This window comes from Nilaparvata lugens, chromosome 1, assembly GCF_014356525.2.
Source record: "Nilaparvata lugens isolate BPH chromosome 1, ASM1435652v1, whole genome shotgun sequence".
In the NCBI taxonomy this organism is placed as follows: Eukaryota; Metazoa; Arthropoda; class Insecta; order Hemiptera; family Delphacidae; genus Nilaparvata; species Nilaparvata lugens.
The window spans coordinates 98131881-98276059 of record NC_052504.1 but is presented as its reverse complement, the minus strand read 5'-3'; the positions used below and the strand labels follow the sequence as shown (position 1 = coordinate 98276059).

The 144179-nt window shown below is 34.7% G+C and overlaps 4 protein-coding genes and 1 long non-coding RNA gene across 6 annotated transcripts in view; 2 read left to right on the top strand and 3 right to left on the bottom strand.

Moving 5' to 3' along the window:
* The window catches only part of LOC120349479, an 8427-nt gene extending 5930 nt beyond the window's left edge, over positions 1-2497 (bottom strand). Inside the window, exon 1 of the mRNA XM_039419745.1 lies at positions 2349-2497. Coding sequence (XP_039275679.1) covers positions 2349-2402 — 54 coding nt within the window. The 5' untranslated portion in view covers positions 2403-2497. The remainder of the gene's footprint in view (positions 1-2348) is intronic.
* Positions 2498-51154: 48657 nt separating this feature from the next.
* On the top strand, positions 51155-91369 carry LOC111055834. Its single transcript, XM_039419744.1, has 4 exons — positions 51155-51696; positions 63435-63628; positions 66610-66794; positions 90547-91369. The coding sequence occupies exons 1-3, from the start codon at positions 51258-51260 to the stop codon at positions 66775-66777; spliced, it is 801 nt and encodes a 266-aa protein (XP_039275678.1). The 5' UTR covers positions 51155-51257; the 3' UTR covers positions 66778-66794; positions 90547-91369.
* Positions 73882-76761, bottom strand: LOC120349478. The gene is made up of 3 exons (XR_005570364.1): positions 76605-76761; positions 75763-75944; positions 73882-74093 (listed from the first exon to the last, which is right to left on the bottom strand). It is a non-coding gene; the product is annotated as an uncharacterized LOC120349478 (long non-coding RNA).
* A 1639-nt stretch (positions 91370-93008) lies between the features above and the next one.
* On the bottom strand, positions 93009-109385 carry LOC111055830 (GPALPP motifs-containing protein 1). Of its 2 annotated transcripts, XM_039419742.1 has the most exons (5): positions 108765-109385; positions 108493-108719; positions 101205-101387; positions 97450-97608; positions 93009-93346 (listed from the first exon to the last, which is right to left on the bottom strand). In XM_039419742.1, exons 1-5 carry the CDS (start codon positions 108997-108999, stop codon positions 93182-93184), a joined length of 969 nt encoding a protein of 322 aa, XP_039275676.1. In that variant the 5' UTR covers positions 109000-109385; the 3' UTR covers positions 93009-93181. The 2 variants fall into 2 exon arrangements, with proteins under 2 accessions (XP_039275676.1, XP_039275675.1); XM_039419741.1 differs by having other exon boundaries at positions 93011-93346; positions 108493-109373.
* Positions 109386-109419: 34 nt separating this feature from the next.
* LOC111056036 (DDB1- and CUL4-associated factor 10 homolog) lies at positions 109420-139484 on the top strand. Its single transcript, XM_039419590.1, has 12 exons — positions 109420-109970; positions 113622-113735; positions 116298-116495; positions 120487-120658; positions 123138-123293; positions 125979-126160; positions 128934-129191; positions 131784-132005; positions 132672-132682; positions 134267-134636; positions 136098-136404; positions 138384-139484. Exons 1-12 carry the CDS (start codon positions 109726-109728, stop codon positions 138657-138659), a joined length of 2511 nt encoding a protein of 836 aa, XP_039275524.1. The 5' UTR covers positions 109420-109725; the 3' UTR covers positions 138660-139484.
* The last annotated feature ends 4695 nt before the right edge of the window (positions 139485-144179 follow it).

Below are 144179 nucleotides of genomic sequence, written 5' to 3'. Positions count from 1 at the left end.
GATACTTGTTTTATGATACTTGTATTCAAAATTGCGGCTTATTGAAGTTACAAGTGTGAGTTATAACTTCAATCAGCCGCCATTTTGGATACAAGTGTCATAGAACATTTTTATGTCATCTTTCTTGTTTTGAAAAGGCCTTCAAAAATATTTACCTTACAATGGGTGTTAATATTCGAGTTACAACCCCTAAGTCACCCCCTTATGAGGGGTTGAAGTTCATCTGTACATCAAAAGGCTGAGTATTTGAGCAATATTTATCCTGAAAGTTACAGTATTATATCTACAATAGTCTCCAACTTATTGAAGGGTTCCCATACATATGACTCACTCTGTATAATAAAGGAAAGAATCGGCTTATACACATAAGGGATAGGAAATTCGTGAAAGACGCATCATCACGTCTGAACTACTGCATTGATCAACTTGAAATTTTACACATAGATTCTTAATTTACCGAGGATGGTTATAGGCTTATTTCACATTCTCCAATATTTCTGTAGGTCAAGATTTCAGTTTGTCAAGTTTTTAATAAGTTCCTTGCGGAGCACGGGTTATCTGTTTGTATTACTATTCATTTCATTTTATTATAGTGATGTGCTCTTCTAGGGAGTACTCTCAATGGAAGGGTGACCGCTTCAGATCAGATTCACCACCTGTCAGTTATGAGCTTTCAAATCGGTTTAAAGCTGTGGACTCCACTTCATTCATCATCATACTTTATTAATTATTCATGGCAAATACAGCAAATTCTTTTCAAATGTTATATCTATCACTCAACAACTAATTAAAATGAAGCATACCATTTGTTACGACAATATCATGTCGTTTTTTACTTGCCTTGCCCTATTACCATAGGTAAGGAAAGTATTGCTTTCCGAAAAAAATAAGGTACCCCAATTTCTAAATTTCTATACGTTTAAAGGTCCCCTGAGTCCAAAAAAGTGGCTTTTGGGAATTGGTCTGTATGTGTGTGTGTGTGTGTGTGTGTGTGTGTGTGTGTGTGTGTGTGTGTGTGTGTGTGTGTGTGTGTGTGTGTGTGGTGTGTGTGTGTGTGTGTGTGTGTTGTGTGTGTGTGTGTGTGTATGAGTGTATGCGCGTCTGTGCGTCTGTGTACACGATATCTCATCTACTAATCAACGGAATGACTTGAAATTTGGAACTTAAGGTATTCACAATATAAGGATCCAAAACGAACAATTTCGATCAAATGCAATTCAAGATGGCGCCTAAAAAGGAGAAAATGTTGTCAAAAACAGGGGTTTTCGCAATTTTCTCGAAAACGACTCCAACGATTTTGATCAAATGTATACCCAAAATAGTCATATATCTGTAAATATCTGTAAGTCTCATATCTATTATATTTTATATTTATTATTATATTTTCACATCATTTTGAAATACAATGATTATTAATAATGAATGATATAATCATCATTTGATATTTGGATACACTCTCATAAGAAGAATTTCTTTAAGAACTTACATTAAAAACTGATTCTGTAAATCTTTTAGGAGCTCCGCCCCATCTATGCAAAGTTCGATTTTAGATTCCCAATTATCAGACATTAGATACAATTTGAGCAAAACAATTCTAGTGGAAAAGATTGAGCATAACAATCTCTACAATTAATGTTCAGTAACATTTTCACCTAAAATTGAAAATAAGCTCGAAATTCGAGAAAATGTGATTATCCAATTGCAAACTGTTGGCAACTGTTCATTCTATTGAATGATTCACTATGAAGAGATAGCAGACCTCGTATGTCTCCAGCGTTATTGTTCTGTCATCAGCTGGCTTAGATCTTGTCTATAAGTATGAATTAGATGCGCGTGAACACTAGCGTCAGGTGATCAATTCTCATAACGGCAAGGAAAGTTGGGTGAGTGCGCCACACTACATTCTTTTTAATAATAACAGAAATGTGTTTTCAGAGGATTGATGCATGAATTTGAGCTAGAAGTAACCAATTCATGCAATTTTATCAATTTTTATGTCACAATATTTCAACTAGTACAGTTCTTCGAGTTACAATGATTTTGTATTAACAATAATTCAATAAACACCCGTATAATCAACGTTTTCAACCACATTTTTGTGATACTTTCTGTGATTCATTTAGAGTATAAAATCAACCTTCAAAATTTTAAATCATCATTTTGTTTTTGAAAAACTGAAAAAAATCCACCAATTTTTACTTTTTAACCAGCATTTCACTTACTAGTACCTGCTGCCAGATGACTGTGCATGTTCTACAGTGTAAAACTAGACATTATTGATTGCAGACAATTTTAAAGTAAGATATGATATATAAAATTTAATACTCTTTTCTTAGACTGAAACTTACCTTGGCTTGATTTCCACTACAAAAGATTTTTTGTCTTACCCTGGAAGTAGCCATAATTTTAACATTAGCCTACACATCTAATATTATTTCTAACTATCACAACATGAATTTTGCTCCAACTGTATGATCAAGTTGTTTATTCAACTCTTATTTACTATCAAACATATGTAATGAAGCTCTACCAAGAATCCATTTTATTTTTTTGTAATATCTACTATTGATTTAAAAAAATAGGATTACTGTTCTGATATGTTACACTATATTATTTGAAAGTTTAAACTCTATAAAAATTGGGTATGTTATCAAATTATTTTTCCAGTATTCTTGAAAATTCTGCAACGAATTCGTACGCATACCTTAGAACGAAATCTTAAAACCACATTTTAATATGTGTTGTTGATTACATTTTAATTATGTGTTGGAGGTGACGTGAGGTATCATGAGACGTAGCTGCGTTTACACCAAAGTTATTAACAAAATGTTTATTTTTCCGTCCTTATAGATTCTATTAGATTGAACATAATTAATATGATAATATGTTCTGTATATGCACATGATGTGCATAAATGTTTGTCAAGTTCCGTTCAATCTAATAGAATTAGATAGTAGTAGTATAAGTATAGTAGTATAAGAACGGTGAAATAAGCATTTCGTTGATAACTGGTGTAAGCGCAGTTTTAGCTAGGTTCAATTTAAGGGCAGTTTGCACAGTATAGATTGCTAAACTCGATTAAGTTAATCTAAAAATTTAAACTTGAATCGGTTTTCTCAGTGCATTTACTAATCCAGTTTAAGTTAAACTAGTTTAGGGTTAAGTTGGTAATAGAATGTCATCGTTTATAATATCAGGAAGGCTGACTTTTACAGGAAATTTGTTATTTGTTTACAAACCATCAGTAAATTATGTAGCTACTATTTCCTTGTTCAAAATCCACAGGGCTTAAGCTGTACGGTAATAAAAGTGAAAAGCGATCAAGAAATTCTTCAAAAAATGATGAAATGCTATATTTCTATTAGATACAAACTTGTATTTAGTAGGCACCAAAAAATATATTTTAGAATGTTTTTAAAAAAGCGATTTTGTTACGCTTAAATCTACTATGGTCTTCCTCGTTTATTAGAAATCTCTCGAAAGCAAAATATCTCAGTTATGTGTTATCAAAAATATGTTTCTTAATCAAAGGCCACTGTTAAAAATTGTCTTATTTTGTATCAAGTGGTTCATTTAATCAAATACTGGATTGACAGTTGCTTTACTCAAGCAGAACCGTTAAGAAAATTCTCTATCATCCCAGAAATTTAAATCATTCGTTTTTGCCCAATTTTTCTTAGTTTTAAAATTTCTTCGCAGACATCTTTATCAATCGCATTAAAAACTTCTATCAATTCCTGTCAATTCTATCAATAATGATTCACTATAACCTAAATAATTATTAACGTCTACAGAAGCATTAAAAACAACCGTCGACAAATAATTTACTGTTAGCTGTTTCCCCATAAAATCTTACAGATGTCTAGTTAATACAAATTATTTGGTTTAAACCTCCTGCTTTGGAGGTTTAAACTCAATAAAGAGTTTAAACTGATACTGTGCAAACGGAATTTTAGTTTAAACCAAAAAAATCCGGATTTGGTTTAAGCTTTAGCTTAAACTTACACTGTGCAAACGGTCCTAAGAGTGTTTAGAGAGAAACCAACATTTTGTTAATAACTTGATCCTTATAGATTCTATTAGATTGAACGGTACTTGACAAACACATTATGTTCATCATGTGTATGATAAGTTATGTTCAATCTAATAGAATCTATAGGCTAAGGATTAAGTTTTTAACATTTTGTAAATAACTTAGGTGTTAACCCAACTAAAGGATAGCACAAGAGGTTAATTCCAAGTTATAGGGCGTTAATGTCGCCTGAGTGTCTTCCTTGTTTGAAGAAATCATGTCCGTTCATACATGTTCACATGTTCACACACTTGTGCTGTCGTTAGTAGCCGGCCTGAGAAGTGAAGATGGCTTTCTAGTTGCGAGGTGTAAGAAAAAGTATGAATTATTGTTTTCATGTGTTGGTGTCAAGATCTAGATAAAAATAAGTGCTAGAGAAATGTATCGAACTGCCAATCCAACTCGGCCTGGACGCTAGACGCCTCTCTTCAATCTGAAAGTTTTGTAGATGAGATTTTAAAGAAGATTGATGATAGATAAGAGTGAGAAAGAGGATGTGTTGAAAGTGTGTGTGTGAGAGAGAGAGCGTGTGAGGGGATCGCTGAAAGGACCAGTGAGATAAGCACTAAAGTACTTGTACAAACACAATTCATTTCAGGTACGCGGAGAGTGAAAGGAAACGAAAGAAGCTATCATTAGAAGGTGGAAGGAAGATAATTATCAATTCTCCTATTCGTGATACGAATTCCTATTCATGGCAGTACAAATCTTTCATTCATAAGAGCGGAGCTGAATTTGGCTACGTTTTCTAATGGCTCAACGCTCCACGGTCTTACAAATCAACACCTTCAACTCATTTCAGAAATAACATACTATATTAATGACAGTTGTATTCATTTGCACGGTGATATCATTCTCATAAGATACGTTTGAGAGCTCCTCTCGTATCGATTTGATTCACAATAGGGTTTTGTGATTGTTAATGTAAGTTTTATCTTTTCAATGACAGGGGAGAATCAAGATAAATAGTAGAATTACCAAGTGGAACTTGTTAACCAACAAAATATCCTATACTATTAAACGAGCAACTTCTGTTTATATGTTTAGATGTTTGGATGCTTAGATGTTTATATGTTTGTATTTCACCGGAACTCGAAAACGGCTCTAACGATTCTCACGAAATTCAGAACATAGTAGGTTTATAATATAAAGATTCGATTGCACTAGGTCTCATCCCTGGCAAAACGCGTTGAAGGACATTAAAAGGATTATTATTATTCATCAGCTGATAATAATTATTTCGTCGTCTGTTGGTGATGGAAGTGAGTGAGCGAGTTCATGTGTGTGGGACTGTGTCAAAATTATGACTCAGCTGTTAAACTTTTGTAATCATTCAATCAGGTACTTAGTGCCGGTTGCAAAAAAAGCCGGGTTATTTTCAATCCTGATTAATTCCAGTGGATCCATCTGTTTGAAATGGTCTTCTCTGATTTGGTTCACGTGAAGTTAATCAGTATTAAAATTTAACCGGCTTTTGTGCAACTGGGCCTTTGTGAGGGAAATTTTCGCATTCCTCTGGGAATTAATCTCAATGTACTGTGATTAGATGAACATTTCTGTATGAATGTTATTATAATTTCTTTTTTCGTAATACATTTTTTATGCTTTTGTACTCCAGATCGAAGCTCGGTCCCCGATATTTTTGATAAATCACCACAAGCCCTTGTGAGGTACAGTTTCCATGAATTACTAGTAGCTCTGTGAACAGTAGACCTCACGCAGTTTTCTCATCCACAAGTATCTGATGTCATTCATCCAGTTCCGTAATAATTTTTCCATCTGATGAAAATTGATTTTTCACAATCAAAAATGTTATAGTTTCTTCAGCATTATTCAGTTCATTTGATTATTTTTAATTACCTATTAAATTAGTTTTTTCAAATGTGAGAACATTGATACTGATGGGCACGCAAAATAATTCCATGACTGCAAAACAAAATATTGAAACCAAAGACCTTAATGCATACATCGGATGGAATAAGATGGAGAGATTGCGTTTGTTCAAATGCTAATGAATGATGCTTTTTATTCAACAGCAATTGAACAAACGCTAATATATTTATTAGCAATATTCTATTTGGATTCTCGTTTAGTAATTATTATGAATAATATCAATTTCACAATTTGTCTAATTTCTTTGTAGACAGGATGCTCTACACGGAAACAAGAGGAACTCTAAAGTGAAAGGAAAACATGCGCTTCCCCTCACCCACCCCTGATCAGTGAAAGTAGTTTTTTATCAATTTCTAAAAAAGTGTAACAATATCTTGAAAGAGTCAATTAGAAGGTCCTCTAGTCTACACAATATATATAGGTTACTATCCAATTAATACGAGCAAACAGTCGATTTTCAATTAGGGGCCATGTGGCCGGTGTATGTATGTATTCAGGACATCGTGTTAACACAAATAAACTGATTGAGGTCCAATAGAAGGGGGTGGAGGGGGTTGAGTAAGCGAGATCATTCTTTATTGAAGAATGTAGCCATCGCTTGTGACATGGACTTACATACGGTGGACTTTTTATACGATCCCATCTAGCGTGGACTTTGCTATAGTGAAGTCCACGTTATGTTTGATTAGCAATGGTACTAGTAGCTCTGTGAACAGTAGACCTCACGCAGTATTCTCATCCACAAGTACCTGATTGAAACTATAGACCTTATGGAAATACAGCAATAGACTGGCTTCTTCACACATCTGTGTAATCACTTGTCAGCTGCTTTATGATGAATTATTCTATAGTCTGATTTTTACTCTAATATTGGCGTATGAAGGAGGCTCCTTTTTCCTTTTATATTATCCTTGAAATGCAAGATTTCCAAAAACCTTGTATATACGTCGACGGGCAATTAAAAAAGGAACATACCTGTCAAATTTCATGAAATTCTATTACCGAGGTTCGCCGTAAATGCGCAACATATAAACATTCAAACATTCAAACATTTAAACATTAAGAGAAATGCAAAACCGTCGAATTGAATCTTAGACCTCACTTCGCTCGGTCAATTACTATCCTTGTAAACAAAGCATTTAACAAAGCGGATTGCGCTATCTCTTTCTCGCTTTGCTCTGTCGCCAAATCGTCCTTTAACAATGTAGAATTAATAATTAATTATCAAGATATTTCATCTTAATTATGAAATTATTGAAAAATATAATTTCTTGCTTTATAAGATATAATTGATTATTTTAAACGAGAATAAACAGTAAATATTACATCAATAAACCTGTATCTGCTACGGTCTATAGAAGGCATTGAAAAGACAGAGGATCGGCAACGATTTTCTCCTATCTTTTTCCACTGTTATTATAACGTGCACCTCACTATAGGAAGAAACACTCAACAACCGTGGACTCTCCTACGAACTATGATTTCTATAATTTTTTTTTTCATCAAATATTATTGAAATTAATCAGCTTCCAATTGCATTTTCGGCTTTCTAACAACATTACTAAATCAAGAATCCTATACTATTAAACGAGCAACTTCTTTTATATATTTAGATGTTTGGATGTTTAGATGTTCATATGTTTGTATTTCACCGGATCACGAAAACGGCTCCAACGATTCTCACGAAATTCAGAACATAGTGGGTTTATAATATAAAGATTCGATTGCACTAGGTCTCATCCCTGGAAAAACTCGCTGAAGGACATTAAAAAGTATTATTACTATTCATCCTTGGGAAAACAGCTGATAATAATTATTTCGTCGTCTGTTGGTGATGGAAGTGAGTAAGCGAGTTCATGTGTGTGGGACTGTGTCAAAATTATGACTCAACTGTTGAACTCTTGTAATCGTTCAATCAGGTACTTAGTGCCGGTTGCAAAAAAGCCGGGCTATTTTCAATCCTGATTAATTTCAGTAGATCCATCTTTTTGAAATGGTCTTCTCTGATTTGGTTCACGTGAAGTTGATCAGGATTAAAATTTAACCGGCTTTTGTGCATAACCATTGAAATTTGAAAGAAGAATAGTACAAGCTAAGCTTAGTTTTCTTCTTTCAGATATGATATATATATTATTATAGATATTTGTAATAATTGTTTGGTAAATGATTGATTGAGCAATGATTGTTTGTCAGAATATTGGCGTTTTATTGATAGTTCATTTTGTTGTTTTGGTCTGTAGCCGGATGGGATATCTTATTTTTGTTTTTTCCTTTATATTTTTTTTCTTTATACTAATCTTATTGTTTGTAGTTTTATCATTTTGCAAGAAAGTTTAAAAATATATATATATCGAAAATGAACTCACAGCTAGCGCACAAGTTCGCTTTGCTAGATGTGCCAATTCTATTTATTCAATCGAAATGTATTATTCATTTTGATGAATATGTATCTACTAAATATTTCAGTTATTATTGTATTAATGATTTGAAGTATTTCAAGTGATTTTGTATTTTGTATTTTTGAATTTTGGCAAATAAAGATTTCCAGATAAAAAGAGATTTACTCCAAATCTATACAAAATATAGAACGACAGGTTACAAGTGACAGTTAACAGTAACAGGATAGAAACATTAGTTCGTTGGAAAGTCCACCGTTGAAATCTGCTTCGTAGGAGCGTTCGGGTCCGAGTTAAAGTCCACCATATGTAAGTCCACGCTACCTAGGCTACATGTGATAGGGAGCAGGTGTAACAAAAGCTCTATTATCAGATTACTCAAATGAGAAAATATTATAACTATCTTGAGGTATCCTCAAACTCTCTATCTCTCTCTTTGTGGTATCCAGAGAGAGAGAAAGAGAGAGAGAGAGAGAGAGAGAGAGAGAGAGAGAGAGAGAGAGAGTGAGAGAGAGAGAGCTGACCTATTGACCTTGTCTAGGAACACCAGCGGCTCCTCTTCTCTTTCAAATCCTATCTTCTACTCCTCTTCTTCTCCTTCTTCTTCTCTTTTTCTTCTTCTTCTTCTTCAACCACTGGATCTGTATAGTGTCGGTCAAGGATACTTGGCTAACGGTATTGACCTGACCACCGGCACCGTCACTGAAGATGAAGAGAGACGGAAGATAAATAGAGATACAAACATACAAGAGTGCAAGAGAGACAACAACAGGTGATGTGGAAGAGTCGAGATTAAATATATTTATCTGAACCTTGACTTTCATCTTCCTTTCTTGTGCGCTATAAAGAGAGATATACCTATAGTGAAGTCCACGTTATAATGGCAGTGGAGAAAGATAGGAGAACAACGTTGCCGATCCTCTGTCTTGTCAATGCCTTCTATAGACGGTAGCTGATACAAGTTTATTGATGTAACATTAACTGTTTATTCTCGTTTAGAATGGGGTAATCAATTATATTCTATTAAGCAAGAAATTATATTCTTCAATAATTTCATAATGAATTAAGATGAAATATTTTGTTTGTCAATTATGAATTCTACAATGTTAAAATACGATCTGGCAACAGAGCAAAGCGAGAAAGAGATAGCGATATCTGCTTCGTTGAATGATAGGCAAAGATAGCAATACCATTGCTAATCAAACACTCACATTATAACGAGCACATCACTATAGATTATTATTATTTGTCTCTATTGATAGCCAGTCGTAGCCAACAGATGACGTTTCACCTGCATCCTCACGTCACGTTGATGATGATGCACATATGTGTTCTAGGCTTGTGCGTGTGTGGTTTTTGCTGAGGATAATGACTAAGTAGGCTACGTCACCTCATAGTGGATTTTTCTAGCTCACATTAGCCTTATGGTTGTGGTGATAGAAAGTGAATTGTTGAGATGATCAAACGTCCAATACAACGGCGGGATTCGAACCCATGAACCAGGCGGTGCTATTAGACCGAATTGAAATTGATTTCTGTGAATTCTGTACCAGCTTGTGTTGTAACTGAAGTGTTTCTTCAATTGAATTGAATAATTATTCTAGAATAAAACTTCAATTCAATCATAATTAGACCCTATTCCCTTCAATGCCACTAGTTTCCTCACTAATCTAATGACTTCAATCTACGCGAAAGTTACAAACGCCTATTTCCATCAGCTAGTTCACAAGACTGGAGGAATGATAAGATTATTTGTCTTCAATGACCGTAGAATAACTCAGCAGAATGACTTAATGTAGAGTAACTTAACTGATCACAATAAAATGATTACAGCGTCCCAACAATACTTGTTTTCTGTAGGGATCTCGCTTTAACATATATATTTGTAGTTAGATTCGAGTCTTCTTCATAAACTATTTGCATAGAATCAAGTTATTCAGTCATAATTGAGAATTAGCAGTGTTTTTCAAACATATTTTCCATTCTTTCCAGTGCCTTATCCATGAAGTTGATGCTTATGATGATCAAGAAATCACAGAAACGCCATTTTTCAATTCAAATTTGAATTCAATTTATCTGTCATTATATTACAAATAAGTAGACGAAGTGCAGTAAAATATGAATAAATGCATGAACATAATAAGTTAGTATGGATTGCAATAGTATCTGAATTATTATATAGCATTAAATATGAAATGATAATGTTCAACACTGCGAAATTCAAAATGTATTATAGATGGAATTAAATAGAGAATGCATTTATTCAAATGCTAATTAATATATTATGTATTATTATGAAATTCAATATTATACAAAATTTATCTTGAGAGTGAGTAAATTCGTTGCTTTTTGTTGGTGGGGAGTCCCTTGCGGGAACTGGGACGATCACACCTCGCCTAAAAGGTCCTAATTCGCCTAATCCAAGCCTCACTAATGTCCATACTTCAGCCAAGACCGACAATTTAACGCGCCCATCCGATAACCTTGATTATGATTGAAATTTGTATTCACTCAATTGACGAATTTAACCAAAAGTTTAACGTGCCCTTCAATATATCTAAGATTATAATAGAACTGTCTGAATAGTTGACTTAATTTACGAATTTATTGACAGTTGAAAGTGCTCTTTAATATATCTATTATAATAGAACTGACTGAATTTACGAATTTATCGACAGTTTAACGTGCCCTTTAATATATCTAAGATTATAATAGAACTGTCTGAATAGTTGACTGAATTTACGAATTTACCGACAGTTAAACGTGCTCTTTAATATATCTAAGATTATAATAGAACCATAGAGAAACGATATCATAAGTAGATATCCCATGGTATAGGGCGTTTATGTCGCAACTTTTACTGTTATCCCAAGCCGATAGTTCACTTTGTTCTTTCCCATGAAGCTGTGTAACGCTGGTAGTCTCTCAAATTGTGCCGTTCCTACACTATCACCCCAACAAAACAGTAAAAATAGACAATAATCGACAGTAATCGGCTTGAGATAACAGTAAAAGTTGCGACATAAATTTCCTATACCATGGGATATCTACTTATGCTATTGTTTCTCTATGATAGAACTGTCTGAATTTACGAATTTATCGACAGTTTAACGTGCCTATCCGATCACTGAAATTATGATAAAACCTTGAATTGACGAATTTACCGACAGTTTAACGTGCTCATCCGATAACTAAGATTATGATAGAACCATAGAGTGAAGATACCGTTTAGTTTGATAGATTATTATTCGTCTCTGATAGAACCTAGAGTCGACCAAATTTACGAATTTAAAGCTTGCGCTTTCCTTCGTTAGGGGATCCTGAATCGACGGTCGTTTGTCGTTTATGCTATTAAATTGCCATAATATAGTGGCGGCTATCACACTGAAAACAAGCACAGCTAGGTTATCGGAGAGAGTTTTTAATCGGACTATTAGCAACAGGAAGAAGATGAAGCGAACAGCCAAGCCATTCGACAGGATCCGACCAACTCTTCAGCCACATTCTTCATCTATTAACAGCATTCCATTTCCCACATACTTTTAAAATCTCAATTCCTGGATCCTTCTTCTCAATGTGAATGTAATTTTCATTGAGTCTTCTTCTTCTCAATGTGAATGTAATTTTCATTGAGTCTTCTTCTTCTCAATGTAAATATAATTTTCCTCTTCGATGTTGCAGCTAGTAATCGGTTCTATCAACAAAATTGCCAGCGATTTAAGAATTGCAAACTGCTCGTTTAACAGACGGCGGAGCAACAAATTTGAAAAGTAATTGACTGCTCATTTCCAGGCTTCATTCTACGTTTTCACTCATCAACTTTATACTCTCGGATCTTTCGGGAAAATTACAGTAACTATATTACTATATGGTTGTATAGTTACTGTAGGGGAAATCAGCCTGAACTCTGAACTAAGTGACTCGTAAAAACCGAAAGATCATAATAATGCTATCGTTCACTTATGAGGAAAAATTTGATCAGAGTTTTTCGTAAGTCATGAAGGTATTGAGTTCAGAGTTGAGCTCATCTTCTGAGTTCAGAGTTCAGGCTAATTTTCCTCATATATTCTTTCTATCGTTCATTCATGAGAAAAAATAATTGAACATTTTTTTTTGTTCAAAGCAACAAACATATACTATTATAGTAAGGTCCATGTAATTGTGACAGTGGAGAAAGATAGGAGAGCAGCGTTGCCAATTCTCTGCTCTGCCACTACCTTCTATAGAGGACAGCTAATGTAATATTGAGTGGTCATTTTTGTTTAAAATCGATTATTCGTCAATAGAATATGATTTTCAATGATGGATGATCCATTTATTGAATGATCATAATTATTTGTTGAATGATCATAATTATTTGTTGAATGACAATGGTTTTTTGATCAAATATTTTGGTGCATTGTTAAACGTTACACTGGCAACGTTGCGGAGCTAGAGAAGGATATCGCCATCTGTTTTGTCGAATGATAGACAAGATAGTAAAACCATTCATTTTATTGACCGAGCGAAGTGAGGACTAAGATTTAAGTCGACGGTTTGGCATTTCTCTTTATGTTTATATGTTGTGCATTTACGGTGAAACGCGTTGATAGATTTTCATGAAATTTGACAGGTATGTTCCTTTTTAAATTGCGCGTCGACGTATATACAGGGTTTTTGGAAATTTTGCATTTCAAGAAATATTGGAAGGAAAAAGGAGCCTCCTTCATACGCCAATATTAGGGTAAAAATCACTATAGAATTATTCATTATAATCAGCTGTCTAGTGGACTACTAGTAGTTCTGTGAACAGTAGACCTCGCGCTCAGTAAGTTACATTGACCTGTTGTTGTTTTCTCAAGAATAATAAATAATTCATCAATTTAAATGTCTAAGAAAAATAAACATAGACCTTTTTGTCCTATCGTACCTTGACGTGTCATCCCGAATGTGAGTGTGAGCGCTGTTATCAGGTCTGGCTGCAACTGTCTACAAAGTTGATGGAAAGATACTTTTCAAAATGGTCCATGTTTTTGAACGGGTAGTATATAGTCAACTGTCTACTAACGTTGATGGAAAAATACATTTTCAAGATGTTCGATGTTTTTGAACGGGTAGTATTATAGTCCACTAAGGAGCTGATTTATGATGAATGATTTTATAGTCTGATTTTTAATCTAATATTGGCGTATGAAGGAGGCTCCTTTTTCCTTTTATATTATCCTTGAAATGCAAAATTTCCAAAAACCTTGTATATACGTCGACGCGCAATTTAAAAAGGAACATACCTGTCAAATTTCATGAAAATCTATTAGCGCGTTTCGCCGTAAATGCGCAACATATAAACATTAAGAGAAATGCTAAACCGTCGACTTAAATCTTAGACCTCACTTCGCTCGGTCAATAATACTACCACAGCCTACTATAGATCGGTAAAGTAAGCCCTTTATATAAAGTAAGCCATGATACTACCAGGACCTCCTAAATATTCAGGTGATCCTGATACTACCCGTTCAAAAACATCGAACATCTTGAAAATGTATTTTTCCATCAACGTTAGTAGACACTGTAGACACTGTAGAAAGTTGTCTACTATCTTTGTCTTTCCATAAGCTGAGGCCATGATTCTAGTTTAGAGTTTGGAGTTATTGATAAAGAGCATTTTTTTCACATTTTTCTTTTTTAATCTGATGATTGAAATTGCAACAAATCTTATTGAAAAGAAATTGATTTCTAAAATCACGAAAAGTGAGAAATGAAGATTGTAGGAAATCAGCATTATGGTAGTTTATTTTGTTAATTTCAACACACCGATTTTTCGCCAACACGACAACACAGAATGTTCTCTGATTGGATTGGCGTATCGACGGCAGCCAGACCTGATAACAGCGCTCACACTCACATTCCGGGGCGACACGTCACGGTACGATAGGACAGAGAGCTCTAAGTTTATTTCGGATTTTTTCTAGACATTTTACATTTCACTATTTATATTTTACATTTTAAATTTTTTTAGACATTTTAGACAGTTACATTTTTTATTTTTGAGAAAACATAACAACACGTCAATGTAACTTTTTGAGCGCGAGGTCTACTGTTCACAGAACTACTAGCTTATTTATTGGTTAATACAATCTCAAATCATATGAAATGATCAGGATAAAACAACAGGCATAGCCCAAAACTATTCTTTTCCCAAATTTTGTTAACTTTGTTAATCAAATACTGTCATTATAACGTGTACTCCACTATAGTGCTTGAGCTGCCAAACGAAGTTTAATATTTCACCAGGAATCTTAGAATAGTGAATAAACCTCGTTCATCCAGTACTCGCTTATCCGATAAAATTCCGTTCTATCCACGATGGCTCTAATGGTCAGTACTGACTTGAGTGTCACGAACACTTTTCACTTCTCATCAGCTGATGCTATGCTTATTATATCTGTATTTTACTGTAACTGTACAAATACCGGTATAAACATCTGATAAAAAATGGAATTCGCGTGTTCGTGAGACATAAGTCTGTACGCATCTTAGAAAAAAAAATTAAAATGATACAGTGAAAGTACAGGTCGATTTGCGATATTCTAAACAGCACGGAAATTCTGATGAATCTATTCTTGATGGAATTAGTATAAGATATGGATAAAAACAGATTGGTTACCTGTAATATCAATAGCTTAAATCAATAGCGTATTATCAATAGCTAATATCAATGGGGCCGTGACGTGGAAAGCGAAAAGGAACCAGTTGTCGGAAGGGTAAAATGTTCAGGGCAGACAATAATAGAGATTAGGGTCAAAAATATCGATTTCGAGTTTTCAATCGATTATCATGCAGTAACATTTCCTTTGTTAGTCAGAATCGATTGAAAAGTCTACCTTTTCGTCGATTTTGAACAGTCGATTATATGAACACATGTAATGTTGCAGAAAAAGGACCAGTTGTCATTATGGAGTTATAACATTGCCCTGATTTTATGTTTGAATAGGCATAACTCAGTCATTATTCAAAATATCCTTTATTTCAAGGTCTTCTTTATTGAGGAAAAATGATATCTCAAATTTGATTTATTGAGATAACTGGTCCCTATTTGCTTTCCACATCACCGATAATGAATTTGTATTGACTATTGGGCGTAATAACTTTTTCGCCCCACTTGGATGTAATGAGCTGGTTTTCGTGCATCATATGGAGGCCGAAAATGATTGTTTTCTGACCAGGCCGGTAAAAGTTTTACGGCCCTAGGGCTGTAAAATAACCTTGAAGTCAGCTGATTCTGATTTGATGTGAACATGTTTACAAAATGGTTTATGAAACGGAATCCGTTTATGCTTCTAGAATTGAATAAAGTATTTTGCAATTAGATCCTATCATTCTATTTGGATAAATGAAATACAAATAAGATATTATAACTATTCAAATTCAATTTTCAGAGTATAATAGAATCTAACCTCAAACCTGCTTTTAATCGTACTGCGTACTGCGTTTAATCGTTTATCACGAGACCTGGTGGATAATTTTCGAACTACTTGGGCAATATCCATGGTGCTAAACGTTTTTACAAATAGTTTATGTAACGGAATCAGTTTATGCTTCTAGAATTGAATAAAGTATTCTGCAAAATAATACTATCATTTTATTTGAATGAATGAAATACAGATAAGATATAAATATTATAAATTATTCAAATTCGATTTTCAGAGTAGGATAGAACTTCTAACCTAAACTTCCGAAGTCAATGACAACAAGCATTGTTGACGTTGACATTCAGATTGGCCAAATTTCAAGTGTGCTAAAAAAGCTGATCAAAAAACTTTTCATTATTTGTGTTTATTATTCAAGAATCAAAACATTCATAATAATATCATCTTATTGTCATTTGGAAGAATAAAAAGTATAAACTCAACCTCTTACATAATTGAACATAATCTTTTAGGTTATTTATACAAATCAGAATAAAAAATAAAAATACTTGGACAATTTCCTGATATTCAGATTACCTCAGATTTGCTAGAGCTATGACCTTCCTGTTTTGCTTTCAGAAGTGCCTAATAAACAATTATTCTTATATTTATATTGTTTATTTTTCTGTGTGGCGAAAAATAACGTTCTCACCATGGGCAAAAATGTTTTTCCGGCTCTCAATCTTTTCTAGTCCTCGGCCTACGGCCTCGGACTTCAAAAACCGATTTCGAGCCGGAAAAGTCTCATTTTCGGCCCTAGGTGCGAAATATACTATTTCCTACAGTTACGTTGAAAAGTGGCCATTGTTGCACTGATTACAGAACGCAAAGAATCACTTTTCCGCTCTAGTGCGGGAAAAATTTTTCTGCACTCCAGATTTGCAACATGGCAACGCAAAATACTTAGTAGGTTATATGGAGCAACAGTGCAGCAAAATCAAAATGAAGTTGGTAACAGTGACTGGGCTGCTATAGTGAGCAGAGGTGCAACGAAGCACAACGCGCTAATTATTCATTATATTATATTATAACCAAGGAAAGCGACAGCACAGTGCCACCACAGCACACACCACACAGCTGCCCCCGCATTCAAACACTACTACATTATTCAGGCAATTTTACCCATAATTACCCACTTTTCATATTCAATGCTAACTGTAGGAAAAACTTAATGTGAAATACGTGCGCAAAGTTCCTCTGCTGCACTCAAGAAACCATTCCGCCCTCGCCTACGGCTCGGGCGTAAACGTTTCTTTCGGTGCAGCAAACTGTCACTTTGCGCACTAGTTGCACAAATAACTATTTGTCATTTCCTTTATTCATGTTTTGTTATCTTATAAATTGTTTTGCAAAATCACATAAAATTGAACTATCACTGGACTGAAACTCCTGAAATAAATAAATAAATAAATAAATAAATAAATAAATAAATAAATAAATAAATAAATAAATAAATAATATATATATATATATAAAATATTACCGCCATCAAAGGACGGCTTTACACCTTTACAGGTACCGTACTAAAAACACGAAAACTGTTTATTTTGAACTTTCAATGAAAAAAAAAACGCTAGAAACGGTTTATCCGGTGATTCGCTTATCCTCAATGACCCCAGTCTATCAAAACCGGGTGAACGAGGTCATACTGTATTCATATTCGTTAAATCGAAAGTCTGTCATCGCAGGTCTTGATAGTTAATTGAAATGAAATGAAATGAAATTTATTTCCCAAAAATAAACAAAAACAAAACATAATAATACAACACTTTACAGCATAGAGAAACACTAAAGAGATTTATAAACAGTGTATATAAAAAAAAATAATAATAAATGTTAATCTATGCAAAAAGTACAGAGCACTCAAAAGGAAAATATTAATACCTGCATAATTAATTCTTAACTGATTATCGAATTCAATTACGGAAACTAAACTATGAAAATATAGACGTTTTGGGCTCGGCCTGTTGTCATCTCTGAATTATTATATTCTGATGAAATAAAAATTGAATAAATAATCTATAATATAGTATAATAAAGGGAAGAATGTGCTTATACACGTACGAGATAGGAAATTCACGAATTACTGAACTACGAGTCGTTCAGCCTCGTGAACTACGATACACCTTCCTATGCTATCTTTTTCTATGGTATCACCATAAATAATGATACAGTATCACCATAAATGATACAGTATCACCACACATGATACAGTATCACGCCACATGATACAGTATCATCTCTACTAGATACACAACATCATAAATTGATACAAAACTTTCAAACTTTGAATGAATTCTACAAACCATCTTCTTGTGCTATCTTTTCTCTATGGTGAAACCCACTGATAGAACTAACTTTTAATTAATTCGAATATTCTTCGGAGCAGGGGAACATAAACGACCTATACCATGGGATGTCTTCTTATTCTACTGTATAATAATTTTCTCTATGGTGTTACTGAGGGTTAATAAATAAACACTCAATTATTCCCATCCTGTGATTGGATTGCAGCTGCAGCTCAGTAGTTGACCTTGTGCTTGATTGGTTGTATCACACTATCAATATATCTATGAATGAAAGTGTGATGGAAAAAGTGTGAATGGTGCGTCTGGGGAAAGTAGAATGTTTCATGTACTGTAAGACTGTCTAAAGAAACATTCTATTTATTGTATTATTTAAAAAACCTCATCTCCTTTTCAAATGACAATTTATTGGAATGAGTTTTATTCTATATTAGCAGGTGAACTGTGCTTCGCTAGGGTTCAATTATAAACTTGACAAACTGAAAAGTTGAACTACTGAAATCTTGAAGAATTTGAAATGGGTCTATAACCATCCTCGTTAAGGTAAGAATCAATATGAAAAATTTCAAGTTAATCAGACTCGTGTATCGTAGTTCACGAGGCTGAACGACTCGTAGCGTAGCACAAGAAAATATAACTTTTCCTGATTGTAGAAATTGTAAATTTGGTTGTTCTCCATGAAAAACGTTTATAATAGCTCTGTTGAAGTGTTTCTAAGTTGCACAAAAGTCTGTTAACTTCTAATCCCGATTAAATGCCACGAGACCAATCAGAGAGAGGCCCTCTTTTCAAAAAAAACTTTCTCCGATTGGGTCTCGTAACTCTCGTAGAATCTAATCAAGATAAAAATTAAACAGGATTTTGTGCAATAGGGTTTCAACTTCAACAGAGTTATTTAACAACACATTTTCGTTATTGGAAAAATTGAATTCAATTCAATTTTCAATTCAAAAAGTTCTTTATTCCTCATAAAAAACAAAACAATATGATTCACAATATGTTGTCAGTTCCACATACTCTTACAAGAACTCATAAATAAGGATAATATTTTTTACAATAAAAAACACAAACAAAATAATTAAAAATAAATTAAATAGAAAGTGGTTGAAAAAAAATAGAATATTCTAGTACTGTAGTTTATTATATTAGTCTACAATCAATTTAGTAACGGTGCAATGTTAGAAAATGATAGAGGAATTAGAAATGATAATCAATTAAATTTCTACATTGTAAAAACAATCTGGCAATTTTACGGAGCTAGAAAAGGATAGAGCTATCTGTTTTGTATAATGACAGACAAGGATAGCCAACCAATGATGGCCAGGTGCTGACTTTATAACGTGAATCTCACCATAGAGACGCGAATTTTGTCGGAATGGAAACAAGTGAATTTAGATAAGTTGTTTTCAGTTGAGTTTGTTGCTGTTGCATGTCGCACCTGTAGACTCTGTTCTTACAATAATTTTCAACGAAATTACTGTTCAGAACGAAACTAGGCTCTGCTCCAGATTTTTAATTGTACCGTCACGAACACCTCCCAGTGAGTGGACAATCAGTGGAAACAATTAGATGAATTCCAGAATTCGTGAAAGACAATTTCAGAAACGCTATTCCTCGAAATTGAATCAAGAGTATCGGAACATCGACTGTGACCCAGAAAGTGGTCTGCTCATGTCCTGACTATGGACATTCAGTAGGGAAATAAATTGAAGATTATTATTTATCCAATCAATGAAATGTAGATTTTCGTTCAATAATGAACTTTGGAGAAAAAAGGATAATATTTAAGAAGACAAGTTTATAAATTCAATCAGGTCGTGTTGGGCTGGGGTTAGCTAGAGGAATGAATCTAGAGATTTTTAATACGAATAAGCTTAGATTTACATAAAGATTTACATAAACTTTGGAGAAAAAAAGATAATTTAAGAAGATAAGATTATAAATTCAATCAGGTCATGTTGGGCTGGGGTAAGCTAAAGGCATAAATTTAGAGATTTTTGATACGAATCAGCCACCTGTAGAATGTCAGGGAAGTGAATATTCATTTCCAAAAAAACCTCAATATCACCATAGAGACGCGAATTTTGTCGGAATGGAAACAAGTGAATTTAGATAAGTTGTTTTCAGTTGAGTTTGTTGCTGTTGCATGTCGCACCTGTAGACTCTGTTCTTACAATAATTTTCAACGAAATTACTGTTCAGAACGAAACTAGGCTCTGCTCCAGATTTTTAATTGTACCGTCACGAACACCTCCCAGTGAGTGGACAATCAGTGGAAACAATTAGATGAATTCCAGAATTCGTGAAAGACAATTTCAGAAACGCTATTCCTCGAAATTGAATCAAGAGTATCGGAACATCGACTGTGACCCAGAAAGTGGTCTGCTCATGTCCTGACTATGGACATTCAGTAGGGAAATAAATTGAAGATTATATTTATCCAATCAATGAAATGTAGATTTTCGTTCAATAATGAACTTTGGAGAAAAAATGATAATTTAAGAAGACAAGTTTATAAATTCAATCAGGTCGTGTTGGGCTGGGGTTAGCTAGAGGAATGAATCTAGAGATTTTTAATACGAATAAGCTTAGATTTACATAAAGATTTACATAAACTTTGGAGAAAAAAAGATAATTTAAGAAGATAAGATTATAAATTCAATCAGGTCATGTTGGGCTGGGGTAAGCTAAAGGCATAAATTTAGAGATTTTTGATACGAATCAGCCACCTGTAGAATGTCAGGGAAGTGAATATTTCATTTCCAAAAAAGCCTCAATATCATGCAACTAAACTGATCTAGCATTATGTCCTTCATGAGAATGTATGAAGGAAGTAGAGCTTCAAACAAACCAGCCCTTGGATTTCGGAAAATACTTTAGGGGGCTGAGCTACAGTCAAAAAACTACAGATTTTTTCATACATTCAACAGGTGGCCGATTCTTTCACGTGGTGAATGACCTCAACGAATCTGCAACTTGTTGAATGTCTGAAAAAATTTTGAGTTCAAAGTCCAACTTCAAGTTGAATCGGCGACCTGTTGCATGTCTAGGTTCAAAGTCCAAATACAAGTGCACAAAATAAAGGGTCATTCACCCCAAAAGCGAATCTGCCACCTGTTGAATGTCAAAGAGCCAAAAGTTTAATTTCCAAAAAAAAACTCAATAGCATGCGACTCAACTGATCTAGCTCTATGTCCTAAATGAGAATGCATGAAGGAAGTAAAGCTTGAAACAAACCAGCCCTTGGATTTCGAAAAATACTTTAGGGAGCTGATCTAGAGTCAAAAATCTGCAGGTTTCTCATACATTCAACAGGTGGATTCTTTCATGAGGTGAATGACCTCATTTTGATAGCTTGATGATATACAAATAATCGAAAAACTTTGAAAAATATCACGAGTAGAAAGTTTATTTTTAGCCTTTGCACAGCCTTAAAACATTCCAACCCTGAGATTTCGAGAAAAATTTTAGTGGCAGATCTAGAGGTGAAAGTCTGATTTCCCTTAAACCACTTGTTCGCTTGCGACTTTAATGATTTGGAAGCCTTTTCCCCATCAGAATCCGTGGAAAGAGTAGAGCTTGAAACATACCAGCCCTTGGATTGCGAAAAACACCGTAGGAAGCGGATCTAGAAAAGATGATACAATGATGATAGGCAAGGATAGCAACGCCAATGTTAATCAAATAATGTAATTATAAATCAAGGACCTCACTATACATTCACGGTAATCTCAGTTTTTACTCAGCTGCCAAATCGAGGTAATACTAAGTCCATATTTTATAAATATTTGGGTTTAGTTATACTTCAAAGTTTCTTAAGCTGCGTACACATATTCGTGCTTCCAACCCGCACCGAGCACGCTCCTCCCTCGTACCGCCCTCGTACCGCCTTCGTACCACCATCGAACCACAGTCGGACCGCCCACGCACCCATCATGAACGTTACGGAAGATGTTAGATCTTCTCGCGTTCCCCGGTCGAACCACTCTTGCTCCCCGGTCGATCATCAATCGCTCTGCTGGAGTGACGTTCGGTTGCGGAGCAGAGCGAGAGTCTGTACGCACCTTTAGAGTATCTTTGATATATTCAACTCAAACTTCTTTTATTTTAGAGTATCTCTGAACTTTTTTAGTATGTCAAGTCCTCAAATAACACATTTAACACAACTATGTTGCTGAACAGTGTGCCATAGTCCACTCAGTGAAATGCAGTTGACCTTTCCAACAGATGGCTTCGCGATTCTACTTTATCAAAACTCTGTGACAATCAACCTCTTTCCATTCATTTCCTGGCAACTGAGCGTAGATAATCCATCCATCTCTCTTCCCAAAATATACCATCTATTTCAATAAATTTCAAAATGCCATCTCTCCTAGATTATCATTCATCTCTCCCAAAATACACCATCTCTTCCACCAAATACCAAATCTCTAAGATGATCATCTCTTCTACCGAAATACCTATTTCCTATTCTTCTCAATTCTTGTATCTCCGTTAGGAATATATGCCTCTTCTATCATCAGTTTTTTCTCCAGCTATCTGTTGCTTGCATCTTGAATGGTATTTCATTGTATGGCATATTACCGTTCATTGTAAGGTCCACGTTATAATAGCAGTATTTGATTAACATTGGTGCTGCTATCCTTGTCTATCATTCAACAATGCAGAAAGGGCTATCCTTTTCTAGCTCTGCAACGCTTCAGATCGTTTTTTAACAATGTAGAAGTTATTTATTTATTTATTTCATTAACAATCACAAATCATAATTGCAATATGATTGGGAGAAGACAACAGACATAGTACAAAACTGTCTTCTCCAAAATTTTTACAAATAAAAGTTTCAAAAAAGAATGAGGTTAGATTTCACTTTCCACTTCAAAAAGTCCAATTTCCACTTCAAAACTAATGACTAAACTAAAAACTTTAAATTTTGATATTTTTAAAAATTAATTAAAAACAAAAATATTCCACTCAAATCTCTACATATTGGAAATGTTTGAATAATTTTGCAAAATTTTGAGACAGAAAAGAAACACAACTTCACTATTGGCACAGCTGTTTCTAAAAAAAAAAAAAGTTGATGGAATATTAAATTTAATCTCGATTATGAAAATGTATTATTCAATCATTGAGAAATATTTTTTCTCGATGAATAGGATATAAATCATTATTTAAAAAAGAATTAACAGTAAATATTACATCAGATATACCAGTTTCAGCTATCCTCTATAGAAGGCAGTCAACGCTGCTCTCCTATCATTTTCTTTTCTCATTATATGGATATGTTATTTATAATGAATTCATTATAAATAAATAGAATGAATCTATTTTATTCTATCAATTTATCATATCTATATATTATACGATTTACAGTATATTACAGTATATATATACAGATATACAGTATATGATATAATATATGGTATTTTCATATTTATCATATCTATCATATTCTATCATAAGAATTCATAGAATGAATCCATTTATAATGTATACTCCACTATAGTATGTTTGGTGCTTTAAACAGAAACATTTTGTTTGTATATTCGTAATCGTACATCAGATATACCAGTATCAGCTAACCTCAATGTAAAAGGCAGTGGCAAGGCAGAGAATCGCCAACGCTGTTCTCCAATCTTTCTCCACTGCCATTATAACGTGGACCTCACTATACACTATCACTAACATTCATCACAGCGAGCGAATCATAGATTTGATCAGAGATGAAACTGGAAAATTCATAATGATTGATTAGTTAGTAGACTGCTGTGGGCAGTTGACCCCTCGATGATAAAAAATCTAGACGATTTAGGTCAACGATACAGTGTAACGAATCATTTAGCACAGAATTTACTTCCTATACAAGGTTGGTATGTGAATCTTGGCTCAAAATCTCGACGACAATAAAATTTATTCAACATGATCATAACTACGGGCGGTAAGGACAAGCCTCATCGATCACGGAGGCTTCAGTGCATCTAGAGAGTGAGACAGAGAGTGAGAGAGAGAGAGTGAGTGTGGGAGTGGGTAAGAGAAAAAAGAGTGAGAGAAAAATATAGATGATGATAGAGAGAGCACCATCGATCACGTAGGTATCAGTGCATCGAGAGAGAGTGAGTGAGTGTGTGTGTGTGTGTGTGAGAGAGGGTGTTAGAGAGTGAGTGAGAGATAGTTGGAAGGAGCGAGTGGGAGCGCCTGCAGCGAGCTATGTCTGTCTGGCTGGCCGAACAATTTATTGTCGAATAAAATAAATACATTAGACGTCGAGAAAGGGAAGTCATCCTGCTTTTTCGATAAGGAAACAGGTTGTTGTTAACTTTCAGCTCGCTCTCTCACTCAGCTGCTCTCTTTTTTCGTCCCGGATTCTGACGGGGATGTGTTCACACTACTGTAGACAAAGAGCGAACAACAATACGCACTAGCTTCTTCCATTGATAGCCACTTCCTATAACACTAGCATGCGAAAGCTGTCCGATAAATTCGCCATCAGGATATGTCTTATTTTGGTAGACTCATTAGAAGTCGACCAACTAGCTTGAAAGAGTCGAGCAACTAGCTTGAAAGGTTTTCACTTTCAATTGGGGACAACTTTTTTGAAGCGGTAGCTGATTTCTAAACAGTTTTTTCTGGGTGGTGGAATTTTCATAATGAAGCGGGCGACTATTATATAAAACTTGAAAAAATCTAAGGAAGTCACACTTCCTCGTAATCATACATAAATTAATTCAATTTGTATCAAGTGATAGGGAAGATTATGATTAAGATGGGAATGATAGAGAGGTTCTGAAAATTTTGTGAATTGAAGAACTACAAGACTTAACCTATTCCGGAGTATGTGTTATCTAAATTTGGGAGAGGAATAGCACAAGGTTACCTTATATTTCCTCTCCTTATTTATTTATTTTATTTATTTATTTATTTATTTTATTATTATAATTTTTACAAGAAGCACTGAATGGGAGAGAAAAACTAAGGATACTCCTTGTACTATTTCTCTCCCAAATTTAGATAATAATTTAAAATTCCGAAATGAGGTTATGGTTTTACTTTTCTGAAATTTAGTTCTTTTTCACTCAAAAACAACTAAAACTAAGAATTTTGAATTTTGAAGGTTGAGTAACTGGATAGGATATTATATTTCCTCTCCTAACAAAATTGAGGGAAAATGTGTTTTTTTCAAAAATGTTTTTTATCATTGATAAAAAATCTCAATTTCGAGATATCCGCTCTAAAAGATGTGACATTTTTGAAAAAACACATTTTCCCTCAATTTTTTGCTATTTTTGCTCTTATGGTTTTTTGAATATCAATGGGAAAAATCAATGCTGATTATGAGCTTATAGAGCATCAAATTCTCTTCAATTTGACGTATAATTCCACAAGTTTACGCACATCCCCACGACTGTTGCAGCAGCTTCAGTGTTGAGTGTGAGATCTTCAGTTATGCGAAAATAGACCAATTGACAAAGGAATTTGGAAAGAATGTTTTGAACACAATTTTGACTTTGCAGCTTTGTTGGGACCAGTTAGGGGGTGAACATATCAAAAGTCCCCATCCCTACCCCTTGTGCTAAAGGGATGAGGGTGGTTTAAAAGTTGCATTTTTCAATTTTTTCCTCTCCTTATCATTTTGATAATGTACTAAAAAAAGTAAATTCGTATGGCTTTTGTTGGTGGAGAGTCCCTTGCGGGAAGGTCCCACCACCTGAATATATTATTTAAGCCATAAATGGGCCTTACGACTGTCATACTTCAGCCGAGACCGATAGTTTAACGTGCCCATCCGATAACACGGGATTGATCTGTTTAAAATACTTTTGGTAATGAGAGGGTTTGAACCCGGGATCTCTATGCTGCAACGCAAGCACTCTATCCACTAGACCACGCACGGATCACTCCTGATAATGTACTTATTGTATAAATGAATAAAGAATGAATAAGGAGAAATGGTTACTTAAAGTGATAGATAAACAGAGTAAAATGAGACCATACAAATTGGAATTTGATTAAATAAGTTCATCAATTAAAACATTATTGAAATTCAAAGAAATCTGGTGTGGCACACTCACACAACTTTCCTTGCCGTTATGAAAATTGATCACCTGACGCTAGTGTTCACGCGCATCATCTCAAGTCTACTATTCTAAGATCTGAGTCAGCTGGTGACAGGACTATAACGCTAGAGACAAACGAGGTCTGCTATCTCTTCATAGTGAATGATTTAATAGAATCAACAGTTTGCAATTGAATAATCACATTTACTCGAATTTCGAGCTTATTTCCATTTTTAGGTGAAAATGTTACTGAACATTAATTGCAGAGATTTTCATGCTCAATCCTTTACACTTGAAATTTTTTGTTCAAATTGTATCTGAAGACTAATAATTTGGAATCTAAAATGAAACTTTGCATAGATGGGGTAAAGCTCCTGAAATTTTTACAGATATGGGACTTGTGGCAGTTGATAGAGCTTATCAATGAAAATTTTAGGTATAAATTTGAACAAAATCGTTGGAGCCGTTTTCGAGAAAATCACAAAAACCCTGTTTTTGACAACATTTTCGTCATTTTAGCCGCCATCTTGGATTGCATTTGATTGAAATTGTTCGTGTCGGATACTTAAAGTGTAAGGACCTTGAGTTTCAAATTTCAAGTCATTTCGTTAATTGGGAGATGAGATATCGTGTACACAGACGCACATACACTCATACACAAATACACACACAGACACACATACAGACCAATACCCAAAAACCACTTTTTTGGACACAGGGGACCTTGAAACGTATAGAAATTTAGAAATTGGGGTACCTTAATTTTTTTCGGAAAGCAATTCTTTCATTACCTATGGTAATAGGGCAAGGAAAGTAATATTTTGAATATGTTTATTCAGCTAATCAGCTTTTATTTAGTCTCTTATAGACAAGAGACTTAATAAAATTGACGAGCTAAACCAAGCAAGGTTTTCCAATAGATGCACAGTGATTATGAGATATAATGTACAAAAAAAGGAACTTGAAGATAGTCGTATAGGGTCAAGCCACATAATACCAATTACACCTAATATTTTTCAAATCCAATCGAGTAAAATAGCAGTGGAATTATTTAAACATTTCTAGGGGTCATGTCATACGTTCTTCATGCGTTTTCAAACGAGTCTACAGGGAGGAAGCTCTCCGATTGGATAGATCGATAGATAGATAAATGTCTTCTATTTTCACTTCATAACATTACAAAAAGTGATGTGGGCGAAGCTGAGGCAATAAGAGCCCCCTCTTCCACTTAACCCACGAATATCGGGGACCGAGCTTCGCTCTGGAGTACAAAAGCATAAAAAATGTATTAAGAAAGAAGAAATTATAATAACATTCATACAGAAATGTTCTATCTAATCACAGTAAATTGAGATTAATTCCCCTCACAAAGGCCCTGTTGCACAAAAGCCGGTTGAATTTTAATCCTGATTAACTTCACGTGAACCAAATCAGAGAAGACCATTCCAAAAAGATGGATTTTATGATTCTACTGGAATTTATCATGATTGAAAAAACCCAGCTTTTTTGCAACCGGCACTAAGTACCTGATTGAATAATTACAAAAGTTCAACAGCTTTGTCATATGACTGAGTCATAATTTTGACACAGTCCCATACACATGAACTCGCTCACTCACTTCCATCACCAACAGACGACGAAATCATTATTATGGTTATCAGCTGTTTTTCCAAGGATGAATAATAATTATTCTTTCAATGTCATTCAGCGAGTTTTCCCAGGGGTGAGACCTAGTGCAATCGAATCTTTATATTATAAACCTACTATGTTCTGAGTTTCGTGAGAATCGTTAGAGCCGTTTTCGAGATCCGGTGAAATACAAACATATAAACATCTAAGCATCTAAACATCTAAACATCTGAACATAATATAAACATATAAACAGAAGCTGCTCGTTTTGATAGTATAGGATACTTGGCCGATTGGGTTGGCGTTTGGGAATCAGCTGATGATAGGAGGGTTCCTGCCCTGCCGACTTTTCTGAAACCGCTTAAAAAACGCTTCATAAGCATCTGGATTTGAAAATCTACTATGTGAAGATAATTAAGGACTGAAAAAATTGTGAATTGAGCAACCACATGACTTAATCTATTTCGTACTAGCCTATCTTATCTGAATTTTGGAAATGAATAGCACAACGTTACCTTATTTTTTCCTCTCCCTAACATTTCGATGATGTACTTATTGTATAAATGAATAAACTCCAGCTTTTCTTATCTGTCTTTCTCTATCACATCCCTTCCTATTTCTACCCTTTTCCTCATTTCGTTGCACAAACTTTTTTTCTCTGTCTTCCGAGCTCGGGATTCAGGTAAGTTCTAGACTTTTAACAGCTGGAGTCAGAAAATTGGCTTTCCAAAACGGGGTGTAGTCGCAGTAAATAGTGTTGCAGCAATATAAATGCTTATTTTCTCATTTCTATAATATTGGAAACCTTTTTTCCTTGACGAAATGAAACATTCCTAAATAATTCAAAATAGCTGAAACTTTACACTATTTTCTCTTTATTTATTTTGTGTTCAATTTTCTAGTTTTTACTTTCCTTGCCCTATTACCATAGGTAATGAAAGTATTGCTTTCCGAAAAAAAATTAAGGTACAAAAAATTTCTGAATTACTATACGTTTCAAGGTCCCCTGAGTCCAAAAAAGTGGTTTTTGGGTATTGGTCTGTATGGTGTGTGTGTGTGTGTGTGTATGAGTGTATGTGCGTCTGTGTTCACGATATCTCATCTCCCAATCAACGGAATGACTTGAAATTTGGAACATAAGGTCCTTACCCTATAAGGATCCGACACGAACGATTTCGATCAAATGCGATACAAGATGGCGGCTAAAATAGAGAAAATGTTGTCAAAAACAGGGGTTTTCGCGATTTTCTCAAAAACAGCTCAAACGATTTTGATTAAATTTATACCTAAAATAGTCATTGATAAGCTCCATAAACTGTCACAAGTCCCATATCTCTAAAAATTTCAGGAGCTCCGCCCCATCTATGCAAAGTTTGATTTTAGATTTCCAATTATCAGGTCTCAGATATAATTTAAACGAAAAATTTTGAGTGGTAAATATTGATCATGAAAATCTCTACAATTAATGTTCAGTAACATTTTCACCTAAAATTGAAAATAAGCTCGAAATTCGAGATAATGTGATTATCCAATAATTTATTGCAAACTGTTGGCAACTGTTGATTCTATTAAATGATTCACTATGAAGAGATAGCAGACCTCGTATGACTCCAGAGTTATTGTCCTGTCATCAGCTGACTCAGATCTTTGTTTATAAGTAGACTTGACATGCGCGAGAACACTAGCGCCAGGTGATCAATTCTCATAACGGCAAGGAAAGTAGTGTGAGTGCGCCACACCAGATTTTTGATTCTAAAAAATTAATTTTCATCAGATAGAAAGATCATCACGGAACTGGATGAATTATATCATATGAAATACAAATTCAAACATGAACTGAGTTTTTTAACATTTAAAACAATTGACATCTGGTACTTGTGGATGAGAATACTGCGTGAGGTCTACTGTTCACAGAGTTACTAGTTTAAACATGACTTTGACTATGACTACGAGTATGCCCCGTTTCGGAAAACCAATTTTCTGACTCCAGCTGTTTAAAGTCTAGAACTTACCTAAATCCCGAGCTCGGAAACCAGCCCTTAATAATAATTATCTAGTGCTAATGCATTTAAATACAGTTTTAGAAACAATTTCATAAGTTCAATCTAGTTTTGGAGACGATTTTACTCGTTCATGTGCAGTAGAAAGTAGATGAGTGTAAGTATGTTGAACCGGCAATGCAGTGAATCATTCAAAAACAATCTTTTGCAACTGAGATGCCAAGGATCGAATTCTTCTCTGGTATATACTGCAGTGAGATTCATCTTAAACAGTCAGCATTTATGATGAATATAACCTTAATGCTTTCCATTCAACTGAGAGCTGACATGGCAAGTTAGCGAACGATTCAACTGGTTTCCCTCCTCTTCCCACTTTCATCGTTCGTGGTTCGTGGCTTCGTTCCAAAACCTTAATATTTATTCTTAACAGTATTCTGTCTTCCTAGTATATGTCCCACATAATCGAAGTTTCACACCAACGCACAGGTCTGATACCATGGAAAAAGAAACAATAAAATCTGTCGGGATGTGTCAGAAGATTCACTATAAACATTCAGCATTCCCTTATAAGCCACATCAGTGCTCCCCACTTGAACAATGCTGACTGGATCTGACCATAGGATGAAATGATTGTGGCACTCGTGCGAATCTGGTAGAGGATTATTGAATTCCTATTTAATGACAACCTTTGCTGGGAGTGTCTTTTTGGGGGCGTTAACAGAATGGTTTTGACACAGAAACTCAATAGTGTCTCCAATAATAAAGTGTATATTAATTTTTTTCACGAAATCGATATCGTACAACGGTAAGGGCAAGACCACGTTATAGTTTGTGTAATAGTATATTTCGCACCTAGGGCCAAAAATGAGACTTTTCCGGCTCGAAATCGGTTTTCAAGTCCGAGACCGTAGGCCGAGGACTAGAAAAGATTGAGAGCCGGAAACACATTTTTGCCCGTGGTGCGAACGCTATTTTTCGCCACACAGAAAAATATACAATATATATATGAGAATAATTGTTCATTAAGCACTTCCGAAAGCAAAAGTGGAAGGTCATAGCTCTAGCAAATCTGAGATAATCTCAATATCAGGAAATTGTCCAAGTATTTTTATTTTTCATTCTGATTTGTCTAAATAACCTAAAAGATAATGTTCAATTATGTGGGAGGTTGAGTTTATACTTTTTTATTCTTTCATATGACAATAAGATGATATTATTATAATGTTTTAATTATTGAATAATAAACACAAATAATGAAAAGGTTTTTGATCAGCTGTTTTAGCACACTTGAAATTTGGCCAATATGAATGTCAACGTCAACAATGCTTGTTGTTATCGACTTGGGAAGTTTAGGTTAGAAGTTCTATCCTACTCTGTAAATCAAATTTGGATAGTTTATAATATATATCTTATCTGTATTTCATTCATCCAAATAAGATGATAGTATATTATTGCAGAATACTTTATTCAATTCTAGAAGCATAAACTGATTCCGTTTCATAAACTATTTTGTAAACACGTTCACATCAAATCAGAATCAGCTGACTTCAAGGTTATTTTACAGCCCTAGGGCCGTAAAAATTTTACCGGCCTGGTCAGAAAACAATCATTTTCGGCCTCCATATGACGCACGTAAACCAGCTGATTACATCCAAGTGGGGCGAAAGATAAGTTGTAGTAGACATTAGAGCTTGCAATGTTCTGAAAACCCAGTAAATTAGAGTCTATAGTTTGTGTAAAATAAGTTGAGACTTGGCCCTCCATCTGAAGAAATTACAGGGTTGCCAAATTGTGTAAAATTGCAACTTTCTCAAATTTCCAATTCAACGTCAGAATTGAATGTAGAATATTATCCCCGATATCCTAGTAGTACTAAAAAAGCTTCAGAGTTGGAGGATTAGAAGGAAATTAAACTTTTATGATAAAATTGGAAACATGGCGAAGATTTGTTTTTCTTTTGAATATCACTTCTCTCAGAATCATGGGGCGTCGTAATGCGTAATAAGTTTATATCAAATTAACGGGGAGAGTGTCTCCTTTCTATTGGTGTCTGGATAATTTTTATCCGACTCATAGTTATTTTCTAATTAATGATTATGTTCATCAATGTCGAGACATTTCGAGCAGAAAACATGAAATTTTCAACATGCTAGAAACTTTTTTGTTTCAAAAGATAAGTAGGTGGTGAAAGTGAGAAAGTTTCTCACAAATAATTGACATTATTTTTCCAATTGTCAAACGTACTCTGAAGAGCGTATTTTGGCCTCTCAGAAATTTCAAAGTCAAGGATAGCGGCTGAATGATGGGCCACCATATGCCATCAATAGCTGGGATCAACAAAAACAAAATACAGAACGATTGAAAAATTCAGCAACTGCAAGCCAGATGATTATAAAAGGTGAAAATGACAACCTCGCCTCGAATAATCCAAGCGGTGTTTCATCACAGCTGCTCGCGTTTGAAATAATTCAGACAAATATCTTGTAATTAGGTACACAATGCATACCATGCAGCAGCTCTTCTAACTTTTAAATTCCTTGGAGACCAAAATACGATCTTCGACTACTTTTGACAGTTGCAAAAATAATTTCAATTCTTTGTGAGAAACTTTCTCGTTTTCACCACCTACTTATCTTTTGAAACAAAAAAGTTTCTAGCATATTGAAAATTTCATGTTTTCTGCTCGAAATGACTCGACATTGATGAACATAATCATTAATTAGTAAATAACTATAAGTCGGATAAAAATGATCCAATGATCCAGGAGACATTTTCCCCGTTAATATGATATAAAATTATTACGCATTACGACGCCCCATGATTCTGAGAGAAGTGATATTCAAAAGAAAAACAAATCTTCGCGATGTTTCCAATTTTATCATGAAAGTTAAATTTCCTTTTAATCCTTCAACCCTGAAGCTGTTCTAGTGCTACTAGGATATCGGGGATGATTTTCTACATCCAATTCTGACGTTGAATTGGAAATTTGAGGAAGTTGCAATTCTACACGATTTGGCAACCCTGTAATTTCTTGGGATGGAGGGCCAAGTCTCAACTTATTTTACACAAACTATAGGAGTTTTTCAGGCGTTTTCAGACAAGTCGGCAGAGCAGGAAGCTCTCTGATTGGCTGATTATCAGCTGATTCCCGAACGCCAACTCAATCAGACAGGACCGGAAGCTCTCTGATTTGCTGAAATCTCTTTGATCTCTCCCTCTGAGCTTTCTGTCCTGTCAATGTCTGGAGAAACGCCTAATGTGGTCTCACCCTTATTTGTTTTCTTTGTAGATGCAGAAGCCCACATGAGCTCCAGGATTGTGTGATGATAAGAGATGGTTTAATATGAGTAGCATGCATTTTTTTTCTTTCTTATTATCAAGCAATCTGAAAGTAAAACTATAGAGAGAAAAAAGCATTAGAAGATATTCATGGTCTGGGGCGTTTATGTTCCAAATAATTTCACTGAAGCTGATAGTCCTAATAGATCTTTTTCGTGAAGCTATATGACGCTGGTAGTTTCTCATACTGTGTCGTTCTTACACTCTTACCCGGCCAAATTAGTTATAATAGACAGTTGTCAACAGTAATAGGATTGAGTTAACAAAAATCGGCATGGAATATCTTCTTACGCTATCTTTTCTCTATGGTATCATCATGAATGATACAGTATCACCACATATGATACAGTACCATTACAATATGATACAGTATCATCTTTAGACACACAAAATCATAGATTGATACAAGACTTTCAAACAAATGAATTCAACAGACCATGGGAAATCTTCATGTGCTATCTCTACAGTAAAACACACTGATCGAACTAACTTCTAATTGATCTGAATATTCAATCCGTCAGAGCAGAGGTGTATCATCATTAAGAACAGATGGGGTAGAGGTGTGAATAACTATCCATAAATATAATCCTAACAAAAGAGTCAAGTATTCTCTGATTAGTTTTTTTGTTGTATGAATGTTATGGCGGTACATAGAATTGATTCATTAATAATAAGAATCAACAATCATTATTAGATCACATCTACTGGGATGACAAAGAAGGCGTTGGAGTATGAGAAATGTAAACAATGCCTTTCTATCATATCTACAGAATTAAGAACGTGGATTCACTGCAGGTGATTGGGTTCCTGTCTCTCAGGCCAATAGCTTATGGGGCAACTTCCTCCTCCTCTTCTTCTTCACCTGTCTTCTTCCTCTTCTCCTTCTTCTTCTTCGTCTTCTTCAGCTCTCCTAAGCAATAGCTGAATACGTTCAGCTGCAGTAAAATGATAATTGCATCCATGCACTCAATGCATCGCCATGAATCTCCAGACAACACAATGATGCTGCACTATTCTAGATGCACCTAACGAGATTGCATTTGTTCCGAATAGCTTTTCCAAATTGAAAAGCACATAGTGCACAGGTAATTTTGACACCTGCATGCAATTACAGCAAGCTGGACCCATCCAGTGTATAATAATAATAATAATATCGAGTGACCTGGCCGACTCAGGTCTGGTGTCAGAGTTTTCAGGTCGCAACTGATCAATTACTTTATAGAACACAGTATAGACACTGCAGACCGTACACTATAGAACAATATATACAGTATATTATATTATTTAGCCTACTCATCTCTGGACTCATCCAAATGCGATATGGTTATTTCTAGGTCTCGCGACTTTCTTTCAATTCGTTATCATGGCTGTTTATTAGCAGTGGCCCTTTCACTGTTAAAAGCAACAGTCTGATAGCTTCCAGCGTTGCCACATTGCATTAATACATCGAAAAGATTCATCTTCCGGTGGAACTGGACGAGGAAGGAGGGAGAAAGAGAATGTAAAGTAGTGAGAATTAGATAAGATAAGATTTATTTTTAAAAATTCCTAGTTTCAACAAATAATTGTGAATTCTTCGAAAAGGATATCTGTGGCTTGGTACGAAAACTGCCAATGTTAATTTTTTTCAAAAATGTGTTTAATACACTAATATAAATTATTTTCTGTTCCAGAAGTGCCAATGTCCTATCTCAAAGCAATAAAAAGTTATAAAATTTATACTACCAATGTCATGATTTAGTAACTAAATTATAAATAACTGTTATTCCACTCTCAGAGTGCGAAAACTACCAATGAAGACATAATTATGTTTTTAGATTATCATTCATACTCCGTGTCAGAACTACCAATTTCGACTTCTGCACTTCTAGCACTCGCATTTCCGTATTGAAATGCCGTAGTTCGAAAATGCAAGGTGAATTTTAAAGCTTGCACTTCTAGCACTCGCATTTCCGTATTGAAATGCCGTAGTTCGAAAATGCAAGGTGAATTTTAAAGCTGATTTGTGAGAAAGTTGATATTTTGACATAGGTAGTTCTTGCACCAAGCCACGGATATAATAGAAGCAATCATGTCTCTCTCCACTAACACCAGACCCTTGAAGAGAGAGAAAGAAAGATATTAGATTAGAGTTCTCTATTCATGTAGGTTACAGAATATTCTGGCTAATACTTCAATTCACAAAAGCCGGTTGCACAAAAGCCGGTTAAATTTTAACCGTGATCAATTGTACGAGAAGCAATCAGCGAAGCCGTCTTATCAAAAAGACCTTCTCTGATTGGTTCTTGTGAAATTAATCACGGTTAAAATTTAACCTTAATAACAGTAATATAGGGGCACCGAGCTTCGCTCGTTATTTGTTATTTATTTATAAACAGAACACAATGTTCTCTAAAATGATCGTGTTTATATTTCACAGCTCGCTATACGTCATCTTATGAATTTCGGGGATGCGATATTTTGATTTTTCACATACTCACTCGCTCATTCACTTTCCTACTATCCACAGACGACGAAAGTCTCAGCTGTTTCAGCCAAGGATGAATTATCCTTTTAATGTCGTTCAGCGAGTTTTCCCAAGGATGAGACCTAGTGCAATCGAATTTTCATATCATAAACCTACTATGCTCCAAATTTCGTGAAAATCATTAGAGCCGTTTTCGAGATCCGTTGAACATAAATAACTAGAAATAAAAATAGCCAGATATATAAATACAGAAATTGCTCGCTTAATATTATAGGATTCTTTGGAAATAATATTCAGAATATACTTCCTGGTAACTCTCTACCAAAGAGAAAGATTGATTGATTGATTGAGTACTTTATTTATGTAGATTACAACATATACTGGCTTATACACTTATATACAATAGCTCACAATACAACAAAATTATAGATGAATTTACATAATATAGACTAAGAAAATAATTATTGAACTGTATATGATATGAAAAAGAAATTTGTAATATAATAACTATAGATAATTATATTGTTATGCATCTACATGAATTGGCGGAGCTTTGGACATATCAATGTCCATTCTTCGGAAAGAATATTAAAAATATTATCCTTCCCACTAACTCTCTACCAAAGAGAGAGAGATTGATTGATCGATTGAGTACTTTATTTATGTAGATTACGATGTATACTGGCTTATACACTTATATACAATAGCTTACAATACAGAAAAATTATGTATGAATTTAAAAAATATAAATTAAGAAAATAATTATTGAGCTGTATATAATATGAAAAAAAACAATTTGTAATAACTCTAGATAAAATAGATAAATTGTTATGCATCTACATAAATTGGCGGAGCTTTGGACATATGTCCATTCTTTGGAAAGAATATTCGAAGTTTTCTTCCCACCAACTCTCTACCAAAGAGAGAGAGATTGATTGATTGATTGATTTATTATATGCCTTTATCAGGGCGGAATTAGGACTCCTGGTCCTCTCTGCCACACAACCCTGAGAGAGAGAGAGAGAGAGAGAGAGAGAGAGAGTGAGAGAGAGAATGTGAACATTAGACAATTTTCATACATTCTAACCAGGAATTTCTGTAAAAGAGTTCAATTTCCAGCAAATGTTCTGTGATAAGAAGAGCTAAAGAGGTTGCTGAAATTGGAGAGGATGTATTCTTTCCTCTCTGCTGAAATCTAAAGTATAGCGCCTCCGCTGAGTGCATTACTGTGTATAGTGTGCGAGTTCAATGTGAGATTGCTGTTGGCCTTCATGATGTTGATGTAAACAAAAGGTGTAAGCAGCACATGCCATCTTGATGGACGATGCAAACCGATGTAGGAAAACGATGTGAAAGTTGGTGACTCACGTCTTTCACGAGGTATGCCATCGCAGTCCTCCATTCATAAAAAAATCGCATTCCTATATCAACTTTCCACGGAAGTGATCCCACGTATTTGTAGAATTCTACTTAACTCCTATCTGAAACAGTATAAAAGTCAGGTCCACGTTACTACACCTTTTCCAACTGTAATTGAGAAAGTATCAATTGTCATTTGTATTTGAGAAAACGCCAGATGTAAAATGAGAATACTGTAGTCAATTGTATTTGAGAAGTCATCACTTGTAATTGAGAATTTTGAATTTTATTTGAGAAAGTATCATTTCAATTTGAGAACATACGATTTGAAATCAAAAAGTTGTTAGTTGTAATTGGGAAATGATTTAAAAAGAACCATTAAAAATATTTTTCATAACTGTACTCATATAAAATAATATGATAATATATTTAATATTCCAATAAAACGTTTAGTTAAAAAAATGATTTTCAAGTCCCAAAATCCATTGAAGAGTTGCCGAATTGTTTGATCAAGAGATTCAATTTATTCATGATAATGTTCAATTTCGCCGTAAACATAGATAATTTGATCTTCATAAAGTGCATTATTTTACAAAATGTTTGGAGACAAAAATTGCGTTGCCAATACATACATAGAAATGAAGCTCATTAATCATTTGTAAACAGTAGGGAAAAATACTTTGACCATTGAAAATATTAATTTGCCCCCATTGCCTATGGAAGTAATCAGAATACGGTGTATGTAGTAAAGTATCCTTTCCTGCTCAAATCAAACCTGTACTGTAGGCTACAAAAGAGTCACGACATGACAATTGGAAAATTTTCAATAATTGATATCTTCTCATTACATTTGACGATTTCTCAAATACAATTCATCACTCTCAATTACATGTGTTGACTTCCCAAATACAATTGACTATTCTCATCTACATCTGACTGACATTCTCTCAATTACAAGTGACTATTCTCAAATACAATTGATACTTACTCGAATTAACTTGATACTTTCCCAAATACAATTGGAAAAGGTGTAGTAGTTCTTTGAACAGTAGACCTCGCGCTCAGTAAGTTACATTGATCTGTTGTTATGTTTTCTCAAAAATTAATAAATCATTTATCAATTTAAAATGTCTGGAAAAAATCCTAAATAAACATAGAGCTTTCTGTCCTATCGTACCGTGACGTGTCGTCCCGGTATATGAGTGTGAGCGCTGTTATCAGGTCTGGCTGCAACTGTCTACAACGTTGATGGAAAGATACATTTTCAAGATGTTCAATGTTCTTGAACGGGTAGTATTATAGTCAACTGTCTACTAAAGTTGATGGAAAGATACATTTTCAAGATGTTCAATATTCTTGAACGGGTAGTATTATAGTCCACTAAACATGATTTATGATGAATAATTCTATAGTCTGATTTTTACTCTAACATTGGCGTATGAAGGAAGCTCCTTTTACCTTTTATAATATTATCCTTGAATTGCAAAATTTCAAAAAACCTTGTATATACGTCGACGCGCGATTTGAAAAGGAACATATACCTGTCAAATTTCATGAAAATCTATAACCGCGTTTCGCCGTAAATGCGCAACATATAAACATTTAAACATTAAGAGAAATGCCAAACCGTCGACTTGAATCTTTGACCTCACCCCACTTCGCTCGGTCAATCAAAAAAGGGTACTTAGATTTCAATTTTTATTTATGGAAATGATCAGGTTTGTGCCCGTGATATTTTTTTTCGTAGCTTTTTCACAGTCTGACAGAGGGGCTTGCTGTAGATAAAATTATCCATTAATAGCAGAGAAAGTAAACACTGCTCTAATGGCCACGCTTTTCTTAAAAGTTACTGCAGATGTCACAGTGCATCAGAGAGAGAAAGGGTGAGGGAGAGAGAGACAGAGAGAGATCGAATATCATAGTAATGTAGAGAAAAGGAGTCGTGAAAAGGTTATACAGAGGAACACGACTGTGAGGCACAGGAGAGAACACAGTTCTTAGAAAAGAGATTTCGGTATTTTGGATGCGATGTTATTATTCCCGAAAATCTATATAATATAATATATAAAAGCGAAATGGCACTCACTCACTGACTGACTCACTCACTCGCAGAACTGAAAATCTACCGGACCAAAAACGTTCAAATTTGGTAGGCATGTTCAGTTGGCCCTTTAGGGGCGCACTAAGAACGGATTTGGAAAAATTCCCAAAGACACGTCCAAATTCTGCGTTTTTTTAGCGTTTTCTCAGCTTTATCGAGAACAAATGACCAGAAAATGTTCAAATTTAGTACAGAAGCTCAGCTAGGGTGTAATAATGTTGTGTTAGAAGGAATTTGAAATAACGCCAAAAATACGCCCAAAATCTGCGTTTTTTGCACTTTCTCAGCTGTGACTTTCTGATGGAATGAAGCATGCTCAAATGAAAAATGCAGGCGAGCTAAGCGAGCCCGCTAATCTCATTTTTGAACGTTCCAGTCGGGGGTCCAGTGGGCGGAGCCCCCTGGCTAGACGGATATGGCGAGCGAAGCGAGCCTGACGGCTAATCCTCTATATTCCTGGTCACCCAGTTGAACGAACGTCTATAAAAACAGGTCCAGTACACCAATGTTAATTTGGTACACATTTAGTTTTCAATCCGAAGCTATTTTCATACAATATAATTTATTATATTAAATAGGCCATACTATATAGGGAGATCCACGTTATAATGGCAGTGGAGAAAGATAGAAAATCAGTGTTGCCGATTGTCTACCTTGACGAGAATTATTTGAAGTAATACTATTGATCAATCAATTGTCACTTCCTTCTAGAGAATACGGCTGATATCAATATATTATATCTGATGAAATATTAACTGTTTATTCTTGTTAAAAATGATCAATTAGGCTATGTTTCGTCAATAAAATGATTGTATTCAAGTTTTCATAGAAACACGTTGCCGATCCTCTGTCTTGTCAATGCCTTGTATAGACGGTAGCTGATACAGTTTTATTTATGTAATATCAACTGTTCATTCTTGTTTGAAATAATCAATTATATTATTTTATTAAGCAAGAAATTATATTATTCAGTAATTACATAATTAATATGAAGTATTTGTTAATTAATTATCAATCCTACGTTGTTGGAAGATGATCTGGCAACAGAGCAAGGCGAGAAAGAGATAAGGTTACCAGCTTTGTTGAATGATAGACAAAGATAGCAATACCATTGGTCATCAAACACTGCCATTATAACGAGGACATCACTGTAGTGAACATGACTAATGTTAACGCAAATGAAAATGAAAATGAAAATGAAAATGAAAATGAAAATGAAAATGAAAATGAAAATGAAAATGAAAATGAAAATGAAAATGAAAATGAAAATGAAAATGAAAATGAAAATGAAAATGAAAATGAAAATGAAAATGAAAATGAAAATGAAAATGAAAATGAAAATGAAAATGAAAATGAAAATGAAAATGAAAATGAAAATAAAATTGAAAATGAAAATGAAAATGAAAATGAAAATGAAAATGAAAATGAAAATGAAAATGAAAATGAAAATGAAAATAAAAATGAAAATGAACTTTATTCTGCCTTTGAGTAAAACTACATTTAAATACAATAATAGTTTCAGAATTATACTAGCAGCAATTTTATAGAGCATAGAGAGAGAAAAGTAGCCTTCTTCAGACAGAACAAAAAACACTATTCTTGTTTTACTCAAAAACAGAATAAAGTTCATTTTCATTTTCAAAGGTAAAAAAATTAGGTACTTCTCTGATTTGAAATCTGAATGCGGCTACAAACATGTATGCTCCAGCAAACTTTGAGCATAGTAAGAGAAAAGTAGCCTTCTCCAGACAGAACAGAAAATACTATTCTTGTTTTAGTCAAAGGCAGAATAAAGTTCATTTTCATTTTCAAAGATAAAAAATTAGGTACTTCTCTGATTTGAAATATGAATGCGGCTACAAACATGTATGCTCCAGCAAACTTTGAGCATAGTGAGAGAAAAGTAGCCTTCTCCAGACAGAACTGAAATCACTATTCTTTTCAGGACACAGCGAAGCGGAATTCATTGTCAGCCATGTAAGTTCACATTCTCATCTAATTTAATGAGCTACACTGTTGCAAATTGGTTGAGCTTTGTACGTTCTGTTACCTAGCAGAACATTCCAATTATCTACTACTGAACTAGCCCACTGTACTTGTTTCATGTGAGAACTAGATAATTCGAAATCAGGAGAGGCGTCTACGGTACCGGTAGTTGGTAGAGTGATTTTTTCAATTCATCTCATACTTTGGAAAATTTTCAAGGGTATCAAAGAAGCGTTTAGGGTGAAATCGGCATTTATTGATATTAAGGGGCGGTTTCCGAGCTCGGGATTTAGCCAAGTTCTAGACTTTGAACAGCTGGAGTCAGAAAATTGGCTTTCCGAAACGGGGCGAAGTCGCAGTCCACGTTCAAAATAAATTTCGAAAAACTAGAATTTTGAATACAAAATAAAATAGTGTAAAGCTCCCGCTATTTTCAATTATCTAGGAATGTGTCATTTTGTCAATGAAAAACTTTTTCAATTATAGAAATAATATGATAATAAAGAGTTTTTTTGCTGTGACCATTTACTGCGACTACGTCCGGTTTTGAAAAGCCAAAGACCCAGAGATATAGACCCACAATGCCTATGCCTTCCCAATGATAGCTCTTACTTGAAATTGAAGGCCGCCATTGGGGTATTTTAGCACGAGATATTATATATTATATATTATATATTTGTAATACTATAGATCACAAAGGCATTGGTGGCATTGGTATGTAATAATCTTATGGGTTGCCCCCTCAATGGCGGATTTCAATTTCAAGTACGACACTAGCGCTGCAAGTGAGTCTGTGCATCTTTAAGGTCTTTGTGGAAAGCCAATTTTCTGACTCCAGCTGTTTAGAACTTAGTCTAGAATCCCGAGCATGGAAACCTGCACTAAAACAATTTGAGATTAAATATATTTTTTTGGTTGTTACACCATTAGCAATTTCTAGTGAACTGAGAGCTTAAAAATCGAACAGCAGAATATATATTTTCGGTGGAGCTCCACAGTTGGTCATTAGCTGTTGACCAATGAAGGTTGAGCTCAACTGTCATTGGCTAAGACAAGGCACACCCAACTATCCCAAACATGGTCACGAGAGCCTTAGTCAAAAACCAATGAAAAGAACTTTGAGCCATATGCTAACAGTACGTTTAACTCTAAACCACGTTTACTTGTAGATATGGTTGCATTCATCATAATGTGCTTCATACGGGGTTAAAGGAACAGCTGACATTTCTCCGTAGTATCTGCATACGGGCCTTAGTAGGCTAAATGTCAAAACCAAATGGATAATATAAGAAAGAATGGAAGAATATACTCTTATAACTCAGTAAACACGAAAATACAAAATTTCCACAACGTTGATCAACTCTTATTTGACATCGTTTTACTCTCATCAGTTCCCATTTCTATCGGACTATTTTCGTGCGGTTGACTATAGTTATTTCCGAGGGTTTCCTTTTCCAAAGTTGGTGCAACTGTCGAACCTGTTTAATAAAATTGTATGGGCTAGATGCATGTATTATGTACAGTAGAACGTTAATAATCAGGATTAATTGGGACTGGACCCCATCCGGATTATCAAATTATCCCGGATTATCAAAATTACGTTAAAAAAACGGTCAGCACGCACTATTCAAGAAACAGAGCTGTTAAAATTGCATATACAGTATTCAATTATTGGTAGGTAGAGTATAAGGTATATACATTAAAAATTTCTCCTCGCTTCGAGCCATTCTCCCGTCGCCCGCTCTAAAGTAAGGAGCTTAGCGCCGAGGGCAGAAGGTACAAACATTTTTTTTCGCCCCACTTGGATGTAATGAGCTGGTTTACGTGCCTCATATGGAGGCCGAAAGTGATTGTTTTCTGACCAGGCCGGTAAAATTTTTAGGGCCCTAGGGCCTTAAAATAACCTTGAAGTCAGCTGATTCTGATTTGATTTGAACGTGTTTACAAAATAGTTTATGAAACGGAATCAGTTAATGCTTCTAGAATTGAATAAAGTTTTTGCAATAAGATACTATCATTTTATTTGGATGAATGAAATACAAATGAGATATTATAAACTATTCAAATTCAATTTTCAGAGTATAATAGAATCTAACCTCAAACCTCCTAGTACAGCGTTTATCACGGAACATGGTGGATAAACGGAATCATTTTATGCTTCTAGAATTCAATAAAGTATTCTGTAATAATATACTATCTCAAATTGTTTGTTAAAATTAGTGGTTTTGACAATAGTTATTAAAATTATTCTAACACTGACCTACTGAGATTTTGAATAATTGAAAATAGGCCCATAACCATCCTCAGTTAATTAAGATTCAATATGCAAAATTATTCCAAGTTAATGAATCAGTCCAGTAGTTCAGACGTGATGATGTGTCATTCGTGAATTCCCTATCTCGTACGTGTATAAGCCATTAAATGGCTTATAAATAAATTTTAATATAAATTTCTATCTTGTTCTCTAATAAATTTTATTATCAATTTCTATCTCGTTTTCTGTCAAGTTTATTCAATTTTTTGTAACGCAGGAAAATTTCAAATTCTGCGTAATCTACTAAAATTGTGTTGGAGCTTAAACTTCCCATAACTAGATACTTTGGCTTTATTTTATTTTACTGTGTACAAATGATTTTGAGGTGGGGTTACCGAGACAATAAGCCGTATTGGCTGTGAATTTATTGTCATCTGCAGCTTTAATATAATAAAGATTCTTTCCTTTTATTTATAATATTATAGACCATTGATGAGCTATGAGAATTTTTCAAATACTTTTCAATGAAACACAACATATTGAAACAGTTTTCAATGAAACACATGTTGAATTACTTGGAGTTTGTTTCTGATCGAAGGAAGCAACTTTTATTTTCGATGGATTGTTTGGGATTAGTCGGTCAAAGGCGTCGGCCGGTGTTTGGATGTTTAGAACGACCTCGACCTTACAGGATCAAAACACGGTGGGTCGTAAGTAGTGAGTCTGTTGACCTACAACTTGACTACTCATGCTCATTAACTTGCTCTCTCACTCTCTCTCAAACACACTCACACATACTCTCTCACTCTCTTACATACTCATTATTTTGCTCTCTCTTTGGTTCATTCTCTCACACACTCACACTCTTCTCTCTCACTCTCTCACACACTCACACTCTTCTCTCTCACTCTCTTACACACTCACACTCTTCTCTCTCACTCTCTCACACACTCACACTCTTCTCTCACTAATACTTATCACTCTCTCTCAAACACACTCCCATATCGTCCCTCTCTCTCGGGCACACACCTTGTTCATTCCGTTACTTTACTTCTATTTTCCAAGTGGTACAAGAAATCTATTAATAAGCGTGATAAGCGAGTTTTTTCGAACTTTAGGTAGTCGGTATCTTGACAAAATTTACCTAGATTTATTCAAATCTACAAGAAAATGTTATTCTCACATGGGTCAGAGGGAAGGAATCAATTGAAGTTGATGTATTTCTCTTCCATGACGAAACTTCGTCCATGTTTTGAGGAATAGTTTGACTTTTTAATTCAACTTGAATCTTTAAGGAGAAATCCAACCTACAAATGGGAAAATGAGATAAAACAGTAAGTTGTCAAGCAATGTAGAATGTATAAAAACAGTAATGAATGATAATTATATTTGTTGTAGTCTAACACTATTTTTCCATGTAAATATTTGAAAGTTTCTCTTCTCATTTCTCATCAAAAAGTGAGTGTTTTTTCGAATATTTACATAGAAACATATTGTCTAGACTACAGCGAAGTTATGAATGAAATTTAGTTGATGATTCTGAAGTGGTCGATATTTTACCGGTAAGTAATTTCTGTGTAGGATATTGAAACTGGAATACAACAGCTTATAAGTTGTATGTCAATACAAATGTTCATTTGTATATAAATAAGATTGAAGATAGCTTACAATTTATATTTTATCAATTATTTTGTGTCTTAATTCACTTTCTTTAATCAATGAACTCTAAATGATAAAAATACACATAGGAGTTCTTGATCAAATGATTTGAATCAAAGATGATGATTTCTTTATTCACTTTTTGTGTAGTTGAGAAGTTGATATTGTGGTAATTATTAATATTGAATGAAAAAGACTAAGAAATTGTCAAAAAACCACTGATTTATTGATAATTAGAAAGACCGGTTTCGGTTATTACACCATTGTCAATCTCTGATAAACTAAAACTAAATTCAAGAGCAGCAGAATTTATACTAGTAGGCGAGTACTGCTATTGGTCGAGGGCATGAACGCCTGCCATTGGCCTAGCTAGACAGTCTCCTCCCCCTCAACGGTGTTAGAAATAACAAGAGTAATTAAGGAAAATTCCCAGTATAGTCTAAATGACTAGATTCATTTCAACCAGTACAACACTACGAATTTAGTTTTATCATAAAATTGTAAGCATAAAATAGTTTTTCCATTTACATATGTGTTTTATTATCTTTCACACTTGTTTTCTTGGTTCTTATTTTGTACTAAAAGTAAATTTTATTATCATGGCGATTCTGTTGCTTAAGCCGCCATTTTGTCACACCGTTGAGGGGGAGGAGACTGTCTAGCTAGGCCAATGGCAGGCGTTCATGCCCTCGACCAATAGCAGTACTCGCCTACTAGTATAAATTCTGCTGCTCTTGTATTTAGTTTTAGTTTATCAGAGATTGACAATGGTGTAATAACCGAAACCGGTCTTTCTAATTATCATTAAATCAGTGGTTTTTTGACAATTTCTTAGTCTTTTTCATTCAATTTCTTGATTCATTTTGAACTGTGATGCAGTAACTCTATTTTCTCATTCAAATTTGCACATGCACTCATTCACAGTATTTGAAGTAGTGAACGATTTATTTACTCACATACTGGAATAGTTTTGAGTTTTGTAAACTCATTTACAACTAGTGAAGATTGGTTAGCTTTGATTTGAATCAATTTTCAAATGAGATCATCCACTCATGCATTCAAAAGATACTGTTAGGCCTGGTTGGACAAAAGCCGGTTAAATTTTCATCGTGAATAATTCTACGAGAACCAATCGTAGAAGGCTTTTCCGTATGGAAGGCTTCTCTGATTGGTTCTCGTGGAATCAATCACAATTGAAATTTAACCGGCACTTGATGTTGAAAATACACTATTTATTCGTGTGTAATTTCAATGATTGAGATTAGTGACCGTAAACCTTCCGGTATAGTCGCGCCCTACTCAATCACACAAGCAGTCGCGTGTTGTATTTTTTACAACATCCAATTATCCAAGTGCTATTTACTCTGTCAAAACGGGAGTGATCCGTGGTCTAGTGGATAGAGTGCCTGCGTAGCAGCATAGAGATCCCGGGTTCAAACCCTCTCAATACCAAACGTTTTTTTAACCAGATCACTCCCGTGTTATCGGATGGGCACGTTAAACTGTCGGTCCCGGCTGAAGTATGACAGTTGTAGGGCCCATTGTCGGCTTAAATTATATATTCAGGCGGTGGGATCTTCCCGCAAGGGACTCCCCACCAACAAAAGCCATACGAATTTACTTTTACTCTGTCAAAACATATAAATCAATTGTATAATTACTTTCTCCATCTTCTTATATTATTTTACGCCAATGAACATTTGGATGATCACCCATTTCATAGCCCAATAAGAAACATCAAGCAAAGCCATCAATTCTGTGTTATTGGTTCGTTTACAGTCCCCGTATACAGTCTTTCCCTATCTTATGCACAGTGCGACTTATGCACTGTCGCGACTAAATGGCACCTAAATACTGAACCATTGCTCGGTTGATACTGCAACTCAGTGGAGTGATGGGGGGAGAAAGTTTTGGAATACATGGGTGACTCATTCACTGACATCAACCAATTCATAGTTTTGTGCAGCAAAAAAACTGAACAGTGTTGCACTTTTTACAACAGCGCGACTGCCGGAAGTTAAAGAAGGTATGCCATGTGAGATGACACAAGATGTGAATTTCACTATTCAATCGAAATAGATTTACAATAACAATTATTATATTACTCTTAATTAACTTTAACAATAATATCAAATTCTACAGTAGAACTTCTAATCTCAGAGCGATATATCAGAGAAATTTGATAGGTCTGTAGTCCAAGTGGGAAAAACCTGGAACCTTTATAGAATTTTTCTAACCCAGGTAACCAACATAATCAATCGTATCCTTATTTCCCAGGTCCTTCATCACCTCACCCTACCTTAATAGGTTAACACATGACAACGTGATACTGTTGACTATGTGGTCACTAACTTTTAAGGTTCGATATTAGTTCTAATATGCTATCAGGTATAAATAAAGATTGATGCTCTCAGGTTTCTTGTTAGGGTCATCTTCATATTATGATGCAGAACCGCAGCACGTTTCTGGGATCTTGAGAAATTCCGAAGGTATCGAATTTTGAGCAACTAGAATCTGTTGTACCTACCAAAAACATAAAATATATGCTTCTATTGTTTAGAGCAATAGGGCTACATCGCCTATGGTAGATTTAAGTAACCACAATGTTTACGATCTCACACAAGGCGGGTTATTTAAGGAGATTAGGCTAAATCATCTATGGTAGATATAAAACTGATTTTCTTAGTGCTAGGCCTAATCCATATTTTCAAACGATACATATAAATGTAAGTTGTGGACCAGAGTTTTTGATTTTGGAGTGGGTTTTGAAAATATTTCTTATGTTAGTAAAAATATAACCACAAGGTTTACAATCCCACACAAGGTGGGCTTATCCTACTGAGCTCATATGAGCTTGCTTGTCTTACTAATTCTGCCGTCTTGATCGGAAAAAGATCACAAGAATAGAAAAAAAGTAATAATTTTCTGTGTTCTGTCCTCAGTGGCACAAGGGTCCAAGTGAAAGGAACCTCCCAGCATAAGCATTACGGGGTGAAAGATATTCATTCAACAAATTTGTGTAATCATAGTATGAAATATAGCTTCCAATTTTATTACATACTTTATTAATCCAACAATATCGGGGACCGAGCTTCGCTCTGGAGTACAAAAGCATAACAAATTTATTACGAAAGAAGAAATTATAATAACATTCATACAGAAATGTTCTATAATAGAGAAACAATAGCATAAGTAGATATCCCATGGTATAGAGCGTTTATGTCGCAACTTTTACTGTTATCTCAAACCGATAGTCCACGTAGTTCTTTCCTGTGAAACTTTATGACGCTGGTAGTCTCTCAAATTGTGCCGTTCATACACTCTTACCTGGTCAAAACAGTAAAAATCGTAAACATTGTGCAGCAGAATGTATTAGAGTATGGATGAAGCCCTATGATTGGCCGTCAGTAGTTGACCAATCAAGGCTGTTGTGCTGTCATGTCATTGGCCGAGACAAGAAACGCCTACATTCTTCCTTATATGGACATGGAAACCGTATAACAGCAAATTAAGAAATACCAATGTAGCCTACAATTGTCTATTCTCCCATTCTCTCTCACCTCTTCTATTTGTTTATGTTAGTCACATAATATTTCTCTATTATTTGTTTTTTATCGACGGTTCACATGTAGATATTGGGAAAACAGTAGGCATGTCTCGACCAATGACAGAGCTCAACCTTGATTGGTCAACAACTATAGACCAATCGTGGGGCTTCATCCACATTTTCCTATAAAATATTCTGAATCTCGATGTTTACGCTCCCAATTTAGTAGAGTTTGATAATTTTTGTGTAATAACAGGTTATGTTGTTAACTCAAATTCCCGTTTCAAGGAAATTCAACACCTGAATCATCACAGTTTCGATGAAAATTGTGAAAATTTCAAACTTTTGAACTGTGAAAGAGAACAGTTTCAATTCCTAAACTGTTCGAGATCATCAGAATGTTTGTACAATTTGTAAAATTTGAACTGTAGAAGAAAACTGTTTGAATCTTGTTAAAAATTGCAAAATACTCTGAGTGCCTGTCAGGAATGCTTACCCTTACACCATACTGAAAATTAATTTCCCGGGCTGACAAAATAATAATCTTTGAATAGTAGCGCTCATCCAATTTCCATCTAGCTGTTTACCCTGTTGTCAATATTTGCAGTAGCAGAAGTCTTCGGGGTGAATTGCAGCATTTAATTTGGATTTTCGTTTAATAATAATTAATTCATTAGCATTTGAACATTTATTGCAATATCTCAGTTATTTCCATCTGTAGACTGACTGGCCGCTATGGCTTCGTATAAAATGAGCGCTGCTATCAAGAGATTGTCAGAATACTCTGAAATTTGAAGATTATCACGCCTTGTACTAGCTTCACTTTCCGTGTATCCTCTAATCAAAGGGATACAACTCTTTAGTTGATACAGAGTTATTATTGTCTTCAGTAAATGTACTAATCACATTTTTAATGAAATTTGTAAAATTTGAACTGTAGAAAAGTACTGTTTGAATTTCCGAATGGATTTTGTTGAAAATAGAATAATATTCTGAGATTTCAAGAGCGTCTCGCACTGCAGGTTATTGTGTTAGCTACACTTTCCTCTATTCTAATGAAAGGAATCAGCACATAAATCATTACAATGTTTATAAAATTGTACTGTAGAAGAGAACTGTTTTAATATCCGTATGGACTTTGTTCTAAGATAAGATAAGTGAGAGCTCAATATAAGATAAGATAGATAGATATCTTATCTTGTTCTAAGATAAGAGCAACGGGACTCTGTGCCAACTTCACTGGGCCTAATCTCCAATCAAGGCAATACAACACTCAAATCATTAAAGTTTCAATGAATTTGTAAAATCTAAAATATAGAAGATATTTTTTTGAATATTCGTATGGATTTTGTTGAAAATGAAAGAATATTCTGAGATCTAAAAAGTGTCTCGCACTGCAGTTTATTGTGTTAACCTACCAACGAGCTCAAAACGATGGCGTGTTTAGTTTTTCGATTTCGAAAAGTGGAGAACTAGCATTAAGTTGGCTCTCCAATTTTCGAGACGTCATATCTCGAAAACGGTGGGTGCTCAAACGAAATAAGATTTGCTCAAATCAGCTCAAAACGAGCTCAAAACGATGGCGTTGAGAGATTTCAAAAATATTTTAGTGGAGAGCCAACTTAATGTTGGTTGTTAAGCTCACTCTCCCAATCCTCTAATCAGGAAAATGCAAAACTCAAGTCATTACAGTTTCAATAAATTTATAAAATTTGAAATGTGGAAAAGAGTTATCAACTCTTGTTTGTAACTTAAAGTTATGAACATGTTTGTAACGTTTCAATAAGATAGTGATATTTTTAGCAATATTCTAGTGTTTTATTATTATCCGTAAAATTCCCTTATATGGATATCACTAAGTATTTACTTTGTATGCCGTACTAGATCCTTATTTCTTCGATTCTCCCAATTTTTTTGCATTCTGGCCGATATATATTTATTTATTTACAAAACACTTATTAAAATGTGCTGCTTTTAAATTAATAAGACAAAATGAATCTCATAGCACCCTTTATTCTTTAAAAAACTTTAAAATAGTTGAACAACTAGTTTCGGTTTACACCATCTTTAAGTTTTAAAATAAATAATAGTAACAGGTTTTATTTTAGAACCTGAAGATGGTGTAAACCGAAACTAGTTGTTCAACTATTTTAAAGTTTTTTAAAGAATAAAGGGTGCTATAAGATTTATTTTGTTTTATTTATTTATTTTTATTTATTTATTTGTCCATATAGCCTCTCTTCTTTCTTGGGAAAAGACCACATTCCTCCTCTTTATTTCCAGTGGACGTATTTCCCACTTTGCAACACTCCTAGTATTTTATTATGGATAAATATAACTGTATCTCACCAAAAACAGTATCTGGAGAGTTATTAGAATTTGCGTATTGATTTTGTTCCCACTTTGCAACACTCCTAGTGTTTTATAATGGATAAATATAACTGTATCTCACCAAAAACAGTATCTGGAGAGTTACTAGAATTTGCGTATTGATTTTGTTGAAAATTGAAGAATTTCGACGGAATTTGAAGAGTGACACGCATCACATGTTGGCGCATGCTGGCAGAGAGCTTAGCAGGGCAACAAGTTTCCCCCCCTTAACAGGTTCTCCCACCGGGGGGCCGGCGAGGTGGGGCCAGGGGCCAGCGCACACTTTAAATTAAGACGGCGCACTCAACGCTAAGTCATTTCAACTTTTGAAACGCAGCAGTCGTTAGCTCCAAGTTTGTAGTATTCACCCAGCCGTCACAATGCATAGCGTGTTTATCTTTCTATTACTGTTAGCAACCGGGTTCGGCGAGGACAAGATGAAGGGATGTTTGGAAAAGGATTCGATATCCTGCGTGCAGCTGGAGATGTTCCGCAGCGTGAGGTCGTTCTTCGAACAGGACTCGATGCCTCTGTTCGCTGGATTGTCGTTTGTTAAGAGCTCCGCCCCCGACGCTGCCGCCAGGTCCCTGAGCTCCGACTCCTTGGCTGAAAGCAACATCCTCTCAGCGCCCAGTATCGAGAAGAAGGACGATGTTCTGGAGTCTTACGTCCTGGACAAGGCAGCTAATTTCTTCCAGGAGAGGAGTCTGTCCTGGAACTTGGCTCCAGTTGTGCAGAATGTGGCGACAACTGCTCGATCTCTCTACCAGAGTCTGCCAGATTCCGTCAAGGAAAACGTTTCCGAGCTCGTTGAGGAAGGTGAGTCGAGTGTTGTCCAATAATATCTGTCTTGAAACTATTATTATTATCTATTATGTTTACAAGAAATAACTGACCGTGAAAGAAAACTCTGTACAATTTCTCTCTCAAATTTAGATAACATTTGAAAGCTACCGTCATATCTAATGTAATATTACAAATTGATTGAAAAAAATCAACTATATTTTTTATTCATCAAGAAAAAATAATTTTCATTAATAAATATTCATAATTGAGATTTTATATTTTTCTTAATCAATCATATTTCTACATTGTTAAAAATCTATCTGACAACAGTGTGAAGCTAGAAAAGTATAGCACTATCTGCTTTGTCGAATGATTGACAAGGATAGAAGCACCAATTTTAATCAAATACTACCATTATAATGTAGATCTCACTACAGATGACAGATTTATCTTCAAGGCTGAGTAGTAGAGAATACTTAAACGTCTTATAAACTCTGCCTGATAAATGAAGTATGAAGATACTTGGTGCTGTTACAAAAACAGTGAATTGTGTTTATCCGGCTCTTAATTTTGTAGATTTCACAAACATTTTCCAATTAATAGTGATTCTAGTGTAATTTGTTTTAACCAGTATTTCAACCATCAAAATGTAAAATTCTGAGTTTATTTTGTTTTTGAGTGAAAATAGTTAAAATTTTATAAAAGTGAACCCTAAACCATAACCCTGTTTTGGACTTTTAAGCTGCGTTCACACCAATATTAACAAAATGTTAATAACTTGATCCTTATAGATTCTATTAGATTGAACATAACTTATCATACACATGATGAACATATGATTGTGTTTCTCAAGTTCCGTTAAATCTAATAGAATCTCTAACTAACATTTTGTTAATAACTTTGGTGTAAACGCAGCTTAAAAATCCAAAATAGGGTTATGGTTTAGGGTTCACTTTTATAAAATTTCAACTATTTTCACTCAAAAACAAAATAAACTCAGAATTTCACATTTCGACGGTTGAAATACTCCATAAAAAACAACAAAAAATCACCATTAATTGAAAAATGATTGTGTAATACTCTACAAAATTTAGAGCCGGAGAAACCCAATTCACTGTTTTTGTAACAGCTTATAAGATACATTATCTTGATACTTCATTTATCAGGCAGAGTTTATAAGACGTTTAAGTATTCTCTACTACTCAGCCTCGAAGATAAAGCTGTCTTCTGTAGTTTGGTCCACATTGTGATGGTAGTATTTGATTGAAATTGGTGTTTCTATCCTTGTCAATCATTCGACTAAGCAGATAGTGCTATCCTTTTCTAGCTTCACACTGTTGCCAGATCGTTTTTTAACAATGTAGAAATATAATTGATTAACAAAAATATTTAAACTCAATTATGAATATTTATTAATGAAAAAATTTTTTCTTGATGAATAAAAAATATAATTGATTTTTTCAATCAATTGTAATATCACATTAGATATGACGGTATCTTCTAGAAAAAGGCAGAGAATCGGCAATTCTGTTTTCCTATCTTTCTCCACTGCCATTATAGCGCGGACCTCGCTATATCAATTTTGCCACCTCATAAATCATTTTTTGACTTAATCTTGTCAATTTGTATATGATTATTGTTCTACTAAATTGCATGCTTTAGGATAACTTTTCCAAATATTCAATCAATTAATTATTTATTTATTTATTTATTTATTTATTAGATAGAGCGAACAATACAATAGTCGGAAAAGAAAAAACAGGCTATTGCCCAAAACTTCTTCAATTTCCTGATTTTGTCACAAATCGTCCAAATATTATATATATGTTTAATCATCTTTTTCAATCAACTTTCTTTCACTTGTTCCCTTTTTCAAGCAGTGATTCATCGACTGCTCAAGATACTTGAGTGAATGAAATGAACATTGGTTAACAGAATAGAGTAATAGGGGGTTCTCTAATATTGTATGACTTATTGCCATTGAAGAGATACAAAGTAAGAAGTTGAATTTAAAATGATAAACCATAAACTTGTAAAGAGTGGAATATGTACATCAAGATTATTAGATCGGAAAGTGCGAATCTCATCCAGTGTTTATCTAGTAAAGTGCGCTGAATTCCTGTGGGAATAATAATGGAATAATTACTCACACCAAATCATGGAGTGTAAATCTATAAATACTGAAACGCAAAGCAAAAATTCGTTGAATAGTAAGAAATTTGTTATTCTTCTTCTTCTTCTTCTTCTTCCTTCATTCAAGGTTTAGGCTCTTGCCTGTTCCGACTCACAACAGTGTAATTGTATATATATCTATCTATTACAGTCGGCAATCTAAAATTACAATAATCATTAAATCAGTTATTCATCTTTTATATTTTATAGCCATCTTTTCCTAGGTCTTCCTATATATCTCTTTTTCCTATAGGCTGGTAGTTAAGAATTTTCAAGTGAATCCTTTCTGTTGGCATCCTGTTGACATGCTTTAGATTTCTGTTGAAAAATGTTATTCATTCCATCAATTCATTCATCAGAACAATTACTAATCATAATAAAGGTATGACTGAGCAAGAGCGACATATCTAGCCTGTTCTACTCCCCGATTTCATAAATAGTAAACTTTCCAAAAGATAGTTATATTTGCACTTTCAAGGGGAAGTCCGATTTATGTCCAAAATAAAGAGACTAGAAATTTTGAATTTGAAAGGATGAAGCACTGAATAATAAATAAGAAGTTATAAGCTGTATCGATGCATTTGACATTGCAATTATTAGTGCCGGTTGCACATAGCCAGTTAAATTTTAACCATGATTAATTCCACGAGAACCAATGCCGACAAATGCGGAATATTTATCCAACTTAATGTGGAAATTGCATGGTTTTAACATAGAGAAACAATAGCGTAAGTAGATATCCCATGGTACAGGGAATTTATGTCGCAACTTTTACTGTTATCTCAAGCCGATTACTGTCGATTATTGTCAATTTTTACTTTTTTGTTGGGGTGAGAGTGTATGAACGGCACAATTCGAGAGACTACCAGCGTCACACAGCTGCATTGGAAAGAACTACATGAACCATCGGCTTGGGATAACAGTAAAAGTTGCGACATAAACGCCCTATACCATGGGATATCCACTTATGCTATCGTTTCTCTATGGTTTTAATAAACGGTAGACTAACAGTGAACATTGAGCTCTAAATAAAATTATTTGAGCTATTCTTTTTCAATGTATAACTGAAATTATGAGTTATTGATTCTCGATGAATTCAATTTGAGCTGCTCAAATATATCCTATTTATCTAAACTAATCTATTTGATTCGGCATTTGTCTTTTTAAAAAAGTCTTCTGTGATTGGTTCTTGTGAAGTTAATCACGGTTAGAATTTAACCGGCTTCTGTGCAACCGGCACTAATAATTACAAGTCATAGGCCCGGTTGCACAACAGCCGGTTAAATTTTAACCGTGATTAATTTAACGAGAACCAATCGGAGAAGGCGTTTTTGATTAGACGGCTTCTCTGATTGGTTCTCGTGGAGTTAATCACGGTTAAAATTAAACCGACTGTTGTGCAACCGGCACTTAGTTTTTACGATATCGATAAATATTGGTAGCAATTGATGCAATAATCGATTGTTTATCTATTTTTAAGATGTGTACAATCTACAATCGATATTATTATATCGATATATCAGATCAACTGTTCGATATCATCAGAAACTCACACGTTGAACTGGCCACAGTTTTGTTTATCTATTTTTAAGATGTGTACAATCTACAATCGTTATTATTATATCGATATATCAGATCAACTGTTCGATATCCTCAGAAACTCACACGTAAACTGGCCATCGATCGTGATCTTGAAATCGTGATAATATGCAGTCACGTGAGTGACCACGCCCAAGGTCGATGCAAGGCAGAGACTGTTCCTAAATGAGATTCACTTGAAACTTTTTCATATAGATTCTCAACTTACCGAGGATGGTTTTAGGCCTATTTTCAATTCGATATTTCAGTAAGTCAAGTTTTTAGTATGTCAAGTTTTTAATTTTACCCTTGTGAAGCATTCATAAAAAAGCAGCTCAAATTGAATTCATCAAGACTAGACACAGTCATAGAGAAAAAATAGCGTAAGTAGATATCCCATGGTATAGGGCGTTTATGTCGCAACTTTTACTGTTATCTCAAGCCGATTACTGTCGATTATTGTCGATTTTTATTGTTTTGATCGGGTAAGAGTGTATGAACGGCACAATATGAGAGACTACCAGCGTCACAGGGAAGAACTACGTGGACTATCAGCTTGAGATAACAGTAAAAGTTGCGACATAAACGCCCTATACCATGGGATATCTACTTATGCTATTGTTTCTCTATGATACAGTCCACTGTATAGGAATATTAGATCCACATAAATATATATCATAATTCCAGTTATACATTTAGAAAGAACAGCTCAAATAATTTTATTCAGAACTCAATGTTTTCTGTTAGTCTCCCTTTTATTAAGACCATGCAATTTCCACATTAACTTGGATAAATATTCAACATTTTTGTACTCATTAACTTCTCTAATATCAATATTATTCTACACTAATTCACTTGAAACTCTCGATTCTGCAGTTGTTACTTTCTGTTAGTCTCCCGTTTATTAAAACCATGCAATTTCCACATTAACTTGGATAAATATTCAACATTAGTAACCATTAACTTCTCTAATATCAATATCATTCTACACTAACTCACTTGAAACTCTCGATTCTGCAGTTGTTACTTTCTAATTGGATAAACTTTGATAAATATTTGACATTTGCACCTATTAACTACCCTAATATCAATATAATTTCCACCCTAATTCATTAGAAAATCTACTTGAAACTCCTAGAAACTCCAGTCTAGAAACACCTTTCTCCATTCTACAGTTGTTACTTTCATTCTTTGAGAATGAAGTGTTACTTGGAGCATACCGTATATCTATTACACAGGATTTTCAATTTATTAACTGGGCTTTTTCTCTGATTCGCACCGGCCTTGGGCAATCCATCAATCATCAAGATCAATACATCAATCTGATGCCAACAGATGGTCCACTTCGGTTATTGATGAGTTTGCAATCAATATTGCTATTATGATGCGACCAGACCACTCCTTAAACGAGAGTCCATTAATTTATTCAATTATGAAAGTCAACCCGATGCATTCCAAGATCGAGGTCATTGGCAATGGAGCTTTGCACATAAAATAACATGGTGAAACCGTCATGAATAAGATCCATGCTGCCAGGTCGAAGTGAAACCGGCAAAAGTAGGAACCCCAGGAGGCATTGCAGTGTAGGAAAGTTGTTGCCATGTTAGGATAGGCCAGGGAAGGTGGTTCTGGCAGTGTTAAGGAGGCCACGCCCTCAATACACATGGACTTGTCGTAAAATCTTATTGCCAGTATAATAAATAAATGTGCAAGATGCCAAACCTAGTATGTTGATAGTGTTTAGTACACAAATAAACCGTGTTAAGTCTCTGCGGAGAAATCTAATTACCTGGAAAGCTATGCAGACTTTCACACACTGCCGACTTCAATGGAGATGCTATCACTTTTACACTTACACTTATAGGGGAGGTCTTATCAATAATGGTCAACAAAACAAAAGTAACCCGTTAATTATTGAATTAGATTTTTTCCATAAAAATTCAATTGTATTTCCCAACATATGCCAGTTTTCAATGAGTAGCATATAGTATTAAAAAAGGAATGTAGACTTTCACACACTGCCGACTAAGTCTGTGCAAAGGCTAAAAATAAACTTTCCACTCGTGATTTTTTTCAAAGTTTTCGATTTGTATATCATCAAGCTATCAAAATGGAAAAGTTTTCTCAGGAAAACATTTTTTTTCTGATCGTTACTTTATGAGATATGAGCGCCGAAAGATTAAATTTTTGGGATAGAACATTTCAAATTCGGTAAGAGATAAATCCATGAGATTCAGAGGATAGATTCTTCATGGTATTGTTGATCTAGTAAAACAAAAATTTTCTGAAAATATCAATTTTTAAGATAGTTATTCAATTTACAAAAATAACATTTAGTTGAGTTATTTTCGGTAAATTGAATAACTTTTTCAAAAATTGATATTTTCAGAAAATTTTTGTTTTACTAAATCAACAATACCATGAAGAATCTATCCTCTGAATCTCATGGATTTATCTCTTACCGAATGTTCTGTCCCAAAAATTCAAACTTCATGCGCTCATATCTCAAAAAGTAATGATCGGGATAAAAATGTTTTCCTGAGAAAACTTTTCAATTTTGATAGCTTGATGATATACAAATTGAAAAACTTTAAAAAATATCACGAGTAGAAAGTTTATTTTTAGCCTTTGCACAGCCTTAATGGAGATTTCAACCCGTTAATGATTGAACTGGATTTCTTCCATGAAAATTCAATTGTATTTCCTAACATATGCCAGTTTTCAATGAGAAGCATATAGTATTAAAAAGGAATGCAAATAGGATATGATGAAAGGAAAATCAAGGTAACTTGATGATGATTGAATTAGATTTCATTCATGAAACTTCAATAGAATTTTCCTTAACTAGTCCTATGCCAGTTTTATCAATGAGAAACGTATGGCCGAAGCGATTGTGCTGTGGTCAAAAACTTTTTGCCCCGGTCGAGATTCGAACTCGGGTTCTATTGACTATTAGACCGGCGCGTTATCACTTACTCCAACGAGCCACCCAAACCCAAATAGAGACAATAAAAAGCAAACACCGGTTAATACACTGCTAATGAAAAGAACTTTCATAATATTAAACAGAAATTGGGAAGTGATATTCCTATTGAAGGATATTCCTTTCAACAGAGCTGTTATTCATTCATCTATTTATTCAATTACCGTATACACAAGACACAATTCATTAAAATTATATTATATCCTGGGAAGTGATTGGCTTCCATGTCACGCAGGTCGATAAGTTAAGCTTCATTCGCCTGCTCCTCCCGTTGTTAGGGTGACCGCTTCAAGAGCTCAACTTCTCTAAATGGCATTTATGAGTTTGAAAAACGCTTTCCGGTGTTTCGAAAGTCAGAACCCACCTGAAGAAGTCCTAACTCCGCCTAATAATAAAGATTTTTTCATTTTAATTTCATTTTCAAGATGTAGAAAGTTGATAAAGTATATTCGTCGAGTTCAGAGCCGAATATCAAACAGTTTGAATACTTATAGAAGGTTTAAAAACGTCAAACAAGGAACAAATTAAATGAATCTTGTTTGAAATTTCTTTCTCTTTTCAACCATATTCTTAGAATTAGATTTTGACTGATGGTTAGTTTTCTATTATTGACGTTTTTTCAAAAATATCGAAAAATTGATATTTAACTCGAAATCTATGGTCGATATAAGAGAATTTTACAGGAAATTTTTTGTTGCATAGTTCATGTAGAATCTATGGTTTTCGGCTGTTACACTCTTCATATTAAAACTTATTGAAAAACAATTTTTGTCTTGACACTACTTGATAATGGTGTGAAAAGTGAATAACTTGGTACCAGTTATTCTTTAGAATCTCGTTTACAATCCATTTTATTGCCTAGAACATTTTTCAAATTCAATTAGAAATAGCCAAGTTCGAAAAGGAAATACAGTAGCTGAAGTCACAATAATAAAAAGCTCAATTATATCGTTTAACAGCTAAATGATCACAATAAACTCGCCAAAGAGGGTCGTAAAAACTGGCCACAAATTTCCGGTTATCGCTTTAGACCAGTTGAGCATCCCAGATACAGTTCAGCTGAAACTGGGAAACAAGAAGCCGATTATGTCTTTGAATTTTTATCACCGGCAGAAAAAACTGCGTTCACTGTATCTTCAACACTTTCAATTTCATTCCATCTAGATGAACTCACAAGTCCTGGAAAGTTTATGACAACAAATTTGCCAGCTTCTAAAATGATTCAATCAAGTTCATTCATTCTATATTATTTTTTTAATGGTTTAATAATACATTTTATGATAAAAATATTATCATGGTGATAAATTATAAACACGAAATTATCCTAGCATTTCACCGAATATAACTCAAAGTCAAACTCAGATATAACCAAAAATACTAGCACTAGGTTGCACAAAAGTCTGTTAACTTTTAATCCTGATCAAATGCTACGAGAACCAATCAGGAGAAAACCCTCCTCTGATTGGTTCTCGTGGAATTCAATCATGATTAAAATCTAACACGCTTTTGTGCAACCGGGCCTTAATCATTTAACGTGAGAATTATCCAAATTTGTTAGGCTGAAAATATTAAATAGGTCGTATTAATATAGGTAACAAAATGGATAACATTGGATAGAATAATTTTTGATAAGTGGAATATTTCACAGTTCAAAGAGTTATTCAAAACAAGTTGGTATTTCCTTCATTGTTCGTATAATATAGTACGGTCATCAACAAGAATATTATCTTCCCATGATTCTGGTCAATATTCATCCTCGGTAAATTAAGAATCTGTAAGCAAAATTCATCAGTTCAGTAGTTCAGACGTGATGATCAATCAATCAATCAATAATTTCATTCAATTCAACACAATCTACACAAAAGAAATCAGAATACAAAAAATCACAATCAAAAACAAATTATTTCTAATAAAATACTAAAACAGGCTTCATGGTAGGGTGTGCTGAAAAGAAAGAAAGGAGGAAAAATACCTAGCCAACTATGGTTTCCCATGTAATAGGCAGGTAGAGGGTATAAAAGTAAGGAATGAAGGGTGAAGAGGAGAAGAAAAGGGAAGTATTGGAGAAGAAGGTAGGAAAAAAGAGAGAAAAAATATGAGCAAAAATTGTAAGCGAATCCACTTTCAACAAATTTTTATAAAAGAATTGGCCTTGCAAACAGTAGTTTGAGCAGAAATCTCGAATGAAATGAAATCCACGTGTATTTCCAATCCCGTAAATGTTCAAGACGATTATTTCCTGTATTTAGAGGTGATCTTTGATTGTATTATAAATAAATAAATAAATGTTCATTTCTCAAAAACTAAAACTACAACATCAATTACACAAAATATTAGATAAATTACAATATTACATACAATAGTTAGTTACAAAAAATTCTTATAATGTGTCCTCTACTTGTTTAGTTTTTTCTGTGTGGAAATTGACCCACTCCACTATGGCGTACCATGTTCTAGAGTAGGCTTTGTTAGTTTTTTGAGCGTATTATTAATTAGTTAGTGTTTAGTAAGTTGGTGCTAATTAATTATATTATAGATCATGGAGTGTAAGATTAAAAATAACATTTTTCAAAAACATAGCTAACAATTTCTAAAGCTTGGTCAGACACGTGATACTTTCCCCAATCATAATCTTCATTAATTCGATTATTCTCATTTTAGACAATAATTTTACCTCAGGACTGGTCGGATGCAGTGCCTCACAAAGTATGTTAACTCGTTGTCCTAGAATTGCCTCTCGTATACGCATTAGAAATTCCTGTTAGAGTCTCTCCTTAAATATAAGGTCGTGACTCCGTGATCTTCGATTTTTAAGTCCGGTGGGATGATCATTTTATTATCTCTCCGACTTACATGGAAATCATGTGACCCACTTAGAAAGAACAGGTTTAGATCATTATATTGTAGTCGCTTTCAATTTATATGCTTTCTAGTGAAACTATGAGGACATTGGGCAGTGATTGTTTAGATGAAGATGAAGGGCTGTCGTCGTCAATTCAGTTCAATGTGACAGCAGTTCTTATGGATAGCTTCAATACTCTCCTTTAAATCAATACTGACTTTAAAGATGAAGGGCTATCGACGTCGATTCAGTTCAAACTGACAGCAGTTCTTATGGATAGCTTCAATAATCTTCATTAAATAAATACTGACAACTGTTTGGAATCGTGAGATCCACTTTTATCTGTCAGTAATCCTCATGTATAGTATTATTACTCCCCCGTTCAACCGATGCTGACATTATGCAGTGAATCTAGCTATAGTACACGTTTGGTCCAGTTCATGGACCTTGATCAACAACTAATCATTCTTTCGGATAACGGAATTTTTCTCTTTCATCCGCGTCAACTTGGATGGGAAATACAAAGTAAAAGTTCTCCCGACTTATCTCAGATTGTTTTCTATAGTGAGGTCCACGTTATAATGGCAGTGGAGAAAGATAGGAGATCAACGTTGCTGATCCTCGTCTTCTCAATGCCTTCTATAGACGACAGCTGATACAGGCTTATTGATGTAATATTAACTGTTCATTCTCGTTTAAAATAATCAATTATATTTTATTAAGCAAGAAATTATATTTTCCAATAATTTCATTATGAATTTACACAATTAAGATGGAATATTTTGTTAATTAATTATAAATTCAGCTGTGCTGAATAGTGAGTTGTGTTTTTCTGGCTCTAAGTTTTGTAAAATTACTCAAAAATTAATGGTGATTTGAGTGTGATAGTTTTGTTTTTATTCTGTTTTCAACCGTAAAAATTTAAAAATCTTAGTTTTCGTTGTTTTTAAGTGAAAATGGACTAAATTTCAGTAAAGTGAAATCATAACCCTATTTTGGACTTTTAAAATGTTATCTAAATTTGGGAGAGAAATAGAAAAGGAGTATCCTTAGTTTCTCTCTCCCAATCAGTGCTTCTTTGTAAAAAATATAAATGAATAAATAAATTCTACATTTTCAAAACTCGATCTGGCAACAGAGCAAAGCGAGAAAGAGATAGTGCTATCCGCTTTGTTGAATGATAGACAAGGATAGCAACACCATTGCCAATCAAATACAGCCATTATAACGTGGACCTCACTATAGAATAGACCCATTGCATACAAACACTACATTTATCAAAAACGAATGAAAAATCAACTTAATCTGAACAGAGAAGAAATACAGTCGAACCTCTGTATAACGAAGTCGATTATCCCGAGAAAAAATTCGCTGCAGAGAGGTATTCGTTATTGAGAGGTTATCATGTCAAGAAAACTGCCACGATCTCGCCGTCTGCTTCCTATACACACTACATTTTGTATGTTGAAGTCAAGAGAAAACTTTGTTGTTGAGATGTCCGAAACTCGTTAAATACAGGTAAATAAGCAGCCTGAACTCTAAAATATCATGGGACCAGGTAAAAATTCGTTCTGTAGAGGATTTTGTTAAGTGGATGTTCTTTATAGAGAGGTTCGACTGTATGAAGATGAGTAGAAAACATTTGAGTCGAGGTAGTGTGAGTTGAGCCTTATCTTGCCAGCTTTAATAAGCCACACAATAGCTAACTGATACTGAACATTAATTACTCAACTCCCTATTTTCGATTGGATACTAAACATTAAACATACTAAACATATCCTACCAGCTTTCATAAACCGCACAATTGCTAAAACATTAATTACTAAACTCTATTGAATGAAAAAGAATAAGAAATTGTCAAAAACCACAGATTTATTGATACTAGAAACCGGTTTCGGTTATTACACCATTGTCAATCTCTGATAAACTGAGATTTCAGAGGTTAATCTCAAACGGAGATTACTCAAACGGAGTTTATCAGAGATTGACAATGGTGTATAAACCGAAACCGATCTTTCTAAGTATCAATAAATCTGTGTTTTTTGACAATTTCTCAGTCTTTTTCATTCAATATGAATAATTACCACAATATCAACTTCTCAACTACACAAAAAGGAAAAACTAAACTCTATCCTCGATTGGATAACTATAACTAAACATTAATTTATTACTAAATATTGTATTCTTGTTGGACAGGTCGTGGCAAGAAGAAGAAGCTGAAGAAGCTGTTGCCTCTTCTCCTGATTGGTCTGAAAATGAAGATGGCCGTGTTCCTGGTGCTGACCTATTTCATTGTTGCCCTCATCGCCAAGAAGGCCATCCTCGCCTCCATCATCTCACTCGCCATATCCGGGTTCATCGCCATCAAGAAGTTGCTATCTAGTCACCAGGTAAAATAGACAAATCTGCTATCTAGTCACCAGGTAAAATAGACAAATCTGCTATCTAGTCACCAGGTAAAATAGACAAATCTGCTATCTAGTCACCAGGTAAAATAGACAAAGTTGCTATCTAGTCACCAGGTAAAATAGACAAAGTTACTATCTAGTCACCAGGTAAAATAGACAAAGTTACTATCTAGTCACCAGGTAAAATAGACAAATCTGCTATCTAGTCACCAGGTAAAATAGACAAATCTGCTATCTAGTCACCAGGTAAAATAGACAAATCTGCTATCTAGTCACCAGGTAAAATAGACAAATCTGCTATCTAGTCACCAGGTAAAATAGACAAATCTGCTATCTAGTCACCAGGTAAAATAGACAAAGTTGCTATCTAGTCACCAGGTAAAATAGACAAAGTTACTATCTAGTCACCAGGTAAAATAGACAAAGTTACTATCTAGTCACCAGGTAAAATAGACAAATCTGCTATCTAGTCACCAGGTAAAATAGACAAATCTGCTATTCAGTCACCAGGTAAAATAGACAAATCTGCTATCTAGTCACCAGGTAAAATAGACAAAGTTGCTATCTAGTCACCAGGTAAAATAGACAAATCTGCTATCTAGTCACCAGATAAAATAGACAAAGTTGCTACCTAGTTAACCAGGTGAAATACCTTTCCTTGAATACCATTAATGTGATGATTTGAGAATATTGTACTCACTAATTCCCAAATTGTTCTCACTAATTTCATCGAACGGTTTACTAGTTTATTAACGGTTGTTAATATTTGCAGTAGCAGAAGAATTCGGAGTGATTTACAGCATTTAATTGGGATTCTTGTTTGATAATAATTGCCTTTAGATATTTTCGTTATTTGAAGGTAGATGTTTCTGATGGGTAACAGTGTAGCAGATGGGTAACAGACAGTGCACCACATCATAATAAACTATTTGAATGTGAGAGACGTGCCTACCTAGGCGAGGCTAACGACTCACTGTAGCCAGTTTCCAGGCAATACAGTACATTTCATCCCTTGACATGCACTTCAGTGTGAAATTTTAAAAGTTTGACAAAAATGTCATACGCTCAATATAAAAATCGCTGTGGCTACAGTTACGGTAACCGTAACTCCATTCGCGTTCCGGTAAACATTTGCGCAGGCGCGGCTACCGCTATTTACAAGTGCATTGTGGTGTTGATGGTTTTTGGTGACATGGTTATGATAGCCTATCGTTTCAATGAAGTTAGTTAGAAATAAGTTAGTTAATAATGAAGTTAGTTAGTTAGTTAGAAATCATAACCATGTGACCAAAAACCACAAGCACCACAATGCACATGTAAATAGCGGTAGCCGCGCATGCTCAAATGTTTACCGGAACTCGATACGAGCTACGGTTACCGTAACTGTAGCCACAGCGTATTAAAATCTGGTGTGGCGCACTCACACAACTTTTCTTGCCGTTATGAAAATTGATCACCCGACGCTAGTGTTTACGCGCATCTCAAGTCTACTTATAAACAATGATCTGAGCCAGCTGGTGACAGCACAATAACGCTGGAAACACACGAGGTCTGCTATCTCTTCATAGTGAATCATTTAATAGAATCAACAGTTTGCAATTGGATAATCAGATTTTCTCGAATTTCAAGCTTATTTTCAATTTTAGGTGGAAATGTTACGAGACATTAATTGTAGAGATTTTCATGCTCAATCTTTTCCACTCGAAATTTTTTGTTCAAATTGTATCTGAAGCCTGATAATTGGGAATCTAAAATCAAACTTTGCATAGATGGGGAGGAGCTCCTGAAATTTTTACAGATATGGGACTTATGGCAGTTGATAGAGCTTATCAATCACTATTATAGGTATAGATTTAATCATAATCGTTGGAGCCGTTTTCGAGAAAATCGTGAAAAACCCCTGTTTTTGACAACATTTTCTCCATTTTAGCCGCCATCTTGAATTGCATTTGATCGAAATTGTTCGTGTCGGATCCTTATATTGTAAGGACCTTAAGTTCCAAATTTCAAGTCATTCCGTTAATTGGGAGATGAGATATCGTGTACACAGACGCACATACACTCATACACACACACACACACACTAAAGGTGCGTACAGATTTACGCGCCGCGAACATAAGCAATTCGCTTTTAATCAGCTGATGCCAAGCTTTTAATATCTATATCTTATACCGTTTCTGTAAAAATACAGATATAGTCAGTTGATTAAAAGTGAAATGATAATGTTCGCGGCGCGTATACGCACCTAAGGTGCGTACAGACTTTCGCTCTGCTCCGCAACCGAACGTCACTCCAGCAGAGCGATTTATGATCGACCGGGGAGCAACAGTGGTTCGACCGGGGAACGCGAGAAGATCTAACATCTTCCGTAACATTCATGATGGGTGCGTGGGTGGAGCGACTGTGGTTCGATGGAGGAACGAGGGCGGCACGAGGGCCGTACGAGGGCGGCACGAGGGCCGTACGAGGGCGGAGCGTGCTCGGTGCGGGTTGGAAGCGCGAATATGTGTACGCAGCTTTACACATACAGACCAATACCCAAAAACCACTTTTTTGGACTCAGGGGACCTGTATAGAAATTTGGAAATTGGGGTACCTTAATTTTTTTCGGAAAGTAATACTTTCCTTACATATTGTAATAGGGCAAGGAAAGTGAAAATATAGCGTCCTTAAGGTGCGTACAGACTTTCGCTCTGCTCCGCAACCGAACGTCACTCCAGCAGAGCGATTGATGATCGACCGGGGAGCAACAGTTGTTCGACCGGGGAACGCGAGAAGATCTAACATCTTCCATAACATTCATGATGGGTGCGTGGGCGATGCGACTGTGGTTCGATGGTGGTACGAGGCGGTACGAGGGCGGTACGAGGGAGGAGCGTGCTCGGTGCTGGTTGGAAGCGCGAATATGTGTACGCAGCTTTAGATTGTTGTGTTGATGTAATTGATGTTTTGTATTTTGCAGATGCCAGTCCACCAGGTGGAATACAGCGCGCATGGAGGCAGTTCAGGATGGAGCTCAGGTGGAGCCAGTAGCGGTTGGGACTCGGGTCATGGCTCAGATTCCCACGGATCCTACTCCAACAATGTGGCTCATTCGCTGGCTTACGGCGCACAGAAGCCAACACGCTAATCGCTGTCAACCAAGTGGTGAGTTCACCCTAAACCTGTCCAACTAATTTATAAAATTATGTAGACTCCCACATAACGCCCTACTATAGACGGTATTTGTGACCTCCCTACCAATATTCTAGGGAATTGTTCCGTGGTACGAGACATATCTAAATATCATCATCATCATCATCTACCATTTATGGATTAAGCATTATACCTGTTCCACCTTCAATTCACCTCTTTTTTGTATCTCCAAGCTTCCGTTTCAGTTTTCAGTTTTTTTGGGTCTTCACCGCATTCAATAGACTGGGGAATGTCAAATATTAATAATCTAATATTGTGAGATACTAATAACCCAACTCCACAAATGTTGATAGGTATGTTCCTCTGTGTATTCAGAGACTGTATAGTATGGCCTTACAATCAAATATTTTTTAATTCCGAGACAAACAATCGTTCGCTCTCAATAGTTTTAAGATGTAGTGGGAGAAGGTTGAAGAATCGTGATCCTGCGCAGATTGGGGAGTTTCTAAATTTATTGACCGAGCGAAGTGTGGTTTAGGATTCAAGTCGATGATTTAGCATTTCTCTTAATGTTTAAATGTTTGAAAGTTTACATGTTTTTATGTTGCGCATTTACGGCGAAACGCGTTAATAGATTTTTATGAAATTTGACAGGTATGTTCCTTTTTAAATTGCGCGTCGACGTATATACAAGGTTTTTAGAAATTTTGCATTTCAAGGATAATATAAAAAGAAAAAGGAGCCTCCTTCATACGCCAATATTACCGTAAAAATCAGACTATAGAATTATTCATCATAAATCAGCTGTCTAGTGGACTATAATACTACCCGTTCAAAAACATCGAACATCTTGAAAATGTATCTTCCCATTAACGTTAGTAGACAGTTGACTATAATACTACCCGTTCAAAAACATCGAACATCTTGAAAATTGTATCTTTCCATCAACGTTGTAGACAGTTGCAGCCAGACCTGATAACAGCGCTCACACTCACATTCCGGGACGACACGTCACGGTACGATATAGGACAGAAAGCTCTTTGTTTATTTAGGATTTTTTCCAGGCATTTTTAATTGATAAATTATTTATTAATTTTTGAGAAAACATAACAACAGGTCAATGTAACTCACTGAGCGCGAGGTCTACTGTTCACAGAACTACTAGTTTAGTCAATGCTGGGGGATAATGTTGGTCTTATTCCTTGTGTTGCTCTGTGTATCTTTTCCCTACTGGAAAATATTGCAACGCTTGGTACGGTACGTCAATCTATCATTCTCCATTCTTTCAATATAATATATTATTATCTAAGTATCAATTTTAAACTGTATGTAAGTCCTTAGTTACTCACATAGCCGCAATTTTGTAGTTTACACTTACTATTTATTTATTACTGAATGGTGACTGAGCTACGGAAGTGAAACTTTGCACTAATATTCATGAAACCTAGGCAGAGCTACACAAAGATTATGACAATTTTCGAAATTCATAAAACAAAATGACAGCCGTTCAAACGTTCATTTCTGGAACGACCAAAAAACCGTTGATTTCACAAAAAAATTACTAGTATAATAAATTTAATTACAAATTGATTGACACCTCATTTTTCGATTGAACGAGAATTATGTGAGACAATAGTCTTACAACAAGACAATAATCTTTGGGGATCTGGTTAGTTATCCATCACAACAATCATTTTGGCGAATCTCAACTGATCATTAAATTCGTGCACAGGCGACTGATGTTATCCGGGCGGTCACGGGCCTAAGCCGCAAGCAGACAGTATATATTTATATACTTTTATATACTCTTTGGTCGCAATATATAAATTTATATACTTTTATAGATCGTTCTCTCTGGTCGCCAGCGGCAGATCCGCAGTCGTGATTAGTAATTTGGTTTCGCGTGTGACTGCTGCCTTAATCAAAAGCATTTTCACTCGGTTTTAATTTGCGTTGCGTCCTAATGAACTGCTCACGTCCGTCTGAGTCTGAAGTCGCCAGAAGAGAAAATTGGGCGCACGGCGTGAATTATGCTCAATGTCAGCTGGTGAGCCGGGTGCAGTGGACTGTAGTGGGGTCCATGTTATAATGGCAGTGGAGAACAACGAGGTTCTGTGCCCTGCTACTATCTTCTTGGGTGCTGTGGATCATAACCCTATCTCAAAATGTAATCTAAATTTGGGACAGAAATACTACAAGGAGTATCCTCAATTTTTAATATCTCAGTTCTGGAATAAAAAACTGGTTTGACCGGTTGGGGCGAATATATCTCATTGGGGAAAAATATTCCACTACACCGGTCAGTCATCTATTGTAAAAAAAATAAATATATAGATGGTCCACGTTTTAATGGCAGTGGAAAAAGATAGGAGAAAAACGTGGCCGATCCTCTGCCTTGCCACTGCCTTCCATAGAGGATATAGCTGATACCGGTATATCTGAATAACTGTTTATTCTTGTTTGAAATCAATCAAAATTAGCCTATTTAGCATACAATTAAGTATTTTCATGTGCAAAAAATGAAGGAAGAGGAGAAAAAGAGTAGGAAGAAGAATGAGGAAAGAAGGAGAAAGACATAGGGGAGTAGTAGGAAAAGAGGAACAAGGAGTGATGAAGAGAGAGGATTTTCTCATTTTAAAAATACCTTGAATTAGCTTGTCAGAGGAAGGAGGAAAACGAGGAGAGAGATATGAAGGGGTTGTGGAGAAAGAGGATCAGAAAGAGATGATGATAGCTTGTTAGATGAAGGATGGAAAACGGGGAGAGAGATGAAGAAGTAGTGGGGAGAAGAAACAGAATATGATTGATTGATTGAGTACTTTATTTATGTAGATTACAATATATAATGGCTTATACACTTATATACAATAGCTTACAATAAAGCAAAATTATAGATGAATTTAAATAATATAAACTAAGAAAATATTTATTGAACTGTATAATTATGATATGAATGCCTTCTATAGACGGTAGCTGATACAGGATTATTGATGTAATATTAACGGTTCATTCTCGTTTAAAATAATCAATTTTATTTTATTAACCAAGAAATTATATTTATCAATAATTTTATAATGAATTTACACAATTAAGATGAAATATTTTGTTAATTAATTATCAATTGTACATTGTTAAAAGACGATCTGGCAACAGAGCAAAGCGAGAAGGAAATAGCGCTATCCGCTTTGTTGAATAAAAGACAAGGTTAGCAATACCATTGCTAATCAAACACTGCCATTATAACTTGGACCTCATAGGGAGTGGTGACTCATTTATTTTATTTGGTTAGTTGATTCTGATCCTAGTGACCTCTATTTCTATAGTTCTATACTTTATATTTCTATACTCTCTGATTGTGACCCGGTAAGCGAGTAGTCTTATCTTTTAGGAACTTCGGTTGGGAGCCCACACTTCTGGTTCGTATATACAACAACCCACATCTAAACTCCATTAATATCCTCACCCACTCACTCTTTCTTTTTCACTCTCTCTCGCTCACTCTCTATCATTCTCTCTCTCACTCTCTCTCTCTATCTCTATCTCTCTCTCAATCTTTTTCGTTTCTCTCCAGAAGCGTGCCCACGACTAGATACGGTCACCGAGATTATCTTGTTGCGAATAAGTGAACAGTTTGTGTTTGCTTTACCTGGCACCTGAATAAAAGTCACGCTATTTCTTGAGGTTGGGCCTTTTCTCTTTAATGGCGTTTCCGATGCACACATTCCTCTCTATAATGAGGTTCACGTTATAATGGTAGTGGAGAAAGATAGGAGAAAAACGTGGCCGATCCTCTGCCTTGCCACTGCCTTCCATAGAGGATATAGCTGATACCGGTATATCTGATAACTGTTTATTCTTGTTTGAAATCAATCAAAATTAGCCTATTTAGCATACAATTAAGTATTTTCATGTGCAAAAAATGAAGGAAGAGGAGGAAAAGAGTAGGAAGAAGAATGAGGAAAGAAGGAGAAAGAGATAGGGGAGTATTAGGAAAAGAGGAACAAGGAGTGATGAAGAGAGAGGATTTTCTCATTTTAAAAATATCTTGAATTAGCTTGTCAGAGGAAGGAGGAAAACGAGGAGAGAGATATGAAGGGGTTGTGGAGAAGAGGATCAGAAGAGATGATGATAGCTTGTTAGATGAAGGATGGAAAACGGGGAGAGAGATGAAGAAGTAGTGGGGAGAAGAAACAGAATATGATTGATTGATTGAGTACTTTATTTATGTAGATTACAATATATAATGGCTTATACACTTATATACAATAGCTTACAATAAAGCAAAATTATAGATGAATTTAAATAATATAAACTAAGAAAATATTTATTGAACTGTATAATTATGATATGAATGCCTTCTATAGACGGTAGCTGATACAGGATTATTGATGTAATATTAACGGTTCATTCTCGTTTAAAATAATCAATTTTATTTTATTACCAAGAAATTATATTTATCAATAATTTTATAATGAATTTACACAATTAAGATGAAATATTTTGTTAATTAATTATCAATTGTACATTGTTAAAAGACGATCTGGGAACAGAGCAAAGCGAGAAGGAAATAGCGCTATCCGCTTTGTTGAATAAAAGACAAGGTTAGCAATACCATTGCTAATCAAACACTGCCATTATAACTTGGACCTCATAGGGAGTGGTGACTCATTTATTTTATTTGGTTAGTTGATTCTGATCCTAGTGACCTCTATTTCTATAGTTCTATACTTTATATTTCTATACTCTCTGATTGTGACCCGGTAAGCGAGTAGTCTTATCTTTTAGGAACTTCGGTTGGGAGCCCACACTTCTGGTTCGTATATACAACAACCCACATCTAAACTCCATTAATATCCTCACCCACTCACTCTTTCTTTTTCACTCTCTCTCGCTCACTCTCTATCATTCTCTCTCTCACTCTCTCTCTCTATCTCTATCTCTCTCTCAATCTTTTTCGTTTCTCTCCAGAAGCGTGCCCACGACTAGATACGGTCACCGAGATTATCTTGTTGCGAATAAGTGAACAGTTTGTGTTTGCTTTACCTGGCACCTGAATAAAAGTCACGCTATTTCTTGAGGTTGGGCCTTTTCTCTTTAATGGCGTTTCCGATGCACACATTCCTCTCTATAATGAGGTTCACGTTATAATGGTAGTGGAGAAAGATAGGAAAACAGCATTGCTGTTTCTCTGCCTTGCCACTGCCTTCTACAAAGGATATAGCTGATACCGGAATCTGATCTCAATCTGATATCTGATCCTTGGAAAAACAGCTGATTTATTTCGTCGTCTTTTGATGATGGAAGTGAGCGAGTTCATGTGTGTGGGACTGTGTCAAAATTATGACTCAGCTGTTGAACTTTTGTAATCATTCAATCAGGTACTTAGTGCCGGTTGCAAAAAAGCCGGGTTATTTACAATCCTGATTAATTCTAGTAGATACCATAATATTCCAGTTGAGATCTCTGACATTGAGGGGTGTAGCGTTGCCGTATACAGGCGTAGAGTGAGCAGGTGGCTGCTCTACATTGGGGCAGAGGCTTCGGAGGCTCTCCTAAATTCGCCTTATAGATGAATATCTCCTTTGAAAATGCCAGCATATTATTTCACATATTCATCCATATTATTATGTTTTTAATTTTTATCCCCCCACACAATATTAAAATAATGAAGTGAATCCCTTAAGCGCCGTTGAGCTGAAAATTATTATTATTTGTATGTTTATACTGCAATCATATAATTTTTTTTCATATTTTACTTTCAATTTCAAACTATGTTAAGTATCATAATTTCCTTAATTCAAACAAGTGTATTTTAACTGCCCAAGCAGCAAAATAATCAGTTTAAAGTACTTTGAAATGTAATTTTAAATCACTTTAAAGCACTTTTAAATTATTGTACAATGATTTACAATGCTTTAAGTGGGCAAAATTGTGATTTATAAACTACTTGAAAATCATTTGAAATCACTTTCAAATGATTGAATAAGTTCTTCAGAATCATTTAGAATCATCGATTTATGTACTTTTCAAATCACTTCAAAGCATTTCAAAGTAGATTTAAATCACTTTTAAATGATTGTACAATGATTTACAATGCTTTAAGTGGGCAAAATTGTGATTTATAAACTACTTGAAAATCATTTGAAATCACTTTCAAATGATTGAATAAGTTCTTCAGAATCATTTAGAATCATTGATTTATGTACTTTTCAAATCACTTCAAAGCATTTCAAAGTAGATTTAAATCACTTTTAAATTACTTTTAAATGATTGTACAATGATTTACAATGCTTTAAGTGGGCAAAATTGTGATTTATAAATTACTTTCAAATGATTAAATAAGTTCTTAAAAATCATTTAGAATCATCGATTTATGTACTTTTTAAATCACTTCAAAGCATTTCAAACTAGATTCAAATCACTTTTGAATTACTTTTAAATGATTGTAAAATGATTTACAATGCTTTAAGTGGGCAAAATTGTGATTTATAAACTACTTGAAAATCATTTGAAATCACTTTCAAATGATTGAATAAGTTCTTCAGAATCATTTAGAATCATCGATTTATGTACTTTTCAAATCACTTCAAAGCATTTCAAAGTAGATTTAAATCACTTTTAAATGATTGTACAATGATTTACAATGCTTTAAGTGGGCAAAATTGTGATTTATAAATTACTTTCAAATGATTAAATAAGTTCTTAAAAATCATTTAGAATCATCGATTTATGTACTTTTTAAATCACTTCAAAGCATTTCAAACTAGATTCAAATCACTTTTAAATTACTTTTAAATGATTGTAAAATGATTTACAATGCTTTAAGTGGGCAAAATTGTGATTTATAAACTACTTGAAAATCACTTTCAAATGATTAAATAAGTTCTTAAAAATCATTTAGAATCATCGATTTATGTACTTTTTAAATCACTTCAAAGCATTTCAAAGTAGATTAAAAACACTTTTAAATTACTCTCAAATCACTCTACAATGATTTACAATGCTTTAAGTGAGCAAAATTATGATTAATAAACTACTTTAAATCACTTTAGAAATGATTGAATAAGTTCTTAGAATGATTCAAAATCATTGACATATAATCTCCTTTATAGAATAAATAGTATATTCAGCTGGATTTGAAAAAATTACATAACTTCAAAATTGATGAATAAATCCTTTACTTAAACATTCATAATTAACATAGTAATGCGACGAATTGTATTTTATGGCTGGAGCTCCAAATTAAAATTTTCAAGTGTCTCGACTTCATTGACTTCAGCAGACGACTGTTTCTTCTCCTTTTCTCCATGTCTGTGAACAAAAATTGAATCAACTTGATTTCAATGTCATCTTTATTGTATAACTTCAGGTACAAAAATAAGTCAAAACGGAAGCATTTGACCTGTAGGTCCACAGCAGATCAAGTTCAAAGGAAAACAAAATTGGAACCTCAGTTATGTACATTATCAATCAATCAATCAATCAATAATTATTATGAAGAATGTCATCTAAATTTGGAAAGAACATGTTTACTTCACTTATCTGTTAGAATACAAAGTTATTGTCATAAGAGCTCGTGGTATTCAATTCTTCCAGTTGCTCTCCTAAAAATGTAATTTTTCACTTCTAGATGAATTCTACTAGAATATTTTAACGACGGCTCTGTGTTTCAAATCAATAAAACAAAAAAATAGAATATCAAATCAATGGGTGAAACTCATCTCATTGGGGACATGGGACGGTCAAGCGAGAACAATACAACTGCAATACCCTTTGGCAGGTAGATTTAGCACATTTTCGACCCTTGTGCAATGAAGCATATGCCCCCTCCTGTTATGTTTAGTAACTTTATTCGACACTTAGCATTTAGAATTCTACTTATATTTGGAAAGATAGAGCTCATTTAGAAAAAATGGTTCGACTTCATCATCATGGAACATAATTTTGAGCCAATTCAAATATTATCAAAGAACAATTATAGTACAGTTTCACTATTCTACTACCTAATAACAGAATATCTATACTATGTAGAGTAGTATAGGTAGAGTCGTAGAGAGTTCAAGGTATGGTATATAATACAGTGTAGTAGACTATATAATAGTCATAGAATGAAAAAAAACATTAGGACAAGGCTCTTTGGGCCGCTGATTCAATGGATTTATGGGCAGTTTTATTATATTATGTCAAACAATTCATGTTTTTTATGGCTCAGAGTAATAGGACTTGAGCATCACTACATAGTGGCCCAGCACAAGTGCGTTTACAATTTATTGTGATTGTTAAGGATATATCAATGTGTAATGCTAGTTTTTAAGTTTATAAAAATTATCATAGTTGACCAAAGACTTGAAGAAAATACTCTATTTATGATGAACTTACAAGTTTATACATTTGAATATATAAAACTAATTTCATGTGCTACTTGATATTTTTCAAACGATACATATGTATACATATGTATATATGTATACACATGTCGAGTTGTAAGTTGTGGACCAGAGTGTTTGGTTTTGGCGTAAATTTTGAAAATATATTATTTTTGCTAATTTATCTGGATGGGGGCTATGTGGAGTGTTAATCCCAGATTTGTAGCTTACTACAAATCAATTAATATTTCCAATACTGAGTAACGATCAGCATCATAATGACCACCTCCCAAATTGAAAAAATCAACTTAGATATTCAATATTGCAGATCCTGGATGGAATGACTCATTTTTTTATTAAATAGAATAGAATGACTCCTTCATTTAAATGTCGTGGCGAAGTTTGGACAGTAGTGTCCACTCTACCACTCAACCACGGTGTTTGTGGATGTCATGTTTAATGGCGAAATAAAGTTTTTGAGTCAGTGAAGTAGTATTTTCTATTCAAGTGGGATTTTGTCTGGCTGATATTAATATTGCCAAATTAGCGTCGTTGAAAAATATGAAGCAAGCTACACAGTAAACTTCAAAAAGATAAATTTGCTGAAATCTTACCAATCATAACTTTAGTTATGAGAAGGCCCTTGAATGGTTTTTTCTCTATCTCATGGTCGTCCTTGCGTTGAACTCTTTTCCACGAAAAGTATATGGCAACGAAGGGTCACCAGCTTCCCCATGATACTCGTGATTGTGCGCCCCTTCAAAGCTGTATCGGCGCATGACGCGACATACGTCTCCTTTGAACAATGAAAAAACAATATATTTTAGTTGGATGATAATATCAAAATTAAAGTATTCTCAAAGGGATCAAGTATATCTATCTGATGAATTCATAATGTAACCTTTGTTTTTTACAATTTCCAAAAAACTCTATCAAATAACTTAGAAAGCAGATTATGTATGTAGATCATTTTTGTTCTAAGTGCTTAGTTCTGTTTCATTTAGTGGAATTTATAGTTACGGCAAAAAATAATATTTTTGAAGTAGGGGTTTAAATTCAAGATTGAATACGAAAAAAATAATAGCTAGTGATTTGAAAAAATTTGGAATGCTGAAGATTTAACAAAAATCATAGGCTCTGATACTCTTATACCGATTGAAATAAGAGACTAAATATATAACCCAAATTTGTGGGCTATCGTATGATGACCGGTAAAAATATAAGCTTGTTCAGTCCTCTAGCTCATTACAGCCTATCAGGTCAGGTAGAATTCAACTAGTCAACCAAAATGAATTAACTGAACCTACCTAATATAGGTAGAAAAGACAGAACGCAAGCTAGATCTATAAAATATAATAATAATGTGTATTTTCTCCAAGCTACTCTATAGTAGATATACTTTTATCAGTCTATGATTCAAACTTCCATAAATAAAGTAATATTATTGTGTACTTACATTGATAATAGAAGATCAAGTGACTTCAAAACAAATAAATTCCCGGATAAAACACTGGAAACATGAACTGTAATCTGTATTCAATACATGATGAACTGAACTAACTGGCCCTTGCGACTGACTAGTGACAGTTTAGTGACTACAACACTACAACTAACCAAAAGGCAAAGCCAACCAAAAAGGGCGCGAAATACTCCGACTGAGAAGGAGTGAGTTGAGAAAGAGAGGGTAGACCAGTGGACAATGGTGACAGACCTACACTATTACAAAAGAAGGGACTATTATTCGAAACTGTGGAGCAGGTAGTAAGTGGAGAGACTCAAACTATATAGCCTACCGTACTGGAAAATATAACATAGTAATAGAAAGCATATGCAGTTGAATTGAGAAGAGAGAGAGCATAGAGTGTAGAAATGATGGATCATGGATGAGATTAGATTAGATTAGAGTTCTTTATTTATGTATGTTATGTTACAATATATTATTATACTGCTGGCTTATACACTAATTTACGTTAAATGACAATATTGCTTATTATTAAACGAATTTTACAAGATATGAAGAGTTAATTAATGAGAATAGAGATTGAATGCAATTTGAATAACGATAACATTGCGATGTACCGTATCTTCATAAATCGCGGTGTTTCGACAAATAATTGTCCTTTCTCTAAAAATGATATGGAATAATATCCCTCCGATTTGGATGGATAGAGAAAGAGGGGTTGAGTGGTGTGGTAGACGAGGTTAATAAAAATATAGACAAAAAAAACTATAGAAAAGGTTGCTGATCTGAGTTGATTTTTTTCAGTTCTACTCACTGCAAAAGCTAATACTCTGAAGTTCACCCATAATATTTTATGGCGAACAATTTTTGAGAGCAATATTCATTCTCTGTTATGTACCGCATACAACCTAACTGGTTAGGTATCTAGGAGGCAAATTCTCCTAGGTATCTAGGAGGTACCTAACAGGAGGCAAAAATCAATCAGATGAGCAATTGGCGACAAAGAGTGGACTCGGGTGTTAAAATTGGGCAGGGAGTCTTCCTCAACTCTCTCATGTTGGACTACCAACCAATCAACTCACAACTTTGGCTCGATATGGTGTAATTGGAAAACTAGTAGCACCCAACTTCAAGACACGAAATAAAATTATCATTCAGCAAGAAATGTTATTGTTGTGATCATGAATCTGATCGAATAAACACCGATTCTGATAGAAGTAAGTATTCCTGAGAAATAAACGATTCTACTATTGAAAAACTTTCTGTACGGTACCGGTATTCTAATATCAAGCCTCCATACCTACAATCCGGACAATCCTACAATCCTACAATCCTACAATCCATCCTACAATCCTACAATCCTACAATCCGGTAATTTGATATGATGATAATAATAATAAGAAAACTATTTTCTTAAGCTTCTTGAAGCCAGTGATAGTTAAGCCAGTTACACACATCGATTTTTGGACGTTCGATTTTTTGCCGTCCTTATAAATCCACCAGATTAAACGAGACTTGAAACTCTTGAATACATTATCTGTTTGCCAAGTTATGCAACTGTCGGAAAAGTAATAAAATAATATCCTCCCCATTAATACGCAACTGGAATAAGATTGATACGATACGGTATCAGAGAAAGTGTAAAATAGGCCTACTAAAACTAAAGAAGACTTGTAAAATGCTGCGAGACCTCAAAATTAAGTAATATGGTTCAAATTAGAAAAGAAATGAAAAACTAAATTGCAATTCATCCTGATTTAAAAGGATTCTCAACTCCGGCTACGAAATGATCTTGACAATATAATTTCGCTTGTATAGCCTATGCTAAAAACTAAGCACCTGAATGAAGTAAGTGAGGCGTGAGCTATTTTCTCTTTCTCCTTCATGTTGTGTAATGAAAAAATCGTGTGTCTCTTGTGTGATGGTTATATTTTACAAGCTCATTCCAAGCCTTGAAGAACCACAGATTAATATAGAATCACTGTATGATTCTCAAAAATGTAGTAATTGCAATGATTGAATTGGCTCCTGTACAGGGGAGTATCGTTGGCATAACATTTGCTGTTCTCACAACTTTACTTGAATTGGTTCCTGAGTTTCTTTCATAGAATTCAATTTGATATCTCTAATCTATTTCAATACTCAACCATGAAAACCAATTTTCGAATCATAGTATCAATCAGACCCTTTGGATATCGATCTTCTAGTAGTTAACAGAACCAAAATGCAAAGAGTATAAAAAACCCACCAGTCACTGGTGGTAGGGCTGTGGTTGGGTGCAAAGTAAATGCTGTTATTATTGTAAATGTAGATAAATACGAATATCTCCACTTTCGAGGTGAATTTCATTTCAAAGACTTGAGAGATATCCTCTATTTTTCTTTCAAATAGTCTCCAATTTATCATAAGAGACAATACAGTAAGTTAATATTCTTTGACATTCAATATTTCGATTCCCGTTAATTGAATCAAGCGACTACAATGTAATTGGAGGTATTTAAGTGCTCTCTGATTAATATATAGATCTACTGGGTAGATTAATTGAGTCAGTATGTAATTAATAACTTGGTTGTTGAATTCTGGAAATTACTACTTATCACAATTTCTGAAAAACTACTACTTTATGGGTTGTGATGAAACTTATTATTTCTTATACATAGAAACATTAAGATTGAAAAAACAACAGCTTTCCAAGATCCTAGATGTTTACCAATCATGCAGCTATCTTGTGGATATAATAACTTTAACTTCAAGAAATTTTCAGGACTGTTTTCAGAGACAAATATTGTTGAAGCGTTTGAGTTATATGAACTGTGATGAGCTTCTAGAAAATGTGATACAAATAAGATACTTTTTTCTCCTCTCAATACTCTCAATATTATTATGATAGTTTTTGTGATATGTTGATACACAAAATTAACGATGTATTTACTCCGCATGTGCTGGAAGTTTACGTGTAATTGATTAATACAGTACCGTATCAATAAATGAAATCAAATATTGGGCTTATCGAGAAGTAATGACAATCGTTCAAGTATTTAGTCTGAATCGTATCTGAAAATGACACTTCAACATCAGTAGCAAGTTCTATTTGCACAAAAGAGGAAATCTATACAGGTTTATTTCAACATGAAATTCAATAGTGTGTCGTCCAATAAAGTATGTAATGAAAACATTTGGGGTATGTTGGGTGTGCTCTGTAGATGTGAGATTCTCTAAAATTATAATTAGTAGATAACCCATGTTCCGCAATGGCGGTCTAATTAAAAACTTGACCCACTGAAATATTCAAGAATTCAAAATAGGCCTATAACCATCCTCGGTAAATTAAGAATCAATATGCAAAATATTTCAAGTCAATCAGCTCAGTAGTTCTGGTGTGATGATAAGTCATTCGTGAATTTCCTGTCACCTACGTCTGTCTATTAGCCAATATTATTTCCTTAATTAGGCTATATTATAGATAACTCTAAAACATCAACACAGACAAATTATTATCGTGATTCACATGATGATACGGAAGATAATTGAATGAAGATCTAAAACTTACATGTAGGCCTACATTATTTTGCTGTAAACTTACTATAATCTTGATAGATACTATAAATTAGGATAGGAAGAGAGTTATGAGAGTTTCAGCTGCAAATCTTCCAAAAACTAGTGTGACAACCTCTTTCACCTACAAAAAGTGTTACAAAACTGTAGTGTGTTCTGTAAAATGTTATTGCCTTTATATTATATTTGCGACACGTTTCCTACAATCAAACTTCTATATTATGCATTTATAATATTTCAAACGTTAATTCATTCTTCAGAAGTTCATATTTATCAACATTTATTATGTTTCTATAAGAGAAACTATGGAATATTATAGAAACTTATAGAAGATTAGAAAAATCTATGCAATACAGGTATGACTCATCCAATTCAGGTATTATCGGTTGATATAAGTGAACAGTTCACTCACAACTCAGATTACGTAGTGACAGTGAACTCTATACTAAATAGGCTATGTATCGTTCATGTACTATAGCCTACTTCAAATTATGGAACAGTAATGCGATGTACTAGAAACTCGAAACGAAGAAGCAGTATTAGGCTACAGTATTTAGAATTTAGTTTTCAGTAGGCTACCTGCCAGCAAAGACAAGAAGATTCTCAGCCAAAAATCCAGTTAGTGGTGTGTCACACTCTTTTGAATTCTGATCTATTGATGCGAATTGGAATCATTGTCTACTTTTCAACTTTTTCTATCCAGAAAGGTTTAGAAGGTCCCTGCTTTGTAAATACTGCAGCTATAGTTGAATAGCTTGAGTTATACATACTATAGGGATAGTGGGCAGTTGGATGAGTACTTATATATACAGGACAAAACATCTTCTCTCGCTTTCTCTATCACTTCTCTCTCTCTCCTCCCCTCTTGCTTATTCACCCGCTCTCTCTCTCTCTCTCACTCACTCACTTACTCTCTCTCACCTTTCAAAATCTCTTTCTCCAACTGTCTTTCATTTGTTTAGAGAGTCAACAAAAGCGGGCCTTCCCTAATGACTTCAGCGCGATTTTCATCCAGTACAGTAGGAATTTTACTACGTCCAGTCACAGACTTACAGTGCTAGAAGATTATACATACACATCGATTTCTACTCGTCCAATTTTTTCCGTCCTCATAAATTCTATTAGATTAAACATAACTTGATGAAGATATGATGTTGTCCATTCAATCTGGTAGAATTATAAAAACGGCAAAAAATCGATGTGCTGTGTAACTGGCTTATTTATCCTTGGTTCAATTACAGTACTTGCAAGTTATGTTTTTCCCATTATTTCAATTATCGTATATCATCGTATATCGTACTCATTGCCTTGTTATGAATAACGTTAACTACTGAACATATTTTTAAGGCTATGCAGGAGGGGGACCATGTCGAATTGCTATCTCCATAATCGTAATGTTAATTGGGATTCCATATAACTCGGTTGATTTTCATCCGCACGCTCCGGTCAAAATCTCATTTTGAAGGTTTGTTAATTCTCTATTCAAGTTACGAGGTGGAAAATTGATATTTCTTGGGAAAACATATTGCTCTATTAAGTGGGAAACTTCTATGATTTTTTCCTGGCGTTTTTGATGAATATTTTGGAAATAAACGGTTTTTAAATGGAATCTAGCCAAGGAATTTATCGTTTGCAAGCCACTGAAAAATGGAGGTGACAGACCCTCACACGCACGCACAAGCGGTGCGTGACCGCCTTTAGTTGACTAAAGGCGACCGGTTTCATGGGTTCAGTTTTCCTGTAAACAATAGTTCTTACATTTCCACTCCCTTTTGAAAGTTATTCGCAGAAAGAGTTCATGTGTAAAAGGATATTGACCTGAGAGTGGACAAAATATAATCAGTATACAGAATGTTCTGAAAAAAGGTGCCCGTAAATCAGGGCGTGATTCCTCACATCAAAAGAAGAAAAAAATTATAATTAACATGGGTCCGAAAATGCTTGGTTACCAAGTGATAGAGGGTGGAAGATTTCGTCTGAATTTCTGTGCCTCTGCTGAAACGAAGCCCTACGGGTATTTTGTTGGCTGTTAATTAAGATGTACAATTTAGCGTACTTTATGTGAAATGAACTGAAAAAATCAATAAAACCGTTTCCAGACCTATAGCTACAGTAATTTTTAAGATATGTGACGAAATATGCGAAACTTGGTCCCGAAAAAAGTTCCTTTAAAGTTTTTGTTAAAAAATGTCTCTCTCTCTCTATATATATATATCTCTCCCGATCGTGTTCTAATGTGAAGGATGTTATGTTATATTCAGAGAGTTGACAATAATTTTATTGGTTGAAACACCGCCAATTTATGTAGTTACATCACAATATTATACTATTGTTTTTCAAATTGCATTCAATAATCAGTTTCAATCACCAATTATAAAATGATTGGGAAGTACTTTCAAGTACTTCACTTCAATAATTCTAGATGATTCATAAATCAGTTTCAATCATCGATTATACAATGATTGGAAAGTACTTTTAAGTACTTTACTTCAATAATTCTAGATGATTCATAAATCAGTTCCAATGACCGATTATAAAATGATTGGGAAGTACTTTCAAGTCACTTCAATCATTCTAAATGATTCATAAATCATTTTCAATCATCAATTATAAAATGATTGGAAAGTACTTTCAAGTACTTTACTTCAATCATTCTAAATGATTCATAAATCAGTTTCAATCACTGATTATAAAATGATTGGGAAGTACTTTCAAGTACTTTACTTCAATCATTCTAAATGATTCATAAATCAGTTCAATCACCGATTATAAAATGATTGGAAAGTACTTTCAAGTACTTTACTTCAATCATTCTGAATGATTCATAAATCAGTTTCAATCACTGATTATAAAATGATTGGGAAGTACTTTCAAGTACTTTACTTCAATCACTCTAAATGATTCATAAATCAGTTTCAATCACCGATTATAAAATGATTGGAAAGTACTTTCAAGTACTTTACTTCAATCATTCTAAATAATTCATAAATCAGTTTCAATCACCGATTATAAAATGATGGGAAAGTACTTTCAAGTACTTTACTTCAATCATTCTAAATGATTCATAAATCAGTTTCAATCACTGATTATAAAATGATTGGGAAGTACTTTCAAGTACTTTACTTCAATCATTCTAAATGATTCATAAATCAGTTTTAATCACCGATTATAAAATGATTGGGAAGTACTTTCAAGTACTTTACTTCAATCATTCTAAATGATTCATAAATCAGTTTTAATCACCGATTATAAAATGATTGGAAAGTACTTTCAAGTACTTTACTTCAATCATTCTAAATAATTCATAAATCAGTTTCAATCACCGATTATAAAATGATGGGAAAGTACTTTCAAGTACTTTACTTCAATCATTCTAAATGATTCATAAATCAGTTTTAATCACCAATTATAAAATGATTGGAAAGTACTTTCAAGTAATTTACTCCAATCAAATAATTCTGAACAATTTGTAAATCATTCTCATGCAGTCATCAATTTTATGGACATATTGGTCCACAAGATCCTTCTACATTATTATGGAGATATACTTCACACTTCATGATCTGTTGAGGATACTCGAAAGTTTCGAAGTTTTTCAATTTTCACTATAAGTATAGATTACTCATTAAAATCAAGCAATTCCAAATCATTCCATTCAAATGATTCCGAATGATTGTAAATGGATTTCAATCAGAAATGAGAAAAAAATTCAATGACTTGAAATTAGTGTAAATGATTTTAAAGTAATTATAATTGTCTCTTTCAAATCACTTCAAAGTACTTTAAATCAGTTGACTCCAATCATTCTAAATTATTCGTAAATCATTTCCAATCATTGGTCTTCAAGTAATTGAAAAGTACTTCAAAGTACTTCATTCAAATCATTTTAAGTAATTTATAAATCATTTTCAATCATTGGTCTTCAAATGATTGAAAAGTACTTTACTAAATCATTTAAGGTAATTTATAAATCATTTTCAATCATTGGTCTCCAATGACATTTCATGAAGAATTAAAAGTAATTTGAAAGTACTTTTAAATGATTTAACTTGCCCTAAAAAAAGGTGACAAATTTTAAATCACTGGCAATTAGTTTCAAGCACTTTCAAATCATTTCCTTGCTGCTTGGGTGTCTAATTTAGTTCGACTCCTCCCTGCACCCTGACAAATCATCCAGGGAGTATATTCTCTATTTACTATTGTTACACTATTATTTTGTAAATATGTCTTTTTTATGAATAAATTTGAATTTTAATTTGAGATCCATCTTTTTAAAATGGTCTTTCCTGATTTGGTTCACGTGAAATTAATCACGATTAACATTTAACCGGGCTTTTGTGCAACCGGGCCTTTGTGAGGGAAATTTTTGCATTCCTCTGTGAATTAATCTCAATTTACTGTGATTAGATAGAACATTATTTCTGTATGAATGTTATTATAATTTCTTCTTTCGTGATAAATTTGTTATGCTTTTGTACTCCAGAGCGAAGCTCGGTCCCCGATATTAGAAAAATAAACAGTATCTTTACTCCATGCCTATAGTGAGTCATGAGGAAGCAATTATTACGATCCGGATTTAGATTGGTGATTATAGTTTGTTTAAAACTTCTTCATACTTCGCCTGGAGGGGCGAACTAAGGTTGGTGGGGGCTGACAAACCAGTTCAGCCAATTGGAACGGGAATAGAACCACGCGGTAGTCATGGCAACAGGCATAGATGCCAGATTGTTTCACCCACACGCACAGTATCGCACACGTGCATTCTGAGCCATAACTTCGCCAGAGAAGGTTTGCTCTGCGTTTGTCTTGCGTATGGTCACCGCCTCTTCTTTCCCCGTCTGTAGGCTTATAAGAGAGCACTCATTATTCTCACTCGTGAATGACCGTGTAAATACGGCAACACCGCGGCAGCTGCATCCCACCTTTTCGCTCCTCACCGTATCCCTCCAAGTACGAAGTAAATTAAAATACACTATAGATCCACCAAGAGGAAAAATAGATTTGTAGAGTTGAATTGTTCGCTGGTCGCCCTATTTGAGATTTCCGGTCTCCGGCAATTTGTGCATTTTCACTTTAAGATCTTGATAATATTCAGAGCCTGAGAATAAAACGGACTGAACAGGTTTCTCAAGAGCCGAGAAAAGGCAAAGAGCAGGAATAATAATTGGGGACGAGTGATTGTACAGCTGAAAATAGTAGACTTGAATCTGATTGAACAAGTGAATAGACTTTCACTCTTTGAAGAGCGCTTCCTCAATGCTTATAAAAAGGTGGCAAACTACTTATTTTATCATCAACTTTGAATCAAATTGAAATTCACAGATAATGCGTGCAAAATAAATGTTTGGAAACGAGAACTGAAATTTCTCACCACGTTATAACATAGCCCACTCACCGAATATATTGTGAAGTCCACGTTATAACAGTGGATAGATAGGAGAAAAGCATTGCCGTTTGTCTGCCTTGATTAATTACATTTCTACATTTTTAAAAATCTGGTGTGGCGAACTCACACAGCTTTCCTTGCCGTTATGAAAATTGATCACCTGACGCTAATGTTCACGCGCATCTCAAGTCTACTTATAAACAAAGATCTGAGCCAGCTGGTGACAGGAAAATAACGCTGGAGACATATGAGGTCTGCTATCTCTTCATAGTGAATCATTTAATAGAATCAACAGTTGCCAACAGTTTGCAATTGGATAATCACATTTTCTCGAATTTCGAGCTTATTTTCAATTTTAGGTGAAAAATGTTACTGAAAATTAATTTTAGAGATTTTCATGCTCAATCTTTTCCACTCAAATTTTTTTGTTTAAATTGTATCTGAAGCCTGATAATTGGGAATTTAAAATCCAACTTTGCATAGATGGGGCGGAGCTCCTGAAATTTTTACAGATATGGGACTTAGGGCAGTTGATAGAGCTTACCAATGACTATTTTATGTATGAATTTAATCAAAATCGTTGAAGCCGTTTTCGAGAAAATCACGAAAAACCCTGTTTTTGACAACATTTTCTCCATTTTAGCCGCCATCTTGAATTGAATTTGATCGAAATTGTTAGTGTCGGATCCTTATAGTGTAAGGACCTTACGTTCCAAATTTCAAGTCATTCCGTTAATTGTGAGATGAGATATCGTGTACACAGACGCACATACACTCATACACACACACACACACACCACACACACACACACACACACACACACACACACACCACACACACACACACACACACAAACACACATATACACACACATACAGACCAATACCCAAAAACCACTTTTTGGACTCAGGGGACCTTGAAACATATAGAAATTTAGAAATTGGGGTACTTTAATTTTTTTTGGAAAGCAATACTTTCCTTACCTATCGTAATAGGGCAAGTAAAGTAAAAACGGACTTGGCAACGTTGTGGAGCTGGAAAAGGATAGTGCTATCTGTTTTGTCGAATAATAGACAAGGATCGCAACACCAATGTTAATCAAATACTGCCATTATAACGTGGACCTCACTATAGGCTAAAGCAATGTACCTCTAGTGAGGTCCACGTTATAATGGCAGTGAAGAAAGATAGGATAACAACGTTGCCGATCTTCAGTCTAGTCAATGCCTTCTATAGACGGTAGCTGATACAGGTTTATTGATGTAATATTAACTGTTCAATCTCGTTTAAAATAATCGATTATAAAACAATATAGAAACTTGTAGTACCCTTTATTATTTAAAATATTACAACGACTAGTTTCAACTTGAAAATGACCTAAGTTATGGTCGAAACTAGTCGTTGTAATATTTTAAATATTAAAAAGTTTCAATATTGTTTTATTTATTTATAAAAGCAGCCCATTCAAGTGAAGTGTTTTAAATTAATTATATTTTATTAAGCAAGAAATTAAATCTTTCAATAATTTCATAATTAAGATGAAAATTTTGTTAATTATCAATTCTACATTGTTAAAAGATGATCTGGCAACAGAGCAAAGCAAGAAAGAGATGAAGCGCTATCCGCTTTGTTGAATGATAGACAAGGATAGCAAAACCATTGCTAATCAAACACTGCCATTATAACGTGGACCTCACTAGACGATAGCGAGAAAAGCATTGTACCTAGAATATGTTGTACGTATTTTGACGTATTTACGTATTATACGTAATATTTTGACGTATTTTGTACCTAGAGTACCTACATTGTATATTGGGAACATTGGGCTGAAGTTTGTGAGAAATATAATAATATTATGACGACAATAAATCATAGAGAACGATCATCTATTAGTGAGCCTACGTTATAATGACAGTACCTATTTGATGAAGATTGGTGTTGCTATCCTTGTCCATCATTCAACAAAGCAGATAGCGCCATCCTTTTCCAGCTCTGCAACGTTACCAGATCGTTTTTCAACAATGTAGAAATATAATCAACTAACACCATAATATTGCATGACAATTATGAAAATTCAATCATTGGAAAAAATATTTTTTGACTAATAGAATATAATTGATTATTTTTAACAAGGATGAACAGAGTTAATGTTATACACCAGATATACCAGTATCAGCTATGTCATTTTTATAGAAGGCAGAGAATCGGCAACACTGTTCTCCTATCTTTCTTCACTACCATTATAACGTGGACCTGGATTTAGAATAGAGGAAACATCGATGGTAATCGACTGGCAATTTTCTACTAATTCATAATTTATAAAATAGAATATTATAGTACCTCTTTTTTGAAATTGATAAAATAATAGATAAAAATACAAATTATAACTATTTTATAACATTATAATTTAAAATTATATTTCTTAAATAAAACTAAGTAGCCCGGAATTCATTCATTTTAAGATATTCTACTAATTCGTTTATTTATTTATTGTTAAAGAATTCTCTTCACAATTATTTCAAGTCAGGTTGATGATAGGCCTAAGGTGATGATGATAACACAGTGCCTACAAATAAAATGGAATATTAAATAGAGAATGCATTTATTTAAATGCTAATCAATATATAATTATTATTTAACGAAAATCCTAAATAAATCCTCATCGAATTTCCATCTAGCTGTTAACCCTGTTGTCAATGTCTGCAGTAGCAGAAGTCTTCGGGGTGATTTGCAGCATTTATTTAGGATTTTCGTTAAATAATAATTATATATTAATTAGCATTTGAATAAATGCATTCTCTATTTAATATTCCATTTTATTTGTAGGTTAAATAATAATTAAAAATAAAATATTAATCACCCAATAAATCTATCAACAACATTATGAAAAATTATAGATGAAGAAGTTAAACAATTATTGATTATTATAAGAAGTGTTATAGATAATAATTACACGTTACTACAAATCTCTTGTAAATGATATCCTCATACAATTGAGCATATCTTGCTTTCATTACTGACTTTTTATTCAATTAGTTTGGTTTTTGCAAATAGTAGAAACTTTCAATTTCAATTTATTCAAAAACGTTATACATTACATAGTATGTAAAAACAAAGTAAACGCAATATATTAGATTGTAACATTAATATGAGAAACAATTAAAAAGTAAATGAATAACTCCATGCTTAGACGACAAGTCCGTGTGCATGGAGCGATGGAGGAAACTTAGGACTAACTTATATCAGCTTTATTCAGCATATGTACTTTTTATAATAGCAAGTGAAAGTGAGATTTCTCATTACATGACACTTGAAATAGAATGACATTGAAACATGTTAATAACGTATTAAAGTGACATTACTCTACCAATGTACCCAGGAAGATTTATGCGAAATTAAGCTTGTAAGTGACTTTCTCTTATAGAGAAGAAACCAACATTCTAAAGTACAAGAACTCGCTTCAGATTATTACTTCATTATATACAGTGAGTTCTAGGCATTGATGTTGTTCAAAATTACTTCGAAGGAAACTCAATTAAACCTGTTTAAATACGGAAGAAAGAAAAGATAACTTTTGTTAGTTTCACTGAATTGATCGTGAAAACCGAGAGAATCTTTTTGCTAAAAAAATGTTATTATACCTACTCTACTAAGATTTACAGAAGCTCACAGGTTTTTTGTTTCAAATAAGATTTTCGGTTATTTAATTTCATAAGATAAATTGAACAATATTATTATTATTATTATTATTATTATTATTATTTGTTCAATAATTGTATAATTTATTTTGTTTCAAACAATAAGATCAGCTATAGTATTCCATCAGTTCATAGGCATGTTGTTAGAATAATCATTATGATGCATCAGGGACTGATGAATCCTAATATTACTAAATTACTGATAGGTCACCTTGGGGACACTAGTGAATGACTTTCGATTTTGATGTTACCAACATAACTTTACTTATTCCAACATAACTTAAACCAATTCCACATAGGAAGCGTCTGAGCGTCAAGGGCCTAGAAAATGGCGTTTTCTAATTTTGTGAGAATAATATTACTAGAAGTATTGGATATGATCGAGCTAAGCCTGCTAGGTCAGAGTGGGTTAATGAGATTGACTTGGATAATCAACAATTTGGTGAATATCACCAACAATTTCATAGAAATATGATGAAATGGATTATAATAGCCTTACTTTTGAATTCAAAGTGTGATAGATAAATTTCTCTGTTGAATAATCAAATAGATAAATAAATGTTTATTTCCCAAAAAAACTAAAACTACAGCATCAATTACACAAAATATTAGATAAATTTACAATTACATACAATAGATAGTTACAAAAAAATTCGTATAATGTGCTACAGCAATAAAATGGCTTCTCCACACATTTGTGTAATCACTTGTCAGCTGATTTATGATGAATAATAATTCTATAGTCTGATTTTTACTCTGATATTGGCGTATGAAGGAGGCTCCTTTTTCCTTTTATATCACAGGCGTAGATTGCTGTTTGACATTGAGGGGGGGTCGTACTGGGGGGTCCGGGGGGAGCCCCCAGCAACGATTTTTTTGTAAAATAGCTTTATTAAATGGTGGTTTTTGAAACATATTTTACTAGCATATACTATAAAATATTGGGGGGGGCGCGTCCCCCGTGTTCCCCCCAGGTTCTACGCCCTTGCTTTATATTATCCTTGATTTGCAAAATTTCCAAAAACATTGTATATACGTCGACGCGCAATTTAAAAAGGAACACACCTGTCAAATTTCATGAAAATCTATTACCGCGTTTCGCCGTAAATGCGCAACATATAAACATTAAGAGAAATGCCAAACCGTCGACTTGAATCTTAGACCTCACTTCGCTCGGGACGTCATGATTTGTGAAGAAACACGCCAAAACACATCAACAAGTTCTGTTCAATCCAATAGAAAAAACATTCTGTCAAAACTGAATTATTAAATTAATCAATTTTGTTTTCGTTGCAGATGCAGTGTTCCTGTAAATATGTCGATACACCTACGGTTAACGCAGCCGGCTAAGTGGGCGGCTGAAGACCAAACCCTGGAAGTAAACTACTTCAACCTTGTACTGGCGTTGTAGCCTATTATCTATTATTTATTCTGTCTAGTTCGATAAATTATTATTATTACACTAAGTAATTTATTTCAGCTTTAATAGCAACCTGTACTGATATTTTTAAGATAGCTCTTAGCTGTAGTATTTGATATCAATCTTGTAATAAATTAAACAGCGTTCGAGTTGAAATTCAAATTGTGAGAGGATCTCTGGATGAGCGGAGCGAGCCTGTCAATGAGACCAGAGAGACGTTTGTCTCTGATGACACTGAGCTTATAAACTCAGAAGTAGTTCACTACAATATCTAATAAATAAACTCAGAAGTAGTTCACTACAATATCTAATAAATAAGCTCATCTAGATATCTTATATCGACTGTACAACTCTTATTTCAGTAGAATATTTTTATATTTTCCAGTAGCAGTATTCCAGATTTACTTATACTTCCACAACCATTGAACCGTCGTCATTGTTATTAATAATTAATAATTATTATTATAAGTTCAGGCTCATTGACCAGTATTAGCGTCATAAATTGGATAAGATAATGAATTAATAGTTCTGAATTTTATTTTTAATGATTACTGTATCAATGATTGAATAACTAAGCAACTAGGAGGAATTAAATGTGCCTCCCTGTTCTGAGTGCACCACCTCACCAAAGAATTACTTCAATTCAATCTAATGAATCAATACGAATTTATAAATGAAATATACTGATGAAATTAAAAAGATTGTCTCAAGTTATTTTAGAGTGAGTGGAAATACCTTGCTTTTTCCTAAACCCTCAACATGTCGCTACCCTCTACCCTCAGTGTCTTCCAATAAACCTCAATCCAAATACCGACATTTGAAATAGTATATTTCGCACCTAGAACAGAAAATGAGATTTTTCCGGCTCGAAATCGGTTTGTATAAACCTCAGTATTCTTTATCTCAGTAACCTTTGTATGAACCTGTATTCTTAATCTCAGTATTCAAGTATTCTTTATTTATTTTGTCAGCAATACCTGTAGAGTGGCGAAAAATATCGTTCGCACCACGGGCAAAAATGTTTTTCCGGCTCTCAATCTTTTCCGTAGGCCTCGAAAAGATTGAGAGCCGGAAAAACATTTTTGCCCGTGGTGCGAACGATATTTTTCGCCACTCTACAGGTATTGCTGACAAAATAAATAAAGAATACTTGTTATCATACCTATCTCTTGATGTTAGTGGTAGAAGATTTGCAGTCAGGATTTCAGATTCTTTTGAAATTTCACTTGGAATATCACGGGCATCGTCATCTTCAAGCATTTTTGAAAATTCGGAATGCTAATCAACAATAACTAATTGAATGCTGAATTAGTTTGATTCGAAATTGGAACTGAAATCATGGCGACTTTGATGAAGAAAGTGGACACTCGCCCGATCTAGCGGATGACTTATTAAATTCTAAACGGCTGGAAAGAGGACACTTTCTGGCCTAGACAGGAAAAGAAACCTGTTTCTTACGTCAGACGAGAGTCGTCTGCAAACAAGGTCTTTCAGATCTACTTAGGGACTGGAAAACAGCTGCTTTCTGTGCAGTGTGGCGAAAATATATATTTTTTATCATATATACAGAGTGTTTACGGACTCCCTACCAATACTCTAGGGCATTGTTCCTGGGTAGAAAACATATCTAAATATCATTATTTAAATTGTCCGGAAATCTTCAGTTACTCACACAGCGGCCATTTTGCTTTTATCACTTATTATTTTTTTCTAAATAATGGTTAAACATATGAAATTGAAACTTTGCATGATCATTTATAAAAAACTAGACAAAACTAGAAAAAAATATGATGATCTTTCAAATTCATAAAACAAAATGGCGGCCATTTAAAATTTTGTTTCATAAATAACTCAGAAATCGTTGGTTTTACAAAAAACTTTTTTTAGTAAATCTAATTGCCTATCGATTGGTACCAGATTTTTCAAGATTGGACCAATATTAACTGAGATATGACAGAGCAAATGATGACACATATGACAGATATAACCATACAACCATCAAAATTTGGACTAAATTTTAGAAAAGTGAAATCATAACCCTATTTTGGACTTTTAAAATGTTATCTAAATTTGGGAGAGAAATAGTACAAGGAGTATCCTTAGTTTTTCTCTCCCAATCAGTGCTACTTTGTAAAAATTATAAATAAATAAAAAATTGTCTGATCTGACAACAGAGCAAAGTGAGGAAGAGATAGCGCTATCCGCTTTGTTGAATGATAGACAAGGATATCAATATCATTGCTAATTAAACACTGCCATTATATCGTGGACCTCACTATAGTTAACAAACAGAATTAATTTTAGAGTTGATAGGTAATCAAGTAAGTTACTCAAACAGTGTTGATCTGTAATACGAGTATATATTGAATAGGCTATATTGAGTTAATACAAATCGAGAATATACACATTGTTGGAGTCCATCTCCGGAATTGGTACATTTATGTTACTGCCAACCAGTTCCCACCTCGGTGGCCGTAACAATTTCACTTCTACAAAAAAAATCTAATTTTCCTACAAAAATTTGCTTTGACCAGATGAAAATCGCGTGTCCAGTAATTGCGCTTTCTTGAAAATCGATTTTTTCTGAGCATCGTCGAATCTGTTCGCTTGTAAGTCGATATTTCTATCGAAAGGCCTTCTCTCGGCTTTGGCACCTTTGCGTTCTTTCTCTTCTTTCTGCAAAACAAAGTAGAAATTGAATTTATAAAAATATAAATTAATAAAATATTAAGTGGAAATAAGTTTAGTAATTAGTTTTGAAGCGTAAATTGGACTTTTTGGAATGGAAAGTGACATCTAACCTCATTATTTTTTGAAACTTTTATTTGTAAAAATTTGGGAGAAGACAGTTTTGGGCTGTGCCTGTTGTCTTCTCCCAATCATATTTTAATTATTTATTTTATTTATTTACAATGCAAATAACACTAATGTAATAACATTGAAAGATAAAATAATAAGGTAGTCATTGTGCTATTTTTCTTCCAAATTTATAGGTGACACAGTCCAAGATAAGGTTAGAATATCACGTGTACAATTATAAAATTTTGGTCCGAAATAAACATTAAAACTATAAATTTTGAATTTAGATGACTTAAATTGATAAATTTATTAGAAATATTCTACTCAATTAACACTTTTAACGAATAATATTGAGTTATTTAAGAAATTTGGAACTATTCAAGAAACTCAAACTCGTAAACACGAGTGATTTGTGATTGCGAATAAAATAGATAAATAAATACTTATAAACTTAAATTTTTAACTAGAGATATTTCGATGACAATAGAGTTGCCGTCTTCAATCTATATTATATATCTTTTCTTTATTGATTCATACAGTAAGAACATCATCAAAATGATAGGGAGAGAAAAAATAAGATAACCTTGTGCTGTTCCTCTCCTAAATTTAGATAAGGTTACACATAGTCCAAAAAAGGTTAAGTCTTGTAGTTTATAACTTCACAAAATTTTCAGTCCTTAATTATTTTCACTGGATTTTCCATATATTTTGTAAATCTTCTACAATCTATGTCGTGGTTAGAGTGGATAATATACCATAGAGAAACAATAGCTCAAGCAGATATCCCATGGTATAGGGCGTTTATGTCGCAACTTTTACTGTTAACTCAAGCCGATAGTCCACGTATTTCTTTCCCAAAAATGTGTGTGACGCTGGTAGTCTCTCATATTGTGCAGTTCATACACTCACCCGGCCAAAACAGTAAAAATCTACAATAATCGATAGTAATCGACTTGAGATAGCAGTAAAAGTTGCGACATAAACGCCCTATACCATGGGATATCTACTTACGCTGTTGTTTCTCTATGATAATACCTACAAACCTCACCTTGTCAACAAACAGAAAAGTCATTCTATTCTATAATATTGGAGAGTGGAGATTGTAGTCTAAAGCCCGGTTGCACAAACGCCGGTTGAATTTCAATCACGATTAAATCCACGATAATCAATCGGCTATTTTGGAAAGAAGGCTTTTCTGATTGAGTACGATCTGGGAGGACCTGATCCACTGGCCCTGGTGCACCGGGGCAGACTAACCGCGTTCCATGGGAGCTTTTGACAGTTCATAAACCGGTCGCCATCTTTGATCATCCTGCAGAATTCATGGACCGGTCGGAAACATATGATCTACAAAAAGCTAACCGGAACCGGAGAGCTCCTATTGGTCAGAAGTTTTAGCGTCATAGGAAGTGAACAGTAGATGCCTACGAAAAAGGTAAGTGAACAGTAGATGCTTTACTCACACTAAGGCTTTTCTGATTGAGTACGATCTGGGAGGACCTGATCCACTGCCCCTGGTGCACCGGGGCAGGCTAACTCAGCCTTTTTTCACTGGGAGCGGAATGGTGGTAGTGCCAATTTGATTTGTCTTTTTTCTCATTTAACAATTTTTTTCTCATTTAATTTAGTTTTTCATTAGTTTTTAAGATATCTATGTATTTACTCGTTTATTCTTTTTAGTTGATCTACTTTTTCAAGTTTTTTATTTTCTTTTTATTTATTTATTTATTTATTTAATACTCCCACCAGCGGGCAAGATGTTTTTTCTTTTGCTGGTGGCGCCTAAAAAATTCTACTTTTATCTTAGGTTTTCATGATTAGTCAAGTTCTATTCTATGTTATTTCTTAGTTTAAGATATTATGTTTTTGTTAGAATTGTCTATTTCAAATTTTTGTAATGTATGAATTTTTTGGCAAATAAATTTCAAATTTCAAATTTCAAATTGTAGAATAAAAGAGAGCATAAGCATGTTTGTGTTTTGTAAGACATATCCAACATTTGTGTGAGACCAAACAAGCTCCAGTGTTTACACACAATAAAATAGATTTCAAAAGTGCGCGCCAAACTGCATGGATCGGTTCATGTCAGCCATCCCATGGGAACACTAGCGGTGCACCATAATAAGCTGGTTTGGCAGCCATTTTGTGGTGCACCAGGGGCAGTGGATCTGGTCCTCCCAGAACCTACTAATTGGTTCTCTAGGAATTAATCACAGTTAAAATTTACCTGGCTTTTGTGCAACCAGCACTAAATATGTCTGTCTATGCATTGAAGTCAGTCTCCAGTCTCCAAGATTGCGAAGTCAGCTCAGCTGTCGAGATATAGCTCTAGTTTAAAATGTAAGTGTTTCTACTCTTTATACATTTTTTTTAAATATAGAATAATATACACAATGATTGGCTATCCATACGAACAACAATTGACAGTATTTATCAATTTCGAACTGTATAAAATGAAATCAAGTTCAATTTTGAATAGACGGAATTACTAATAAACAACTGCTGAACTCCGGAGAGCTGAAACCTATAGTGAGGTCCACGTTATAATGGCAGTGGAGAAAGATAGGAGAACAACGTTGCCGATCCTCTGTCTAGTCAATGCCTACTACAGACGGTAGCTGATACAGGTTTATTGGTGTAATATTAACTGTTCATTCTCGTTTAAAATAATCAATTATCCTATTATATTAAGCGAGCAATTTCCGTATTTATATATCTGGTTATTTTTATATCTGGCTATTTTTATATCTGGTTATTTATGTTTAACGGATCTCGAAAACGGCTCTAACGATTTTCACGAAATTTGGAACATAGTAGGTTTATGATGTAAAAATTCGATTGCACTAGGTCTCATCCTTGAGAAAACTCGCTGAACGGCATTAAATGGATAATTCGCATCCCCGAAATTCATAAGATGACGTATAGCCAGCTGTGAAATATAAACACGATCATTTCAGAGAATTGTGTTCTGTTTATCAATAAATAAAAATAACGAGCAAAGCTCGGTGCCCCGATATTATTTAATTAAGCAAGAAATTATATTTTTCAATAATTTCATTATGAATTTTCATAATTATTATTAAATATTTTGTTAATTAATTATTCTACATTGTTAAAAGATGATCTGGCAACAGAGCAAAGCGAGAAAGAGATATCCGCTTTGTTGAATGATAGACAAAGATAGCAATACCATTGCTAAACAAACACTGCCATTATAACGTGGACCTCACTATAAAAGCTCTGATCTTCTTACTAAAATAAAATTTAAAACAACTTAACATTCCTATAGTGAGGTCCACGTTATAATGGCAGTGGAAAAAGATAGGAGAAAAACGTTGCCAGTTCTCTGCCTTTATTCTCTGCCTTTTATGGAGGACAACTGATACCGGTAATCCAACTACTACAGAATGAAGATCTTACCAGGGGGCTGAATAAAAGGAAGCCTTTTGAATTAGTTTAAAACCAAATTTGTGATCGTTTAAGCAGAATATTATACATAATTTTTACTGCTTTCATAATCTCAGAGCTACTTGGGTAGCTGAATGGATGAACTGAAGTTTTATATTTTTATTGAATGAAAAAGACTAAGAAATTGTCAAAAAACCACTGATTTATTGATAATTAGAAAGACCGGTTTCGGTTATTACACCATTGTCAATCTCTGATAAACTCTTTTATATTTTTTTCATAGTGTAAGATTTATAGTGAAATGGTTAGTCTCTGAGGCTGGTTTTAATGACAATCAACGTAAAAAATTCTACAACTGATTTTTTTTCTTATTACTTACTGCGGTGGCCACACGTACCCCAGTCGGTACTTGGCCTCATCAACTAAACCTCTCCAAAAGTATTTTTTATTTTATTATAGTTCAGAAAACCGTTTGTTGGGAATGTTTTCATTTGATAGCTGCTCTGCTTTTAAATGTTTTTATTTTTTTTATTGTAATGTTTTTATTTATTTGATTGTAACTTTCCATTTACCTTTCGTTTCTTCTTCTGCTCCTTTTGGTGCATTTGCAACAACGACAATTGCTTTTTGTCTTTCTTGCATTTGGCGGCCATCTTTTCCATCGCCTTATCTCTCTCCTTGATTGCCACCTGACTCATGTCTTCACTCTTCGGTTCAGTCTCTATTCCGGCCTGAAAATTTGCAACAATAATTATTATCTATAATATAAAGGAAGAATTGACTTACACACGTAGGGGATAGGAAATTCACGAATGACGCATCATCACGACTGATTAACTTGAAATTTTGCATAAACATTCTTAATTTACCGTGGATGTTTGTAGTCCTATTTTAAATTCTTCAAGATTTCAGTAGGTCAAGTTTTCAGTTTGTCAAGTTTGTAGTCATTATACAATGACATGTACCAAAAAGTTATAGGGCGAATCATAGAACACCATAAATTCTAGTGCTGACTGTGCCGGTTGCACAAAAGCCGATTAAATTTTAACCGTGATTAATTCCAATCACGTGATTAATTCCGAGAACCAATCAGAGAATCTATCTTATCAAAAAGGCCTTCTCTGGTTGGTTCTCGTGAAATTAATCACGATTAAAATTTAACCGGATTTTGTGCAACCGGGCCAATGTGTTCTTTCCTTCTTCCTACAAAGTATTCTACAACAATAATTGATATTTAAACTACGTATAAAAAACACTTTCTAAGTGGAAACACTGTAGTAAAGACTTGAAAAGTGGAAACACTTTTGTAAAATGTTTTTATACAAAGTTTGAATTGACAGTGAAAATAATAGATTTAAAGCCTCACTGAGAAATGTATTAAATGACTATGATCAAATATTTATAATGAAAAATTGATCTTACAAAAAAATTATAGAATAAAATACGAATGAATCAAATGAGCACCAACTAAATGAATCCAATACAGCACCTCATTGATTTTATGTCAAAACTCGACAGTTTTATTCGGAGAACTTTCACAAAATTAGTCAAAAATTACTATAAACAGAAATAGATAGAGCTCAATATTGCAGTATCAGGGTGGTTTTGACAGCTTCTCTGTTGTACAAGATCTAATCTCTAAGAAACATTTTGCAGAAAACATATATTTATTTATTTAATTAATTTGTTTATTCATTCAGAATTACACAACTTACAGAAAAGTACCACTGACTTACGCCCAAAACGGTTCCAATTCTAATTTTCACATCAGTCCAAATGTAGCTAGGTTATGCGTCACTTCAACATATAAATAAAATGAATAAATAGAATGCCAAGTGACCTGGCTGACTCTGGTCTGGTGTCAGAGTCTTCAGGGGTCACACCTGATCAATTTCAGGGTCTCTGACATGACTTAACTACTGCTTTTTAGGCAGCCGGGACCGACGGCTAACGTGTTAATCCGAAACACGAAACTGGCCCTAGAAAAATATCAAACAAGACCGAGATTCGAACCCGGGGCCTCTTGTTTATTTACAAAGCCAGCCTCTAAGTCACTCGACTACGGCCACTGATATATACAATTGCCTAACGCAGAGTACTCTATTTTCTATAAATAATTCTACAGTTGGAAACCGGATTTCCCTGTTTCGCATTTTGAAAATAATGGGAAAAAGGGAAATCCGGTTTCGAACTGTAGAATTATTTATAGAAAATAGAGTACTCAGCGTTAGGCAATTGTATATATTGTTGTTATTAGGGTATATGAAAAAACATCAAAATAGGAACCATATCATAAATCATAGCCATAATACTAGAATAAGAGAACGCTACAACCAAGAAGTACCAAGAATGAATAAAGCATTTGGGCAAAGATCACTAGGATGTTAAGGGCCTACAATATCTAATAGAATACCATTACAAATCAAAGGAGAGGAAAATTTCAATAGCTTCAAAAGAAAAATTAGACATTGGTTACTCAGTATTGGGATACAAAGTAGTGAGGAACTAATAGTAAGTAGGATTTAGATTCAAGTAGTATTCTTTTTAAATAAGGTAATTTATAGGTAGAAAATAGTACCTCGGTTTAGTATCATTGTGCTAGTTGACGCTTGTATGTCACTCCAACTTTTCTGATATATCACTTTTTTGTTATAAAATAGAACGACTAGCAGTCAAATTTCTTCAATAAATGAATTTATTCACTTACTGTGACAACGAGATCTTTCAGCAGGTCTTCATGGTTGTACTCATAGACAAGACTCATAGACTCATAGATTTGTCTATGATTACAACCATGAAGATGGAGGACCTGCCGAAAGATCTCGTTGTCACAGTAAGTGAATGAATGAATTTATTGAAGAAATTTGACTGCTAGTCGTTCTATTCGAAAACAAACAAGTGATTCAATATTGAGCAGTTCGTTATGGAAGACAACATAGAAGTTTTCTGATACATTTGTCAAGTCAATAGCCTGAAGGTTGCTCGCTGTAGATACAGATTTTTCCGGACCTGGACTCGAACGAAATCGTTCTGTTCACTTTCAAAAATTAGGTGTCTAAAACATAAGTTTCCACCTCAGAATATTATGCCATATAGAAAAGATAGCATAAAGGTAGGCGCACACAGATCGTCATCGGACGGACGGCACGCATCGGACGATTAAATTTGATGCATTGTTTTCAATTGGAGTGCGCATACCTATACGATACGAATCAAATCTAATCGTCCGATCCGTCCGATGCGTGCCGTCTGTCCAATGACGATCTGTGTGCGTCTACCTTAAGAAGATATCCCATGGTATAGTGCGTTTAAGTTCCAAATTTCACTGTTAACTCAAGCCGATAGTCCTTGTAGTTGTTTTTCGTGAAGCTATGTGACGCTGGTAGTCTCTCATACTGTGCCGTTCTTACACTCTCATCCCGTCATAATAGACAGTGGACAGTAGTTTGAGTTGACAAAAAATCGGCTATAAAAATTGTTCCATAAACGACATATGAAGACCTAAACGACCAAGGAACATAAACGACCATGGAACATAAACGACCTATACTATGGGATATAGTTTCTATATCTATGGTTACTATGGGATATATTTATGTTTCTTATCTACCGTATCTATATACAGTAGCCTATATATAAAAATGAATGTCTGTTTGAGTGTTAGTTAGTTTGTTTGTTCCCTATAGACTCGAAAACTACTTAACAGAACAGCATGAAACTTTGAGAATATGTTGTGTGAATATTGGGGATGGTTTCTGACCAGAAATTTTAATAGGGGGGCTAATAATAATTATATATTAATCCATTTTACAGACCTATGTTTTCAAAATTGTCGGCCGAGCGGCTAACGTAGAACGGGAATATGATCATGATTCAAGATCATGTTGTGATAATATGATTTAGCATCTAAACTTACCAGCTGTAATAAACACGTCACTCTGTGATAAAATTGTTTACTGGTATCAAAACGGTAGTTTTAAGCACATAGGAAGTCCGTATTGAGATGTAAATGAAAATATTGAGATAAATTTCATGATTCACCAAATAAAGTCAAGTGTGACATGAGATACATTGACTTTTTGGCGGTACGAAGTTCGCCGGGTAAGCTAGTATTATATAGAATTTGCTGATCTTTGTCTTATTTTTTTGTATATATTACGATCTGACTATGATGACGATTAACGTTTATTGTTATATTTTAGATTTTTTTATCGAATTGTTGACCATGTCTTGCATTTTTGTTAAAGTGTTCTGACAATAAATGAATCTTGATATCTTCTTATGCTATTTTTTTCTTTGATTATGCTTTCTAAACATTATGATATACCTCGGCAAGGAGTTTCTTCCTTAGTTTATCTTCCGGTGTGTCGGTCCAACTTGAGCGATCACTCATATCAGGTGCTTCTTTCATTCGAAAACTTCGCGGTCCAAGTCCAATATTAGCTGCTTTTTCTGGCGGGAGCTCCAACATCCAACTTTCTCTCTTTGTTTTCTCATCGTTGGTGTTACTCTGAAAAATAATTTTACAAGTTAGGCCGACTGTTTAAATAGAGAACTGATTAACGAGAATGAATATTTTGATGGCTCAAACATTGTTTAATGACTCTATTTTAGATAGATAAATGCCTTTTATTTACACTTTACAATTTCAAAAGTGATGTGGGCGAAATTGAGGCAATAAGAGCCCCCTTTTCCACTTAACCCACCACTGATTGTACATAGGCACAACAACGTATTGACCATAATACGCACTCACTTATGGACTTTTTTATACAGGGTTGGGCAGGGAGGGATGGATGATTTGAAATAAAAGTTACACACTCATTTTTGAACGAAACTTGAAATTTAAATGAATAAATGATCTTTATTACCTTGTAAGCTAAAAGTAGCAATTGGTTCGTCAGAAAAACAAGCACACAAAACATATAGCCTATATCAACAACAGGAGAAATTGATAAAGCTTATTAAATTAATGAGCAAATTAAGTCTTAGGTGCAAAAAACACAATTTCACATGAAGAAAACAGTATCCCATAAAGTTCATGTATAAAATTCTTTGATGGTAACATCCGGGATATTGAAAAACTCTCTTATTGAATACAGAGGGGTTTTCACGAGGAAGGCATGGGTGAATTTGTTGAACTGCCGTGTTGTAAGAGTCCTCGCTGATGCTGGCAGCCGGTTGAAAAGCCTCATGCTGAGGCTACCTGGGCTATTTTGTATCCTACTCAGCCTTGTGAAAGGCAGGTTGAGTTGGCTTCTGCCTCTTGTGTTGTGGCCATGAAGTCACTCCTCTGACTCAAACATTCCAGGGTGCCCTTGATTTGTTTTTTAGTGTGTAGCTTGGATGTAGCCATTATAAAAATTGAAGAGGAAAAATTAAAACATTGATTATGTACAAAAAATAACATCTGTTAAGTGCTTAAAAAACAGGCTTTTTATACAATTGACGAGTGAAATTCATAACGTGAGCATCTGACTGTTTTATATTATATTTGTATATGTATACATATGTGTACATGTTTAATGTTACGTATATATGTGTTAGCGGTACGGTATATTATTAGTATATGCAATGCTATCTATGTATTATCTTCACATGACGTTTATTTATAACATTTGTAATGTTCGATGACAAGAATAAAGATTATTGATTATTGATTCGTTTTGTCCATACACTTCTGTAGACGTTGTGAGAAGTTGTCCATACTCCTCTGAAGCATATCACGTGGTACCGCTCGAATTGCCTTTGTTATTGGTCCACTCAGGGCTTCAAGGGTTTGTGGTTTGTTTATTTACACACGTTCCTTTAGGTAGCTTCATAAAAAATGGTCACAAGGTGACAGGTCCGGTGACCGAGGAGGCCACTCCACTCTCCACGCAACGAAATGAGGCACCCAGGGAAGATCTGCCTTAGAAATTCCATAGCTGCTCTCGATGTATGGCATGTCACCCCACCTTATTAAAACCACACAGTATCGACGTTGATACGACGTCTTCTCAATTGTGGCATAAAAATTCACGCAGCATAGTAAGGTAACGATCCATATTGACAGTGACGGTTCGACCGTTTTCTCGAAAAAAGTAAGGGCCAATAATTAGTTTTATGGGGCTACCTAAAAGAACGTGTATACATAAACAAACCACAAACCCTTGAAGCCCTGAGTGGAACAATAACACAGGCAATTCGAGCGGTACCACGTGCAATGCTTCAGAGCAGTATGGACAACTTCTCACAACGTCTAAAGGAATGAAAAAAACGTACAGCATTTAATAGATGTTATTTTTCGTACATAATCAATGTTTTAATTTTTTCCTCTTCAATTTTATAATGGCTACATCCCAGGTACTCACTGCAATGCTTCAGAGCAGTATGGACAACTTCTCACAACGTCTAAAGGAGTGACAAAAACGGACAGAATTTAACAGATGTTATTTTTCGTACATAATCAATGTTTAATTTTTTCCTCTTCAATTTTATAATGTAAACATCTAAAAGGTACACACTAAAAAAATAAATTTTGAGTTTCGTTTAAAAATGAGTGTGTAACTGTTATTTCAAATCATCCATACCTCCCTGCCCAACCCTGTACAATAGAATAGTATAGAAGAAATACTTTATTATTCAAGTTAACACAATACAATATATACAAACACATTTTTTGTGTTGTTGAGAAGTTGATATTGTGGTAATTATTCATGGAAAGACTGAGAAATTGTCAAAAACCACAGATTTGAAAGACCGGTGTCGGTTGTTACACCATTGTCAATCCGGTCTTTCAAATCTGTGGTTTTTCACAATTTTATAGTCTTCTTATTTAATATACAAACACACATTTACGGCTTGTTTCTGACTCTATTATGGGTGTAGAAGTTTTAATCTTTTGACTTGATCTTATGCATCTATGCTCTTGTACCAAGAAAGATAATATTATCTACATATCGATCTATCTACAAACATGTATGTATAATTGAAGTGGAAATGAATAAATTGGAAATGCATGAATCAATATGATAATAAAAAACACTACAAATGCAATTAAGCTACTGGATATATTTTAATAAATTTTTCAATACAGAACATTAAATTCATTTTTCGCTTCAACGAATGATTCGAAAACAGCTTGAGCTGATATCTAGTCCTACACATCAAAACCTAAGTAGGTAAATTGGATTATCTTCATTTAAATAAATTCCTCTTTCTACACATCCATGACTAGTCAACTGTATAGATGGCGTCAGAGAAGTAAGATGGCGGGTCAAACTAGGTTAAATTATTTTTTTAAAGTAGCTTAATATTTTAAAGTTTTTAGTGCTTATTGAGTGTTATTTCGTTACCAACTTGATTTGAGTTTTAAACTTCCGGAAGTAGCGCCCTACTCAATCACACGAGCAGTCGCGTGTTGTAATTTTTACAACATCCTATTTTTTTTATATGTGTTATGTACTCTGTTTACTGTCAAAATAGTGAAGAATTGAAAAGTCGCACATAACCTTTATTTGGACAATTTATTTTATGAAATTGGGATAGAAAGAAGTTTTGGACTGTAGTCTGTTTCTTTGTCCTTAAGTTGATTGTAAATGATAAAAATAAATAATAAAACATATTAATTAATTGTATAATTAATATTTCCATCTCATTGGATTATTTCACGCCTATTAACATTTGCATGATTTCCTTCTGTAGCCCAATAAGATACACCCAGCAAAGCCAACATTTCTGTGTAAGTGGTCCGTTGACAGTCTCTTTCCCTATCATATGCACTACTTATGCACTGTCGCGACTAAATGGCACCTAAAGACTGAACCATTGCTCGGTTGATACTGCAACTCAGTGGAGTGATGGGGAGAAAGTTTTGGAATGCATAGGTGACTCATTCACTGACACCACCCCATTCAATAGTTTTGTGCAGCAAAAAACTGACACTGTTGTACTTTTTACAACTTCGCGACTGCCGGAAGGTTTATCTAATTCAAGTTTACTGTTCCCACTGAAAATTGGACAAGTTCTTGAAATTTTTTTTTTATTTTCATATTTCAACTTGATTTTTATGGGTATTGCAGATTTAACGCCTAGTGGGACGGACTACCTTTTTTGGACAAAAATAACACAATGATTGCTATTGTAGAGATTTTTGGTAGAGAGTTAGTGGGGAGGATATTTTAATATTCTTTCCGAAGAATGAACATTGATATGTCCAAAGCTCCGCCAATTTATGTAGATGCATAGCAATGTAATTATCTATAGTTATTATATTACAAATTGCTTTTTCATGTCATATACAGTTCAATAATTATTTTCTTAGTCTATATTATGTAAATTCATCTATAATTTTGCTGTATTGTAAGCTATTGTATATAAGTGTATAAGCCAGTATATATTGTAATCTACATAAATAAAGTACTCAATCAATCAATTGTATTTTTATATAACTTAGAAGTGGAAAAACACTCACATTCTTTGGTGTGGCGACGACTTGTTCGTCCAGCATGTTACAACAGCACGAAACGGTCGTTGCAACACCATAAAATGTGTTTTTTCACTTTAAAGTTATATAAAAACACAATATTAATAATATTAGTGAAAACAAGATGGATAACCAACAACGAACTATGATTGCATTAGTATTTTACCAATGATATTACTTACATCTGTGGCCTTTGTAACATAAATGAATTAGCTATGCTGTCCTTGTGCGCATTATTCATCCACTGAGTAGATTGGATTTCTCTTCAGCCAGATCTTGACTTTGACTCTAAAAGCGGTTCTCTACATTAATAATTATTGGTATTATGATAATCATTTAGATTATTATTATTAGCGTATGGCTTTCAATGGTGGGGAGACCCAAGGGTAGTTGGTCTCACCAACAGCGAACAACCCTCATCAACTCCAGGTTTTTCAGTATTCCTTGAGGAGTTATGCTAGAAAAGCGGTTCCCAACTGGTGGTCCGCGGACACCTGGGGGTTCGCGGGGCATGTTGTGGGGGTCCGCGACATATAAACCGAAAATTTAGAGAAAGTACGGTATAACTTAAATTGAATAGAGATGAGGTTCGTATTTTTCTCATCGATCTGAGTACGCAGATTTGCTCACAGACTTTTCCTGGCTCTGCTCAGTTGCTTTTCTAGTTGATGGTTTTGAACATTTGAATGGGGTGAATCAAAGATTGCAGGGGAAAAATGTTGACATTTTTAAAGTGAAAGATAAGATTAGTGCTATGGTGAAAAAGTGTCGAATGTGGGCAACGCGGGTAGAAAAAAATCATTCACAAATTTCTCTACTTTGAAGCAATTCGTGAAGGCTTCTGAGGAAAATTTACCTGATCAAATGAAGAGCAAAATAGCAGAACATTTAGGCAGCTTATCAATCAGTTTCAGGGAATATTTTCCTGAAACTGACCCAGATGATAATTGGGTTAAAAATCCCTTCTGCTGTCAAGATATAGGTGAGATTCGCTGACTCACGAAAAAGGAACAAGATCAACTTGCGGATTTATCTAGCTTTAGTGAAATGAAAAACCAATATTTGATAGTAACTAGATTTACATGTAGGCTGTATGACTGTTTTTGGTTATCACCTGTATAATTGGTTTTAACACGAAATTATTCAATTCTTATAATTGTATTATTTATAAGAAGCATTACTATAATATTTATTATATAGGTATATATTTTTTTCCAATTTTCAGTATTGCTATAGGCTACTTCGTACTGTTGGCTTTATGAACTCACAGCTAGCGCACAAGTTTAACTTTGCTGGCTGTGCCAAATCATTTTAGATCTATTATAATTTACATTTGTATTATGCATTTTGTATGTATCATTCATGTTTTGTAACTATGTAATTTTGGCGAAATAAACTCGATTCTGGTAGACTTTTGGGCAAAAGCACGTATAAGAACTATAAAGAGCTTGGAAAGAAGGCATTGAGTTTAATCCTTCCCTTTGCAACGACTTAGCGTTGTGAACAAGCATTTTCATCAATGAAATTTTTTTTATAAAAAAAATTTCAATGAAAAAAGTTTAGTAATCGACTCGACTTGCGGTCAGATTTTAGAGTGAATGTGTCAAGTATGGAGCCTGATATCTCAGGAATCACGAGCTTGAAGAAAAACTACTCTGGCTGTAGATGAAAATATTTTTATAACTGTGCATTTAAGAAGTAGTGGGGGTTCGCATAAATATAATATATGGATGAGGTGGTCCTTGGGAAAATTTTGTTGGGAACCTCTGTGCTAGAATAATAGTTGTTGATTTCTCACACTGACCCATCACTGGAAACTAAATGAGACAATCAGGTAACCAAATTTAAATACTTAGTGCCGGTTGCATAAAAGCCGGTTGAATTTTAACCATGATTAATTTCACGAGAACCAATCAGAGAAGGCCTTTTTGATAAGACGGCTTCTCTGATTGATTCTCCTGGAAGTAATCACGGTTAAAATTTAACCGGCTTTTGTGCAACCGGCACTGAGTGTGGTTGGCTTTTTTACAGCACTCTAGAATTGTGAGTTGTTAGCTTACTTCCATATTTAGCATAGAATACTTACTTAGGGCCAAGCTACACAAAGCGTTTTTTTTTTCAGACGAGTTGGCAGAGCTGGAATCTCTCCGATTAGCTGATTGGGTTGGCGTTCACGAATCAGCCAATCGGAGAGATTCCTGCCCTGCCGACTCTTCTGAAAACGCTTCGTATGGCTTGGCCTTGATACTTCTAAGAATAAGGCCAGCTAGGTTAGCCAAGACGACTAATGCCGCTTCCACACTCTTGCCAAGTGCATACAAATGTCGACGAGCGCGAGACTGTGGATAGCTACTATGCCACTGCTCACCTTCACTCCGCCCGTGCATGAGATTTACTGTATACAGCGAGCCGCTTGGCGCTGGCATAACGCCGAATCTGCATGTTGACCCAATGAAGGCCAATGTCGACCAGCGAGCGCTATTGGGTGGTTTACCAACGTTGGCCTTCACTGGTCATATTGCAGTCTGGGCCAGCGACTGAGCCAACAGGTAAATACGGCGTAATGCCTAATCCGCACCATAGAGAAACAACAGCGTAAGTAGATATCCTATGGTAGGCCTATAGGGCGTTTATGTCGCAACTTTAACTGTTATCACAAGCTTATAGTTCATGTAATTCTTTCCAGTGAAGCTGTGTGACACTGGTAGTCTCTCATATTGTGCCTTTCATACACTCTCACCCAAACAAAACAGTTAAATTAGACAATAATCAACAGTAATCGGCTTGGGATAACAGTAAAAGTTGCGACATAATCGCACTATACCATGGGATATCTACTTACGCTATTGTTTCTCTAAGTCGCTAGCCAAGCTGGTAAGCTTGGCCACGTTGGTCTTGCAGCCACACTGCAATGTGAGCATTTGTAGATGCTCGGCTGGCCACTCGCCTTTGCTCGCCTCTTCTCTACAAAAGCTAAAAGTTCATGTGAGCATCATCCACAATAAAAAAAGGATATGATAATTCAAATCTAAAAACTTATGTAGAACTTGGTAAAACTTGAAAGTAGTTTCTGAAGTCAAACTAAAGTGAATTGTACCTAAAGTCTTATACAAAATTGAAAACCAGACTTTGTAAAAAAATTGGTTACCTCTTCGTACATTTTCCTCTTGAGATACTGAGCTCTGATGTTCAATTTATGTTGTGAGGCCGAGTACTTGGAGTCTTGTGGGACAGGTCCAATAACATCATCATCCTCACTTTCATCATCCTGTTCCTCGACCATTCTTTTCTTCAGATGAGGTGGAAGAGCAGGACCAAAAGATTCTTGATCTGTTGTGTTGTTGTCTTTTTGAAGATGAGGAGGTAGCGCTGGACCTAAAGTGTTGTCAGCTTTTTGTAGATGAGGGGGTAGAGCAGGACCTAAAGATTTTGGATCTGAAGTGTCGTTAGCTTTTTGAAGATGAGGAGGTAGCGCTGGTCCTATGGTAGTATCAGGTTCTTTTTCATCACTCGATTTCTGTTTCCTGAGGTGTTGTGGTAGAGCTGGTCCTATCATATTGTCACCTGAATCTGATCCGCTTTCATCAGACATTTCCTCAGAACATTGTTTGGAGCTAGATGGTAAAACAGGCCCAATACCCGATTTACTAGACATCCTAATCACATAAACAATGCTCAAATTGAATGAGAAATTACAATGAACAATCAATTAAACATTATTGACCCAACATTTGTATTGGAATTAATATCTTTGATTTGGGAAAATTTAACAAAAATACAGTCAACAATAACTATTTCTATAAAACATTGAAATGAAAACAGTGAACATAACCTAAATTTGAACTAGAACAACCCAACCAAATTTGACATATTCAATGCCATCTGAATAATTGTTCAAGAGAGAAGGCATAAAAAGTAAAATTGAAAACAATTTTTTAGCTGAATTCTGATTTTGAATCTCTATTTTGTACTAGTCTTGCAAAATAATTAGTAGTAACCTGGTTGTTATTTACTTTATAGAAATATTTCACTCTTATCTCTAATTTGAGCTTTTTGGTGTTGATGTCACAATCAACACAAGTGGTGCCTGATGTTTGTCACTTGTGTGTGAGTGTGTGTTTGTGTTTAGCTCGATTGTCTCTGTAATAACTTATTGTCTGGAGTAAAATTTAATTATTGAGTTTTACAAAGTTCCTAAAATATTGTAGCTTTTACAAACGTTCTATATCAAATTCAGAAAGAATTATTGCATGAACTATCAACGACACTATAACTAGATGCTTCCGTGTATCAGGGATCTGGTATAGCTCTCACCTAACCTAAACACTTTGCCATCAAAAGGGCAAAATCAAGGTAGGGGAGCTAAAATAATAATACAGAAATGGATATCTTCAATATCTTGAACAAACCAACCACGTCTCACGTTCCTGCAGCTCGAGGACCAGTGTTTGATAAGAAATGGATAAGAAACAGAGAACTTGGTTTCAAACCCAAAGTAGGAACCCAAGATAAATTTATGAATTGTCTTTATTCTTCTGTCATGCCTTGCAGTACTTGGGATCACAACTCAAGTGTCAAGAGTGCAGTACCTGGAGGCATTTTCAATCTTGAATTTTCACCTGATGGGTAAGTGGTAACTTATATTGATTAGTTGAAGTACCATATTCTAGTTTTGACTTGAGTTGATAATTTATTGTAAACAATGACCTAAGATGGCCAGTCACCTCAATTTTTTGTTTTTAATTATGATTAATTTAGTGTTTGAAATTATTCAAGTAAAAAGATGACTTGGTAGAATTCTAGAGATTATTGCCCAAGCATTCCTGGATGGATCACATAAACATTGAAAACTGTAGTCAATATGGTAGCCCACAGGCACTCGACTAATTATAAAAAAATACTTCTGTCACTTAATTAGGAAGAGCAATTCCTTTGGTCTCATAACTATCTGGAAGGACTCAGCTTGTCTCCCTCTATGTTGCAAACTCGTAGACTCTCCTTGTGACTTGTGGTGTTCCTCGGGGATCGGTGCTGGGGCCTACAGTGCTCTTTGTCTTGATAAATTACCTCGATGACCACGGTTCCTCTCTGATTCTTGTGGATGATACATCTCTACCTTCATCGGGTGCTAAGCTTCAGCGTGTTTTGGAAGCATTTGCGGAGCATTTTTGATCTGCCACATTGTGGCTCCTGGCTAATCGAGTACTTAACCCAATGGATCATCTGCAGCGTGTCCCGAGAACTGGCCCACGTACTGCCGGAACTGTACAGTGGTGGTTCCTTTCAATGCAGGCTAAACTGCTCCTTTATACTCGCCTACCGGCTTGGCAGTGCTTTGCGTGTCATACCTAACGGGATATGCGCATAGAATGTGCACACAAGGACAACATAGCCTGACCTGCCATCTTAGAAGTATTTTCATGCGCCATCTATCCAGTTCACTGGTCATTGATAAAGATAAAGGAATAAGGTATTGTGGTGTCGCAGCCATATCCATGTCTCGAGAACTGCGTTACCCTCAGAATCCAGTGAAGCTGCTGGGTTTTGTCTTTGACTGCAAACTCAGCTGGAACAGTCATAAATACATCCGGTAACCAGCCGACTCTCCTGAATTTGCTTCCTGCTACTCAAGATGAATGAGGGACCTGGTGACTTAAGAAGTATCTTGCAATGATGTATCACGCCCTCTTCCATTGTCGCATCACCTACGGATTGCTCCAGTGGGGTCACTCGGCAGGGGCTGCTGATCTCTTGAGGTTTAAAGAATCATAACAGGCAGCTACCATCTTGCCCACTGCAAGCCCATCTTTGCTCTCCTTGGTGTACTGACGATCTTTAGCCATTACATCCTCCTGTGCTTGGTGTATACCTTATACCTTCATATAGGTAACTGAAGTTGTTGTTTAGACAATCACCCATGCTGTAATAACTCAATAATTCTATATACACAGAACGGGCCCATTTATTCAATGATTTATTTCAGCCAAAAAATACATCAAGTACATTTGGCTAAGTCATATTACATATAAGTCATATTATTACAATAACTTATATTAACCTATAAACTCAATTTATGATCACAGATATACTAGTCTTTGAAAATATAAACAATAAACGCCATAATTCATGCAAAATACTTATAACTTTTAATCCTTAGATTATGCTAGACTCCAATAGACATGGTAAACTTTACATTATTTATTTTCATGTTTGTCAGATCGATGCTTAAACACTATAGTGAGGTCCACGTTAAGCTGCGTACACATATACGCTCTTCCAACCCGCACCGAGCACGCTCCTCCCTCGTTCCGCCCTCGTTCCTCCATCGAACTACAGTCGCGCCGCCCACGCACCCATCATGAACGTTACGGAAGATGTTAAATCTTCACGCGTTCCCCGGTCGAACCATTGTTGCTCCCCGGTCGATCATCAATCGCTCTGCTGGAGTGACGTTCGGTTGCGGAGCAGAGCGAAAGTCTGTACTCACCTTTATAATGGCAGTGAAGAAAGATAGTAGAACAACGTTGATGATCTTCTGTCTTGTCAATGCCTTCTATAGACAGTAGCTGATACAGGTTTATTGAATAACTGTTCTTTTTTTAATAATTATATTTCGTTAAGCAAGAAATTATATTTTTCAGTAATTTCATATTTAATGAATTTTCATTATTAAGATAGAGTATTTTAAATTAATTATTATAAGGAGTCCCAGAGTACTACGTACATGTGGTAAAAGATATGTACCATGGAGCTAAAACAAAGGTCAGGAGCCCGGCTGGAATTGGTGAGGAGTTTAGTGTGGAGGTTGGGGTTCATCAGGGTTCAGCCCTGAGCCCACTCCTCTTCTATCTTGTCATGGACTACCTCACTAAAGAAATTCAGCATCCAGCACCTTGGGACATTCTGTATGCGGATGACATTGTTCTCATAATAAAAACGCCAGAAGAATTGCAACAGTCTCTTGATTTGTGGCGTGCCAGCCTGGAAGCAGCTGGCCTAGGAATTAGCATAGAGAAGTCGGTCTATATGCACTGCAGTGTTGGAGACAATGATGCGCAGGCGCACATACACTTGCAAGGTACTCCACTCCCAGTAGTTAGTCAATGCAAATATTTAGGCTCAATAATCAGCCATGATGGAAGCATAGATGCTGACATCTCAAGCCGTATAAACACTGGATGGATAAAATTGAGGAAGCTAACGGGGGTACTTTGCGACGAAAGAATGCCTGTGCCCTATCAAGGGAAAAGTGCATAAAGCTGCAGTGCGACCAGCAATGCTATAATTATGGTAGTGAGTGTTGGCCCCTGAAAAAACAGCAGGAAGAGAAACTCCATTCTGCTGAAATGAAAATGCTGAGATGGGCCACTACCTCCGTAAAAAAAGCCGTAGTGCATTCGTGTGACGTCAGTACAGATAGGGGTCCTACACCAATAAAAAATTCGTCAATTTTAGCTGATCTATATCAGCTAGTGTTTCTATTGGTGTAGGAGCCCTACGTGTGCTGACGTCACAAGAATGCACTACGGCTTTGTTTACGGAGGTATTGGATGGGCAGGGGGTGTGACTAGACTGGACCATATTCGAAACACGCATGTTCGGGGCAGTTTCCGGGTGGCACCAGTCTATGAGAACATAATGGAAGGAAGATTACGCTGGTATGGACATGCAAATAGACGTTCACCCAATCATATGACAAGGAAAGTACTTGATATGGAGACACAGCCGAGGGGCAGAGGCAGACTCCGTCTCACATGGCTAGGTTTAGTTCATAAAAATATGAAGCAGTTGGACCTGACAAATCAGACGACCCAGGAACTGGAGACTTAGATCGAGGAGAGCCAACTCCAAATAATGGGAAAAAGGCAAGGAGGAAGAAGATTTTAAATTAATTATTAATTCTACATTGTTGAAAGATGATCTGGCAACAGAGCAAAGCAAGAAAGAGATAGCGCTATCCGCTTTGTTGAATGATAGACAAGGATAGCAATACCGATAGCGCTATACACTTTGTTGAATGATAGACAAGGATAGCAATACCATTGCTAATCAAAGACTGTTATAACATGGACCTGACTATAGTAAAGAAAATATGTAATGCATGTCAACATTTTAGTCTAGGTTTGTTAGACCTTAATAAATAAGCTCTAATAATTAGACTCTATAATAGACATGGAAAACTTCACATTATTTATCTTCTTGTTTGTTTGTCAGATCGATGCTTAAACACTAGACATTTTCAACTTTACATTTTTAATTTTGTTCTTTATTTGTCAGATCTATGCTGGTGGCAGCTTGTGAGAAGAAGAGCATACTGATGTTTGACCCTCTCTCTCGAAATTTGATCCGTGCTATTGACAATGCGCACAATGACTGCGTAAACTGTGTTCGGTAAGTCAGTCAAACACTATAATCTCTTCCAGCTACGTGGATTGTATCTATTAGAAAATTTAAAATACAATTTTTTCCTAGATACCCTTTACACCTGCATATTTTTGAAACGGTTAGCGAAATATTATTCCGTCGAGGTATTGATCATATTGTGCTAAGATATGCAGATTTGCATGTGAATCTATGCATATAATTATATCAGGAATAAACCTGATACATAATTAACTTCACGCCTTTGACCGTTTCCACACTTGAGACTTGTTTCCACTAGTAGAGTTAGTGGTCGAGTAACTGGCATACTAACTCTACCGAGCTAACTCTACTTACCTGGTCGAGTAAAGTTCTATTTTGACTACAATTGAGAATAGTAGGTAAAGTGTGTTTTCTAGTGAGCAGAACTGACCTTGACACTTTTCAATAAATTTAATTTTTTCATTTATAAAATAGAATTATAGTGCCCTTTGAAATAATTAAAATAATAAATTAAGAATACAAATGATAACAATTAGTTTGACACCATCGTCAGGTTATAGGTTCAGGTTATTCTATTTTATAAATAAAAGAAACTAGCCCTAAATTCATACTTTTTAATAAATAACAATACTTCTTAAACTTAATAGCCTACGGCACAACTCTACTAGCTCGAGAATGTTTTCATTAGCATAGTAGAGTTAGAGTAGAGTGAAAAGCGGTGGTGGGGGAAGGCAAGTGGTAGAGTACTATCCCACGGTGCTATCCCACTCTACTCTACTAAAAACTAGTACTCTACCATGAACGTTTTCATTGGGAGAGTTCACAAGATAGTTAGTACTTGCCCAGGGAACTCTGCCACTAATTCTACTAATGAAAACCAGGCTTTACCGATTGTCGGCCGACACTCAGAAATGTCCTCTTATTGGCTAGTTCTCAGCCAATCGGAGGACAATTCTGAGTGTCGGCCGACAATATCGGTAAGTGTGATAACGACCGATCACTGATGAACCTAACAACATTGTGAGTATTTTAAGGAAGTAGGTGAAATATTTTAAAGGAGGATGAACATATTTTCAAATCCTTCAGTTTGCACCAGATACTTGACTGAAAAGCTAAAGTGCGAGATAAATTACTTTTAACACGGCTCTTTCTCGAAGACGGAGAGGTCCGATGCTCTATCCTCCACTAATCACTCCTACTACCTAGCAGCATTCTCCTTCTTTTGTGTCTGTTGTTTCTGTGTCTGTGTGTCTTCTTTTGTGAGTGAGAGAGCTTTGTAACGCTACGCGGCAACACTCCCCTCCATCTATTGCTGGAAATGTTCCAAGAAGTGAACTGGTCAGCAGGTATATTGGTTTGTGTATGTTACGGAGATGTGTTCATCACAAGAACATGAAGCAAAATGACACGGCGCATCCAATTGTGCGCAGGATGTCCGTCTGTGTCTACGCTACAAACTGTGGAGGGAGAAATGGGTTTCTCCTCTTCATGTTAAAAGTAATTTATCTCGCACTTTAGTCACATGGTATTATGTGCGATCGCATATCAAGTGAATGATGACATAATTGACCATATGAATAGAGCTGCGCATTTGCTTATACTTCTAAAATATGGAGCATATAAAAACAAACTAAGTCTTGAAAGAACTTTCACACCTGAAATGCATGATCAACCTAACCACCCGGGTATGCGGTTCCAATAACATAATTGACATAATTGACCATATGAATAGAGTTGCGCATTTGCTTATATTTCTAAAATATGGAGCATATAAAAACAAACTAAGTCTTGAAAGAACTTTGACACCTGAAATGCATGATCAACCTAACCACCCGGGTATTCGGTTCCAAGTGACCATAACTCGACTATCGTTTTCGTAATTGTAATACACATTTGGAATACAATAGTATATTTCGCACCTAGAGCAGAAAATGAGATTTTTCCAGCTCGAAATCGGTTTTCAAGTCCGAGGCCGTAGGCCGAGGACTAGAAAAGATTGAGAGCTGGAAAAACATTTTTGCCCGTGGTGCGAACGATATTTTTCGCCACACTACAGGTATTGCTGACAAAATAAATAAAGAATACAAAATAAAGAATACTCATTAAGCTATCATACCTATCTCTTGGTTTTAGTGGTAGAAGATTTGCAGTCAGGATTTCAGATTCTTTTAAAATTTCACTTGGAATACCACAGTCATCTTCAAGCATTTTTGAAAATTCGGAATGCACTAATCAACAATAAATAATTGAATAAAACTGGTTGCGAAGCGAATTAGTTTGATTCGAAACTGGAACTGAAATCATGGCGACTTCAGCTGATGATGAAAGTGGACACTCGCCCGATCTAGCGGATGACTTATTAACTACTTCCATGAGCGGCTGGAAAGAGACAACTTTCTGGCCTAGACCGGAAAAGAAACCCTTTTCTGACGTCGTCTGCAAACAAGGTCTTTCAGATCTACGTAGGGACTGGAAAACAGCTGCTTTCTGTGCAGTGTGGCGAAAAAATTGTTGATCACTTCATGAGTTTTGGCCAATTTTGAGCATGTACCAATGAATCAATAAATATAGATTGTTATATAATTGCAGATTCCTGGATTCGCGTGTGTTCGCAACGTGTAGCGACGACAACACAGTAGCCCTGTGGGATGCACGTAACCTGAAATCTCGAATAAGGACGCTTCATGGTCATTCCAATTGGGTGAAGAATATCGAATTTTCACCCAACGACGGCCTTCTAGTCACATCTGGCTTTGATGGTAGCATATTCACATGGGATATCAATAGGTTTGTATTCTGTACTGCGATTAGACTTACATGCATGTGTAACTATAACAATATTCAATATTCAAGGTTCACAAAATGATACCTCACTATATAATATATGTGTCGAGGTTATCATCAAATTAATACAAATTTATGCTACAACAGATAATACAAAAATTCCAAAAAAATCTAAAACTATATCTATTACCCTAAGCATCAACTAGCACAATGATACTAAACCGAGGTACTATTTTCTACCTATAAATTACCTTATTTAAAAAGAATACTACTTAAATCTAAATCCTACTTACTATTAGTTCCTCACTACTTTGTATCCCAATACTGAGTAACCAATGTCTAATTTTTCTTTTGAAGCTATTGAAATTTTCCTCTCCTTTGATTTCTAATGGTATTCTATTAGATATTGTAGGCCCTAAATATCCTATAGTGATGTCCACGTTATAATGACAGTATTTGATCAACTTTGGTGTTGCTATCCTTGTCTATCATTCGACAAAGCAGGTAGTACTATCCTTTTCTTGCTCCGCAACGATGCCAAATCTGTTCTTGACAATGTAAAAAGATAATTAATGAAGGCAGAGAATCGGCAACGCTGTTCTCCCATCTTAATCCACTGTCATTATAACGTGGGTCTCACTATAGTGATCTTTTTCCAAATGCTGTATTCATTCTTGGTACTTCTTGGCTGTAACGTTCTCTTATTCTAGTATTATGTCTATGATTTATGATATGGTTCCTATTTTGATGTTTTTTCATATACCCTAATAACAACAATATATACAGTTACCTAACGCTGAATACTCTATTTTCTATAAATAATTCTACAGTTGGAAACCAGATTTACTATACTATACCGGATTAAAACTATAATTGTAATTGTCTATTATAATGATTATTTCGAATTGTGCTTCATATGTTTCCCCAATAACCATTTTAAATTGAAAAACACAGTTCTAATTTTGACACGCCCACATTTATTAGATTTTGTACTCAGGACTGTAGTTTCGTGTTGAAACCAACTGATTTCAGTTGAAAAAACTGTGTTTTTTCAATTATGGAGAAATTCCACAATATCAATTTCTATTCTATCATCTAAATTAAATTTATTCACAATATGCTCCGCTTTCACATCTTGAGGTACAAACACAATGAAAGCGGAGCGTCGTGAACAATATCATGTTAAGTAATGAGCTGCAACACACTGGAAGCGTCTACTCGCGGAGCGGAGCGGAGCGTGGCGTCAATCTTTGGAACAAGCTGTGTTTTTTTTTGGAGCGTCTACAAGCGGAGTGTCACAGTGCGAGTGCCAGTCTGGTCTACTTTTGTACATAATAATGCACTTGTTCTACTACATTTTCTCACCATCTAGTACACTAGTATATATTTTAACGTTCGCCCAAATTGCTCTGTAAAGGTGCATACAGATTCAAGCGCCGCGAACATGAGCAATTCACTTTTAATCAGCTGATGCCAAGCTTTTTATATCTGTATCCAAAGACCTAGAAGATGCATAGACTCACATGCAGCGCTAGTGTCGTACTTGGAATTGAAATCGGCCATTGAGGGGGCAACCTATAAGATTATCACATACCATCAAACCAATGCTTTTGTAATTTATAATATTACAAATATATTATGTATAATATCTCGTGCTAAAATACCCCAATGGCGGCCTTCAATTTCAAGTAAGAGCTATCAATGAGAAGGCATAGGTATTGTGGGTCTATATCTCTTCAAGGTATTTGTCTGTATCTTACCGTTTCTGTAAAAATACAGATATAATCAGCTGATTAAAAGTCAATTGCTCATGTTCGCGGCGCGCATATCTGTACTCACCTTTATTTGTATTATTTGATTATTCAAAAGAGAAAATTTATCTATTGCACTTTGTAATCAAAAGTAAGGCTATTCTAATCCATTTCATTCATATTTCTATGAAATTGTTGGTGATATTCACCAAATAGTTGACTATCCAAGTTGATTTCATTAACCCACTCTGTCCTAGCAGGCTTAGCTAATATCCAATACTTTAAGTAATTATTCTCACAAAGTAATGTCCGTGCAAACTTAGGCAACGCCATTTTCTAGGCCCTTGACGCTTGACGCTCAGACGCTTCCTGTGTGTATCATGAACGCTCTGACAACGCCACACCACGCACCGCTCCGCCTTCAGTGTGTTTGTACCCTTGCCACCAGTTGCACGTTCGTCGGTTAACGTTTAATCACGATTAAATTCTATACACTAATCGAGATTAGCGCTAACCGATGCATTTTGGTTGCACAAAACAGAAATTTCAAGCGATAACGCCGATTAAACTAACTGGCGTAAAAAATTTGATTCTGATTCGTTGGTACCATTTTAACGGCGATTAGCTGAAATGAAGAAAATTTGGTTACAAAGGTAAAAATGAAAAAATAACGCCGGTTAAACTAATCTACGTAAAAGATTTTTAACAAGCCATTCACGGGGAATTAAATCCAACTAACGCCGATTAGGTACCAACTGATAGCTGTCTTACAATTGGTTTTTGGTAAAAAACTATAAAATTCAAAATATGAACTAAATATATGCATGAATTTCATCCGTTAATAAAATAGAGAAGTGTATTCAGCTGATATTAGCATTCAAAATTAGATTCTGATTTTTGAGATTAGTTTTCGATCTGGTTCGACTGCAGACAGCACTTGACAATGGCGACAGACAGCACATTTTTATGGCGCATGCCTAATGAATGGTCACCGCTTCAATAACATGACCTCAATTTTGTGCCATTTGTTCAGAATAATAACATCGGTTAAATTACAGTGTTGCCGGATTGTGAAACCGGAAAACTTAATCGGGATTAAAAACTAACCGATCTTTTTGAAACAGAAATGAATCCGTAAAACTAACGCTGATTTGTTAATCAGCGTTAGGGCCAGTTGCACGACCGTCTGTTAAATATGGACATTAACGTCTATTAACAAATCAGCGTTAGTTTTACGGATTCATTTCTGTTCCACCAAGATCGGTTAGTTTTTAATCCCGATTAAGTTTACCGGTTAACTAACCAAGATTTTAACCGTTCCACAATCCGGCAACACTATTAAACTGACACAAAATAATTGAGGTTATGTTATTGAAGCGGTGAATTTGAAACTGAAAAAATATTAACAAACGAGATCATGGTTCAATATTATTAGACAAAGAAAAAATTAGTTTGATTTCAATTCTAATAAGAGAGAATATTTACATATTAGAAAACTGATAATGATAGGTATGTTTTAAGGTAAAAATGAGGTTATGTTATTGAAGCTAAGAATTTGACCATTCAGTACAGAGGAAAGCGCCATGAAAATGCTCTGTCTGTCGCCAGTGTCAAGTGCTATGCTGCTAACAGACGACAACAGATCGAAAACTAACCTCAAAAATCAGAATCTAATTTTGAATGCTAGTATCAGCTAAATACACTTATCCATTTTATTAATGAATGAAATTCATTCATATATTTAGCCCCATACGTTGAATTTTTTAGTTTTTTTTTACCAAAAACTAATTGGAAGACAGCTATCAGTAGGTACCTAACCGGCGTTAGTTGGATTCAATTCCCCGTGAATGGCCTGTTAAAAATCTTTTACGTCGATTAGTTTAACCAGCGTTATTTTTCGATTTTCACCTTTGTGCAACCAAATGTTCCAACCAATGTTAACCAGAATTAAAAATTGTTTACGCCCGTTAGTTTAATCGACGTTATCGCTTGAAATTTATGTTTTGTGCAACCAAATGTTCCAACCAATGTTGACCAATGTTAACCAGAATTAAAAATTGTTTACGCCGGTTAGTTTAATCGTGATTAAACGCTAACCGACGTACGAAAAACTGGGGGTAATGTTCATATTTAACAGACATGTGTGCAACTGGCCCATACACTTTAAACCTTCTAGTCTCGTTATTTGTGTTCGATATAGTTACAATATTGATGTTTTTCAATTGATGACTCTGTGTTTGCAGTTATCCTGAAAGCCAGTACTCCTACAACAGAGTTTTCCACACCAACGGTCTGATGAGAACCCGATTAAATCACGACGCCTCCAAGATGATCATCTGCACAACTGGTGGCTACCTCATTATAATACACAACCTTGATCTCAAAACTCTAGAACAGGATATGATCGGCTTCAAGGTACACATGCTCAAGTGATCTTTTGTTATTTATTATTTAGCGTATGGCAGATACACAATAAATATATAGCTAATGAGTCTCAAAAGCCTAGATCTACACTGCATATTTCCAAATTCTTTGAGATGTTGTGTAGTTTTCGGTCAGGAGAACATAAGTTTGTCTGACCGCCATTATTTGCTAGTTCATTTAGCGTTACCCAATGTGCACCATGGAGGCGAACTAGCGTTACACTCATAATTAAGTTGAAAATCTGATTGCTGGAACAATTTTTAGGTTATTATGTTATTATTTCATTGACCGAGCGAAGTGAAGTCTAAGATTCAAGTCGACGGTTTGGCATTTCTCTTAATGTTTAAATGTTTATATATATATTTATGTTGCGCATTTACGGCGAAACACGGTAATAGATTTTCATGAAATTTGACAGGTATACTCCTTTTTTAATTGCGCGTCGACGTATATACAAGGTTTTGAAACCTTTTATTAGGGTATGATCACATTGGATGCTTATATTATGCAAGTTCACATGTGGTCATGCATGACCAAGCGCGCAGATGAGAAACAAAATCTGGAAAGAGCAATAGGAACACTCACACTGAACGTTTGAACTTGCTGGTTGCGTTGAAAAGAAAAGAAAGAAATATTTATTGCCAAAATCATTAAACAAACTTTACAAATGTGAAAAATATAAAAATTTTCATATACAATACATTGCAAAAACTTAAAATTAAAATATTTTCCATTTAAAAATCGATTATAATATTATCATTGGCGTTACCAGCAAAACTAAGTAGTTTGAGCGATGGCAACGAGTAATCAGTCGGCTATAATTAGTTTGAGTGTGTGCAGATATAGACAACGTGTTTCAATGGATCTTTCCAGATTTTCATGTATGATCTGACTTGCACTTGCACATACACGCATTCAATGTGATCATACTTCAAGGATAGAAAAATAGAACTTTGTATTAAATATAAAATAATTTCAAGTTGACTAAAGTGAGGTCCACGTTATAATACCAGTGGAAAAAGATTGCCGATCCTCTGTCTTGTCAATGCCTTCTATAGACGGTAGCTGATACAGGTTCATAGATGTAATATTATCAAATTATGAAAAGACATATTTTATTGATGAATTAATATATCTGGCATGGAATTTATAAGAATATATTATTCAGATAATATAAACATTGATATCAGATTAAATGTAATGGGATGATTTGAGTTACAGCTATCCAATATTATCAATATCCACTGCTATCCAAATGGCAGTGTTTTAGTACAGTCTGTGATAAAATGGAATCAAATCAAATCAGACTAGTCTCTCATCTTCCTTCACTGTCATTATAATATGTACCTCACTAAGGGCCGTTTGCACAGTATAGATTGCTAAACTCGATTAAGTTAATCGAGTTTAAGTTAATCTGAAAGTTTAAACTTGAATCCGTTTTCTCAGTGCATTTACTAATCCAGTTTAAGTTAAACTAGTTTAGCGTTAAGTTGGTAATAGAATGTCATCGTTTATAATATCAGAGGCTGATTTTTACAGGAAATTTGTTATTTGTTTACAAACCATTATTAAATTGAGGTTATGTAGCTACTATTTTAGTATTTTCTTGTTTTTGTTCAAAATCCACAGAACTGTTAGTAAGCTGTACGGTTATAAAAGTGAAAAGCGATCAAGAAATTATTTAAAAACTTATTTTTAGTTGGCACCAGAAAATATATTTTAGAAAGTAAGATAAAAAAGTTTGTTACGCTTGAATCTACTACGGTCTTCCTCGTTTATCGATAAATCTCTCGAAAGCAATATATCTCAGTTATGTGTTATTAAAAACATTTTTTCTAATCAAAGACCACTGTTAAAAATTGTCTCAATTTCTATCAAGTGGTTTATTCAATCAAACTACTAAATTGGAAGTTGCTGTACTCAAGTAAAACCGTTAAAAAATTCTCTATCCCAGAAAATTGAATTATTTGTTTTTTGCCCAATTTTTCTCAGTTTAAAAATTTCTTCGCATTAATCTTTATCAATCGCATTAAAAACTTCTATCAATTCTTCCATTACAATTATTTTTACATTCAAATAATGATTCACTATAACCTAAAATATTATTATCGTCTACTGAAGCATTAAAAACAACTGTCGAAAAATAATTTACTATCAGCTGTTTCCCCATCAAATCTTTACAGATGTCAAGTTAATCCAAATTATTTGGTTTAAACCTCCTGCTTTGGAGGTTTAAACTTTCCGAGAGTTTAAACTCAATACAGAGTTTAATCTGATACTGTGCAAACGGAATTTTAGTTTAAATAAAAAAAAAATCCAGATTTGGTTTAAGCTTTAGCTTAAACTTACACTATGCAAACGGCCCTATAGCTATTACAGAACACTGTTGGCCTCACGTCAGAATGTATGAATTAACTCGGAAGCAGGTTGATTGTGCGGTTTTAGAAAGTATTTTGTTTGTGTTTTTCAGCCAAACATGTACAGACTGATGCAGTTGAGTCAGACGACAATACCAGTGGTTGCATGCTACACCCGACTGTTTTCCCGACACCGGAAAACCAATCGACTCGAATTTATCACCGATTTTCCCGAGGGAGACGAAGCAGAAGTTGTTTCCTCTCTTCAGGTGAGTTTAATTTCCCATTATCCTATACTATTAAACGAGTAATTACTGTTCATATGTGTAGATGTTTTTATGTTCATATAAAACTAGCCGTCAGGCTCGCTTCGCTCGCATATCCGTCTAGCCAGGGGGCTCCGCCCCCTGGACCCCCGACTGGATCGTCCTAGAATGAGATCAGCAGGCTCGCTTCGCTCGCCTGCATTTTTCATTTGAGCATTTTTATCATATATTAGGACGATCCATTCGGGGGTCCAGACTAAACGTCTGGCTAAACGGATATGGCGAGCGAAGCGAGCCTGATGGCTAGTAATATAATATTCCCATGAATAGCTCTGATTGAAGTAGCAGTGCCCAATCAATTTTTCCGCGATAAATGCATTTCAATCTTCAACTTGGTGCCAACCTAACAAAGTCAACTCAACTTAATGCCAACCTGACAAAATTATTAATTTAGTTAGCAGTTAACAACTTTTTGAAGAGGTACTCTCTCTAGATTGTAGTTCTATATTAACATATGGTATGTACATTTTTCAATTATAATTAAGAGATTGGAATAAGAAGAAAATACATGCTAAAAGACGAACTTTAAACCCTTAAAAACCACCCTTAGAGTTGAAATATTGCCAAAAGATTTCTTAGTGCGCCTCTAAAGGGCCAACTGAACATACCTACCAAATTTGAACGTTTTTGGTCCGGTAGATTTTTAGTTCTGCGAGTGAGTGAGTCAGTCAGTCAGTGAGTGAGTGCCATTTCGCTTTTATATATATAGATATCTGTATGTGACCGGATCTCGAAAACGGCTCTAACGATTCTCACGAAATTTGGAACAAAGTAGGTTTATGATATGAAAATTCGATTGCACCAGGTCTCAACCCTGGGATAACTCGCTGAAGGACATTAAAAGGATAAATACGTCCTTGGAAAAACAGCTGGAAATTTTGTCGTCTGTCGATACCGTGGAAGTGAGTGAACGAATGCATGTGTGTGGGATCATCCAGCTGATCTCACAAGAAGAAAAATTCAGCAAGAAAAACTTATTTTCGTTTATTTCTCTTTTTTTAGGAAACATGTTTACTTCAGAAAATCCAAAATAGTAACTAGATGCTGTTCTTTATAGATTCTATTAGGCCTAGATTGAACATAACTTATCATACACATGATAAACATATGTGTTTGTCAAGTTCCGTTCAATCTAATAGAATCTATAAAGATTACGTTATTAACATTTTGTTAACAACTTTGGTGTAAACGCAGCTTAAGAATGATATACTATGTTTCAAATCAAATCTTCATTTGTCCCAAAAACATAATTACAATTATGTTTGCTACAGTACAATATTATTTTGTTAATATATTATGTACTATTCTACACTAACAGCATCTAATGGTGTAAACCCAACTTAAATCGAAATCATAGTATAGGTATAGATCTATTTGTAATATAATTGATTATGTGTTTGCTTTTTGAATTGTTAATAAATTGTTATTTTGATGAGTGATAGTAGCTTAACCTAGATTTTGATTTGGACTGATGTAGTATAAATTTGAAAAGGGACAGTTTTGGGCATACGCCTGTTGTGCCTCCTCATACAACTGTAAAAATAATTGTACGACTGAGAAAATAAATTCAAATTCATTTATTTGCCATAAAATAATACAGATTGATAAAATAAATATTCTAACTTACAAAATGGCACTACCGGCAAAGAAAACTTGTGCGCCGGCAGTGAGTTTGAACAACTAGGTACAGCAAACATGTCAATAGAAAGAAAAAGAGCTTATCCAAACCACTAGAATAACTAAAATTATGGAAACCAGGTAACATCTCAATACTTACAAACGATAAGACAAAGTAACAAAATCACAAGCAAATGACAAACTCAAAAAGACCAATTCAAGGAAGCCATGACAAATATTTTTTTAAATTTATAACACAAGAATGAAACACTACATAATGGATATAGATAATTTAAAATAAACATTCATCCTAATCTAATCCAGTATAAGATTCATTATGGATTTTGTAATTCTGTTAATGAATTCAGTTGGGACTTTATTTATAAACAAGTAACACTGATATTCAAACTGACGTCTACATACACTTAAGCTGGTAAAGTCAATACCAAATTGTAAATGATTGGAGGGACGCAAATTATATGGATTATTCCTTAAGTCGAATGTATCACTATTCTTATTAATGAATAATATGATTATTTCAACATATGTTTGCCTCACTGTAAGCGCCTGGAATTCTTGAAAAAGAAGTATACTAGGATACAATCTTGGCCTGCATAATGCAGCTCTGATAAGGTGTTTAAGGTGAATAAATAAATATAAATTATAAATTCTATCTCTCGTAACAATTTTTTTATGTTTTAAAACTCCAGAGCAAAGCACGGTCCCCCGATATTAACTACTATATCTGTGTTGTAAAGGTTGGTAGTTGCGGTGTGGTGTGCAGATGTAATGTTAGGTTGGTAATAAATTGTGGTGTGCAAATGTAACGTTAGGTTGGTAATTGTGGTGTGCAGATGTAATGTTAGGTTGGTAATTGTGGTGTGCAAATGTAATGTTAGGTTGGTAATTGTGGTGTGCAATGTAATGTTAGGTTGGTAATTGTTGTGTGCAGGTGTAATGTTAGGTTGGTAATTGTGGTGTGCAGACGTAATGTTAGGTTGGTAATTGTAGGTGCATCCGGAGGGCTGGTGCGCACTGAGCCGAAACATCAACAACGACGAGAGCACAGAGTGGACATGCATCCACGACATCCAGGAGAGAGAGCCCGACTCGGCCGCAGCCGCAGACGAATCGGACGCAGACGCAGACGAACAGGACGACTCATCATCCGACGAAGAAGACGACATCTCCGGGTAACTATTCAATCATTTTTTCTCTTTTTATTCAATTCAAATCCAAATTATTTTTATTTTCATTCGTTTACAATGTTAATTACAGCATGTAAAGAATTTCTGCATTGTCAGCATAAAAATTTCAACATATATTCAATTATATAAATCACAAATTCATACTAGTTGACTGAGCGAAGTGAAGTCTAAAGGTGGGTACAGATATACGCGCCGCGAACATGAGCAATTCACTTTTAATCTGCTGATTATATCTTTATTTTTACAGAAATGGTAAGATACAGATATAAAAAGCTTGGCATCAGCTGATTAAAATTGAATTGCTCATGTTCGCGGCGCGGAAATCTGTACGCACCTTAAGATTCAAGTCGACGGTTTTGCATTTCTCTTTATGTTTATATTTATGTTCCGCATTTACAGCGAAACGCTGCAATAGATTTTCATGAAATTTGACAGGTATGATGTTCCTTTTTTAATTTCGCGTCGACGGTTTTTTGAAATTTTGCATTTTAAGGATTATACAATAGGAAAAGGAGTCTCCTTTGAAAACCAATATTACCGTAAAAATCAGACTTCATATTATTCATCATAATAAATCAGCTGTCTAGTGGACTATAATACTACCCGTTCAAAAACATCGAACATCTTGAAAATGTATCTTTCCATCAACGTTAGTAGACAGTTGTCTACTAACTTTGTCTTTCCATAAGCTGTGGCCATAATCTAGTTTGGATTTATTGATAGAAAACATTTTTTTTACATTTTTCTTTTTTAATCTGATGATTAAAATTGCAACAAATATTATTGAAAAGAAATTGATTTCTAAAATCATGAAAATTGAGAAATGAAGTTTATAGGAAATCAACATTATGATCGTTTATTTTGTTAATTTCAACACACCGATTTTTCGCCAACACGACAACACAGAATGTTCTCTGATGTGTTGATTGGATTGGCGTATCGACGGCAGACAGACCTGATAACAGCGCTCACACTCATATTCCGGGACGACACGTTATGGTACGATAGGACAGAAAGCTCTATGTTTATTTAGGATTTTTCTAGACATTTCAAATTGATAATTTTTTTATTAATTTTTGAGAAAACATAACAACAGGTCAATGTAACTTACTGAGCGCGAGGTCTACTGTTCACAGAACTACTAGAAGTTCTCTGAACAGTAGACATCGCGCAGTTAAAAACCACAGCCTCCTCTAATACTGTCCATCAGAGTGAATTATGTCCTGTCCTGACGTGTCGGCGAGATATCGGTGTGTAAACAACTAATGGCTGTTTGGGTTGTTGTATCGACATTAATTATTAATATCAATTATAATTATTATCATTAGAATGTTAATAATTCGTTGTAAACAACTATGCTACCTACTATCATTAAAAGCTTACCGAGTTGAAAGCAGAGAAAAGTCGGGAGAAAATAATAAGCTACTTCGACTTATCAATATTGCATGCCTCATTGCTTGCAATGTCCTCACGACATCTGACTTTTTACTCAGTTACATTGAGATATTAATTGAATGCGTCATTGCATGCAATTAATAATCCACTCGACAGCTAAATTCTAAAGTCTGATTTTTACGGTAATATTGGCGGTCGAAGGAGACTCCTTTTCCTTTCGTATTATCCTTAAAATGCAAAATTTCAAAAAACCTTATGTATACGTCGACGCGAAATTTAAAAAGGAACATACCTGTCAAATATCATGAAAATCTATTGATGCGTTTCGCTGTAAATGCGGAACATATAAAAAAATATAAACATAAAGAGAAATGCAATACCGTCGACTTGAATCTTAGACCTCACTTCGCTCGGTCAAAAATACACAATAAGACACTAAACTAGTAGTTCTGTGAACAGTAGACCTCGCGCAGTTATGAACCGCAGCCTCCTCTTATACTGTCCATCAGAATATATCCTGTCTGTATGTCGTGGCGGCGAGATATCGGTGTGAAAACGGCTAATGGCTGTTGAGGTTGGTGTATCAAAAATACTAACATCAAAAGCTAATATCTTTCAAGACATACTGGCATCAGGACAGCCCAAGTTCAAAGCAGAGAAAGTTGGAGAGACAATACTATGTTATTTTAGTTATTCATTGCATGCGTTCTTGCACGCAATCAATAGTTCATTTATTTATTCACAATGGAGACAACGGGTTTCCCCAGATATGTATCATTAACAATAAAAATTGTACAGATAGAAAAGAAAAAAGAAAAATAATGATAAAAATAATACGAACTAATAAATAATCACTTGAACAATTAATTACGACATAGCAGTACCTGACTGCTATGTCGTAATTAATTGTTCAAAGTGATTATTTAACAAGCAGTTCGTAATGGAATCAAACATTGAAGAGCAATAATAAATAATACAAACAACAAAAATACCACCTAATGCAAAAATGAAAAATATTGGTTTGCCTAACATACTTTTGGGACACACAATAAGCTTCGGTTGACGTATAAGGTTCTTTGAACCTTTGGATCTTTGAATCCGTCCCATCAAAACATAAACATAAACATAAGAATTTAGAATTTTCTAGCATTTTTCACAATTTACCATTTCCTAGAACCTATACATTGTTTGTTAGCTTATTATTTTACATCTTTTGTTGAGCTGTGTTATATTTTTACTTGTTATTCTATATATTGTGAATTATGTAGAATAAATGCAATTTTTAATTCGATTTTCAATTTTATTATACCTATTTGATTTTGTAATTGAATTAAATGAAGAAAACAATGTGATTGGTTGGCAGGTCGCCTGAGGCATGCGCTACAGACGACGGAGGTGAATCAGGAGGCGGAGGCGGAAGCGGGGCAAGAGCGGATGCGGAGCGGGAACGTGAGTTTGCGCGGAGACGAGCGCGTTCGGCGTCAGGATCGGCCTACCTCTTCCGCGGATTCCCCTCCGCCGACGCGGGTGACGCCGCCTCCGGAAACCCTTCCGCTTCCGCCAATCTGTCGCCCATCAACACGGACATCTGGGAGGCGTTGGTCGCCATACGCGAAGTCAGGTAAATCTATCCTATTATATTAAGCGAGCAATTTCTGTATATATCTGGTTATTTTAATATCTAGCTAATTTTATATCTGGTTATTTATGTTTTTCGGATCTCGAAAACGGCTCTAACGATTTCACGAAATTCGGAACACACTAGATCGGACACACTTGGACAGCAATCCTATTCGGATTGCACTAGATCTCATTCTTTGGAAAACTCGCTGAACGACATTAAAAGGATAATTCATCCTTGGAAAACAGATGATAATTTCGTCGTCTCTCGATAACAGAAGATGCGTGTGCCTGTGTGGGAGAGAGACAGAATTATTTCCAGCTGTGTAATCATAATCAATCGGCCAGAAATTTTATCTAGCTAGACAATTTAATCGATTTGATCAACATGACATGATAATCCTCCTAAACTAAAGTATATAATAATTTTCAAAGTTGATCACTATTTGACAATTTCAAGTGATTAGTGAGTGCTATTTTGTTATTCAATTTGGTTTGTATATAGGCCTAATCTAAATTGTAAATGTTTTGTTTTCAAATGTTTGAACAGAAAATTGAACCTGAATTCAAGTGTATGGAACATAACCTACTTTCTGGACTATTTATAGTGTATAAATCAAAATTCGGGAAAGAAACAGTTTTGGGCTGTGCTGTTAGTACTTCCCCAATCATTTTAAAGAATTGTGTTTGGTTTATCAAAAGTCAATAAATAAATAACGAGCGAAGCTCGGTGTCCCGATGTTAATTTAATAGATAAAAGAATTGACTTATACACGTACGGGATAGGAAATTCACGAAAGACGCATCATCACGTCTGAACTACTCAACTGATTAACTTGAAATTTTGCATATTGATTCTTAATTTACCGAGGATGATTATAGACCTATTTCAAATTCTTCAATCATGACAAGTTTTCAGTTAGACAAGTTTTTTATTAGACCCTTTGAGAAGCATGGGTCACCTGCTAGTTACTAATAAATTACTTACTTACTTACTCCCAGGGCCATCTATATCTAAGTTGACATTTGGCCGCACCAACAAACTGTCTCCAAGTAGTTCGCTCCTCAGCATCTCTTTCTGTCGCTCCATGTCAGTCTTAACCTGTTGCCACCATCTCTGTCTGGGTCTCCCACGGGGTCTTCTTCCTAGAGGGTTGGGTGTTGAAACTTGTTTACTAATAAATTACCGACGAAAAACGTAATTGTAGAATTTTGCTCCTCGTAGACGAGTCTTAGGCAGGGCGTACACCGGTTAGTCAAGACAAGACTAGTCACGTTTAGTCACAATACTTCACATAGTTGCTTATGAAGACATGTCTAATTGCAATGACTAACGCTGGTCACAAACCGATTAGTCAAGACAAGACTAGGTATCTGATATTTTTCTCAAAACATATGTTTTAGTAAACATATGACTAACTTCTATTAATCAGAAGCTACACCGATGTTTGCCACAAAAAAGGCGCACTACTACAATTTGTTATCCTATACTATTAAACGAGCAATTTCTCTTTATATGTTTAGATGTTTATATGTTTGTATTTCACCGGATCTCGAAGACGGCTCTAACGATTCTCACGAAATTCAGAACATAGTAGGTTCATTTTATAAAAATTGTAAACGTGAAATTCTAACCTTATCTTGGACTTTGTCACCTATAAATTTGGAAGAAAAATAGCACAAGGACTACCTTATTATTTTATCTTTTAATGTTATTAGTGTTATTTGTGTTATGCATTAGTGTTATTTGCATTGTAAATAAATAAATAATATAACAATTCGATTGCACAAGGTCTTATCCCTGGAAACCTCGCTGAAGGACATTAAAAGAATAATTACTATTCATCCTTGGAAAAACAGTTGATAATAATTATTTTGTCGTCTGTTGATGATGGAAGTGAGTGAGCGAGTTCATGTGTGTTTGGGACTGTGTCAAAATTATTACTCAGCTGTTGAGCTTTTGTAATCATTCAATCAGGTACTTAGTGCCGGTTGCAAAAAAGCCAGGCTATTCTCAATCCTGATTGATTCCAGTAGATCCATCTTTTTGAAATGGTCTTCTCTGATTTGGTTCACGTGAAATTAATCAGGATTAAAATTTAACCGGCTTTTGTGCAACCGGGCCTTTGTGAGGGAAGGTTTTGCATTCCTCTGGGAATTAATCTCAATTACTGTGATTAGATAGAATATTCCTGTATGAACTATGAATGTTATTATAATTTCTTCTTTCGTAATAATTTTTTTATGCTTTTGTACTCCACCAAAGAAAGAAAGAAATAATTATTGCCAAAATCATTAAACAAACTTTACAAATGTGGAAAATATAAAAATTTTCATATACAATACATTACAAAAACTTAAAATTGAAATATGTTCCATTTAAAAATCGATTATAATATTATCATTGGCGTTACCAGCAAAACTAAGTAGTTTGAGCGATGGCAACGAGTAATCAGTCGGCTATAACCAGAGCAAAGCTCGATATTTTTTTTTTTTTAATTCACCTATGAAATGTGTTCAATAATTTATGCTCACTCTGTATTATTTTGGCAGATAAATAATTAGTCCATTATTATACTTGGGCATGTTGCAGGTCGCAACGCGAACGCCAGCGTCGGGACGCCGAACACCGTGCGGCGAACGGTGGCGTCGAAATGACACTGAACAGTGCTTTAGAGACGCGCATGCGTGTGGTGCGTATGACGAGCGGTCTGCCGGCCGACTCAAACGGCGCCGGATACTTCCGCAGCAGCGAAACAGTGTTCCCCGAGACTAGCCATCGTCGCATACTTCGTCGGCGACCTGCCACCGGGCAGTGACGCGAACAATTCGCGCGAACATTCGCGCGAACGCAGTCGCGCCTCCGATTCGGCCGCCAATAGCGATTCGGCGCCGCAGCAGCCTAGAGTCACAACCATCACTTACAACTTTATGAGGTAACATCAAAAATCAAAATAATTTATTCTTGAAAAAAATAAGTTCACAATACAGTACTGTACATACAAGCTGGTTTAATAGACAAACTGACACTCAAATTCAAATTTTATTCAATCCAATTCACAATTTTTACAAATTATGAGAAATATAATCATACAGCTCAAAAATATTAGAGTAAGAAGTTATATTATAAAGTACAATATAGAATTATACTATAGTCTGATTTTTACTCTAATATTGGCGTATGAAGGAGGCTCCTTTTTCCTTTTATATTATCCTTGAAATGCAAAATTTCCAAAAACCTTGTATATACGTCCACGCGCAATTTAAAAAGGAACATACCTGTCAAATTTCATGTAAATCTATTACCGCGTTTCGCCGTAAATGCGCAACATATAAACATTTAAACATTCAAACATTTAAACATTAAGAGAAATGTCAAACCGTCGACTTGAATCTTAGACCTCACTTCGCTCGGTCAACTATATTTATTTGTTATTCCAGTTCTATAAATTCAGCAAGCAATTTTTGTTCGTACTAGTAGTTCGGTGAACAGTAGACCTCGCGCAGTCATAACGACGTCCCAAACCATGAACACATCCACACTGATACACTAACTATTTATTTGATCAGATCATGCTTACACAAGATTTAATTATCATATAACGCTTTCCGGAATTTAGGGCAAGAAAACCAGAAGACATCTATAGTGAGGTCCACGTTATAATGACAGTATTTGATCAACTTTGGTTTTGCTATCCTTGTCTATCATTCGACAAAAGCCGGTTGTACTATCCTTTTCTAGGTCCACAACAATGTCAATTATGTTTTTGACAGTGTAGAAATATTAATTAATGCAGAGAATCGGCATCGCTATTCTTCTATCTTTATCCACTGCCATTATAACGTGGACCACACCATAGGCGCCCAGACGAGCAAGTTATAAGTTCTTTGCATCCTATTTAATAGTGCATAAAAATTGCATTCAATGAGGCATGCAATTTATAGTCTACACAGCTGTTAATTTTTTACCAAGTTACATTGAGATATTGAATTGCATGCAATTTATAGTCAATTCGACAGCTGATTTATGATGAATAATTCTAGTCTGATTTTTACTCTAATATTGACGTATGAAGGAGGCTCCTTTTTCCTTTTATATTATTCTTGAAATGCAAAATTTCCAAAAACCTAGTATATACGTCGACGCGCAATTCAAAAAGGAACATACCTGTCAAATTTCATGAAAATCTATTACCGCGTTTCGCCGTAAATGCGCAACATATAAACATATAAACATTCAAACATTTAAACATTAAGAGAATTCAAATTCAAATTCAAATTCAAATTTATTTCTCAAAAAACATACACAATTATAATAATCTAATATTATAACATATGAAAATAATACAAGAAAAATACTATTAAATATATAAAATGATCCCAAAACTGCAGTATATTATTTTTTTTTTATGTCCATCTATGTTTAAGGAGTAGCCTACAAGGTAAAACCTGTGCGTAGACCTAAGTTGCAGTAATATATTTATTCAATATAAACTAAGAAATTGAACCAAAAAAGAACAAAGATTAGTGGAACTTACACACAATATAAGTTTGTAGATTAAATTAGATAAAAGTTAGTAAAACACATAATTATTATTCTATGATAAAAACAAAACATAAAAACAAGAAACAGTTGGTGCTTAGAAGATTTTTTCTTCAGTTTTATTTGATCTTGAATCATTCAATCAGGTACTTAGTGCCGGTTGCAAAAAAGCCGGGCTATTCTCAATCCTGATTAATTCTAGTAGATCCATCTTTTTGAAATGGTCTTCTCTGATTTGGTTCACGTGGGATTAATCAGGATTAAAATTTAACCGGCTTTTGTGCAACCGGCCTTTGTGAGGGAAGTTTTTGCATTCCTCTGGGAATTAATCTCAATTACTGTGATAAGATAGAACATTCCTGTATGAACTATGAATGTTATTATAATTTCTTCTTTCGTAATAATTTTTTTATGCTTTTGTACTCCACCATAGCGAAGCTTGGTCCCCGATATTTTTTTTTTTATAATTCACCTATGAAATGTGTTCAATAATTTATGCTCACTCTGTATTATTTTGGCAAATAAATGATTAGTCCATTATTATACTTGGGCATGTTGCAGGTCGCAACGCGAACGCCAGCGTCGGGACGCCGAACACCGTGCGGCGAACGGTGGCGTCGAAATGACACTGAACAGTGCTTTAGAGACGCGCATGCGTGTGGTGCGTATGACGAGCGGTCTGCCGGCCGACTCAAACGGCGCCGGATATTTCCGTAGCAGCGAAACAGTGTTCCCCGAGACCAGCCATCGTCGCATACTTCGTCGGCGACCTGCCACCGGCAGTGACGCGAACAATTCGCGTGAACATTCGCGCGAACGCAGTCGCGCCTCCGATTCGGCCGCCAATAGCGATTCGGCGCCGCAGCAGCCTAGAGTCACAACCATCACTTACAACTTTATGAGGTAACTTCAAAAATCAAAATCATTTATTCTTGAAAAAAATAAGTTCACAATACAGTACTGTACATACAAACTGGTTTAATAGACAAACTTACACTCAAATTCAAATTTTATTCAATCCAATTCACAATATTCACAAATTATGAGAAATAAAATCATAGGCCTACAGCTTAACAATATTAGAGTAATAAGTTATATTATAAAGTACAATATAGAATTATACTATAGTCTGATTTTTACTCTAATATTGGCGTATGAAGGAGGCTCCTTTTTCCTTTTATATTATCCTTGAAATGCAAAATTTTCAAAAACCTTGTATATACGTCGACGCGCAATTTAAAAAGGAACATACCTGTCAAATTTCATGAAAATCTATTACCGCGTTTCGCCGTAAATGCGCAACATATAGGCCTAAACATTTGAACATTCAAACATTTAAACATTAAGAGAAATGTCAAACCGTCGACTTGAATCTTAGACCTCACTTCCAGTTCTATAAATTCAGCAAGCAATTTTTGTTCGTACTAGTAGTTCTGTGAACAGTAGACCTCGCGCAGTCATAACGACGTCCCAAACCATAAGCACATCCACACTGATACTCTTACTATTTATTTGATCAGATCATGCTTACACAAGATTTAATTATCATATAACGCTTTCCGGAATTTAGCGCGAGAAAACCAGAAGACATCTATAGTGAGGTCCACGTTATAATGACAGTATTTGATCAACTTTGGTTTGCTATCCTGTCTATCATTCGACAAAGCCGATTGTACTATCCTTTTCTAGGTCCACAACTATGTCAATTATGTTTTTGACAGTGTAGAAATATAATTAATTAATGCAGAGAATCGGCATCGCTATTATTCTATCTTTATCCACTGCCATTATAACGTTGACCACACTATAGACGCCCAGACGAGCAGTTATAAGTTCTTTGCATCCTATTCAATAGTACATAAAAATTGCATTCAATGAGGCATGCAATTTATAGTCTACACAGCTGTTAATTTTTTATCAAGTTACATCTCTCCGAATATTCATCATCCTCCTCAAACTCAGGAGCTAGAAGAGGCGGCAATTTCACCGGTCCCGAACTATCCATAATTGAAGTTTTTTATGGAAATACACTTCATAACACTACGAATACTTTTCAACTGTTATAGTTTAAAGACAATAATTTTATTATTGCTGACGGCTAGAATACTGTTTGCTAATTCTACAGTAAGACTACGCTGGCACTACGATGTCTACTCTACCGCGTTCGGCTGACGACAGAGAAATGCCAAACCGTCGACTTCAAACTTTGACCTCACTTCACTCGGTCAATTATGGATCTCAAAAACGATTATAACGATTTTGATTATAAATATTTTGCAAAAATAATCTTATCTTTTAATTCCCGTAGCGAAGCACGGGTGCCCTGCTAGTCATATTATAAATAACCTATTGGTTGGATTACAGATACGGTCGCCGCAGACGCTATCGCCAGGATAGAAGCGGAAGCGGCGGAGACAGTGGAAACGGAAGCGGTGACTATGACTTGGGGGCGGGCTCACTGACGCGCGTGCGCAGTCACGCGGTGGTCATTCTGGGCGGCAGCGGAACCGGAAGTGCAACTGGAGGCCGCAGACTGCACCAGGTGATGGTTTCGCCGTTCGGGTCCTATCGCAGCGAAAAGAAGTTGATGCGTCGTCACAAGATACATCAGAATGTGCCGCGACTCACCCACTACATACAGGAGCCCAATCTCGGCAAAGGCTTCATCAAGGTATTTTTTAATTTAATAAAAATAACAATATCCTTTATTTTTGTATGTACATGACTGAGGGCCAGTTGCACGTACGTCTGTTAAATATTGACATTAACGCCGATTAAGACTGTGCAAAGGCTAAAAATAAACTTTCTACTGGTGATATTTTTCAAAGTTTTTCGATTTTTATATCATCAAGCTATCAAAATGAAAAAGTTTTCACAAGAAAACATTTTTTCCCGATCATTGCTTATTGAGATATGAGCGCCTAAAGTTTTAATTTTTGGTACAGAACATTTCAAATTCGGTGAGAGATGAATCCATGAGATTTAGAGGATAGATTCTGCAAGGTATTGTTGATCTAGTAAAACGAAAATTTTCTTAAAATATCAATTTTTGAGAAAGCTATTCAATCTACCAAAAATAACTTTTAGTTGTGTTATTTTTGGTAATTTGTATAACTTAATCAAAAATTGATATTTTAAGAAAATTTTTGTTTTACTAGATCAACACCATGAAGATTTTATCCTTCAAATCTCATGGATTTATCTCTTACTGAATTTGAAATGTTCTGTCCCGAAAATTTAAACCTTATCCGCAATTTTTAGCTTTTTTAGTTCTATAGTTTATTTTATTTTATTTCCTTGTAATAAGTGTTGATTTAATACCCTTGATTTGTTGTTGCATTGTTGAATTCTGGCAATAAAGAATTGAGGCATGCGCCATAAAAATGCTCTGTCTGTCGCCAGTGTCAAGTGCTATTTGCAGACGACAACAGATCGAAAACAGAATCTGATTTTGAATGCTAATATCAGCTAAATACACTTCTCTATCCTATTAACGGATGAAATTCATTCATATACTTAACTAATACTTTGAATTTTGTAGTTTTTTTTTAACAAAAACTAATTGTAAGGCAGCTATGAGTTTATAAGACAACTAACCTAACCGGCGTTAGTTGGATTTAATTTTCCGTGAATGGCCTGTTAAAAAGCTTTTACATCAATTAGTTTAACCGGCGTTATTTTTCTACTTATTTTTCTTCTTCTTCTTCTTTTTCTTCTTCTTCTTTCTATAGTGAGGTCCACGTTATAATGGCAGTGAAGAAAGATAGGAGAAAAACGTTGCCAAGTCTCTCCATTTTGCCACTGAGTGTACACAGCTGTTACTCAATTCATCCCATTAAATTTGATCTAATAATAATTATCATTTCCTTGATTACATAATCAATTTAATGTCAAATCAACCAAGGAATTTTTTTCCATAATTTGATTTGAAAATTTGCTTTCATAACTAAGATCAGATTTTTTTATACAAACCTGAAATGGCGGCTAATTTAAAAAGATGTGATACAATAATCTGAATTTCAAAACAACAGAAATTGAGCTATTTGGTAGATATTCTATTCCAATTTCTTTTGACAATCATAGAAAAATAGAAATCCTATTTAAAATAAGTAATTTCAATGGAAATAATTCTGAAATAACCGTTCAATATTATTTATACCGGTACGAGTAGGTCTAACCTATAGATGTAGGCTAACTGAAGCATGGATAAAGTCTAGAATGGTTAGTTATCAACTTTTAAAATGTCATTTCAGGTATTTTAATTTGTGTTTCTCATACGGTAATGTCTAAAAATTATTTAATTGATTCAAAAATACATTTTGAATCAATTATATGACTTGTTTACTCAAGTATTTCGATAGAATGAAGTAAAAAATGGCGATTAATAATGAATTGTTTACTTTTGTACAGTCACTGTCAAAAGTAAAAATAAAATATTCTGGCAAACTTGACAACATTGCAAAGCTAGAGAGAGAGATAGCGCTATCTGTTTTGTTGTATGATAGAAAAGGACAGCAACAGTATTGTCAATCGTACACTGCCATTATAACATGGACCTCACTATAATCTTCTTCTACTCATCCTACTTCTTTTTCACATTATTCATCTCAGTTTACTCCTGTCTAAAACTGATGGATATGTTCTTTGTAGGAGCTGTGCTTCTCGTCGGACGGCCGCCTGATCTGTTCGCCGTTCGGCTACGGCGTTCGCCTGCTGGCCTTTTCGCCCAACTGCAGCGAGCTGTCGGCGTGCGTGCCCGCCACGGAGCAGCAGCAGGCGCCGCCGGTCAAGCTGCACGAGGTCGGCACCAACATCTGCCACTCGGACATCGTTGTCAGCACAAAATTCTCGCCGCGCCACTGCCTCCTTGTGTCCGGCTGTCTGTCCGGCCGCATCGTGTGGCATCAGCCTGTCATACAACAATAAACGAAACAGGACTAAGGTCAGGTACCTAACCTAACTTTTTAGAAGCTTATAAACTGTGGATATTCTCTGGAACTGAGAGTAGACTAAGGTTAGGTTAGGTTCAACCTAGCCTAAGGCCCGGTTGCACAACAGCCGGTTAAATTTTAACCGTGATTAACTTTACGACAACCAATCAGAGAAGGCGTTTTTGAAAAATCATCTTGGTTCTTGTAGAATTAATCCCGGTTAAAATTTAACCGGCTGTTGTGCAACCGGCACTTACTTTAAGAAGTTATGAATTAGGATTATTATCTGGAACCTTTGCAAAATAACTCTAAGGTTAGGTTGTATTTAATCCACCTAAGTTCCAGAAGTTGAAAACGTTGACTGTACTCCGGAGCCTGTGACTTGGGGCATGGGTTCTCTGTCACTTTCCTAAATATGTGACACATTCATTTGTTTCAAAACAAGATTAATGTCAGGTTAGGTTTAACCTAACCTGACTTACAGAAGTTAAAAACTTTGACTGTTCTCCGAAACCTGTGACTTGGGGCCTGGATTTTCTACCACTTGTAGGCTGATAGATACTAACTAACATCAACCTGTCAAACAGAAATAAACGCTCAAAAGAAAAAACATGTTATGAAATGAGAGCATAGTCCAGATCCCATTAATCTGTCTACAAACTAGTTATCAAAAGACCTAGTTATAAACTGGGACTATTATGATATCATGAATTTGACGTTGTTGTATCTTTGTTGTGAATGTTTTTTTCAAGTCAGAGAATATTATAATGAACACTTATGCAGTTAAACTTAGGCGATTTTTTTAATTGAAGGATGGTTTGAGTCCTATAAATTATTCAAGCCACACAAAACTCTCTTAGTGAATACGATTTTTCCTGAGAGGACTGGGTGTAACAAATATGTACTTAAACGTCTTATGTAAATCGTGTTAAGCCTGGTTTTGAAATGATCTTATTGGACTATAAAATCTGTGAAGGATGATCTATGACTGTGAATTTAATCATTCACAATTTTGAAAAAAATCTGCAAAGCATGTGCTAAATTTTGTACCGATTTTCGGCTCCAAGTTATATTCAATTTTATCTAGAAGCATTCTAGTAGATTGCAAGCTCTGAAGTTTGGACGACAGTTTAGTTTCGAATGAAACTTGGGCCTATATGCACCGTTTAAACGGAGATTGATTCGTATTTATATGCACCATAGATCCGTTTAAACGGAGATTGATTCGTTTAAACTCTGAATGTAACTATCATAGTAATGTGACCATATAGACATTCTAGTAAAGATTAGCGTTAAGTCATAGAGAAACGATAGCATAGATATCCCATGGTATAGGGCGTTTATGTCGCAAGTTTTACTGTTATCCCAAGCCGATAGTTCACATAGGTTTTTCCTATGCAGCTGTGTGACGCTGGTAGTCTCTCAAATTGTGCCGTTCATACACTATCACCCCAACAAAACAGTCAAAATTGACAATAATCAACAGTAATCGGCTTGAGATAACAGTAAAAGTTGCGACAAATTCCCTATACCATGGGATATCTACTTACGCTATTGTTTTCTCTATGGTTAAGTGCATATGGGCCTAAATAACTCTCATAAAGAATTGAATGAACTTGAAAATTATACCAGAATTATTATTTCTATCGTCAAGCTTGAATTTATTTTTTTGAAATATCACAAACATTCTGGAAGGGTCAGACTGTTGACTATATTCGGATAAGCTTAAACTTTTTTCTTCCAAATTTGATAAATTACAATATTCGGTTATAGAGCTTGTGTGTGATACAATGTTATATTAGAGGAATATACACAAAGAAGTGTTTTTTAAAAGCTTTATCCTTGCAAAGGTGATGATTATATTAATATCAGAATAGCATAAAGATGTGTGTAACAATATTTAATTTTTTGGTAAGGAGTACTCGTATTTAAGTAAAACTGGAAAAAATAGAAAATCTAAGACTCTCTCACTTGAAAATGACATTATATATGTTGAAACATGTTGTCAGTGATAAAATAGAGTTGTGAAAATGGTGGTTCTTTAATTTTTATATGATGTTACAAATTTATAAGCTGTATCATAACCTATTTTTAGGCAATTTCTATCCAAATTTGGGAAAGGAACAGTTTTGGGCATTAAGCCTTTTGTTCCTTTCCCAATCATTCATAGTTGAGAATTATATTGTATTCATCAATGTATAAATAAATTGTGTTTACTAAAATTCCCTCGAAAATACGAGAATGACATCTTAACCAAGTACTCTCAGAGTACTTTTTACTACATAATTTTTCACTTTTGAGCTTAATCAACGGTATATCTCCTTTTAAAGATTAACATGCATTGCTTTGCTGGAACTTATCAATCAAAAAATGTTTTTATATTTGAAATATTATCGTTCTAACCGCAGTGATTACTTGTAAATGTCTTATTAGAACTAAAACAATGTTCAGAAAACCTTCCTGATGAGCCTACCTGTGGAAACTACCCATCTATAGAATGCATAACAATATTTCAATATCTTGACATTTTTTCCAAATTTTATCATTTGATGTGATTATAAATTTAGTTACTTGAATGTGTCTGTAAATTATTTCAAAACTATGAACAACTAATGAATAGGATATCCCCTGACTTGTAAAAATTTTGTAGAAAAAATTGTTAATCCCAAATTAACTTTTATATTTTACAAAACTGTAGTCCTACAGCTTAAAAGTTTGTCAGTTCTTTACTGAAAATACTGTAACTATAACTAAAATTCTCAAAATAGCGCATAAATCATTGTATCCCAAACACCAATAGTGTTTCAAATTTACAATTTCCCTTATTTTATTTTACTCTTTGATGATAGTTTAAAATATTTTAAAACTATCTTTCCGTTGCAAATATTAAAATAACGCATCCATCATTGTATCCTGAACACCAATATTGTTACACATTTTTCTCATCTAATTATATTCTTTGTTGATCGTATCAAATATATTTGAACAATCTTTATAATAGTATTTCCAATGCGGGTGTCTCTGAACGTTGTATTAAAGTATGCGAAATGCTTGGTTTATGTATTTTCATCGTTTTGAGATTTAACACTAAAATAATATCTGAGAATTTACATTCTCAGATACATGATAGAATGTTAGATTATCATGTCTATTGTCTACATACACGATCGAAATGCAGAACAAAATTAATCCGGGTTTTCAATAGAGCTTTAACCTTCCAACTTGCAAACTCTCCTGGTTTTTCTCTTGTTATTTCATAACAATTAAGATTCTGTCCATAAAGTGAAGTTATTTGTTTTTCTTAATTCTTATCATCGATCATAATATAACAATTAATTACTGCCGCACTCTCTCCGATATAGGGAGTGTCTTGTGTAAATATACTCAGGGCTTTTGACGATTTTTCTTGTAATGAGTGTTCTAGTATTGCTGTATTTTAATTTTGTTGGTTAATTGAGATTAGTTTAACATTGTTATGATTTTGAACATTATGCTATGTGAAGTACGGTAGCCAGTAGAATTCCATGTTTTTCAACACTGATAATTTTCTTTTCAAATTTATGATTGGTGTACTCAGTTCTATAAATTTTCCTGTAAATATTTCTTGATCTTTTCTTTGCACAACGTTTAAAAAAAAAACTTATGAACGTATCAAAATTTTAAAATTAACCGTAAATGTATAATAAAAAAATTCAAAATAATAAATTTCATTGATGTACACTATTATATATATAATTATATCGATTTTGTCTGTGATTGTTCTTCTTATTGCTTCTGATTAAGGCTTTCTTTATTTTTAATTTACTATGATTATTTTGGTTTATTTCAAATTGATTGAAAAACGTTTGTTTTCAAAGTTATTCATTTGTTGCTGACCTTATCGTGGCGTATGCAAACAATTTTTTAACTGTGGGTTAATTTTTAATGAAAATTTTGATAGTGTAAGTTCAATTTTTTCTGTACTACCTGAAATGTATGATAAATTTGTAAAATAAATTGTTAGTTAGTTTACTATAGTTATTCATTTGAAAGCATCCTTCCGCGTCTTTTGAGATCATTTTGGTGTGTAGACACTGAGCTGAGGATATAGATATATTATATAGATAGATATATATTATAGATATAGATATATATTATATATCTATATGATATAGATATATCACGAACAAAACAAAATGGCGGCTATCGCATTTGAAATATTGTTTCTTAAATAACTCTGAAACCGTTGGGTTTACAAAAACTTTACAAAAATAACTTTTTTTAGTAAATTTGATTGCCTATTGATTGGTACCAGATTCTTCAAGATTGGACCAATATTATCTGAGATATGGCAGCTTTAGTAGGCTTTTTTATGGCAGGTTGGTGACCCACCTTTAGAGGGTTATTTAACGTTATTTTATTGTTTGAAACTACTTGAAATCGCTTACTATTAACTTGCAATGCAAATAGAGATCGTTGCATCATTGAGGCGACTCTATCAGCATGCCTTGCGGTTAATTAAAATATGATATCTAGATATATTTTTCACCAAGGAACAATGCCCCAGAGTATTGGTATGGAGTTCGTAAACACTCTGTATTATGGATGAAATTCATAAATATCATTATCTATAGCAGTGGTCGCCAAACAGTCGATCGCGAGCTACCGGTAGCTCGTGGGGTAGTTTTTGGTAGCTCACAGAAATGCTCGTGCAGAAGAATGTCGTCCAGTTTCAATATAAACACTTTCCCAGTCTGAAGAAAATCAATGACGAAAAAATCCTCCACAGCACCGCAGCAATAACCAAGAATAAGTTACAATTCTTTCAGACTTGTAAGAAGTAAGACTATGAGACAACAGTTTGATCAACGATTTTAAGATTTTAAAAGCATATCAAATTATGGTACAATTCATCAACTCTCTTATGTAGAGATCTATGCAGAAGATTTTGAAGCTTGTGTTGTACAACATATTGGTGGAGATCAGGCTTCAGTTGAAATGGAATTTTTGGATTTTGAAAATGATCTGTCTCTCAGATCACTTTCTAGAACTGGAAATATTTGGCCTCAAGTCCCAAAAGAAAAATATCCAAATATTTTTCAAGTTGCATTGAGGTTGAAGGCTATGTTTAGCTCTACTTACTTGTGTGAAGCATCTTTTTCAAGTATGAAATTCATGAAAAATCGATATAGGAACAGACTGACTGATGAACATTTGGACAACTGCATCAGAATGGCGGCTACAACGTACACTCCAAACATCAAGACAATACTTGATGACCAAAAAGAGTTCGACTGCTCTCATTGAAATGTACATTTCAACTTTTGTTATACTTTTTCCTATGAGATAAGTACATTTCAACACTAGAAATGTATCTTTATAGGCAAAAAAAAACTTTCTTCATTCTAATATTCCTTGGTAGCTCACTAGAAGTTATATAAATGCTATTCCAGCTCACAGGCTCATAAGTTTGGCGACCATTGATCTATAGCCTTCCATGTATATTAGCATAGAGAAGAGATAGAATAATACATCC

Coding starts and splice junctions, on each gene's coding strand:
- LOC111055834 (XM_039419744.1), top strand. CDS start 51,258: ATGCATAGCGTGTTTATCTTTCTATTACTGTTAGCAACCGGGTTCGGC. Junction 51,697..63,434: donor TTCCGAGCTCGTTGAGGAAG/GTGAGTCGAGTG, acceptor CTTGTTGGACAG/GTCGTGGCAAGAAGAAGAAG. Junction 63,629..66,609: donor AGTTGCTATCTAGTCACCAG/GTAAAATAGACA, acceptor TGTATTTTGCAG/ATGCCAGTCCACCAGGTGGA.
- LOC111055830 (XM_039419741.1), bottom strand. CDS start 108,999: ATGTCTAGTAAATCGGGTATTGGGCCTGTTTTACCATCTAGCTCCAAA. Junction 101,388..108,492: donor AGAGGAAAATGTACGAAGAG/GTAACCAATTTT, acceptor ATTATTTTTCAG/AGTAACACCAACGATGAGAA. Junction 93,347..97,449: donor AGCAGAAGAAGAAACGAAAG/GTAAATGGAAAG, acceptor TTTGTTTTGCAG/AAAGAAGAGAAAGAACGCAA.
- LOC111056036 (XM_039419590.1), top strand. CDS start 109,726: ATGGATATCTTCAATATCTTGAACAAACCAACCACGTCTCACGTTCCT. Junction 113,736..116,297: donor GACTGCGTAAACTGTGTTCG/GTAAGTCAGTCA, acceptor ATATAATTGCAG/ATTCCTGGATTCGCGTGTGT. Junction 134,637..136,097: donor ATCACTTACAACTTTATGAG/GTAACTTCAAAA, acceptor GTTGGATTACAG/ATACGGTCGCCGCAGACGCT.